Source organism: Erinaceus europaeus, chromosome 22, assembly GCF_950295315.1.
Source record: "Erinaceus europaeus chromosome 22, mEriEur2.1, whole genome shotgun sequence".
Taxonomy (NCBI): Eukaryota; Metazoa; Chordata; class Mammalia; order Eulipotyphla; family Erinaceidae; genus Erinaceus; species Erinaceus europaeus.
The window spans coordinates 14,997,098-15,100,526 of record NC_080183.1 but is presented as its reverse complement, the minus strand read 5'-3'; the positions used below and the strand labels follow the sequence as shown (position 1 = coordinate 15,100,526).

General features: G+C 46.0%; 2 protein-coding genes across 11 annotated transcripts; one reads left to right on the top strand and one right to left on the bottom strand.

The window, feature by feature from the left end:
- Positions 1-25,576: 25,576 nt before the first annotated feature.
- On the bottom strand, positions 25,577-83,477 carry AREL1 (apoptosis resistant E3 ubiquitin protein ligase 1). 10 transcript variants are annotated; one of them, XM_060181306.1, is made up of 21 exons: positions 83,359-83,477; positions 62,324-62,386; positions 62,071-62,228; positions 58,214-58,272; positions 56,857-57,083; positions 55,796-56,033; positions 51,895-52,064; positions 51,479-51,659; positions 49,920-50,167; positions 46,941-47,018; positions 45,693-45,834; positions 45,413-45,534; positions 36,634-36,709; positions 35,856-35,965; positions 33,578-33,757; positions 33,004-33,129; positions 31,021-31,150; positions 30,874-30,932; positions 28,956-29,045; positions 28,524-28,699; positions 26,103-28,436 (listed from the first exon to the last, which is right to left on the bottom strand). In XM_060181306.1, exons 4-21 carry the CDS (start codon positions 58,227-58,229, stop codon positions 28,334-28,336), a joined length of 2,472 nt encoding a protein of 823 aa, XP_060037289.1. In that variant the 5' UTR covers positions 58,230-58,272; positions 62,071-62,228; positions 62,324-62,386; positions 83,359-83,477; the 3' UTR covers positions 26,103-28,333. The 10 variants fall into 10 exon arrangements, with proteins under 10 accessions (XP_060037291.1, XP_060037289.1, XP_016048328.1 ...); XM_016192842.2 differs by having other exon boundaries at positions 62,122-62,228; XM_060181307.1 differs by having other exon boundaries at positions 62,071-62,190.
- On the top strand, positions 83,420-98,980 carry FCF1 (FCF1 rRNA-processing protein). Its single transcript, XM_016192838.2, has 8 exons — positions 83,420-83,541; positions 83,819-83,886; positions 85,326-85,397; positions 86,765-86,913; positions 87,983-88,055; positions 92,940-93,027; positions 94,708-94,802; positions 98,105-98,980. Exons 1-8 carry the CDS (start codon positions 83,539-83,541, stop codon positions 98,151-98,153), a joined length of 597 nt encoding a protein of 198 aa, XP_016048324.1. The 5' UTR covers positions 83,420-83,538; the 3' UTR covers positions 98,154-98,980.
- Positions 98,981-103,429: the final 4,449 nt, after the last annotated feature.

Below are 103,429 nucleotides of genomic sequence, written 5' to 3'. Positions count from 1 at the left end.
CATGTGTCTCTCTGTTTCTCTCCCTCCCTATCACCCCCTTCCCTCTCAATTTCTGGCTGTCTCCATCCAATAAATAAATAAAGATAATAAAAGAATAAAGACAAGGCAAGCAGGCACTAGCTCTAGATTGTCCTGGGGTCTCCCAGCCTGGCCCACTCAGGCACCTTCACCCCAGGGGACAGAGGTTGTGGGACAGGGAACAAGGGCCACTGTCTCATCTTTCCCAGAAGTTTCTTTCTCCCCTAGAGAGCAGCCTCCCACTCTCTCACTCTTCATAATCAAGGCAAAGAACCGTGTCATCTGCCCACACCTGCTGCCCCGCCAGGTCTTCTGAGGACATGCAGTGAGACATGGCTTGGTGTCCCTCAAAACTCTCTCAAGGGCCCCAAGTCCTCAGGGCCAGGCCCAGGCCCTCACTGCCCGGGTGAGAGCACAGACAGCAGGCGTAGGATGGGGGCAGCCGGCTCCTGGGGGACCCAGCCAGTCTGCCTGACTCATCACTCGTTTCCGTCCACTTCGGCCTGAGCGCCTTGGCCCAGGGGCCTCCAGGAGGTTGCTGGCCCCTTGCCCACTGGGACTCAGCACACAAAAATTAAAGATCTCACTCCTCAGGAACTCACGCAGACGGCAGAGGCATATTCTGTGCTCTGCCTGAGTAGACCAGACCTCAGGCCAGAGGCGGCGTGTGGCCAAGGAAGGAAGGAACAGGGCCCCCACCCCACCCCCTGGCCCCTAGGGTCTATCTGGCCACAACCCACCCTCTTCTTTTTTATTTATTTTTCTTTACTGGGGGAGGGATTAGTGGTTTACAATCAGCAGTAAATACAGTAGTGGTCCATGTGTAAAGTTTCTCAGTTTTCTGCATAACACTCTAACCCTCCACCTAGGTCCTCCTCTGTCATCAAGTTCCAGGAAGTTCCTGAACCCTCCCCCCACCCCCACCCCAGAATCTTCTACTTTGGTGCAATAACCAACACCAGTCGAAGTTCTACTTAGCGTTTTCCCTTCTGTTCTTATTTCTCAACTTCTATCAATGAGAACCCACCCTCTTCTGAAAAAGGCTCAGGGCCCACCTCAACTGTTCCCACTGATCCCAAAGATAAGGCAACCCACAGACGGGGCTCAGCCCACCACCCACTTGGCAGCAGACAGACCTCAGAGGGCCACTCACAGCCTTCAGTGGCTCCCCACAGCCTCACAGGGCAAACTGTGGGCCTGGGCACAGCACACAAGCCTGATACCACCCCAGCCCATGTACGCTGGCACTCAGCATCTCCCACTGGCTAGCTCTACTCCACAACGCTGCTTCCAAATGCCACTTCTTTTGTTTGTTTGTTTGTTTTGCTACCAGGGTCTTCATTGCAGCTCAGTGCCTACATGGCAAATCCATTGCTCCATGTGGCCATTTATGCTCCTCCCCACCCCTTCTCTTTATTTAATAAGACAGAAATTGAGAAGCGAGAGAGAGAGAGAGAGAGAGAGAGAGATGCATCCTGCTTCACAACTCATGAAGCTTCCCCCCCTATAGGTAAGGGCTGGGGACTTGAACCCGGGTTCTTATACATAGTAACATGTGTGCATTCAACCTGGTCCACCATCCCAGCCCCTACTGCATGTTATTTTCCTCATCTGGACTATTCTTCCCAGCCCTGCCTGCTTGTCTTTAAGCCACATCTCAAGACACTTTCCCCAAGTTGACTACCCAGAACCCTCCCTCCCAGCCAGGGAAGCAGGCTCCTCCCAGTAAACCCCTGGAGTCCTGGCACACTGGCTCAGTCCTGCCTGAAGGTTCCCTGCTGGTCCTGGAGTAGTGCGGCCAACTCAGCACTCTGCACAATCACCAGCCAGCTCTGTGCCCTGGACTAAATGATTCAGCTTTTATTTTATTTATTTATTTATTTATTTTTGGCTCCAGGGTTATTGCTGGGGCTCAGTGCCTGCACCACAAATCCACTGCTCCTGGAGGCCATTTTTCCCCCTTTTGTTGCCCTTATTGTTGTAGCCTTATTGTTGTTATTATTGTTATTGTTGATGTCATCATTGTTGGATAGGACAGAGAGAAATGGAGAGAGGAGGGGAAAACAGAGAGGGGGAGAGAAAGACAGACACCTGCAGACCTGCTTCACCGCCTGTGAAGCGACTCCCCTGCAGGTGGGGAGCTGGGGGCTTAAACTGGGATCCTTAACGCCGGTGCTTGCACTTTGTGTCACTTGAGCTTAACCCGCTGTGCTACCGCCCAACCCCCTATTTTATTTTATATTATTTTATTTTATTTTATTTTGCCTCCAGGGTTATTGCTGGGGCTCAGTGCCTGCACTGCTCTGGGAGGTCTCTTGTTGTTGTTGTCTTGTTATTGTTGGATAGGACAGAGAGAAGAGGGGAAGACAGAGAGGGAGAGAGAAAGATAGACACTTGCAGACCTACTTTACCACCTGTGAAGCAACCCCCTGCAGGTGGGAAGTCAGGGGCTCAAACCGGAATCCTTACGCCAGTCCTTGCACTTTACGCCATGTGTGCCTAATGATTCAACTTTTGTGAGTCAATGTCTTAAAAAAAAAAAAAAGTCTTTCTAACCTATTTATTTTACATAAATACAGAGAGGCAGAAAAAGAGTGAAAGAAACCACAGCATTAAAGCTTCCTTCAAGACAGTGGGGGCTGTTGGTATGCTAAACACTATTCTATTTACATAACTACTGTATTCTATTTACATAACCACTGCAGGGCATTGGTTCAATCCCCATTGGTTCAAGATATGTTTTTGCTCCGCCCCCTCTCCTTGTCACACTCTGATTTTCACCAGTCACTTTTCTCTCCACCCTCTCTGCATCGCATCCTGTTCCCAACCTACTGGGCTAGTATATTTATAAGTACAAGATTGTAGTTTTTAGTTTAGTTTAGCTTAGCTTGGTATAAATTGCGCTGCGTCCTGCATGAATAAAGAGATACTGCCTACAACCCAGCCATGAGTCCCTGGTCGTCTGTTACCCGCCTGTGAAGCCAGCCCGGCGAAAACAACAGGGGGCCAGGCTCGAACCTGGACCATGCACAGGACAAAGCAGCACTCCGTCCAGACAGCTCTTCTGCTGGTCCTATAATTGACATTTTTGTTTTGTTTTGTCTTATTTTTAATTACTGTCAGAGTTGTCACTGGGACTCAGAGTCTGAACTAGAAATCTACTGCTCCCAGCAGTTATTTTTTCCTTTTTTTTTTTTCTTTCCATTTTATTTGCTAGGACAGAGAAATTGAAAGGGAACTGTTGGATGACAGAGGACCTAGTGGGGGTTGTATTGTTATGTGGAAAACTGGAAAAGGTTATGCATGTACAAACTATTGTATTTACTGTTGAATGTTAAATGTTAATTCCCCAATAAAGAATTTTTTTTAAAAAGGGGGAGAGGTGGGAGAGAGGAAGAGAGGAAGAAAGATACTTGCAGACCTATTTCAGCACTAATGAAGCTTCCCCCTTGCAAGTGGGGAGCTGAGGGCTCAAACAGGGATCCTTACACATGGTGGTCACTAAGCCAGATGCTCCACCACCTGGCCCCCAGTACAAGTCTTTCTTTCTTTTTTTTTAATTTCTTTATTGGAATTAATGTTTTACATTCAACAGTAAATACAATAGTTTGTACATGCATAACATTTCCCAGTTTTCCACATAACAATACAACCCCCACTAGGTCCCCTGTCATCCTTTTTGGACCTGTACTCTGCCCCCACACTCACCCCAGAGTCTTTTACTTTGGTACAATACGCCAATTCCAGTTCAGGTTCACTAGAAGTCTTTCTAAGCACCTAGATAGCAACTGATTGATCGTGAGGGTAATCTTGGTGACTGACCAATCACCACTAGCCAAGTCAGATCCTCTCTTGAAAATATGAAAAAAAAAAAAAAAAAAAAAAAGATGGTTGGGATAGATAGCATAATGGTTATGCAAAGAGACTCTCATGACTCAGGCTCTGAGGTCCCAGGTTCAGTCCCCAGCACTACCATCAGCAAGAGCTGAGCAAGGCTCTGGTAATAAATAAATAAATAAATAAATAAATAAATAAAAATACTAGAGACTTTACATTGGAATTAAAATAGAACCAGCAAGTCCTCATTCCTTCACATTCACAGTCCAAGGGGTGGTTGTACAATCATAAAACATACAGCCAGAGTGGTGCCTGTCCAGGTGACATGGGTGACCAGCGACACACCTGGTCTTGGGAGCTGGGATGCTGCTGCAGGCTTGAATAGACATTCATAGATGTGACTGGATGGGCTCAAATTCCCTTCGACACCAAGATTTGTATTTGAGGAGCAGACATGGGGATTTGGAGCCCAGAGTTGTAGGACCTAGCAGACCCAGGAAGGGACCTCCCAGGCAGAGAGACCAGACAGAACCTCCTTGCAATTCACAGAGGGGAAACTGAGGCAGAGAGCTGGGGAGGCTTGTCCAAGGCCACACAGCTGGTCATTGGCAACAGCACTTAAACAAGGGTCCCCTGACTCCCAGACCTTTCAACCCTTTCTCTTTCAACTGGCCGTCTCTTCGGGAAGCCAAGAGCCTCTGTGCACGTCAGCATCCGGAGCCTCAGAGCCTGGGAACATCCTACAGGGGTGGCGTGAATGCCAAGGGGTGGTGGTGGCTGGGGACCGGGGAGAGTGTACTGGAGATAAACTGTCAGCATCTCCCTTCTTCCAACTGGCAAGAAAAGAGAGAGTAGGGGCCCTGCTGATTGACAGGGAAGCTTTCTGTTGTGTGGAAGTCTGGTTCCCTGGCCCCCAGCCCCCATCACACAGTCTCTGGCCCCCTGCCTCACACTGACACAGCCTGGGCGTCCACTTGGGGCCCCACATTCTCCAGCTCAGCGTAGGGGAACAGGAAATTCCTTTGCAGTCTGACACACTCGTGCTCAGGCTGTTGGAGGATCATGCACTGCACAGTACTTTGGTGAGCACCTACTATGTGTGTGCACAGAGACACAGACTGCCGGTGGGACCCCCGGTGACCGAGACCACGTGTTTCAGTTATCCAAGGAACCACCAACCCCACAGGATGTGGTGTGGCTGTATTTCCCAGAAGCCCTGGATTTTTTTATAATGTCTTATAGACAGTCGTACACCTAGATGAGCACACACACTACCATGTGCAAGGACCCAAGCTCAAGCCCCCAGTCCCCACTTGAAGGAGGAAAGCTTCACAGGAGGTAAAGTAGGTCTGCAGGTGTCTGTCTCTATCTCCCCTTGCTTCTCAATTTCTGTCTGTCACTATCCTAAATAAATAAAACACATTTTAAGAGGGTTTTTTTAATCTTTTTTAAAGGGGGTCAGGTGGTACCGCAGTGGGTTTAGCACAAGTACCGGTATTTGGGGTGGGGGAACAGGAGCCTACTCAGAGGGTCTAAGTGGAACCTGGGTCTGAAGAGCTTGGGAGCCTGAAAGAGGGGTGCAGTCTGGCTGGGGGTGGCGGCAGGCACAGGGGACCAGCAGCGACTCCACACACAGACAAGACGCCATGTGGGGCCCAGATGGGCTGGAAGCTGGTGTGGAGGTGTGGCCGGTTCTCAGGCCTTTGTTTGTCTCAGGTGTTTGTCTGGGGGTGGCTTGGGGTGGATGGAAATGAAAGCAGCCCCCCCCCCACTCCTGAAAGTGTGGGGTCCAGAATTCCAGATGCTCAGGCTGACCTTCCCAGGACCAAGGCCATGTGGATGCAGGGATATGTCTGGTGGATTAGCCTGTCTACAAATGTAGCTGCGACTCCCCAGAGCCCTCGGTCCCAGCCAGACTCAGCCACATCAGCTATTGGCCTTCCTGCCACCCTGGGTTGGTGTCCTAGGCACCCCGAGGTGCTGAAAGCTGCCACCAATGCTGCTCCTGCAGACCCCCACTAGACAGAGCCCCAGGCCCCACCTTCTCTTTTCTTTGTTTCATTATCTTTATCTGTTGGATAGAGACAACCGTAAATCGAGAGGGGTATGTGGGGCAGCTCGCTCCAGGTTCCCCACCTCACCAACCACTGAGCAGCACCCCCGGGAGTCCCGGGGCAGCTCAGCGTGCCAAGGGCGACGTGCGCACAGAGACAAACACTCAGCTCTAGGAAAAGCCTTGGAGGGCAGTTCCTTTATTGAAAGGAAAAGTAGATATATATAGGCCGTAACTCAGGGGGAAGGTTTGGAGTATCCATTAGCCCAAGCACAGAGTAAGATAATCCATAGTTACATTTTTACCGACAGACTGTCTGATCATAAGCTTTACAATGTACATTTCTCCGGAGGCAAACTGCAGGCACTTTAGAGCAGTGAGAGGGGAAAAGCTGAGCAATGTCTGCTAGAGTTTTAAAGTTAACACAGTAACCCATAGCTTTTAATTAAAGAAGGAAAAGTGGAGAGGTGGCATGTGTAGAAAGGCGCCCATGTCCGAGGGTCCAGCCGTCATAAATTCCAGAGACCACAGAGACCAAAGGAACCAGCCCTTCTCTCCACCTGAAGGAAGAGTTGGGGGTCAACCCACTCGGATCTCATGGAAACAATGGCCTGGACTTTCTGGGACACTGGGCCCATTCTCCAACAGGGATAGGGGGAGATAGAGAGGGAGAGTGACAGAGACACACCTGCAACCTTGTTTCACCACTTGCAAAGCATTCCCCCTGCAGGTGGAGACCAGGGGCTTGAACCCAGGTCCTTTGCACACTGTAGTTTGTGTGCTCAAGCAGATGCGCCACCATCCAGCCCTGGTCCCACCTTCTCTGCCTCCATTCCTCATGTGATGACCCTAAGGGAGTCCGGGGCTCATGGGGAACTTTGGCTCCCACACTAAGCAGGGCAGCCATGTGGGGCAGCAGTGCTGGGCGGTCAGGAGGAGTACCTGGGAGGGGTGCCTAGGAGGGGCAGCCTTCAGACCCTAGCATCACATCTCTTCCAACACAACTCACTCCACACAGGCTGTAGCCATCAACAGCTCACTTTTGCCATGTATTCTCATGTGTGCTATTGCCTCTCTTGTTTTGTTTTGTTTTGTTTTAGGTTGTGACTCATCATGTCAGTGTCACCCGGAAGAGCCTGTCAGTATATACCTAGACTGTAGGCATGGGTCCCAGCACTGGAATCCTGTGGAGGACTAAGCACATAAATAAAGAAAGACAGGGAGAGGTGTCAGGGGTGGCCAGCATGAAGGAAGATCTTGAAATCTCTCTGTAGGTACAGTAAGCGTCCATTAGGCCTTCACATGTGTGAAGGTTTTGGTTTGGGACCAGGTGGTGGCCCACGTGACTAAGTACACACATTACAGTGCGCAAGGACCCAGATTCAAACCCCTGATCCTCTCCTGCTGGGGAAAAGCTTCATGAGTGGTGAAGCAGGGCTTCAGGTATCTCTGTCTTTCTCCCTCTCTCTCTCTCCCTCATCTCAATTTCTATCTGTCTCAATCCAATAATAAATTTTTTTAAAAAGGTTTTGGTTTTGTCTGTCTAGTGTAGAAGGTGGTGAGCATTTATTCTTCCTGTTCACTGAGGACAGTGTGAAGGCAGGTGACTCCAACTGCAGGAAAGATGCCAGCCCATCACATCCTCCTGTTAGAGGAAGGTGGCCACCTCTAAGGGCCACTGGCACTCTTGTCTATCCTGGATGATGTTAATGACTTTTCCAGAAGATGGAGGAAGGCTAGATGGCTAGAAACAGCCCTGCTCAGCCCTGGGAGGCATGTGTCTGCTTCTGTTGCAGCTGAGGAATGTTGTCCCTGTGGGGTCCCCAAGAAGCAAGGTCTCCCCATCTCCCAGATTCTGGAAGGAGTGAGACAGGAATAGGCAGAGACTCGAAGCAAGACAACTTGTAGGGATGGATGAGGGAAGAGGAAGACACACTAGGTCCTGGCAGGGCACAGGCAGACTCCCAGGCTGGGCCAAGAGCTCAGTGTTGTGGGGGAGACAGATCTGGCTCCTGTGGCGCCCACGCTAATATGAGCTAGAAAGAGGCGGAAGCTGCCCAGCATGGGGAAGGGAGCCCACAAAGAGGAGACACAGTGGGACCAGGGCCAGTCCCTGGCTCCCCAACTGGAGACTGAAACTTGCAGAAGGGATTTGGGGAGTGGAGGCAGATCAGCTGAGGCTGGAATGAGACCTCCTGGGGGCAGGGGATTAGAAAGATACCAAGGGATGGTGGCAGGGAGGACAGAGAACACAAGGACTGTGGAGGCAACCTGCCAGACCTCGGGAGGGGAAGAGCTCCAGTGCAGGCCCAGGGGAGAGGAAATAAGCAGAAAGACTGCACAGTAGGCTGACTTAATAAGGGCAGGCGGAATGGATGAGTCCTCTTGCCCTGCCAGGGCCGCAAGTGTTGGCAGACTGGACACTCCAAGAGAGACGGGAGTGTCTGGGTCTGCAGGGACCTGGCTAGGTCTGGCAGGGGCAGCACATGGCTGAGACCACTGCTGGTCTCTGAGGGGACTGTCCTCAGACCCTGGGAGTGTCACTCTGGGAGCTTCAGGATCAGGTCAAAAGGCCTTACCAGAGCCAGGAGCTGAACACAGGCCAGACCAAGCGCTGGGACTGTGCTTTCGATCCTGGGACCAAGAGGAGACCCTGAGTGTGATGTCAGACATGCAGGTGAGCCAGCTCTGCCTCCCTGTGCCCTGGTGGGGCCAGGGAGAGGTATGGCTCTTAAGGTCTCATATGCAGGGTCCCAGGACCCATCCCAGGAGGTTGTGGCCAGGGGCAAGTCGTCTCCTGTCTCAGGGCCTCAGTTTGTCCACCTGCCAAGTGGTGAGGAGACTATGCCTGCTCTGTGATGATTTCAAGGGGTCTGTGGTTGCCATAGCAACAGCCAGTAGGCAGGGGTGTCCCTGTCTCTAAGGTAGACTTTGTAACCTTCCACCCTCCACCCCATCTCTTATTCTGGAAGCAGCAACCTTTGCCTCTAGGGAGATCTCCTTCTATTTTCTAGATTGTTCTGGCCAAGCTAGCAATTGCAATGCCTCTCATGGGGCACATGAACCAAGCTGGTCCATCTGATTTTACCCCAAAACAGACACAGTAGCAAGAGGGAGCCATGACCATCCAAACAGCTACCCAGAAAAACGCTTCAGGGAGTGCCCAGGGCTGAGACCCAGAATGGCCTGGATTCCTGGTCTCTGGATTTCCCACTAGCCATTGTTTATTCTTCTTGTTCCTGAAATCTTATAACCTTTTTTTCTTTTTCAAGTCCAAATTTCAGACCTAGTGGTTACTTGCAACCAAATATATATATATGTATATATTTGGCTACCCGAGTTGTCAGTGGGGCCACAACACTCCACTGCTTGTGAAGCTTCCCCACTGCAGGTGAGGACAGGAGGAGCCTGGGCCTTCATGCAGTGGTGACATGAGCTCTGTATCCGGTTAGCCACTACCTGACCTCCCCCCCAAAGCTAACCATCCAGTGAATTGAAAAGCCAGGCCCCTTCTCCCTGTCACCCTCCCTCCTGGTTATCTGCTCACAGTCCTAGGGTTTGTCTCTCTAACACCAGACTCCTGTGAAACACATGATGGGGGAAGAGTCTGCTCAACTAAGCCACGAACACCAACAGCTAAGCATGTTCCTGGCTACAAATGGCTCAGGAACCTCACACCGGCATTGAACCCAGGTCTTTCAGCTTGAAGCAGGTCTGGGATAACAAGCAAAGGGTCGGGGATAAACAGCTCCCAAAGAGCCCAGTGCTGGGACAAAGCAATTCCCACTGCAGGCAGGTGATGGTGGTGAGAAAGAAGTGTCCAAAGCCCATGCGGACTACTTTGGGGAGAGTCTAACTGAACCCCCAGATCATTGCTTCTTCCTTTCAAAAAAATGCCTGTAGTTCCTGAAACAAGAGGAAGGGCAGTCAGTTAATGAGCCCCAGGGCTGGAAATGTGAAGCAAAAGACACATGTAGACTCTGTCCTGAGGGGAGACCTGAACAGAAGAGTGTGGGAAGCTTAAAAATGGGCCTGCAGGTAGACTGAGAGGAAACGCCAGGGGTGAGAGCAAGGCCAGCAGAAACATGTGGAATGTATGTATTAGCTTTGGCTGCGAGTTCTAGAAGCTGACTCTGGAAAACTTAGGCTGAGAGACAGAATTCACTGGAAAGATGCAGGGTGGTGAAGGATGTGTTCAGGCCTGGGGAGCTGGCGACCAGGGCAGCTCTGGATTCTGGGGAACGGTGTCTCAGGCTTGGTTTGGCTTTGGACCATGAGGAGCTGACAGCCTTTAGTGGTCAGGAGGGTCTCCACCTCAGATTCTTATTCTCTAGGAGAGAGAATCAGAAAGACCTACCAGGGGTCCTGGGCCTATCCTTTGGGGTGCAAGTGTGGGCAAGCCATTTGTGGCCCCACCAGGAGTGTGTGGAACTGGGGAGGAGGAGATGCCTAAAGGGAAGCTGAGCGTCTGCCATGCAAGAAAGGGGTGGTGCATTTGGGCATATGTGCACAGCAGCCGTTCTCCACACATGGAGTATCGATTTAGAGGTGGGAGATGAGTGAGGTGGACTCTGGGAATTTTCAGACTGCCACAGGGGCCAAGTCTCTCGCTCCAGCCCTAGATTCCATTTCCCTCTTCCTCTATAAAAGCTAGCTCTGGGAAAGGAGGTCTGTTCTTGACAGCTCGGTGGACCCAGTTCCTGAGCTCCTGGCCACACTTGGTTCCTGTGAGAGCAGTTACCACCCACCTGTTCTCCTGGCCCTGTTTCGCAGCCAGCGGACACACATCTGACGTATCAGAGGAGCTTGGGAGTCGCCCAGGCTGCTTGCAACAGACAGGACAGCGCAGGGTCAGCCACTGTTTCAAAGGCAGGGAAACAGCTGGCCTGAGAGCTCCAGCACTGCGGCCTGAGCAGTGGCCCAGCCCTCTCTCCAGAGAAAACTTGATGGGCCAGGGGCAGGTTTGTGGGGCCAGGAAAGTCTCTGGAACACTCCTGGGTCCTGCAGAACATGGGTTGAAAGTCACTGATCATTCCCTATTTGTCTGCAAGTGAGCAGAGTAAATGGTGAGGACCCCCACCTGGTGCCCTCCCTGTCTACTAACTTCCCAGAGAGAAGCTGATCCAGGTGCAGGAAGGGGATGGCTGCAGGGGAGCAGCCTCTGGGCAGCCCATGGCTCTGGGCATAAAGCTACGTTTAAGGATGTGACTGTGAGGGGAAGAGCAAGGCAAGGGGGCCCTGAACCTTAGCCCCACTCGGGGCTACACAGGACTCTGTTTTTGTTTCTCAGGAGTTCTGAGGGAGCACTGTGAGGGAGCAAAGTAGTGGGGACAGTTTTTACAAGCTCACCAGGAAGGGAGTCAGACCTGGAAGAAATTGGCTCTGGCTGGGCTTCAGGCAGGAGATAAATCAGCTTAGGGAGACGCCACCTCCTCATGACCCTGTGCATTGAGCTACCTGCCCCTCCGCTCTGTGTCTGCACACTGCCCCCACCTCACCTCCTTGGAATCAAGTCTCAGACAGTCTGCACACCTGACCCATGGAGTCTTTCATGATTCTTCCAGATTGATATCTGTGAACCAACCACGACCCCCAGGAGAGGGACTGGCCTTAGGCCAACCTTTTGGACTCAAGGCCAGACTTCCCTCAACAAGGTATTACCCCTGCCAGCCCTGGGGGAGTCCTCCATCTCCCAGGCTGACCCACAGGCCTGTGTTGCATTTATCCCCAGACGCCTGCCAGGACAGCAGACCCCACTTAAGCTCCAGCAGTGACATTCCTCTCCACCCGGGGGTCAGGGTCAAGTGTGGGGGACTTTCCCAAGCACCTCTTGACATCCACGGCAACTGGGCCCAGAGAGAAGGGCAGTGACCTGGGTGGATGGTCCAGGAAAACAGCAGTCATAAGGCTCTAAAGCCATGTCCCTCTGTCCAGGGAATCAATAGTAGAAGCCGGGAAGCAGGGCAGAAGGCTGAGCAGAGGTGGGAGTGTGCCTGCCCCCACCCAGCTGGTCCTTGTCTCTCACACATGGGGCCTGGCCTCTCCCACAGAACCTGAAGAGGCCACCACCAGCCTAGAGGCAGCAGCCAGGCCAGGAGCCCACTCCCCGACAGGGGCCTGCAGGGGTCCAAGGCTATGCAGGCCTAGCTGCTCCTTCTAAAAATGAAGGTTGCAGAGGCAGTTGGCTCTGGGGCAGATGAGGAGGGCTGGAAGGGCTGGCCTGGGGCAAAGCTGCTACCACATCAGCACCTCCCCACATGCACCCCAACCCACCCTGTGTGTCTCCCTGTCCCGGCACTCTGCCCCTGAGCTTCAGCTAAGAATGCAATGACATAGAGTAAGATCGGCCGCATTAGATGGAGGAAATGGCTGCATGGGCAGCTGGAGGTGAAGCTCTGTTTGCTCATGCCAGTTAGCCACAAGGGGGAAGCATAATGGCTATGCAAAGATTCTCATGCCTGAGGCTCCAAAATCCCAGGTTTAACCCCCAGCACCACCATAAACCAGAGCTGAAAAGTAGTATGGTATAAAAAAGAGAAAAGAAACAAGGAAAGGGGGAAAGAGAGAAAGGAAGGAAGGAAGGAAGGAGAGAACTGAAAAAAGAAAGAAAGAAAGAGAGGAAGGAAGGAAGGAAGGAATAAAGGAAGGAAGGAAGAAGGAAAGAGAGAAATAACTGAAGAAAGAAAAAAAGAAGGGAGGGAGGGAGGGAAGGGAAGGGAAGGGAAGGGAAGGGAAGGGAAGGGAAGGGAAGGGAAGGGAAGGGAAGGGAAGGGAAGGGAAGGGAAAGAAAAGAGGAAAAGTTAGCCGTGAGTACTCCAGATGGGGCAGGGAGAAAGGAGGGTGGGATGGGGGTGGGGGTGTCTTCTGGTTTTTCAAGATGCGGCTCCATGAATAGGGAAGCTCCCAAAGTGTCCAGCCTGGGCAGCAGGACAGTGAGAGCCCAAAGAGGAGAGGATTCTCCACAAGAAACACAGAAAGCACCAGGAGCCGGCAGGCAGACGGCGTCTCCCCAGAGGCAGGGCCTGTGCTGCCTCCGCAGCCGCCAAGCTGTTTCTTTCATCGCAGGGGCTGTAGCCTGGCCACTGGTGAAGATCTACAGAGTGCTCGCTATTTGCCAGGCTCTGTGCTGAGCACGTAAGCCTGTTATTTCATTTGACCCCCGTGACAGCCCTGGCACCACCAGAACTCTGTATCCAATCCTCTCCCCCGATAGCTTCCCTGTTCTTTATCCCTCTGGGAGCATGGACCCAAGGTCATTATGGGATGCAGAAGGTGGAAAGTCTGACTTCTGTAACTGCTTCCCCGCTGAACATGGGCATTGGCACATCGATCCATACTCCCAGCCTGCCTCGCTCTTTCCCTAGTGGGGTAGGGTTCTGGGGAATCAGAGCTCTGGGACACATGGGTGGGGTCGTTTGCCCAGGGAAGTCCAATTGGCATCATGGTAGCATCTGGAACCTACTGGCTGAAAAAAGAGTTAACATATAAAGCCAAACAAATTGTTGACTAATCATGAACCAAAAGACTGGAATAGTTCAGATAATGAGTTGGGAGTCTCCATTTTATAGATAGTTAGTAGGCCTATTTTAGTTATATTCCAGAGGACCCATGACTATAGTTTTTGTTGTTGTTGTTGTTGTTTTGAGCCTGACATCTGATATGCAGGTGGATCCAAGTTATTGTCTGCGGAGACGATGTCATAGCTGGAAAAAGGGTTCAAGTCCCAGCCCTTACCCTTGCAGTCTCTGCTTCTGTGATGACGCTTTCTGCTCTCAAGCCTGCACCCCCTACATAAGTTTGTACCATCCCTTTGCTTGGGGCCAGAGATATCAGAATGGTCTGAGCCCCTAGCCCACATGTAAATAAGTCTCCTGTCTTCCTCCACCCACCTTGGCTTCAGTCATCTTGATTACTAATAGAGTTCTTTAACATTGAGAAGATGAATCTTGTCCCTCGCTTCTGAATCCATATCACTCAACTCTTGCTTTTCCTCCTGCACCAGCATACTTCTGGGGTCAGACTTCCGGGATCAGACTTCTGGGATTAAACTCCAGGGGTCAGTCTTCCAGGGTCAGACTTCTGGGGGAAGCCTCTGGTCCTGACCTGTCACTGTCTATAGTGGGAATATTCTGGGAAGCCACTTCTCACCAGGCTGACTAAGAGTTAACATGTTTGCCATTCAGATGTGATATGCATGCAGTCAGCTGACCGCCTCCCCAACACAGTCGTGTGGCTGTGGGGATCCCCCCACCCACCTGACATGAAGGGGGTAAAGGGAGAAACTGGGTGGTTTAAATGAGTCTACTGGGAGTCGGGCTGCACAGCTGGTTAAGTGCAGGTGGCACAAAGCGCAAGGACCAGTGTAAGGATCCCAGTTCGAGCCCCCAGCTCCCCACCTGCAGGGGAGTCGCTTCACAGTCGGTGAAGCAGGTCTGCAGGTGTCTTTCTCTCTCCCTCTCTTTCTTCCCCTCCTCTTTCCATTTCTCTCTGTCCTATCCAACAATGACGACATAAATAACAACAATAACTACAACATTAAAACAAGGGCAACAAAAGGGAATATTTTTTTTAAATGAGTCTGCTACACTGAAAAGTGTTAACTTGGGAGATACTGTCACATAGGTGACTGTAAAACACATTATTTTGTAAGGGGTTCTTGCAAGCAAAGATCTCTAAATCCAGCCTGGTTAGTTCCTCTGGGCTCCTGCCTCTTAGTCAGACTTTCTGTGAGGCTTGGAAACTCATTTTAGAGTCTGTGACTTATGAGCGAGGCAGGCAGAGAGGGATGTTTGCTCGTGCTCTGGGGTTTATCTTCCCTGGGGTTCATCTAGCCCCGAGTCTCTCAGATCAGGTGGAGGAGAGAGCAGTTAAGGGCTATGCTCACTCAGTCCCCAAAGATCTTTTTTTATTTTTTCTTGGCTTCTAGCACCATTGTATTTCACAGTGAAAAACACAAAGTCTCTCCAATGTGTTCACACATATTTAGATCAGAATTTGATTCCAACACTAGTGAATAAACATCTACCAACATGTGGTAACCATTAGTGATGAGGTGGGGGGGTAGGTGAATATGCCAGCATAACAGTCTGCAGAGTTGTGTCTGTGTGTCTGTATGTATGTCCTGCTTGGTCTCAGCTGAATTTTAATGTTTCAGTGTGAACAGAACTTAAGACTTTCCAAAAAAAAATTTGTTTCTTTACCCCTCTCCTTCCTCCCCCTCCCCCAAAAACGGAGATCAGATGGCTTGAAAACTGTACTAAGTTGCAACAAATAAGGACTTTAGTTAGCGTTAGACAGAACCAGGACTTCTACAAAGGTGGGGCCACTTCAGGTGGGTGTTGACCTTTAGAGCGATGCCCTGGTTCCCGTGACAACATCCGTCATCTACACCTGCAGGGATGGTTCAGGCTGCTGTCCCATCCTCCCCCCTCCCCCAGTCAGACAGACCCGGGTCCATCACCCAGTCAGAGAGAACATACTCACAGAGGCATTAGCACTCACAAACCCTCTTCTTTTACATTATTTATATGTATTCCCTTAATTTTTATGCCAAAGTTATTTTTCTTGAAAAAAAAAAAATCCCAAGCTGATCTTTGCTAAGACTTAGAAGACTTAGTCACACCCAGACCTGGCAGCTGCACGCATCGATTCACAGCAAGCGGCAGGTGTGAAGGGGTGTTGGATAGTATGCCAGCGCCCCCCCCCCCTTAAACATCAGTATGTCTGTATGAGATTAGTTTGATCCCACTCAAAGCTGCGGTCTATTTACATAAATCACTTTTGCATTTACATAAAGCACCACCTTCCCTCCAGGGCATTGGTGGTTCGGTGGTAGAATTCTCACCTGCTCCGCCCCCTCTCCTTGTCACACCCTGATTTTCACCAGTCACTTTTCTCTCCACCCTCTCTATGTCACATCCTGTTCACACCCTACTTGGGAAGTATATATAAAGACAACATTGTTCGTTTTAGTTTTTAGTTTAGCTTAGCTTGGCTTAGCTTGTGCTGCGTCCAGCATGAATAAAGAGATACTGCATACAACCCAGCCATGAGTCCCGGGTCGTCTGTCTCCCGTCAATGAAGCTCAGCCCAACGAAGGGGGATGCCTTATACTCGACTCTGACTGACAAAACATGGTCCACATCCACTATCTCCTGTGAGTTTTCCCCTCCTCTCTTGGGTGCAGGTGTTAGAATCCGTAGTTCCCAGCTAAAGTTAAGGAAAGTAAGTCACTTAGTTAAGAAATTCAAAGAGATGGCCCGTCAGCAAATGAACCCAGACCTCCTCGGTTCCCATCTATGACATCCCCAAAGTTGTCCACAGGTGTCGGTCTGCCATTATCAGTCCTGAGGATGATGGTGGAGGTGACACCTGCTGACTTTTACATTGAATGTTTCAGGAATCTTGAATCTCCACATCCTCTGTCTTTATCTGGACAGACTGGAGGGCGGGGAGGGACACCCTTCATTGTAGTGCACCCCACAAGGGAGGCTCCAAGGCAGAGAGAGAGTGAACAGTAGAAGCCCCTCAGCCCAGGTCTCATCCCACACAGGTCGTCCTCCAGCGCTGGAAGAGGCAGAGGAAAGAGGCCCACAGCGCTGCTCAGTCCCCCAATTCTCCAAGTGCCGCTCGCTCTGTTTTCAAGTTTAAGGAGGCCCCTGGCAGCCCAGTGGCCCTGGCCAGCACTGGCCATTCAGCTCCACTTCCATTCCCCCCCGCCCCACCTTAGGGCCCTGAAGTCAGGCAGGTGTTGTTCCCAGCTGGTTCAAGTGAGGAAATGGAGGGGAAACAAAAGCACGAGTTCAGCCCTGACGGAAGCAAAGCATTTGGGAGCCCTGTGGCTCAGAGGCCAGCGCCCCACACAGTCTACAGTCAGGAGGGTGACCAAGTACTAAGTTCCTCTGAGCTTGAGTGTCGGGTCTCCAAACTCCATCAGCAAAAGGCTCTGGCCTCCTCTGAGCCTGTGTGAGAGAAAACTTGACAGCAGGGCTCCTCATTGGAGGTGCAGACTTGAGCCAATTAACTCCTCATCTGTAAAACACGAATGATTGTCTCTACCTTGTAGATGAACGTGCAAATCAAATGAATGAACAACAGCAGTACTCAGAACAGGACCTGGCTGTGTTGGCTGCAGTCTTGAGTCCTGAGTCTATTCCCTGCAGCTGCCTCAGCATTCTCCACTGGGGAGTTTCTGCCACTGAAAATGGACTAAGCTTTCAGGCCAGTGCTAGGACTCCTCCCAGGGAGACTTGGAGGCTGCTAGCACTGGCTTGTCTCTTCTTTCCCGCCACCTCGAGCTCCAGGGCAGTTTCACCACTCTGGCTCCTGGTGTCTGTTTCCACTTACTCCTGGCTGCTAGCTGGAGAATAGGTGTTTAGAACCCCATTAGCACCTCTCAGCCTCGCTATGGGCACTTCTTGCATCTCTGAGCAGTGTGAGAAGCAGACCGTAGGGTGGTCTGAAGGCTTTCGCAGTTGTATTACTTTTGTTCTTCAGATGCTCCTTTTGCCCAGAACGTGAAACAAAGAGCTGATTCGATGACGGTGACGTAGATGCACATCAGAGAAAGAAAAGGACATCGAGCACAGAGGTGGCTCAGTGGACAGAGCACGCAGGGCCTGCACGCAGGAAGTCCCATGTCCGTCCCCAGACAAAGGAAAATGAACAATGCTCGAGTCTATCTCTTTTCTCTCTCAGTAGATAAATAAAACTTTTTCTCTCTTTGTTGTTTGATGGAGAGGGGAGGGGAAGACAGAGAGAGAGAGAGAGAGAGAGGAGAAAGACCCTCAGACATGCTTCACCACTCCTGAAGCTTCTTCATGCAAGTAGGGGGTAGGGGCTTGAAACTGGGTCCTTGAATACAGTGACATGTGCATTGAACTGGGTATGCCACTGCCCAGCCCCTAATGAATCTTAATTTTAGATACAGAGAATCAGAGAGAGAGAGAAATCACAGCACTGAAGTTTCCTTCCTTCATTGTGGTGGGAGGCAGGCTTGAACCTGGGTCATAACACAGCAAAGCAGCGCACTATCCAGGTGAGCTGTTTTGCTAGCCCTGGAAGGCAGTCTTCCTGATAACTTCTTTTAAGTAGCCCAGGAGGTGGCATGGTGGCAAGACTGCTGGGATTACATGCATGAAGTCCCAAGTTGGAGCCCCAGCAATAACATGATGTTCTGGTTCTCCCTGTGTCATATAATTAAAATAAAATAAAATTGTTTTTCAGTTAAACCCTTAATCCTTCTGGAGCAGCTGAAAAAAGCCTGTAAGAAGCTTTATCCAGAACCTTCCTTCCCTTCCCATCCCACACATGCAGACCGACCTCATGACCCTCGCCACCCAAGGACGGGTACAGGATCGGGGAGAGAAAGAGTCTGGCTCTAAATCTGAAGCAGATGTTGGGGATGGTGAGCGGACTGGGAGGAGACAACGGGAAGGATGTGGACCCTGCTGGAACTGCTTGTTGCTCTGACCTGCTGCCAAGGCTGAGAAAAATAGACTGTTCCTGGTTAAATACCCAGCTTCAACTTGTGCCAAGGTTTTCTGGGCCTCAATTCTCACTCTGGCTCTGCTTCCGAAGTTCTCCGTAACCTCATGCCAACCCCTACCTTGGCCCCCTTTCCCCCACTACACCAAGTCCCCAAGCTCATCCTGCTTTTCCCAAAAGTTAGTTCTGCTTTCTCCTCAATACCCCCAACACACACACACACACACACACACACACACACTTAATCCACAATGCCATTTCTGAAGTCTAAACCCAAGATAGATGATCTGGTGGAGTTGTGTGCTGCTTCTGAGTATGAGAGGATGTCTGGAAGACATCACTTAGATGCCAACACAATCACATTTTTGAGGTGTGGTGGCCGCTGAGATCAGGAGCACTGGGGAGCAGGACGTCTCCTCACATGCCAGCATGTCTGTGCCCCGCGACTGGGACACCAAGTCCAGGCCTACAGGAGAACACCCACGTGTGATTCTTGCTTTGCTTTCTTGAGGAAACAGGCTGACATCAGCATGGACAGAACCAGAGGACAAGTTCTTCTGGGCAAAGGAGCTCAGAGACTTTCCTAAAGTCTGCAGCCTGGTCCAAGGCCCCTCCAGCTGCCGCCCAGCTTAGAAGCTTGGGGGATGGACTCGCAGATCTCTCCAGACCCCAAAGGAAAAGGCAGCAGTTGCTGTGCACACTATGGAGGTGACTGAGGACTCCAATTTCCTGGGTTTGATTAACAGCAAGGGAAATTGGAGTAAAACTTGGGAGTTTCCACCCATCAAGATCACAACCGAACAAGTTCATGACTATTCATGAAATCAGTCAGTTCTTTATGCCTCCTGGGCTCATTGGGAAATGGTGTTACTTGGTTGTTAAGGTTAGAGACACCTCCCTGTTCCCGTCCACTCAAGATCTCCATTTCATTCACCAAGTTGCAGGCCCCCACCAGTCCCACCTCCCCCAAAGCACACGCACTGCTGAACACCTCAGATTTGCTCAGTCTAGAGAGTAGGTTGGGGGAGACGGGTCCTAGTCCTGAGGCTGTAACATTCCCTCTCCCGGGTGTTCCCAGGAGCTCCTACCATGATGGCTGATTCAGGGCTGGCAAGGTACTTGCTGATGTCTGGTCTGGAATCCACCTTTTTTTTTAAAAATATATTTATTTATTTAGTTTTCCTTTTTTGTTGCCCTTGTTGTAGTTATTATTGTTGTTGTTACTGATGTAATCGTTAGATAGGACAGAGAGGAGGGGAGACAGAGAGGGGGAGAGAAAGATAGACACCTGCAGACCTGCTTCACCGCCTGTGAAGCGACTCCCCTGCAGGTGGGGAGCCGGGGGCTCGAACCGGGATCATTATGCCGGTCCTTGTGCTTTGCACCACCTGCGCTTAACCTGCTGCGCTACTGCCCGACTCCCTGGAATCCACCTTTTAAAAAAAAAAATTATTTATTTATTCCCTTTTGTTGCCCTTGTTGTAGTTATTATTGTTGTCGTTGTTGGATAGGACAAAGAGAAATGGAGAGAGGAGAGGAAGACAGAGATAGGGAGAGAAAGACACCTGCCGACCTGCTTCACCAATTGTGAAGCGGCTCCCATGCAGGTGGGGAGCCGGGGGCTTGAACCAGGATCCTTATGCCAGTCTTTTACACTTTGCGCCACCTGAGCTTACCCCGCTGTGCTACCACCCGACTCCCAGTGGAATCCACCTTTTCAAGGACTCTTGCTTCCTTGAAAATCAAGAGAATACCATTTCTTTGCTTTGCATATGTGTAAGGAACTGACAGTTTTCACTTGCAACAGTTTTCTCCATAATGGAAAGTCTCCAGACATGCAGTGAAACATCACCTCCTCAGTTACACAGTGAGAGAAAACACAGGGTTGGCTGGCGGCCTGCCTGGGTGTTTCTGCCTCAGTGGAAACTCTCTGGACAGTGGAGGAAGACTGAAGTGAGTGGTGGAAGTGAGACACAGATACCTATTGTGAGGGAGATAAAATTATGCTCCTGGAACAACTGTCTTGTGGCTATTTCCCCAATAATGTGATTTGGAGGGAAAAAAATCTCAAGAAAAACAATTCTTTGGGGCCAGGCAGTGACACACCTGACTAAGCACTCACATTACTGGTCCCCACCTGCAGGGGGGAAGCTTCACGAGTGTTGAAGCAGAGCTGCAGGTGTCTCTCTGTCTCTCTCTCTCTCTACCTCCTCCTCCCCTCTCAATTTCTGTCTGTATCCAGTAATAAACTTAACAAACGAAAATAAAGACAAACAATGACCCATAAGACACATGTGAATAAAAGGTTTCCACTATAAAGCACTACGAGGGGGAAAAATTTTTTTAAAGAAAAAACTTTTTTTTTTCCCTATCTCTCCCCATAAGACTGTGAGTGGCTCAGAGACAGAAGTCACTTTCTATCCTGAATCTCTTGAGCTCCCTGTGCAGCGTCTGGTATAGAGGAAGCATTATCTGAAATGTAGAAATGCAAAAAACTAACAAGAGGAGGCCACAAGCAAAGTGACCAGAGAGAAAGAGAAGGCTGCAGTCTGGAGGAAGTGGATTGACAATCTGGAGTAGAATTACACCGAAGACTTAAAAGAATCCACACAAAAATGATGACACACACATAACCTTCCTCTTACACAATCACAGTTTGTTCTCAACAGAAAAGCCATCAAAGTCTCTCCAGCTGGCTTGCAAAAACTCTCATTATTCCTGACTCTGCTAATGGGCAAACAGGAATGTCTTGGCAACTCCTCCAAGTGGGAGTTGAGGAGTGAGAGGGAGGCTTGTTGGTCTAGAGAGAAAAGGCCCTTTGCATGCAATCCACATGGCAGGTGAGGTGGGGGTGTGGAGTTGGTGACTTCACCCTAGAGGCTCCGGACCCCTCATCCTAGAGCAGATGCCATCTTTTGTGAGGTGTGTGTATGTCTCCCTTCAACTCCAGCATTCTTGAAAACACATGTTTCCTCAGTGAGGTATCCACTAGGAATCAGACTTCTGCCAAAGGGAGCTGTGTTTCATGTAAGGCAGCTTTGGAGACGAGAGATTTATTTAGACAAGCCTTTTTTTCTTCAGACTTAGTTACCAGAAATAAACATCAGGGTATTGTGTGGCGTGTCAGACTTCATTTCATTTTCATGTAACCTATGGATTTTCCACCAAAGTGGGGATAATAAAATTTCAGTATTTCCCCCACTCCTGCCCCTTGGTCATATCCGCAAGGGTGTTTTGTATTATTTATACGTGAGTCATTTAAACTTGGAAGTCACCTCATTCAAGTCATTACTTGGTATTCTACAGAATATCTCACATGTAAAACATGTTAAAGTCACTACCTAGAGCTAATGTCTCCAAGCATCTCCTCACAAATCCCAAATCCTTGTGACAGGTAACATGACAAGGTACAAAGTGTCCATCTGTCATGCTGTGTTGCCACACAAACACGAAGCAGTCAGGAAGCACTGGTGGCCTCCTGCCTGGGTCGTTTCTTAGTCTAAATTAATCTGCAAGAGACGAGTCAGCAATGCAGAAAGAGTTTTGGGTTTGACACGAAAGAGACCCATGTGAGCTCTGCCTCGGCCTTGCTGAGGAACCCTCGGCAGTTAGTTGTCCTCCCTGAGCCCCAGCTGTGTCTCGTGTTTGGATGTAAAAAACAAGATCTACCTTGCAGGACCCATGTGACCCAAGCATCTGAGAAAAGCCACCAACAGCATTTCCTTACACGACTTAGCAAGCAGGCAAGTTCAGGGAAGCCACGGAGGAGGACGAAGGACTCTTCAGACCTGAGATCTCCATCACAGGTGTGTTTCCTGAGTGTCTTGATACCCATTCTTTCTGACTGGCCTGAGCATGATGAGTCAGGAAGAGAAGTGCTTAACCTGTTGTGCTACTGCCCGACTCCCATTTGTTTATTTTTACCAGAGCATTGCTCAGCTCTGGTTTATGGTGGTGTGGGAGGATTGAACCTGGGACTTTGGAGCCTCATGCAAGAGTCTCTTTGCATAACCATTATGCTACCTCCCCCTGCCCTGACATTTTCACCTAGTTACTTGAGCTGCTCAAGACTGAGATTTTTTCTAGAGCCACCCCTGAGGGATAAAGTCCTAAGACTTTGTTCACCAGAAAGGTTCCTGATCTGCCAGCAAGCCTGGCCCAAGGCACTCATAGCCCTCAAGGACTGACTGCACAGGCTGTGGGTACGCTCAGTGATCATGCCCATAGGCCTCCTCCTGGGCGTTCACCCACCGTGCCCCTAGAGAAAGACCATCAGAGGCACTAGGCCAGGAGCCTCATGCTGATGTCCCAGAGGGACTGGTGCCGTGTCCTATGCTGCTGCGGCTCTGCCTCCAGAGATGCCAGTGTTGTTGCCACCTTGTGTTTAAGCTGCACCTGGGAGTAACAAGCCAGGTCCCTCTGGACCTGAACAACTTTGCTCAAGCCAGCTGTCAGGCTGCATCAAAAACACAGCTGGCTCTGAATTTTGAAAAGACACTGAGGCTGGGGAGGTAAGATAATAATTCTGCAAAAAGACCTTTCCCGCCTGAGGCAACAAAGGCCCCAGGTTCAATCCCCAGCACCACCATCAGCCAGAGCTGAGCAGGGCTCTAGAAACGGGGAGCAGGAGGATGAAGAGATTGCGTCTGCCATATCCTCGGTGGGACTCTACTGGCCATCTGGTAGACCACCCTGGAGTCCACTGCAGGCATCACTGTCAAACCCAAGTGAGGTAGATGGGGATCACTGGGCAAGGCACACCCCAACTCCAGGCAGCATCACTCCCACATACAAAGACCATCACAACACCCCCTAAAGATTCCCACAGATGCCCCCTTTGCACCTCAGTGCAGAACAGAAGCTCTCCTATAACTTGGAAATGGCTTTCTGTCAGATAGAGCTGAGTCCTCTGACAAAAATACTACTTCACACCTTTGCGGTAATTGTGTGCTGAGTCATTTTCCATAGGTCTACACTTGACACTCAAGAGAATCACAATCATGTGAGAAGAGTCCATCAAATCTGTTCAGGAAAGGCAAGAGCAGTCAGCTTAGCATGGGGTGTGGTTTGCTGAGAAACACTGGTCATGCTGTAAGACGACCCGTCAGATTCAGCATCATGAGTGTCAACTAGATACGCACTGGGAAATAGCTCAATGAACTTCTTCAACCAACTGTGAGGTCCAGTAAATCCTCTGGAGAAACTGGCTTTGGTTAAGAACTCTTCTACTCCTGTCCCCACTGTGACTCCTAGGACCAGCTGTCTGAGGGGAACTGGTGACAGAACTGTCGTTAAGTCAGAGTGGGGCCAGGAGACAGCTCATCTGGTAGTACACACACTGCCTACTGTGCACAGGCGAGCCCCAGCACCACATGAGAGGGCCAGACAGCAGTTGTTATGGGGCTACTCTTATTTCTCTCTCCCTTTCTGAGTTTATCTGTGAGGGGTTGTGGGAGGGGGGAGGATTTGAAGAAATCACAAGGAGCAGAAAAAAGGAGGGGAGGAGGGAAGAAAGGAGTGAAGATAAAAACTCACCTCTAGGGGAATGGGGTGGTGGTGTACCCAGTTGAGAACACATACCACCATGCACGAGAACCCGGGTTCAATGCCCTGCTGCCCACCTGCAAGGGAGAAGCTTCATAAGCAGTGAAGCAGGTCTGCAGGTATCTCTCCCTACCTCTCCCTCCCCTCTCAGTTCTATCAAATAAAATAGAATAAAATGAAAGAAAGGAATAAAGGGAGTGATAAAGGAAGGAAGGGAGGGAGGGAGGGAGGGAGGGAGGGAGGGAGGGAGGGAGGAAAAAATGGCCGCCAGGAGCAGTGGATTCATATTGCTGGCACCAAGCCCCAGCGATAACCCTGGTGGCAGGCAGGCAGTCACCTTTAGAGGGGTGGTATGAGCTAGCTCTTAGTGCTGTAATGTTTTCTTTGTGAACCTAGGTGGTGCTTCCTCTACTATTAAACTGTACAGGCTTGTGTTCCTTCTTGTATGTTCTATTTCAAAGGAAAGGGAAGTCACTTTAAAATGTAAGTTCTACAGACACCAGTTAATCTAGCTGAAGTCCAAGTGGAGGTAAGGAGCTCCTGGGCCCTGGAGGTCCAGGAGAGCCTCTGCCGGCACCCTGCAAGCACTGACTCGGGGCCCACAGCCAACACTGGACGGGCAGCTGCAGGGAGTTTCCACTGTGTTCACAGGAGAACAAGCCTACAAACAACTTGATGGGGATGACTGGGGAGTGTTCTGAGATCCATTCTAAGGCACACATGCAGCAAGCATGGAAGTTACTCTAAAAATATATATAAAGTTAGGGGCTAGGGAGTGGTGCACATGGTTAAGCGCACACATTACAGTGCGCAAATACCCGGGTTCAAGCCCCTGGGTCCCCACCTGCAGGGGGAAAGCTTCATGGGTGGTGAAGCAGGGCTGCAAGTGTGTGTGTCTCTCTCTCTCTTTCCCTATCTCCCCCTCCCTTATCAATTTCTCTGTCTATATCCAATAGTAAGTGTAAATAAATAAAATTAACTTTTTTCTATCTTATTTTATAGGACCGAGAAATTGAGAATCTAGGGGTAGGAAGGGGGAGAGACACTGGCAGGCCTGCTTCATCACCCCTATTATTAATAGAAGCAGATTATTTTTTTTAATACATTTGGCTCAGGGCTTTGGTGAAGCAGACACTATAATTCTAGACTCAAAGCAGAGGTCTGGTTTTCTATCTCTTACCACTGGCTAAAAAAGCAGCAGTCCCACCTGCTACACAGTCTGAGGAGTGGTGTTTTTATTTACCACAGTGCCTGTGTGAGCATGAGGCAGGGCATGTGATCACCTGTAAACTGGTGACAGAGCAGTGTCAACAGACAGCTGACTTATTTCCCCTTGTACATTTTTCATTTCTAAGTGTTCTACACTGAGTTTCTTATCAAAACTACTGAATTAATGTTCAGGGGCCAGGCAGAGGTGCACCTCATGAAGCGCACACGTTACTGTGAGCGAGGCCCCAAGGTTCAAGCCCCTGGTCCCCACTGGCAGGGAGAAAGCTTCATGAGTGGGAAGCAGGTCTGCAGGTGTCTCTCTGCCTCTCTCCCTTTCTATCTCTCCCATGCCCTCTCAATTTCTGTCTCTATCCAGTAATAAATAAAAACAAATTAATATTAGATTGATGAGGGGCCCAGACAGTGGCTCACCTGTTTGAGAGCTCACGTTACCGTGCTCAAGGATCCGGGTTCAAGTTCCTACTCCCCACCTGCAGGGAGGACACTTTACGAGCAGTGAAGCAGGTCTGCAGTTGTCTCTCTTTCTCTCTTCCTTTTCTATCTTCCCTTAGTGTCTCAATTTCTCTCTGTCCTATCAAATGAAATAGAAGGAAAAAAATAAGAAAGGGAAATGTGGCCACCAGGAGCAGTGGATTTGTAGTGCTGGCACTGAACCCCAGTGACAACCCTGGAGGCAAAATAAATACACAAGTGATTGAGGAGAACAGGCGCTACCCTCCCCTCTTGCCAGATGCCCTTCAGGGCTGAGCATGTGTGCCTGGCACCGTGGGCCATGGGGGGAGGGCGGTGGCGAGGGGCAAGCCGGGGCTCCAGGACTTCATTCTATCTCAGCTTCTGGGAGGAACCTCTCGGAGAACTCAAAAACACTTGTAAATGTTTCTTCCTGTCCCCATCCAATTTAAGCGCTATATCATCACTCAAAACAGCCACTTGCTCCTTTGTCCTTTTAAACATTTATTTATTTATTTATTGTACAAAATATTTACACTATCACGGCAATTGCCTGGCCCTCTTGCCTGGCCTGACAACTCTGTACCAGGGCTTGGTCTCTGCAGAAGTGCACGGACACACCGTCATTCTCCTTGGTGTTCATCAGGTGCCTGGTTCCCTTCAAAGACACTAAACAGCCAGGAGGTCAACTGGCTTCCCAAATACCTGGCTCACAGGGGCACGGGCAGAGGAATTAGCCAAAGTAAGAAAGAAGAAGAAGAAAAAAGTGTCCAAGAAGTCACAAGTGCTTTTTTTTTTTTCTGCCACATTGTACCTTTCCCCACACTGGATAGTATCCAGTAGGATTAGGGGAGAAAAAGAGGAAAAGAAAAAGCCCAAAGAGAGCAAAGATACTTTAAAACAGAACAAGGAGAGAACAAATCAGATTAGAAAACCACAACAGTACCAAGCGGTTTTGTTGAACGGGGACGGGGATAGGGATGGGGGGGGGGGGGGCTGAGACCCCTGCAGGGATGCAGCTGCCCCCACTGGGCTGCACGGACGCCCAGGATGCTTGGACGCCCAGGATGCTTACGGCAGGGCTAGCCAAGAAAGCAGCGTGAGCTCTAGCACCAGTCTCTGGAGGTCGCTAGAGGTCGATGCCAAATTCAGAAGAGAAACAGCTGCCTGAAAGACAGGGCAGCCCACACCCTTGCTAAGTCTCTGGCCTGAGGGGCGACGCCCCACTTCCCAGGGTGGTGACAGGGCCCCTGTGCACACCCCACAGGGAAGCACGGGGCAGGCACGGTGCCGGGTCCTGGTCCCTGAGTGGAGCAGTGGCTGTGTGGCATGGAGGGCCCTGAGGGAGAGACCCCATGGTGGATCCTGGACCCCCAGGGTGAGTGAGATCGACGCCAGGGCCGAGAAGGGCAGATGGCAACTGCAGGGGACTGAAGTCAGGGAGAAGTGCAGCCGCTCAGAGGGCCTGACAGAGACAGATGGACTCAGACATGCTTCCAGAAGGTCATGGCTGGCTACACCTCTGGACTCTGGACATTCTGGTTTTCACAACAAAAATGGCTTGTCACACTCTCAAGCTGACAGTGGTACCACACACTGGGAACAGGGTAGCTTGCAACAAGGCCTTAACAGAGATTTTGGGGGGTGATGAGATTTTCTGAATCATTCACTCTGAGGGAGGAAGGGACCCATCGTCTCCTGGCAGCTGCAGGCTCTCTTCAGTCATCGTGACGCAGTAGCCATCGTCGTCTATATTCTATCCCCCTCACTGCAACTGATGGGGAGAAGGGAAGGGACTGTTTCCTTGTGATCAGCCCCTCTCCTCTGGCTTCAGTGTTACCAGAGACCACCAGGCAAAGGGACACAGGGTCTGTTGGCAAAATCTTCTCACTGTCCGCATTCCCTGCTACAAGTTTTCTTCAGCAAAGAGCTAGAGGGTCCCCATCTCTTCATGGACTGTGCGACTGCAGTGCCCAGGCCCAACCGTCCCTCCAAGCACAGGCCAAGCACAGGGGCTTCATGCCAGCCGCGCTCAGGCCTCTACACGCAAAAGGAGAATGATACGCAGCTGTAGAGACCACAGTCCAGCAGCTTTCCATGTTCTTGGGTCTGCTTTTTCTAACTGGCTCAAACTCAATCAGCCTCGAGAGTTCCTCCTTATGGATTAATGATCATTTCAGAAATGTCTGAGGGGAAGCTCCTTTTCCAGTTTGGACACCATGAAAGAAATCTTTTTTTGTCTGTTTTTGCTATCAGTTCCTTTGAGAGGTAGTCCAGTGTTACCAGGGACGAAGCTAAAAGCCGCTTGCACAAACTATTTTCTACCATCCAGCTCCAAGGAAGAGACAAAGGGCCTGCTCCCAGGAGGACACGTGCACACAGGCCCAGTGGGGACCTCTCAGGGGTGTCAGAACCCTCCGTGCAGTCTCACTCGGCCACGTCAGCGATGCCCACTGCTGACATCCACCAAGGACCGAGTGAGACCACAGCAGCAGCTTCTCCTGATGAACGGGGTTGCCAACGCTGTCCAGGGCCAACACAGCCTGGGGCGTGGGCAGGAGAGGGTGAGTGGGGGAAACAGACAAGGCCTGCAAGTGGCCCACCACCCAGACGCAGGGGAGCATGCAGCAGCTTCCAGCTGGTGGTTCTGTGAGTGAGCGCTGTGGTGGTGCCGTCAGCCGTGTGCCTCACCGCCGTGTGGACGGCCGAGAGTCATCAGAGCATGCCGAAGCCCTCGCAGCCCTCGCTGATGGCCAGTTGCAGCATCCGGTGCACCTCCTCATACGAGTCGTAGGTGGGGAGGCACAGCTGGTTAAAGCTGTGAGGGCAGGGGGAGTCGTGACTAATTTGCCCCAGCAGAGGCGGGGAGGTGGGGGCAAGGGTGGGGGCCTGGACAGACACCTACCACGTGTGCGCGGTGGGCAGCGTGCTGTGGGTGGGAGCGGCGATGATCTGAAACGAGGGGCAGAGGGCTGCAAAGCCCCCAGGGGGCAGCTGAGAGGAGCCCGTAGTGAACTGGAGTAGCCGAGCCAACTCCTCTTGGGTCAGGCTGGAAACCACAGTCCAAAACCACCTCATGACCTGAAAGGAGAACAAAAGAGCAGGTCACACTTGGGCCAGGCTGTGAAGACAGACAGGGACATTAGCCTGGTGCCAAGCCCTTGAAGAATCTCACCCGGGAAGCCGCTCCCGGGTGACAGGGGACAGCATCACAGCTCACACAGCCTCCCGCCCACAGGCCATTCCCCAGTCAACACGTCTAACTCCTCCACTTCTCTGGTATGTTTCTCTTTAGGAAGTGGCTTACACCCAAGCAAAAGAACTAGGGTCCACGTACCTTTTCTCTGAAATGCCACGAGCCACCAACAACCACTGCATGGGCTTTGAAGTCAGACACACTGATGTCCCCTGTCCCACACATCAGCAGCTAAGGGAGAGAGCCACATGTTACCAGGGCACTCAGATAAAGACCCAACATGAGGTCAGCTTTTTCTTTCTTTCTTTCTTTCTTTCTTTCTTTCTTTCTTTCTTTCTTTTCTTTTTTCTCTTCATTTTTTATTGGAGCACTGCTCAGCTCTGGCTTATGGTAGTGCTGGGGATTGAGCCTGGGACCACTGGTGCCTCAGACATAAAAATCTTTTTTGCATAACCATTATGCTCCAACCAGAGGTAAGCTTTTTCTAACTGAAAAGTCAAAATTAGCTATACTAATATGTATATGAGAAGTAAAGAAAACACCAGAATAGATGTCAGAAAACCAGTTCAGTTTTTTGTCTAGGAGACAAAAAAAATCAGTTCCAACAGGCCTCGGTTAATTATAACCAGTGTAGTCAAGTCACACAGCTTAAAACACATATGGAGAAACGTCTATAACCTTACTCAGGAACTCGGAACTAGAGTCTGGGAAGAGCAGAGAGAAGTGGAGACTCTTCCCTCTGAGGAAGCCAGCCCATTTGTCATTTGTCTTAAATACCAAAGGATTTGCAAAGACGACACATGCTAACAGTCCTGATGGCTACTCAACCAGTGTCAATACTTGGTCAATAAGGAAGCGTCACTGTTCATGAATCTACTGCTTTCTAACTTTCTCCACTGCCGCCGGGGTTATTACCAGGATTCAGTGCCTGCATGACCCCAGCACTCCCAGTGGCCTTTTCTTTCTATCTCTACATAAAGGGTGAAAGAGACAGAAGAGGAGGAGGAGGAGGGACACTGCAGCATTATCCCACCACTAGGAAAACAGCCTACATGGGGACCATTTTCCCACCACTAGGGTAGCACTCCTACATGGGGACCATGGGCTTGAACCCAGGTCTTCTTACACAACAATGTGTGCACTTTATTGGGTGAGCCACACTCTGGCCCCTACATTCTGACATTTTTTTTTTTAACAAAGCACGACCCAAGACACGGCAGCGTTAAGAATGCTGGTTGAGTGCTTTTTTAAATTTTTTTTTATTAATTTTATTTTTGAGAGAGATATATAGAGAGACACAGAGAGAAACACCAGAGCACTGCTCAGCTCTGGCTTATGGTAGTGCAGGGGACTGAACCTGGGACTTTGGAGCCTCAGGCATGAGAGTCTGTTTGCATAACCATTATGCTGTCTCCCCTGCCCCATTCTGACATTTTTTAAAAGTTGGAGAGGACTGGACAGATGGCCTCACCAATGTGTCCTAGAACCCCCATCTCCCCAGAGCCCTGCCCCACTAGGGAAAGATAGAAACTGGCTGGGGATGTGAATCCACCTGCCAATGCCCATGTCCAGCGGAGAAGCAAGTGCAGAAGCCAGAACTCCCACCTTCTGCTCCCCATAAAGAATTTTGTTCCATGCTCCCAGAGGGATAAAGAACAGGGAAGCTTCCAATGGAGGGGATCGGATACAGAGCTCTGGTGGTGGGAACCATGTGGAATTTTACCTGTTATCTTACAATGTTGTTAATCATTATGAAATCACTAATAAAAAAAGTTAGAGAGGGGCTGGGCAGTGACACACCCAGTTGAACACACACATTACCATGCACAAGGACTTGAGTTCAAGACCCTGGTCTCTAACTACAAGCAGGAAGCTTCTCCCCCACCCATCTCAATTTCTGTCTCTAAAAAAAAAAAAAAAAAAATGAATAAATAGATTATAAGTAAATTCTGCAAAAGGAACTTCCCACTACATCTCCTAACAAGACGCAGCAAGCCTGTTCCTGCGGGCACAACCAGGACCCTGCCAGGGAGAGAGAGTGGCAACTGTAAACACTCACCTCAAGCTCATTTTCATCAAAAATTGCCAAAAGGTTCTCAGGGACCAATTCATTCAGGCCTGAAACAAAAAAGGAAGTTCAAGCATGCAGCAGCTGCGCTGCAGAAGCAGACGTCTCCACACCAGCTGAGAGCAGACAGGATCTCACCTTTGAGGAAATGTTCCACCTCGTCCTTCACCTGACTGGCCAGCCTGTACTGGGCCAAGAGATTGAGATAGAAGATCTTATTTGCATTGGTGACCGGGGTTTGTGCTCCACCTGTCATGAGTTCTACCACCTGAAGTAAGAGCAAAAGACAACAGTGGGAAGCTGAGGGTGGGACGTCATAAGGGGATCTTCTCAGTCTGTCCCTGACCCAGCAGGATTGAACTCCACCACAGGAACAAGCTGCTGCGACACTCAGCTTCGCAGCACACTGGTCTCCACTAGGCCGCACAGCTCCTGCCGCTGCTGCAGTATCTGCAGCGGGAGCCCATGAGGTTTTCCTCTAAGGTGGTCAGACAAGGAGACGTTACGGCTTCCAACAGCAACATTTTACTCGACGGCTGAAAATCAGACCACTACTGATTTCTCTTAAGCCCCTAGGCCAACAGAAGGTAAAGCCAGACAAACAGAGAAGAAGCCTTTCTAGGGCTCAGAAATTCTAAACTGAGGGGGCTGGGCAGTAGCAAAGGGAGTTAAGGGCACACAGTGCAGAAGCACAGGGACCAGCACAAGGATCCCCAATAAGCACCACCTAAAGGATCTCTGAGGAAACCACAAAGCATAGTTTAAAACCACTACCCTGGAAGACAGTGCAGTGGGTGAAACACTAGAACTCTCAAGCATGAGGTCCTGAGTTCAATTCTAGGCACTGCATATACCACAGTGATGTTCTGGTCTCCCCCACCCCACCCCATCTTTCTTATAAATAAATCTTAAAAACAAAATACAAACCCACAAAGTGTGTACAGATTTGACCACAGCTGTCTGCTTTCAGTCACCAGATCAGACTTTAAGGTCCTGAAAACAGCATGGTACTGATGGAACTTCACCCCAGTCACAATTCTCAATGACTTAAAACACATCACTTATTATGTCTAATTCTAAACACTTTTTTTAAATTTCTTTATTGGGGAATTAATGTTTTACATTCAACAGTAAATACAATAGTTTGTACATGCATAACATTTATCAGTTTTCCACATAACAGTACAACCCCCACTAGGTCCTCTGTCATCCTTTTTGGACCTATACTCTCCCCCCACACACACCCCTGGCTACTTCTTTTATGTTGACTAAGTGGACTAAGAATTCAATTACTGAGACTTACCATTCACATTAGTTCCAATTAAGTTAAGCACTCCTGGGTTACAAGGCCTAGTTCAATCCTCTACTGACTCTAGCCAGTTGGCCACATCCGGTCAGGGAGATGGGCTCTGTCCACTCACATGTATGTCACACTGACAGCTAACACTCCAGACTGTCCACAATGAGTGTGTGATTATCAGTGGTTACAGCTTTTTCAGTCACTGGTATTTTTCTTTCAATTATACACTACTGTAAACTGTAGTTTCATCAATAGCACTTGACACTATTTAACTTCATCATTTGATAATGGTTAACAGAACTACACTGTATCAAAAATAGTCCTGATGGTGTAGTGCATCAAAGTAAAAGACTCTGGGGTGGCGGAGAAGGTTCAGGCACTGGGACATGATGGCAGAGGAGGACCTAGTGGGGGTTGAACTGTTATGTGGAAAACTGAGAAATGTTATACATGTACAAACTACTGTATTTTACTGTTGACTATAAATCAATATTCACCCAATTTAAAACAATTTTTTAAATACTCCTAGTAAGAAAAAAAATACTCCTGGTCAACACTTTTCTCAGATTTTATGTAAGCACAGTCTTAGAATACAAGTTGCCTATATCCTTAATACTAAGGTAGAGTGTGGGATACAACACCATCAACTATTGCCACAATAATGCAAATGAAATGAAGTGAGACAGTTATCTGGTCACTCCTGTCACACTGGGGTTCTTGGAAGACAGCAGAAAGACAGACTGTCTCCATCACCTGGACGGCACTGCTCTAAGGAGGCTGGAAGCACCGGCTCCACCAACCTGCTGCTCTTTCTTTCTCACCTTATCCAGCTGGCCCGATCGGTTGTATTTCTCCTCCGCGAAGACCAGCTCCATTTCACTCATATCATTGTTGAGAATGAAACAAACTTTAGACTTATAGAACTCTGGGTCATCTGTCTCAAAGTACTGAGGACACAGAAACACAGAACAGAACGTGACTACACGTGCCCAGAAATCAGATCTGTCTCTGCTTGGACACAATAACCCCACTCAATTTGAAAAATCATAAGCTCCGGGGGCTGGGCAGTGGTGCACCGGGTTAAGTGCACGTAGTGAGAAGCATAAGGAACTGTGCAAGGATCCCAGTTTGAGCCCCCAGGTCCCTATCTGTAGGGTGAAGGAAATCTACAGGGTCTATCCTTCTCCCTCTCTATCCCCCACCCCCTTCAATTTCTCTCTGTCCTATACAAAAAAAAAAAAAAAAAGCCACAACAACAGTGGATTCACAGTGCCAGCACCAAGCCCCAGCAATAACCCTGGAGGCAAAAAAAAAAAGAATCACAAGCTCAAAATGGAGAGACCCCACAGTTGTTGGTCAGGGACTTCAGCAGAAAGTGTGCAGCTACAGAATGACCTTGTAATGCATCCGTAATCCTATGATTTGGGCCAGGAAAGAACGGGTGAAGCGAGCTCGAACCAGCTGCTTGTAGGCCCCTCCTAGAGAGGACTCGTAGAGACACTTGCCCACCAGCCGCCCGGCAAACTCATACATCTTCAAACGCAGGTGGGTGGGGCGGTTGGGGTTGGGATGCACCTGCCCAAGAAAGAAGTTTAAAGTCTCCGGGTCATGTTTCTTCAAACCCAGTTCCAAAAAGACCCTCCCCCTGCCTCCCCTCCTCATGGAGCAAGAACTTCAGTGTGAGGCAGGATCACAGCACCCATCCAAATGGCACTGGTCTTTGGCAGCTACCACTTGAGGCCAAAGGCAGACCTGCATGGCACTGAAGAGTCTTTTATTAAGTTTGCGAATCCTGGCTGAGTACAGAAGTTGATCAAGGGACTGAGGGTCCAGGACACAGCTCACACAATGTAGTGGACCCACTGCCATGCACATGGCCCTGGCACCACATGGAAGCCCTAGGAGTAACACTGGGGGAGCTCCAAGGATGGTGGGGAGCTGCAGTGGTGTCTCTCCCTCTCTGAAAAACAGGACCCAGGGTGGTCCAGGAGGTGGCACAGTGGATAAAGCGTTGGACTGTCAAGCATGAGGACCTGAGTTCAATCCCCGGCAGCACATGCACCAGAGTGATGTCTGGTTCTTTCTCTCTCTCCTCCTGTCTTTCTCATTAATTAATAAATAAAATCTTAAAAAAAAAAAAAAAAAAAAAAAAAACAGGACCCAGGGAACTGCTCAGTGCATTTGTGAGGCTTTGGACTCACTGTCCAATGCCACACTAAAATACATGTATATGTATATGATGATGCAATTGCCTTTCCCCTGAACCAGAACTTTCTTCAGTTAGAGTCTACTTCTACAATCCTCACACCTCTGTCTATTCAAAGATTTAGTACAGAGTTCAGTTGCTTGAGGTGTGTTTTGAGAAAATAGCTGAAAACCCTGTAAGAGGATAGCTTCAGGAACAGTGAAGCAGGTCTGCAGTTCTCTTTCTCTCTCTCCCCCTTCCCTCTCAGTTTTTACCAAATAAATAAATAAATATGGCACAGGTGGTAGCACACTGGGCTAAGTGCACATATTATCTTGCACAAGAATCTAGGGGGCTTCAAGCCCCAACTCCCCACCTGCAGGTGGGGTACTTCACAAGTGGTAAAGCAGGTCTGTAAATGTCTCTCTGTCTCTCTCTTACTATCTCCCCCCCCTTTCAATTTCTGTGTCCTATCAAGGATAATAGAAAGGAAAAGAAAGGAAAAATGGCTGCTGGGAGCAAAGGATTCGAAGTACCAGCTTGTCCAAGCCCCAGCAATAACCTTGGAGGAAAAAAAGAAGATTAAAAAAAAATTGTGGTCTGGGAGGTGGTGCAGTGGATAAAGCATTGGATTCTCAACCCTGAGGTCCTGAGTTTGATCCCCAGCAGCACATGTACCAGAGTGATTAATGTCTGGTTCTTCCTCTCCTCCTATCTCTCTCATGAATAAATAAATAAATTCTTTAAAAAAATATTTTAAAAAATAATAACAAATAAATACTAGGAAAAAGATATGGTGCTCCATGGATGGCAAAGTTGTGTCTTGGTGTCTTTCCCTCTCTCTAACCTCTAACCTCTTTCCCTCTTTTTGTCTTTAAAAATAGAGACTACAGATATTTTTCAGCAGCATGGCACATGTGTAAGTTTATCCACACAGTGCATTAAAAATGTTAATAATCTACTCTCAGGCAGAAGTTGACAAACAAGATCAGAAACGAAAACACAAGTAGAACCTGAAATGGAATTGGCATATCGCACCAAGGTAAAAGACTCTGCAGTAGGTGGGTGGGGAGAATACAGGTCCATGAAGGATGATAAATGACATAGTAGAGGTTGTATTGTTAAATGGGAAACTGGGGAATGTTATGCATGTACAAACTATTGTATTTACTGTTGAATGTAAAACATTAATTCCCCAATAAAGAAATAAATTTTTTAAAAAAGCAAAAAAAAAGTTAATAATCATGACATTACAATGCATTTTAGTAAAATTATTCATCAGTCTGAACATTCTCTTATTATTTTACAGACAAAATTAGAAAGGCAAGGAGAAATGAGGGAATCTGCTCATTCAATATTGTAAGTATCCAAACTAGAACATGGTACAGGTGATTATGAGAACATTCCACAGCCTCAAGCCCTTGTTAGTGGGTCCTCTATAACACAATCCACATTTTCCACCCGCCCATGGAAAAGTCACACACTCACTAAGGCTTGGTTGTTGTCGCTGAATCGGGTAAAGAGCTGATTGGTGGTATCAAATAGTGCTTTGCAGATTAGCTCAAACCATTCCCGGCGAGGCCCTCCCCAGTCCAGAGCTGAAAAGTGTAATAAAAATAAAGAGTGACGGGCCAGGAAGATAGCTTAGCCTGTTAGAGCACAGAACTTGTATGCCTGAAGCCCCAGAGGTCACAGGTTCAATCCCCAGTACCATTTTATGCCAGAACTAAGCAGTGCTCTGAGCTCTTTCCTCTCAATCTCTCTCTCTCTCCCTCTCCTTCTCTCTCTCTCTTTCTCAACAAGTCAAAAAACATATAAATAAATAATTAACGACTCTGGCCTACCACCTCTTACATTTGTTCATCTATTCATGACTTTACACACTCCACATTCCTTCCATTCTACTATGTCAGTGTTACCCCACTTGAATCTGCCTAAACTCTGAGCTTTCTTCGAAATTCCTTCACAGCCATCCTGTGGGGTCAAAAGTAGTCTGACCCATAAGCAGTAGTGCTCTGAAACAGGCCTGAGACTTCCACAGAAGCGACCTTGCTGTGGTGCCGACTTCCAGAGCTCGGAGTTCCTGTCTGCTCCACAAGCTCCACCAAGCTATTGGTCACTAAGTACCATCCTTCTCTGTTTGGACCCAGGGCTACTTCTTCTCAGGGAAAAAAGAGCTTTAGGAATAGGGATGGTACACAAGGCTGTTGCTGAGAAGTATAAGGGGGAAGGAAGGAGAGTTAAAAAGATGACCTTCAAAACTGACCTTCTTCATCCTGGAAAACCACTTCAAAGTTCTTGCTCCAATCTGAGATGGAGAAATTCCGAGTGGCTTTCAGAGACTGAAAAGCAGTGAAAAAAAGGAAATTGTCAGACCACTGAGTGGGTGTTAAAAAAAAAAAAAAAATCCCTGAATGCCAAGATCTATTAGCCACTAGCACTCAGGGAAGACACTGTATTTAGACGTTTTATGGGTATCATCTTATATTTACATGGTTTCTTACTGTTTTTTTATTGTTGGTGGTGGTGGTGGTGTTTGTTTTTTCCAGAGCACTGCTCACCTCTGCTTTATGATGGTGTGGGGGATTGAATCTGGGACTATGGAGCCACAGGTGTGAGAGTCTCTTTGCATAACCATTATGTTATCTATTCCCACTCCATCTTATATTTACAAATGCAGGTAGCCTGAAGAAACTCTGGGTTTAAAAAACAATATAGTTAGTCTTTACACCACTGGATGTTGAAACCGGTTACTTTTTATGTTCATTTTATGAATGAGAAAACTCCTACACAGTGAGTTTTCAGACTCATAATTAACCAAGGAAATAGGGACTACTGGCTGACAGTCAAGTATGGCCCATCTACTGGCCTTCTTTATTCACCAGGCTAGCTTGGTCCAGTCAGGAAGCCACACCACACAGAGAAGATGGCTGAGGAAAGGGGTTTCCAGTCACACCTCCCAGAGTGTACTTTCACAGACACTCCTGGACAGGGCTGAGGAAAGGGGAGTGTTGAGCCAGTGTCCAGGCAGCAGATACACATACCAGGGGCTCCTTTTCCATCAGACTAGAGTGACAACAAGTCATTTGCTCTTTCTTTGCTTTCTTTGCTTCTTTCTTCCTACCTTGCCTCCTCCCTTCCTTCCTTCTTTCTGATAGAGGTGGAGAAGACAGAGGCAGAGAGAAAGTAAAAGTGGTAAGAAAGAAATAAAGGAAGAAAGAAAGAAAGAAAGAAAGAAAGGAGAAAACCCAAACTCCAGTCTTCAGTCACAACATGAAAAGCTTCACAAGAAGTGAGCAGTGCTGTGTGTGTGTGGGGGGGGGTCTTTCCTTCTCTATCTCTGTCTCTGCCTCTGCCTCTTAACCTCTTAAAAAGTCTACCAGGAGGTCACAGGAGATAGCTCAATGGTTATATAAAAAGACTTGAGTTCAATCCTCCACATCACCATAAACCAGAGCTGAGCAGGGCTCTGATGGATAATAAAAACCTACCAGGAGCAGAGGAGTTGGGCAAGCAAGGAACCCCAGCGATACTTACTCTTGGTGGCCAAAATAATAACAACAACAACAATATGTTAATTAGTGTCTCTCCTCTCAATAACATGCATAGTTCCAACAAATCTGACCCAAATTTAGAATAGTCAAAAAAGAAAAATAGTCTTTAATAGATAAAACAGAGAAGTCTGAGATTCGACTTCCGGAGGCGGAGCTATGAGCAGCAGATCGCTTTCTCTCCTCTCCTCTCCTCTCCCGGATCAATTAGGAATACCAAAGGAGACCACCCGGGACCGAAACAAGACAGGACTAGAATGACCACAGGAACCCAGTAAATCACCAGTGAGTACAAACACCGGTGGTGTTTGTACTCCAGAGAGTACAGAGAGTACAGAGAGGAGAGAGGAGCCTAAGGAGAGATTAAGTGACTGCTAACAGTTCAGTAGTTTATCAGTTGAGACACCACCTCCAGTCTGCTCCACAACAAGGGGACAGCTTAAGGGAGGAGAGGACTCCCCACAGACTCACCAAGTGCAACTCTGAGTCTCCACTGCTACTACCCTCAGAATCTGGAGCAGCGACAGGGAGGGACAACAGGGGACAGAGATCTAACCAGGAAACTCAGAAGACCTATAACTCCATGGCATAGCTGAGGGGCTGTGAAAGTCTCTTTGCATAACCACTGGATTATCTCTGCCACACCCTGCTTTATCTCTTGGTCAGTGATTAAGCTAAGAAGCCTATTGATAGTATAAAAGCCTATTGATAGTATAAAAGCCCTCAGGCTCCCATAGCCTACAAGGAAGAAAAAAAAAAAAAGAGGCTTTTAAACCACTGAGCTCCAACTCAGGGATTGAAACAACTGTTAACTTCCACCACTGTGAACCCTTTAATTAACTTACTTAGACACAAGTCAATCCAGGCAATAGTGTTCAATAATTTGAAAAGTACTGATAAAGGGAACTCATAATATATAAAATGGTTAAAACAACAAGAAAAAATATTGGAGAATCGAACCAGGACAAGAGTTCAGCTAAAAGTCCTCCAGAGGGTGAAGCACAAAATAATGAGTTCAACATCCAAACATTAGCTAAGGAAATAATAACAGGAGTAAAGAATTTGAAAAAATTGTAATCAGAAATGCAGGAACAACAAATGAGAATATGGAAGAAAATACTAATTATCTCATGGTTATTAGAGAGCTGAAAGCTGAAATCGCTGAGCTAAGAATGCAACTAGCTGAACAAGCTAAAACAGTATTAGAGCAGGGCAACAAAATAGATGAACTCCAGAAAACAGTAGACGGCAGAGAGAATAGAATCTATGAAGCTGAAGACAGAATTAGCAAGATTGAGGATGAATTAGAGACAACTAAAAAAGAAGTAAGAGATCTCAAAAAGAGATTAAGAGATGCTGAAAACAACAACAGAGTCCTATGGGATGACTTCAAAAGAAACAATATACGCATTATTGGCTTACCAGAGGAAGAAAGAGAAGGAGAGGAAGAAAGCATTCTCCAGGTCATAATAGCTGAAAACTTCTCTAGTCTAGACAACATCAAAGACATAAAGATTCAAGAAGCCCAGAGGGTCCCAAACAGAATTTACCCAGACCTAAAGACACCAAGACATATCATACTTAGAATGGAAAGGAATAAGGATAAAGAAAGGATCCTGAAGGCTGCAAGAGAAAAACAAAGAGTCAGCTACAAAGGAAAACCCATAAGATTAGCAGCAGACTTCTCCATACAAATACTACAGGCCAGAAGAGAATGGCAAGATATCTATCGAGTGCTCAATGAGAAAGGCTTTCAGCCAAGAATACTATATCCTGCTAGACTATCATTCAGACTAGATGGAGGCATCAAAACCTTCTCAGACAAGCAACAGTTGAAGGAATCAACCATCACCAAGCCTGCCCTGAAAGAAGTTCTGAAAGGTCTCCTATAAACAACCAGACCACCACAAATAGGACATATATCAAAACACTGTAAAACTCTACAAGAATGGCGTCAAAATATCTTCAATCTTTGATATCAATAAATGTCAATGGCCTGAATTCACCTATTAAAAGACACAGAGTAGGAAGATGGATCAGAAAACACAACCCAACAATATGCTATCTACAGGAAACCCACCTAACTCAACAAGACAAACACAGACTTAAAGTGAAAGGATGGAAAACTATCATACATGCCAATGGCCCACAAAAAAGGGCAGGAACAGCTATTCTCATATCTGACATGATAGACTTTAAAATAGATAAGATTAAAAAAGATAGGAATGGACACTACTTAATGCTCAGAGGATCAGTCAATCAAGAGGACTTAACAATTATTAACATCTATGCACCCAATGAGAAGCCATCTAAATACATCAAACTTCTACTGAAAGAGCTACAGCAATATATTAACAGTAACACAATCATAGTAGGGGACTTCAACACCCCACTCTCTCAACTTGACAGATCATCCAAGCAGAAAATCAGTAAAGACATAAGGGAACTAAATGAAGAGATAGATAAACTAGAACTATTGGACAGTTTCAGAGTCATTCATCCCAAGAAACTGGAATACATATTTTACTCAAATCCACATGGGTCATTCTCAAGGGTAGACCATATGTTAGGCCACAAAGACAGCATAAGCAAATTCAAGAGCATTGAAATCATCCCAAGCATCTTCTCAGACCACAGTGGAATTAAACTAACACTTAACAATCAACAAAAGATTAGTAAAAGTCCCAAAATGTGGAAGTTCAACAGTACACTTCTTAACAACTTCTGGGTCAAAGAGGAAATCAAGGAAGAAATAAAAATGTTTCGAGACTTCAATGAAAATGAAGACACAAGCTATCAAAATATTTGGGACACAGCTAAAGCAGTCCTAAGAGGGAAGTTCATAGCTATACAAGCACACTTTAGGAAACAAGAAAAAGGACAAATAAACAGCCTGATTGCACATCTTAAAGACCTAGAAGAAGAACAACAAAGGAATCCTAAAGCAACAAGAAGGACAGAAATCACTAAAGTTAGGGCAGAAATAAATAACATTGAGAATAGGAAAACCATACAAAAGATCAACAAAAGTAAATGTTGGTTCTTCAAAAGAGTAAACAAAATCGACAAATCTTTAGCCAGACTCACAAAACAAAAAAGGGAGAAGACCCAAATAAATTGGATAGTAAATGAAAGAGGAGATATCACAACAGACACCGCAGAAATTCAACATATCATGCGAGGCTTCTATGAACAACTATATGCCACCAAGCTAGAGAACCTGGAAGAAATGGACGATTTCCTAGATACCTACCAACTTCCAAAACTAAGTAAAGAGGAAGTGGATAACATGAACAGGCCCATCACAGCTAATGAAATTGAAACAGTTGTCAAAAATCTACCCAAAAATAAAATTCCTGGACCAGATGGTTTTACAAATGAATTCTACAAAACCTTCAAAGAAGAACTAATACCTCTACTTTTTTTTTTTTTTCCTCCTCCAGGGTTATTGCTGGGCTCGGTGCCTGCACCATGAATCCACCGCTCCTGGAGGCCATTTTTTCCCCCTTTTGTTGCCCTTGTTGTAGCTTTGTTGTGGTTATTATTATTGCCCTTGTTGACGCAATTCGTTGTTGGATAGGACAGAGAGAAATGGAGAGAGGAGGGGAAGACAGAGAAGGGGAGAGAAAGACACCTGCAGACCTGCTTCACCGCCTGTGAAGCGACTCCCCTGCAGGTGGGGAGCCAGGGGCTCGAACCGGGATCCTTACTTCGGTCCCTGCGCTTTGCGCCACGTGCGCTTAACCCACTGCGCCACCTCCCGACCCCCTAATACCTCTACTTTTAAAAGTCTTCCAGAAGATTGAAGACACTGGAATACTCCCTGCCAGCTTCTATGAAGCCAACATCACCCTGATACCAAAAGCAGACAGGGACACAACCAAAAAAGAAAACTACAGACCAATATCTCTGATGAATATAGATGCGAAAATATTGAACAAATTTCTAGCCAACCGGATACAGCAGTATATCAAAAAGATTGTTCATCATGACCAAGTGGGGTTTATCCCAGGCATACAAGGTTGGTTTAATATACGTAAATCAATCAATGTGATCCACCACATCAACAAAAGCAAGACCAAAAACCACATGGTCATATCAATAGATGCAGAGAAAGCCTTTGACAAAATCCAACATCCATTTATGATCAAAACACTACAAAAAATGGGAATAGATGGAAAATTCCTGAAGATAGTGGAGTCTATATATAGCATACCTACAGCCAACATACTCAATGGTGAAAAACTGGAAGCATTTCCACTCAGATCAGGTACTAGACAGGGCTGCCCACTATCACCATTACTATTCAACATAGTGTTGGAAGTTCTTGCCATAGCAATCAGGCAGGAGCAAGGAATTAAAGGGATACAGATTGGAAGAGAAGAAGTCAAACTCTCCCTATTTGCAGATGACATGATAGTATACATGGAAAAACCTAAGGAATCCAGCAAGAAGCTTTTGGAAATCATCAGGCAATACAGTAAGGTGTCAGGCTATAAAATTAACTTTCAAAAGTAAGTGGCATTCCTCTATGCAAACACTAAGCTAGAAGAAATTGAAATCCAGAAATCAATTCCTTTTACTATAGCAACAAAAACAATAAAAATCTAGGAGTAAACCTAACCAAAGAAGTGAAAGACTTGTATACTGAAAATTATGAGTCACTACTCAAAGAAATTGAAAAAGACACAAAGAAGTGGAAAGATATTCCATGTTCATGGGTTGGAAGAATTAACATCATCAAAATGAATATATTACCCAGAGCCATCTACAAATTTAATGCTATCCCCATCAAGATCCCAAGCACATTTTTTTGGAAAATAGAAAAAATGCTACAAATGTTTATCTGGAACCAGAAAAGACCTAGAATTGCCAAAACAATCTTGAGAAAAAAAGAACAGAACTGGAGGCATCACACTCCCAGATCTCAAACTGTATTATAGGGCCATTGTCATCAAAACTGCTTGGTACTGGAACATGAACAGACACACTGACCAGTGGAAGAATTGAGAGCCCAGAAATGAGGCCCCACACCTATGGACATCTAATCTTTGACAAAGGGGCCCAGACTATTACATGGGGAAAGCAGAGTCTCTTCAACAAATGGTGTTGGAAACAATGGGTTGAAAGATGTGGAAGAATGAAACTGAATCACTGTATTTCACCAAATACAAAAGTAAATTCCAAGTGGATCAAGGACTTGGATGTTAGACCACAAACTATCAAATACTTAGAGGAAAATATTGGCAGAACTCTTTTCTGCATAAATTTTAAAGACATTTTCAATGAAACAAATCCAATTACAAATAAGACTAAGGCAAGTATAAACCTATGGGACTACATCAAATTAAAAAGCTTCTTCACAGCAAAAGAAACCACTACCCAAACCAAGAGACCCCTCACAGAATGGGAGAAGATCTTTACATGCCATACATCAGATAAGAGTTTAATAACCAACATATATAAAGAGCTTGCCAGACTCAACAACAAGACAACAAATAACCCCATCCAAAAATGGGGGGAGGACTTGGACAGAATATTCACCACAGAAGAGATCCAAAAGGCCGAGAAACACATGAAAAAATGCTCCAAGTCTCTGATTGTCAGAGAAATGCAAATCAAGACAACAATGAGATATCACTTCACTCCTGTGAGAATGTCATACATCAGAAAAGGTAACAGCAGCAAATGCTGGAGAGGGTGTGGGGTTAAAGGAACCCTCCTGCACTGCTGGTGGGAATGTCAATTGGTCCAACCTCTGTGGAGAACAGTCTGGAGAACTCTCAGAAGGCTAGAAATGGACCTACCCTAGGACCCAGCAATTCCCCTCCTGGGGATATATCCTAAGGAACCCAACACATCCATCCAAAAAGATCTGTGTATACATATGTTCTTGGCAGCACAATTTGTAATAGCCAAAACCTGGAAGCAACCCAGGCGTCCAACAACTGATGAGTGGCTGAGCAAGTTGTGGTATATATACACAATGGACTACTACTCAGCTGTAAAAAATGGTGACTTCACCATTTTCAGCCCATCTTGGATGGACCTTGAAAAAGTCATGTTGAGTGAAATAAGTCAGAAACAGAAGGATGAATATGGGATGATCTCACTCTCAGGCCGAAGTTGAAAAACAAGATTAGAAAAGAAAACACAAGTCGAACCTGAAATGGAATTGGAGTATTACACCAAAGTAAAAGACTCTGGGGTGGGTGTGTGGGTGGGGAGAATACAGGTCCATGAAAGATGATGAATGACATAGTGGGGGTTGTATTGTTAAATGGGAATCTGGGGAATGTTATGCATGTACAAACTATTGTATTTACTGTTGAATGTAAAACATTAATTCCCCAATAAAGAAATAAATTATTTTTAAAAAAAAAAGAAACAGAAGGATGAATATGGGATGATCTCACTCTCAGGCAGAAGTTGAAAAACAAGATCAGAAAAGAAAACACAAGTAGAACCTGAAATGGAATTGGCGTATTGCACCCAAGTAAAAGACTCTGGGGTGGGTGGGTAGGGAGAATACAGGTCCATGAAGGATGATAAATGACATAGTGGGGGTTGTATTGTTAAATGGGAAACTGGGGAATGTTATGCATGTACAAACTATTGTACTTACTGTTGAATGTAAAACATTAATTCCCCAATAAAGAAATAATTTAAAAAAGAAAAAAAACAGAGAAGTCTGGGGGTCGGGCAGTAGCGCAGCTGGTTAAGCACACGTGGGGCAAAGCATGAGGACTATCGTAAGGATCCCGGTTCAAGCCCCCGACTCCCCACCTGCAGGGGAGTCGCTTCACAGGCGGTGAAACAGGTCTGCAGGTGTCTGTCTTTCTCTCCCCCTCTCTGTCTTCTCCATCTCTCTCCACTTCTCTCTGTTCTATCCAACAACGAGCAACATCAACAACAATAACCACAACAAGGCTATAACAACAAGGGCAACAAAAGGGGGGGAAATAGAGAAGTCTGAGTTTTATTTAAAAAATAAATAGGGGCCAGGTAGTGGTGTACCTGGTTGAGCATACATATTACAATGCACAAGGACCCAGGTTCACACCCCTGGTCCCTACCTGATGGGGGAAAGCTTTGTGTGTGGTGACACAGGACTGCAGGTGTCTCTGTCTCTCTCCCTCTCCATTTCCCCCACCCCTCTTGATTTCTGACAGTCTATATCTAATAAATACAGATTTAAAAAATGTTTAAAATAAAATAAAAAGTGGTCTGGGAGATGGCTCAGTGGATGAAGCACTGAACTCTCAAGCATGAGGTCCTGAGTTCAAGCCCCAGCAGCACATGTACCAGGGTGATATCTAGTTCTTTCCCTCTCTTCCTATCTTTCTCATTAATAAACAAAATCTTTAATAATAATAATAATAATAATATATAAATAAATAAAAGACAACCTGATAAAAATGTTTTAAGACAATACCAAAGAGTTTCCCGTCGGTAACCTGTGACTACTGTGAAGAGAGGTGGAGTTCTGCTCACCGATTCCAGCAAGGCATGCCTGCTGACCTTCAGGGTGACTTTGGAGTGTGGCCTCTTCATGTGCACCTGTCGCAGCTCTCGCTGGAAGAAGTTCACCTTGTCCTGAAAAGTCTCCGAGCCTCCTGAGGATAGAGATGCAGCATGATTACAGCCTCACTAACAGTCTCTACAGCCTCAGTCCTAATCCCTAACCCCAAACCCCTAGCCCCTAACCCCTAATCCTTAACCCTGAGGTGACTAAGGTGGCAGCCTCCCCCTCAGAGTCCCTCTCAGACTTTACCTATGTTCTTGTGGAGGGAGCGGATGAAAGTGGCTGCTAGAATGTTCCTCTCCTTACAGCTGAGCTCCACAGGAGGTTGGATGCCATCATCTACCACCAGCGTGAGGAGTTTGTGAACAGGGTCAGGGCCAAGGTAGAAAAACTAACCCAAAAAAGGGAGTTAATTGATATCCTCAAATCCAGCCAAAACTCTCCATAGCCATACCCTTTGTTCAAAAGTAAACTTAATTTTTGCAATTATAATGAAAGAACTAGATTGTGAATCTTCAAATACAGATTAGGAATCTTAGCAATCTCACGCATCAGCTTACTTTTCTTTGAAAAGAGAACTTTAGTCCTCTACATTAATCATGTTGGAAGTTAACATTGCTCTTCGTGAATTTTTGCCCACCAGAAAATGTTCTGGAAGTTTTTTAGAAGTAATTATGTTAACATAATGCGGACTGTAATTGGTTACTTATCTAATAGAGCTAATCAAAAATGCTTTTACATCAGGGTGCTGGTGCACCACTGTTCCAATTCAACCAACAAAAACAAGTTAAACCTGTTCTCTCGAAGTCTGCCCAGCAGGATAACGGAGTACAAATCTTGCAACTCAGTGCTCTGCAGCTCAACAAAGAAACTGCAGACCATTTGAATAGTAGAGATTGTCTACAGGAAGGATCAGCAGATCCTCCAACAAAGCACTAAGAAGGATAAAAAGAGTAAGACACAAGAGCAAATGGTACCTTGGAGAGGCTGGGCAAACCAGCTGGAGGAAAGTGACTCAGCATGCTGGCAGGTCAAGCACCCTCTTCACTAACTCAGCTCTTCAGGACAAATGCTAACAGAGTGGGTACTAATCCCTGTTGGTAGGCTCGTGTCCTACAATTTCTATATTGTTCCTGCCATTTCCTTTTTATTTAATTTTTATTATCTTTATTTGTTGGATAGAGACAGCCAGAAATCAAGACGAAGGGGGAGACTGAGAGGGAGAGAGACAGAGAGACATCTATAGCGCTGCTTTACCACTTGAAAAGCTCTCCCCCTGCAGGTGGAGACCGGGGGCTCGAACCTGGTTTCCTTGCGCATTGTGACCTGTGCACTCAACCAGGTGCACCACCGTGTCCCCAGATTGTTCCTGCCATTTCCTAAGGAATTTGATAGTGAGTCCCAAAACTTCCAGAAACAGCAGAACAAACACAAACGCCTGAGCCATTTCTGAGCCGAAGGCTGTCCAGTATGAAGCAGGCATGTGTTTTAACTCACCTTTGTTCCCGGGCAGACACGGAAGGTGTAGAGGCGCCAGGGGATGATCTTCAGGTAGAACTCCTTCACTGAGAACTGCTGGAGGGTCAACATCAGAAATGAAGAGCATGAGAAAGGAAAGGCTCTACCCAGGTCTTATACTACAATAGAGAGTCCACCTCTCTCACAAGGTCTTTCTCTCTCTATGGACAAAGAGAAGACAGTCAATGCTGAAATTAAATAAGGACTATAAAGTCTACCATAAAACAGGCAGATTACAAATATTGTTCTCACAACGCAGGGTCTCATCAGACGCAAGGCAACACTCAAATCCCACAACCATTTCTAAATACCTGAGGCTGGGTTTTCACTTAATGAGAAGAGAACATTTCACCCGAGGACTATCAAAAACTCCTCCTCTTCAGCCAGCTGTTGCTCAGAGATTTCCCCAAGTCAGTGGCCTGGGAATACCAGGGGCACATACCCATTGATTTGTCTCTCTTTGGTATCAAGGATTTTCCAGGAAAGAATAAGTCAAGAATGGGGGTTAGGGGGTTGCAGTCTCACACAATTATAAAATCCTCTATGTAGTCTAGAAATGGACCTACCCTATGACCCTGCAATTCCTCTCCTGGGGATATAGCCTAAGGAACCAAACACACCCATTCAAAAAGATCTGTTTATACCTATGTTCATAGCAGCACAATTTGTAATAGCCAAAACCTGGAAGCAACCCAGGTATCTAACAACAGATAAGTGGCTGAAAAAAGTTGTGGTCTATATACACAATGGAATACTACTCAGCTATTAAAAATGAATTCACTTTCTTCACCTCATCTTGAATGGAGCTTGAAGGAATCATGTTAAGTGAGATAAGCCAGAAAGAGAAGGATAAATTTGGGATGATCCCAGTCACCCATACAAGCTGAGAAATAAGAACAGAAAGGGAAACACAAAGCAGAACTTGGACGGGGTTTGGTGAATTACACCACTGTAAAGGACTGAGGGGTAGGGCGCGGCTTTCAGATCCTGGTGCTGACGGTGGAGGAGGACCTAGGCTGGGGGTGAGAGTGTTTTGCAGAAAACTGAGAAAGTTTACACAAGTACCAAGAACTATTTACTGTAAGCTATTAATCCCCCCAAATAAAAAATCCACATTAAAAAATCAGAACTTATGTGGTCCGGGAGGTGGCGCAGTGGATAAAGCATCAGACTCTCAAGCATGAGGTCCTGAGTTCAATCCCTGGCAGCACATGTACCAGAGTGATGTCTGGTTCTTTCGCTTTCCTATCTTTCTCATTAATAAATAAAATATTAAAAAAGAATAAATGATTATTTTTAAAAAACAAAAAAGGAAACAATATTGCACTAACTTTTTAATCTAAAACTTTTGTTAATAGAATGTACAGCAGGTCAGGGTTGCATTGACTTAAAAAACTCCTCATAAAATGAAATTTAAAAAGCATACTAAAGAAAACAATATCCCTACCACACTTGAGAAAGATGGAAATAGGCCAGGGGTAGGGATAGTCCTGTCAACACCCATGTCCGGCGGAGAGGCAATTACAGAAGCCAGAACTCCCACCTTCTGCTCCCCATTACAATCCATACTCCCAGAGGGATAAAGAATAGGGACACTTCCAATGGAGGGGATGGGATATGGAGCTGTAGTAGTGAGAACTATATGGAATTGTCCCCCTGTTATCCCACAGTCTTGTCGATCATTATTAAATTATTAATAAAATAATAAAAGAAAATTTTAAAAAGAAAACAATATAAAAGTGGAGGCGATAGCATAATGGTTATACAAAGAGACTCTCATGCCTGAAGCGCTAGGGTCCTGGGTTGAATCCCTTGCACCACCATAAGCCAGAGCTGAGCAGTGGTCTGATTAATAAAATAATAATTTTTTTTTTAAAAACCAACAATATAAAGAACCTATCGTTGGTTGCAATGGTTATCAATCAGTCTGTGTCAGCTGTGCCATTTCCTTTATTGCCATGGCCCCTGGTTAAATCAGGATAGATTTTTAAATGATGAAAGGTACACAGCAGAATATTCTGAGTATAACAGAAACAGAACTCAAGTTTTGATTATGAGATTAAAAGAACATAATGAGATGTTTCAAGAGTTTCATTTTTCTGAGAGGGCTGAATAAGCAAATTACAGATATGAGAATGAAAGAGAGAGAGCAAATTCCTAACACAAAGTGCCTCTTAGCTCAGAGGCCTTGGGAAATTCACCTCCTTCTCTCTGCCAGGACCTCTCTGCTCTGATTCTGTACCCTGGACGTGACAACCATCTATTGTGGTTTCACAAATCACAGAATCAAAGATTAAATTGTTTCAAAACTGCACAAGGGGTCAAACTATAATTTTCACACTAGTGAGAAATATTTTTTTTTAAAAAAAAAAGCTCTTTTTTAATTTTTTAATACTTATTTATTCCATTTTGTTCCCTTGTTGTTTTATTGTTGTAGTTATTATTGTTGTTACTGACGTCATTGTTGTTAGATAAGAGAGAAAGAAACGGTGAGAGGAGGGGAAGACAGAGAGGGGGAGAGAAAGACAGACACCTGCAGACCAGCTTCACCGCTTGTGAAGCAATAACCCTGGAAGCCAAAAAGAAGAAGGAATCAGGGGCTTGAATCCAGGTCCTCATGTACAGTGTGTGCTCTACCTGGTATGCCACCTTTCAAACACCAAAGTGATCTATTTTAAAATATTTATTTTTATTTAATTCATGAGAAAGTATTAGATGTAGCACTCTGGCACCTCTGATGGCAGGACGCAGACTGGGAGCGCCCCACGTGAGAGGGTCCTGCGCTCTGCCTATCAGCTGGGCTATTTCCCTTCTCTCACTGTATCTTACCCTCCCTGATGTTTCTGGACCACAAACAACTGAAGGTGAGCGAAACCAAGGACAGCAAAGCCTCAGCTGAGTGGAGAGCACAACAGTAACTACGTGCAGAGAGACTGAGGCAGGAGCTGGCGTGTATACCTTTGGGGACACGTAGCAGTACACTTTCTTTGGCTTCTTCACCTTCTCGGGCGTGTGGCACTCCGACGGTGAGTCTTCATCTTCCTCCTCAACCGCCGTGGACGGGCGGCGCTGGGAGGAGCCCGTGTGCATGGGGGGCAGGTGCCAGGGCACGCTGGCACCGCTGGCCGAGTTGTAGAGATAAGCCTCAAAGTAAATGCTCACTCCTGAGGTCGACACATTGCGCTCCACGATATCCTTCTCGTTCTCTGACGAGAAATAAGGAAATAAGGTTTAAAGCAGAAATTGGCACAGCAGCCTTCATGCCTGAGGCAGCAGAAGTTTAGGTTCAAACCCCAGTCCCACCAGAAGCCAGAGGTATATCCCTCTGGTATAAAAAAAAGAAAGAAAAAAAAAAAACTTTAGGGGGGTGGGGGGTGGCGTACCTAGTTCAGTGCATATATCAGCAAGATCAAGGACCTGGGTTTGAGCCCCCACTCCCCATCTACAGGGGTATGCTTCACAACTGGTGAAGCAGGTCTGCAGGTATCTTATCTTTCCCTCTCAGTTTCTTTCTGTCTTGTCAAATTAAAAAAAAAAGGAAAAAGTAGCCACTAGGAGCAGTAGATTTTTTTTTTTTTTTTTCTTTTCCTCCTCCAGGGTTATTGCTGGGCTCGGTGGCTGCACCATGAATCCACTGCTCCTGGAGGCCTTTTTTTTTTTTTCCCCCCTTTTGTTGCCCTTGTTGTAGCTTCATTGTGGTTATTATTATTGCCCTTGTTGACGCAATTCGTTGTTGGATAGGACAGAGAGAAATGGAGAGAGGAGGGGAAGACAGAGAGGGGGAGAGAAAGATAGACACCCGCAGACCTGCTTCACCGCCTGTGAAGCGACTCCCCTGCAGGTGGGGAGCCGGGGGCTCGAACCTGGATCCTTACGCCGGTTCCTGCGCTTTGCGCCACATGCGCTTAACCCACTGCGCCACCGCCCGACTCCCGGGAGCAGTAGATTTGTAATGCAGACACCAAACCCCAGCTAAACCTGGTGGAGAAAGAAAAAGTAATGGGGGGGGGCAAGTGAGGGGTAGCAGTGTACACAGGACTTGAAATAAGAAGTCACAGGTCCATCTCCAGAACCACCAACAACCAGAACTTGGAGATGCTTGGAACTATAAATGATCTTTTAAAAATTAACTCAGAACCAAGGAAGAAAAAAGTAATGACCATGGTCCGGGAGGTGGCACAGTGATAAAGCTTTGGACTCTCAAGCATGAGGTCCCGAGTTCAATCCCAGGCAGCACATGTGCCAGAGTGATGTCTGGTTCTTTCTCTCTCCTCCTATCTTTCTCATAAATAAATAAAATCTTAAAAAAGAAAGAAAGAAAGAAAGAAAGAAAGAAAGAAAGAAAGAAAGAGAAAGAAAGAAAAAAGAAAAAGTTATGACCTACCACTAGAACTTTAGTCCTTAAAACTCTAAGCCAAATCTGGCTCAAATAGTCAATGCCTGTAAAGCTGGCCAGAGAAGTGTGGGCAACTATATGGCCTGAGAATGGGGCTGAATCCAACAGCTTCTCAACTCACCACTCAGGACAATGATGTCAAACTCGCCGTTGTTGATCGGCTGGTTCTGGTAAGAAATGGAGGCGTGGAAGCAGCCACGAGAATGCAGAGTGAGTCTCAGGAACACCTGGCACGTCTGCCTGTTGGATGTCACTGACTTCTCAAACAGGACAATGGAGTCCTCCTCTTCTTGAGCGCCAAGCTACAAGAGAGCACAAAACACCACTGAACGTGTAAGTCTCCCTAGCTACAAAGCAATTTATCTCTACAAAGAACTCTTGCTTTCTAAGAGCTAGTCCAAGTCTCAATTACTAATGAGACAGGTACTGTCTGTCACATGAAGGAAGAGAAGAGGTAAGACCGTGAGAAAGTGACAAGGACTCAGAGAGTAAGAATGACAGAGAATGGAGCACAGATTGGAGATGGAAGCCACTCACCTCGTGGATGGACAGACTGTAATTGAGCTCATCTCTCAGGGACGTGGAGTTGTTAGTGGGGTTGTCATACTCATCTCGGGGCACTATCTGAAGGGTGTGTGGCTGCCCACAGGTCAACACAAGAGTCGAAAAATGGCATACTATTTTGGTCTTGGAGGGAACGACCATTCCTGGAACAGAGATAATGGAAATACAAAAAGCTACTCAGTCAGTGGGGTAAGTCCTAGAAGGCTGGGTCCCCCACCCCTAGAATAAGCCACACCACTGAGAATAACAGAAGATGAAAGAAAACAGATTAATTCAAATAAACTTTGGGGGACTCATGTTTACAAATTCTGATGACTACAAACACTAAGAAAGTTATAAAAAAAACAGCTAGGAGAAAATGAACTCAGATGCAGACTAAGTCCCCAGAGTCTCGAAAACAAGTGCTGACAACTACAAAACAAACATCTGTAAACATGAGTCTAACAAAACATGTGTACGACTTGTATCTGAAAACACAAAACACTGATAAATAAATTCGGAAGACAATACAGTTAAGATGTAAATTCTTCCCCAAAAATATACAAGTTGAACACACACATGACAGTGCACAAGGACCCAGGTTCAAACCCCGGTCCCCACTCGTGAAGCTTCCCCCGACAGGGGGGAAGCTTCACGAGTGAAGAAGTAGGTCTACAGGTGTCTGTCTCCCTCTCTATCTCCCCCTTCAATGTCTCTCTGTCCTATCAAATATACATGTACAAACTATCATATTTTACTGTTGACTATAAACTATTAATCCTCAATAAATAATTTTTAAAAAGCTCCTCAAAAAGGCCCCACAAATGGCAAATAAACAAAGGAAAGAAACTCAGCATTGTTACAGTATAGGGTGTAAATTAAAGCTATTTCTCAGCATGGATGCAGTGGGGGGAGGGTGACTTGGCAGAGCTGTGAAGAAGCACTGGGTCGTTCGTACACTATTGGTTAGGACGTGAAATGCTACAGGCATTCTAGAAAGGACCTACTAGGCTTGTAGGTTTGTTTGCTTGATTTTTACCAGAGCACTGCTCTGCTCTGATTTATGGTGGTGCTGGGAATCGAGCCTGGGATATCAGAGCCTCAGGCAGGAAAGTCTTTTGCAGAACCATTATGCTCTCTCCCCAGCCCTCTTAGCAGTTTCTTAAAAATACTAAGCATAGGCCAGAGTCATAACTCACTGCATACCAAGGAGACTGAGTGATGGTGATTCATGTGGAAACATCTCTGAGTGAGAGCCAGAAGCTTTGCAGAGAGAAAAATGGCGTGGAACCCACCAGATTCCAAGTCATCAGACAGGCCAGATCTCCAGTGAGAAGCAAAACATGTTCTAGCAGGAAGGGTGAGACTAGCAAACTGCTTTCACTTGAAAAGGTTTCAGAAGTGGGGGTTTACCTTGTGCCTATTCTGGTGTCTTTATCTGTAAGAAGTCATGAGGCCCAAGACCCGGCGTTTCCGCTGCTGGGAAAGTGATAACCCACACACAACTGTTGACACAGCATGAGTCTGGAAGCCAAATGTCTGTCGGCCAAGGGTGGGTAAACAATGCGGTATGCCCACATGGTGGCCACTTTATTGGGCAATAAAAAATAAAGTGCTGGGAGTTGGGCTGTAGCGCAGCGGGTAAAGCACAGGAGGTGCAAAGCACAAGGACCGGCATAACGATCCCAGTTCGAGCCTCCGGCTCCCCACCTGCAGAGGAATCGCTTCACAGGCAGTGTAGCAGGTCTGCAGGTGTCTGTCTTTTTTTTTTTTTTCCCTCCAGGGTTATTGCTGGGCTCGGTGCCTGCACCATGAATCCACCACTCCTGGAGGCCATTTTTCCCCCCTTTTTGTTGCCCTTGTTGTTGTAGCCTCATTGTTGTTATTATTATTGCCACTGTTGATGTTGTTCGTTGTTGGATAGGACAGAGAAATGGAGAGAGGAGGGGAAGACAGAGAGGGGGAGAGAAAGACAGACACCAGCAGACCCGCTTCACCGCCTGTGAAGCGACACCCCTGCAGGTGGAGAGCAGGGGGCTCGAACCGGGATCCTTACACCAGTCCCTGCGCTTTGCGCCACATGCGCTTAACCCACTGCGCTACCACCCGACCCCCTGCAGGTGTCTGTCTTTCTCTCCCCCTGTCTTCCCCTCCTCTCTCCATTTCTCTCTGTCTTATCCAACAATAGCAACTACAACAATAAAAAACAACAAGAGCAACAAAAGGGAATAAATATTTTTTTAAATCTTTAAAAAAAATGAAGTGCTGATTCAAGCTACGACGTGACTGAAGCTTAGAAGCACTAGGGTTGCAGCCCAGGAAGGGAGAGTGGGCAAAGCGGCTACTCTGGACGTGTGAGGGAGTCCTAAGTTTATTCCTTCAACCCCCAGCCTCATACATGGCCAAATATTGCTTCAGTTCCCCCCACTCTTTCTCCCTTCCTCCCTCCCTCCCCCTCCCACTGACAAATATTTTTCAGGAGGGGGCTGGGTGCAGTGGTGCACCAGGTTAAGCACACATAGTATGAAGCATGAGGACTAGTGCAAAGATCCCAGTTCAAGTCCCCAGCTCCCACCTGCAAGAGGGTCACTTCGCAAGCAGGTGAAGCAGGTATCTATCTTTCTCTCTCCTTCTCTTATCTTCCCCCCTCTCAATTTATCTCTGTCCTATTTTTTTAAAAAATCAAAAAAATGGCCACAGAAGCAGTAGACTTGTAGTGTAGGTACCAAGCTCCAGAGACAACCCAGGAGTATATATATATATATTTTTTTTTTTTCAAGAAGACTTTTTTAAAAATATATTTATGGGAGTCTGGTGGTAGTGCAGCAGGTTAAGCACATATGGCATGAAGCACAAGGACCAGCTGAAGGATCCCCATTCGAGCCCCCAGCTCCCCACCTGCAGGGAGGTCGCTTCACAAGCAGTGAAGCAGGACTGCAGGTGTCTATCTTTCTCTCCCCCTCTGTCTTCCCCTCCTCTCTCCATTTCTCTCTGTCCTATCTAAACAACGACAACATCAATAATAACAATAATAACTACAATAACCAAACAAAATGGGCAACAAAAGGGAATAAATAAATTATATATATATTTGGGGGGGGCTGGTGGTGGTGCACCTGGTTAAGTGCTCACATTCCAGTGGGCAAGGACCGGGGTTCAAGACCACGTTGGAACTGGGGCTCCTGGAGGACTTCCTGTGTCACCGGGATCTCCACTACCAGCTCAACGTGAGCGATGTGGACTCTTAATCCCATAGGTCGATTTGTTCTTGTAGAACAGCTGCAGTCAGTTGCAGGGGAGAAGCTTCAGGAGTAGTGAAGTAGGGCTGAAGGTGTCTATCTCTTTCTCTCTCTCTGTGTTGCTATCCACTAAGAAATGAATAATATATATATATATATATATAATTTATTTTATTTATAAATTCTATTTATTTTTTTAACAAGAAAGAGAAGTAGTGAGAGAGCCAGAGTATCACTCTGGCACATGCAATGCTAGGGGTCAAGCTTGGGACCTCATGCTTGGATTCAAATGTTTTCTCACCTCCTGGCCACATGTTAATAGATTGCTAATTAAAGGCCACATATTTATCAGAACACTTTTCCACAACATCTGGAGCGCTCCACAGAGACTGTAACCAGTGGCAGCCTAAGGCTGGGACTGAAGGGAAATGGGCAGAGATCACGAACTGATACAGGGTTTTCTCTGAGGGTGTGAAAAGCATCTCAAAAGCTGAGTGTGGTGGTGTTTACACAACTCTATTAATTTTGAAAATAACCAAATGTTATATTTAGATGATAAAATGCATGGCTTACTAATTAAATACAAATAGAAGTACCATAATATATATGCAAACAAAGGAATAGAGGGAGAAATACAGAGAAGAGAAAGAGCCTACCAGGCTGAAAGATCTTGTAGTAGGGGCTGTAGGCCACGTTCAGCCCCCCCAGCTTCACCGAGACCTCATAGCGCCCTGCCCTGCGCACAGTGAAGGCCACCTTGACCACGTTCGAATTGGGTTCCTGGAGGACTTCCTGCGTCACCGGGATCTCCACTGCCAGCTCAACGTGAGCAATGTGGACTCTTAAACCCACAGGTCGATGTGCAGGGAACGGCTGCCCGTTCTTGTAGAATAGCTGCAGTCAGAAGAGAGGACCCGAGGGTGAGCAGGGGGAGAAAATCAGTGCCCGTCTAACTTAAAAGAGAGAGGAGACTGACATATCCCAGCACCCACCTGTGCCTGCAGGAACAGAAGCTTTAATCCCTTCCAGGGGTCTCATGAATTCCTATGCCTCAAAGGAACTTCTGGCTTGTATTTAGCACACAGGGTTGAACACCAGTGAGCTCATTTTCAGCTTGATATTTCTGAACACCGTACAAAAGCTGTTTCCGCTGGCCCACTGGCCCTCTTTATTTCAGTGCTAACTCAATGCCAAAGTGCCCAGGGAGAACTGAGCACCGGGACTGGGTCTCCAGACTGTCTCGCCTGAAGTCATCACAGAGGGAGGGCAAGCTTCTTCTATGAAGGGCCAAAGAAGATTCATTCTTTGAATCCCTGGGCAACTTCTTTGACTTCCTGGGCCATAGGCAACTACTCTGAGGTAACCAACTACCAGGGGTAGAAACAGCTACAGTCAACATAAGAGGATGAGCGGGTGTGGCTACGAGTCAAGCCCTCTGCCATGGTGTCCTAACCCCCAACCCACAATTCTGACTCTTGTCAGCAATATCATTCTTACTTCAGAAAAGTAACCTTAAGCTTTATACTTCTTCATAGCTAGGAACCCAAATGATAGAGAAATCTGTGACTCTTCAAATACTAGTAAGTCCCAAGTTCCCGGAAGGGTTGAAAAATAAGAGAAAACAGGAACATTCTAGGCCACCGCCACCACCAGATGGGACGGCAACGTAAGTGACTCAGAAACCCCAGAGGGGATGGAGAGAGAAACATTCCCTTACATGCACTCGGAAGGCCATGCTGTGGCCCACCTCATAGGGGTCCTTCCAATCCCAGGAGACTTTGCAAGACCGGGGATCCAAGTAATTCCCCCGCACGTAGTCGTAAATAGTGCGATCCCCTCGGCGCTCACGGTCCTCATTCTGGAGGAAGCTGACTACACGTGCGGCAAGCTCAAAGAGGAACTTAATTGTGAAGAAGAATGCAACCACAGACACTGTGATTCCACCTATTGAAAGAGAACACACACCGCCTGCCAGTTAACGTTACAGACTCTCATTACAGGACAGGACAGACAGCTCTCAGTGAGAGTCAGGATTTCTAAGCAAGCCTTCCAAAGACACGTTGTATTAGGTCATAATACCTTTGTGAGTGAAGAAAGGAACTTCTCTATCAAAAGTCAGACACTGTAGTCTTGAGTCAAATCCCACCTACTGCCTGTTTTTGTGAAGTTCTATTGAAATAAAGCCCTGCAAATTCATAGATGTTGGTTGGTTTGCTTTTGTCTTAAACTAATAGAGTTCAGTAGTCACAAGAGAACAGAGTCAAAGTCAAAAATACTCTTTGACTCTTTACAGAAAGTTTGCCAGACCTTGTCTTATGCCATGAGCCGCAAAGAATGCCCACTTCCCACCTTCCTGCCTATGCTGGGCTCTCACAGAAGCAGTAAAAGAAACATACTTTATCATACCCTCTGTGTGATGCCCTCCTCCTCCCTCGTCTACTTGGCAGAAGCCCACTCCAAGCCCCACAGGGCAGGGGCTCCCTTTTCACTACCCCAACTTCAGGTTATAAGCCCCTTTGTGGTAGATGCTTGCCCCACTGGACTTTGACTCCATGGAAAGTGTCTCACACTGACTGTAACTGACTCACTGAGAAGTTCCCAAATGAATGAATTTCACTGCCAGTTCTGTGAAGGTACATTTCTTGGCACAAGTGAAAATCTTTCTAAGTCTGTTCTCCAGAAAAATGGTAATCAATGAGAAGGCAAAATGGATTTAAAAAGCTCTCCTAGGGTCCAGGCAATAGAGTACCTGGTTAAGAGTACATAGTCCAAATCACAAGGATCTGAGTTTGATTCCCTGGTTCCCCACCTGCAGGGGGGTCACTTCACGAGTGGTGAAGCAGGTCTTTATCTTTCTTTCCCCCTCTCCATCTTCCCCTCCTCTCTCAATTTCTCTCTGTCCTATTCAATAAAAAATGGGAAAAATAGCCTCGAGGAACAGTGGATTCATAGTGCTGGCACAAAGCCCCAGCAATAACCCTGGAGGCAATAAATAAATAAATAAATAAATGACAAAAAAAAAAAAAAGTAAATAACCTCGAGCAAAAGTTAGAAGAGTTCTGTTCATAACATACCAATAACGTAAAACATCAGGTCTTCTCGATGCCCAGACAGCCGAGGATCACAACTGTAGCTGCAAAAGAAAATGCGTTAGGTCTGTCTCCAACCCTTCCTTCCCCCTCAGAGAGAGGGCAGGCAGAGCACAGGGCCTGAGCCACCCACCTGTCTTCTCTAGCCTGAGAGGTGGCCTCTGCTATCGTTCAGAGCAACAGGCTGCCAACACTCCCCCCAATAGGCTTCCAGTCTCCTGACCACCCTGGGAACACCACCAACAGCCACTTGCTTTGTTGCAAATCATACAACACAAACATATGACTTTCATCTTCTGACATCCAGGGTCTAAGACAGCACCCCAACCCTGTACTGCTGATTAACATAAGCAAAGAGGACAATGAGACCACTTTCTCTTCACATCTGCCTTCTGGAAGTGATTCCTCTAAACAGAAATAGCTGTACTAAATGCAGGCTGTTACAAGTAAGCATTATCATCATCACACTGGCATTTGTAACTAAAATGAACTCTGGGCTCCCCCAATAACGAGCAGTGAGCACAGAGAAGAGGCGGTTGATTCTGTCACCAGTCAGACAGCCCAGTGGGCCCTCCCCATGGACCAAGAGCCCAGCAGAAAGGCCTCCGAGGAAGGAGGGGAGACTGTACTTCTCACCTAGGTGATGCCTTGGGTCAGAGGAATCCAAAAGGGGGCCAGAGCCTGAGAGGAAACTTTCACTGTCATTAAACTTGCTTCCAGAACAAGGCTTCAAATCTCTATTATTCACTGGAACCATCCAAGGTATTGCCAAGGATAAAATGAACCTTTGAGTTTTATCACTTAGAACAGTCTGTATATACTCTCCACTCTGTATAGCACTGAATTCACTCTTTTTATTATGGATCAATTATATGAGTGTTTTGCTTCAGGTTCATCTAAGTGTCCCTGGGCTTTTTGTGATTCAACAAATTTTGATACTCTAAACTAGCAAAAGGACAGCAGTAGCAATAAATTAAAAACTTATTTATTGAGCCACACCCACCGAACACTGCAAAACTGTTAGAGCTTTCTATTTGCTGCTGGGGGGCTTTCAGGGGCCAACGAGATAGCTCACCTCAAGAGGGTGTCTGCTCTCCCGTGTGTGCAGCCCACGTGCGTGTTTCCAGGACACCACAGGAGAGGACCAGGGCACTAGTGTTGGCGCTGTGTCCCTCCCTTTCTCTGTCTCTTGTTCTCTTTTTAAATTTGTATCTATTTGCTTTGATAGGACAGAGAAATCCAGAGGGGAGATAAAGGAGAGAGAAAGAAAGACACCTGCAGCACTGCTTTACCACCTGTGAGATTCCCCCACTGCAGGTGAGGGCTGGGGGCTTGGACTCAGGTCCTTGTGCATGGTAATGCGTGTGCTCAGCCAGGTGCAGCATCACCTGGTCCCCCTGTTCTCTCTTTTGATCTCAAAAAATTAAGTCCAGAGGGCAAAGAGGCTCTCATGCCTGAGGCTCCAGAGTCCCAGATTCAATCTCTTAACACCACCTTAAGCCAGAGCTGAGTAGTGCTCTGGTAATAAATAAATAAATAAATAAATAAATAAATAAACAGTGGTCCAGTTGTGGCGCAGTGGATAAAGCATTGGACTCTCAATTTTGAGGTCCTGAGTTCAATCCCCAGCAACACATGTACCAGAGTGACATCTGATTCTTTTTCTCTCCTATCTTCCAAATAAATAAATAAAAATAAAAATAAAAATAGAGCAGGGAGAGGAGAAGAAGAAGAGGAGGAAGAGGAGAAGGCAGCTTTCCCAGATGGTTAAGTGACAAAGCTAAGACTCAAGCCCATGCCTAGTCCTGAAGTTCAATGTTCTTAACCTCAAACAGCACTGACCATAGGATTACTAAGTACAGTTGATCCTTGAATAACATGGAGGATAGGAACACATGTAAAAACCCCAGTTTAACCTGTTGTCATCCCTCTAGATACACAGGTTCTGAATTCCAGGATTCAGCCCACGACTATCCACAGCTGGCTGAATACATGAGTGTGGAACCTGTGCACAAAGAAGAGCAGGGTGGGGGCCAGGCGGTAGCACGCCGAGCTAAGTGCTCTGGAGCCTCAGGCATGAGAGCCTCTTTGCCCTCTGGACTTAATTTTTTGAGATCAAAAGAGAGAACAAGGGGACCAGGTGGTGTTGCACCTGGCTGAGCACACGCATTACCATGCACAAGGACCTGAGTCCAAGCTTAAGGACCAGCACAAGGATCCCGGCTTGGGACCCAGGCTCCCCACCTACAGGGGGGTCACTTTGCAAGCGGTGAAGCAGGTCTGCAGATGTCTTTCTCTCTACCTCTCTATCTTCCCCTCCTCTCTCAATTTCTCTCCATCCTATCAAGCAACAACAATAACAACAGCAATGGAAAAAAGATGGCCACCAGAAGCAGTAGATTTGTGGTACAAGTACTGAGCCCATGTGATAACCTGGAGGGGAAAAAAAGAAAGGAAAAGAAAAAGAAAGAGAAAAAGAAAAGGAAAGGAGGGGGTCAGGCAGTAGCACAGTGGGTTAAGCACACATGGCACAAAGTGCAAGGACCGGCATAAGGATCTCGGTTCAAGCCCCTGGCTCCCCACCTGCAGGGGAGGTCACTTTGCAAGCGGTGAAATAGGTCTGCAGGTGTCTATTTTTCTCTCCCCTTTTCTGTCTCCCCTCCTCTCTTGATTTCTCTCTGTCCTACCCAACAACAATGACAACAATAACAATACTAATAACAACAACAAAGATAAACAACAAGGGTAACAAAAAGGAAAAATTTAAAAAGAAAAGGAAAGGACAGGATATAAGTCAACCAATGCAAATCAAGAGTCAGCCCTATTTGGTAAAATAAAGATTTCAGAAAATAGCTTTAAGGACTGGGGTAGACTGCATAATGGTAATGCAAAGAGACTCTCAGGCCTCAGGCTCCAAAGTCCCAGGTTCAATCCACTGCACCACCATAAGCTACACCTGAGCAGTGCCCTGGTAAACAGAAAAAGGAAAGGAAAAAAGAGAAAAGAAAACAGCTTTAAAAAAAAAATCTATGAAAAGCATTACTCAACTTTACTGTGTGGAGTCTCAAAATGAGGCTAAAATTAGAGAAAGTAATGCTTATGACCCCTTTTTAATCTTTTAAAATAAAAATAAAGCATGACAGAGAAAAATGGAATGTGGTACCAATTATCTAATGTACAAATATTACGTCCTCGTGCAAGGATCCCAGACAAGTTGCTGAACCCTACAGCACACTGGCTCTTATCTAGAGGCGGCAGAGGCAATACCTGAAATACTTGTGCAAAGTCGGTGTGAAAAGATGACAGAACGCTTTGCTCTTTTTATGAAAGACTGGCAATTACAATGCCAGAGAAATTTAGCTCTAACAATGAAAAGAAGTTGTGAAACAGCCACTTTGCAGAAATAAAGAGACTACTTTTTTTTTTTTTTGCCTCCAGAGTTATCGCTGGGGCTCCAGGCCAGCACTGTAGATCCACCACTCCCGGAAGCCACTTTTTTCCTTTCTAATTTTATTGGATAGGACAGAGAGAAACTGAAAGGGGAGGGGGGAGAGAGGGAGAGAGAGAGACACCTGCAGACCTGCATCACCGCTCATGAAGTGGACCCCCTGTAGGCGGGGAGTGGGGGCTCAAACCTGGGTACATGCTCTTGGCAATATATGCACTCAACCGAGTACCGGCCAGCCCCCAAGCTTACTTCTTTATACTCAAGGTTACCCTGCTGGGGAGGCAACCGGGAATGTCAACAGTGATTTCTTGGTGAAGAGGCTTAGAAACCTGAGTCCGCGTTCTGCATCCCAACTCACTAGCTTGAGTGAATCTTAACTCGCCTACCGCCTTACCTTTAACCGGGGGCCCATGTTCTGAGAACCAAGCGGAGCAGTCCTACTCACTGAAGAAGGAAACTTCTGGTTCCTTTCCTTTGTCCTCCAACTTCCCCAGCAAAGAAAACGGCCAAAAGGCTGGAAGAAAGTGTCCACCCATCAGACTTTCACTGAGGCTGTCACAGAAGCAGAGAGTGGCATTTCTGAAATGAACTGGGTGAATTCCAGGATCGAGAAATATAGTCCAAAAGGTATCATGCCTGGGTGATACCTAATCTTTATGCAGGGAGCACTCAGTTGCCAAAGGACACATCCGTTCTGTTGCTCCAGGGTCCTACCATATAAAGAAAAAAAAAAAAGGTCAGTGGAAAAGTTTTTTTTACTTCTGAAAGAGAATCCCTGGGAAACAACAGAGGAGGTAGAACAGGCAGAGGGAGCCCTGGGACACTCGCAGTAGCCAAGGGCCACTAAACTCTGGTCTAGCTTCCCTGAGCCACGCTCCAGGGCCACAAGGAAGTTTCAAGTGGCGGTCTTGCTGTCTTAGAGACTGCAGGAAGTCCCAGCACTTCCGCTCCATCAGACCTTTCAGTCAAAGTGAACCAGAAGGGCTGGGTGCTAGCTCACCCGATAAAGTTCACACCTTACCAAGCAGCAGCACCCAAGTTCAAGCCTCCGGTTCCCAACTAGAGGAGGAAGCTCACAAAGGTTAGATCTTGCACCCCACACCCACAGTTTCACGCCATTTCTATTTGGGGGGGGAAATGGTACAGCCACAGAGACCCAGGGATAATCCTGGGGGCAAAATTAATAATAAAATTACATAAAAAAATTTTAAAAGCAAACTAGAGGCTAGACAGTGGTGCACTTGGTAAAATGCACACATCACAGTGTTCAAGGGTCCAGGTTCAAGGCCCTAGTCCCCACCTGCAGGGGGAAAGTTTCACGAGTAGTGAAGCAGGGCTGCAGGTGTCTCTCTCTATATATATATATATCTCCCTCCCCTCTCAATTTCTCTCTCTCTGTCCAATAATGTGTACACACACACACAGACTAGAGTGCAGATCCCCCCCCCATCGGGGTTAACAAGGGGTTTAGTTCCTGCAGGACTCCACTGCTCCTGGCCATTATCATTTTTTTTTTCTAAGTAGAGTGTAAGAGAGAAAGACACTATAACACCACTCCCAGTGATGGCTGAGGGCTCAAAACTAGGTCCTTGCACATAACAGTTTTACTCTACTGGTGTGCCCACCCTGAATGTGGTATTTTGCTTTTGGAAAGCAAAGCCAAGAACACACAAAATCAGTGATTAAACGAGTCCTGACACTGGCTGGGGAGAGAGGCTTTACATTCAGAGCCCTCAGCAGAAAGGTGGCTTGAGCAGGAGCAGACTAACAGGGTCTAGAGAACAGCAATGGCTTCTACTTTGATGAGGAAAAGAAAATGATTCTCAGGGGACTAAGGGGGAGGACTAAGGCTTACAAGTGGCTTTTATTGGCTTTGCTTAGCTACGGGCTTAGGGTGGTCTGATTCAAGCAACTTCAATCCCTTCCTCTCCTATTTCCCTGGAATCCCCACCTCTAGAAGCTCAGCTGGTGGTTGTGGAGAGACAGTGTCATGTTAAGTCTGAGTGACAAAATGTTTGCAAAGTGAAAAAAAGAACAAAGATTAGCATATGGCCTCTTGTCCATTAAAAGAATGCTGTATCCCTCAGAATAACTCAGACCGATAGTAAGGATGGCTTTGAGGAAATGGTAATCTTGTGGCCCAGTGGGTAAAGCCTTGGTCTTTCAGTCACAAGGTCCCAAGTTCAGTCGCTGGCATCTCACGTGCCAGAGTGATGCTACGGTTCACTCTCATTAATAAAGTCTTCAACTACTTTTTAGAAGAATTAGTCATGTTCTTTATTAGATGCAAATTCTCCAGTGACTGCACACATGCCATCTGGCTGTGCAGTGTGTCCAGAGCTCAATTCTGAAGTGCCACAGAGGCTAAGCCATGAACTTCTGACCTCAGTGTTCGCAAAGTTTGCACAGCAGTGTTGAGCACTTGTTCTGCCTGTCTGGAGAGATTCAGAATTGCCTCTTCAATTCATATTTGGACCACAGACTTAGAGAGTAAATTCCCATGCAATCATCTACCCCGTCTGAAGACAAGGTGGAGAAAGTGAGATGAACTCAGAGAGGCCACAGGCAAAGGGCCTTGTATGCCACCAGGAGTGATGGGGAGGGGAGGGAGGTAAGGAAGGGAGAGGGTACTAGTTGGTAAATGAAAATCCTCGGTCTCTGCGATCCAGGAGGTGGCACAGTGGATAAAGCTTTGGACTCTCAAACATGAGGTCCCGAGTCCGATCCCCAGCAGCACGTGTGCCAGAGTGATGTCTGGTTCTTTCTCTCTCTTCCTATCTTTCTCATAAATAAATAAAAGCTTTAAAAAAAAAAAAATCCTCAGTCTCTTTCCACATGGCAGGAGCCATTTTTCCTTCTTTATACATATCACTCCACAACCCAAAGATACACACACACTGTCTCTGTTTTATAGACAAGGAAGCAGTCTCCTTCTCAAGATTACATTTAAGAGCTCAGTCAAATCCAGACAACCTGTTTTATAAATAATTTTTTAAAAATATTTTGAATAATCATTTAAAAAAAAATCCAGACAACCTAAACCTAGAATCTACTGCCCTTCCCTGGGGGGCCAAGAAAGAAAACACATAATTCTAACAAGAGCAAAATAACAGAAAGAGTGAAGGCAAGCAGATCAAACAAGCTGGCAAACGTTTACATAATAAAAAAGTAAATAAAGAGATGCATTTACTTAAAACATGGTGAGAGACTTGCTAAGAACCACTGCCAGCTACCCTGCCCCAGAAAACTAAATTATCTGTCAAATTTTATCATAAACAGGATGTTTTGAAAGATGCAGAAATAAAGTTATTGCCAAAAAAAAGGAGGAAGAAAAAAAACAGGAGGAGCAACAGAAAAAACAAGACTACATGTTCCTGAGGTCCCTGCTTTGGGGACCATCTTTCTGGCCATGGCAAATAAGAAAATGACCAAGAGCACCGGTCCAGAAGAGGTCTGAAAGAGAAGACTTGAGCAGTGAAAACCCTTTAAGCCCCAGTGGAGCAGGATGGTGGCTCAGAGGAGGATGACATGTACTGACATTTATCTTGGGGAAAGGTGGAGATGGATCCTCAGGAAAGCACCCTATAAATCAACAGTCCTTCAACAGTGATGCTGAGGTGGGGAAAAACAGCCGTGGGGCCAGCCAGGGAGACAGCACCATGGTTCTGCAAAAGACTCTCCTGCCTGAGGTTCTGAAGTCCTGGATTCAATTCCTAGAACCACAGTAAGCCTGATCTGAGCAGGGCTCTAGTCTCTAGCTCTGTGTCGTACTCACTACAATAAAATTTAAATAAATAAATTAAGTCCCTGAACCTAAGCCTTAAAACCAGAGGTCAAGAGCCCCAAAGACAGAGCAGACTTTAGTGAAGCCCCAAAGGGTTCACTAGTCTCAGTATAAAGTTCACTGTGAAACCAAACAGACATTATTCTGGACGATTCCTTTCACAGTGGGGTAACAGCCCACTTTAACCCTGAGGGACTGGTGTCCCTGTAACAGACTTAACAATGGGAAACAGCTTGACAGATTCACAAGCAAGAGAACAGTTACATAAAGGAATTTTTAAAAAATCCCCTAGCATGTCAAACAAGAATTTAAAGTAAGTGACACTTTTAAGGTATAACACGGAGGGTGACTCACAGATAAAATGTTAAATTAAAAAAGCAAGGGAGCTGGGTGGTAGAGCAACAGGTTAAGCGCACATGGCACAAAGCACAAGGACAGGCATAAGGATCCTGGTTTGAGCCCCCGCCTCCCCACCTGCAAAGAGAGTCGCTTCACAGGTAGTGAAGCAGGTCTGCAGGTGCCTGTCTTTCTCTCCCCCTGTCTCCCCCTCCTCTCTCCATTTCTCTGTCCTATCCAACGACAACATCAATAACAATAGCTACAACAATAAAAAAAGGGCAACAAAAGGGAAAATAATTTTTAAAGAATTTAAAAAGCAAGCACACAATTATTTATATATCACCAGCCCAATTTTTAAAATATAACATTATATGAAGAAGACTACAGGGGCCGGGCTGTAGCACAGCGGGTTAAGTGCATGTGGCGCAAAGCACAAGGACCAGTGTAAGGATCCCGGTTTGAGCCCCCAGCTCCCCATCTGCAGGGGAGTCGCTTCACAGGTGGTGAAACAGGTCTTCAGGTGTCTTTCTCTCATCCTCTCTGTCTTCCCCTCCTCTCTCCATTTCTCTCAGTCCTATCCAACAACGATGATAACAATAATAGTAACAACACTGATAAACAACAAGGGCAACAAAAGGGAAAAAATGGGCCTCCAGGAGCAGTGGACTCATAGTGCAGGCACCAAGCCCCAGCAATAACCCTGGAGGCAAAAAAAAAAAAAAAAAAAAAAAGACTACAAGGGAAAACCAAGAGATGTTAATGATTTCATTGCTTGGTGATGGAATTATAAATCATTTTTATTTTCTACTTATATATTTTAATGTTTTCCAAGTGTTCAATGATGCAAGGACATATAAAACATACAAAAGTTTTCAGTCTGAAGAGACTGCATAATGGTTATGCAAGCAACTTTCATGTCTGAGGCTCTGAGGTCCCAAATTCAGTCCCCAGCACCACCATGAGCCAGGGCTCAGCAGTGTTCTGGGGGAAAACATAAATTAAAGTTTCCATTTCTCAAGAGCAAGTACTACTTTTGGGACTTGTCATTTCTTTTTATCTTTTTAAATACAAAGGGAGAGACAGAGAGGAGAGATACCACAGCACTGAAAATGCCCTAGTATTACAATTTAGATAGATAATAGAATTACTACTAAACTTTTATTTCCATTATGTTCTCAGTGACTAGCTATTTATAATAAGTAACTCCTAGTTCTAACATCATCTTCATTGCACCAACCATCCCCAGGAAGATCAAGACCCAACTCAAGCACCAAACCCGTTTCTTCTCTTCCTTCTCTTTTTTTTTTCTTGGCCTCCTGGGTTATCACTGGGGTTCGGTGCCTGCACTATGAATCCACTGCTCCTAGACGCCATTTTCCTATTTTGTTGCCCTTGTTGTTGTTATGTTATGTTGCCACTGCTGTTGTTGTTGCCACTGCTGTTGTTGTCATTGGATAGGACAGAGAGAAATCGAGAGAGATGGGGAAAGACAGAGGGGGAAGAGAAAGACAGACACCTGCAGACCTGCTGCACTGCTTGTGAAGTGACTCCCCTGCAGGAAGGGAGCTGGGGGCTCGAACCGGGATCCTTACACCGGTCCTTGCACTTTTGCGCCATGTGCGTTTAACCCGCTGCGCCACCACCCGACCCCAGCCCCTCTGGCTCATGGTGGTGCAGGGATTTCCTTCTCCTTCTTTAACATAAAGCATTACATTTAATTTACTTTGTTCCATATCTGTATACATTGGGGGGGGGGGGATTAATGGCTTACAGGAAATGCAATTGTTGGCACATGTGTAAAATTTCTCAGTTTTCTGTAAAACACTCATCCCCAGCCTAGGTCCTCCTCCACCATCATGCACCAGGACCCCCCACTACCCCCACCCCCACCCAAGTCTTTTACTTTGGTGCAATATACCAGACCTAGTCCAAGTTCTGCTTCGTGTTTCTCTTTCTGCTCTTCTGCCTCAACTTCTGTCTAGGAGTTGAGGCTCATCCCATAGCCACCCTTCTCTTTCTGGTTTATCTCACTTAATACGATTCCTTCAAGTTCCATCCAAGAGGTAAAGAAGGTGACTTCATCATTCTGAATAGCTGAGTAGTGTTCCGTCAACCCCTTTCTGGTCCCGTTCCCAGGAAGAAGCAACCACTTCCCCCACCATGAAACTCCTGTGCTGTAGAATCCTGTTCTGGTATCTCGCACTAGTCAGTTTATAACCATCTGTTTTCAGAGCCTCTTTTAAAGGACTGTGGGCTCCAAGAGCACAGTAACTAGGTCTTAGTCCTATTTGCTCACCAGTGTTCAGTGTTTATCTTCGAGTCTACATGCTTGAGGTCCACCATGATTTCTCTGCATGTTCAAGTTGAGAAACATATGGTCTAGCCTAGAGCAGTGGGTCCGAGAAGGAGCCCACCAGGCTCACAGGCGGGGCTGAGGCTGTGGGTGTACAGACCATGGCTTCCAGAGCCAGCGCCTTCAGCAGGAATTGGCCAACATCAGTCTGCAGACTAAGGCCAGTGCCCAGGGCTTTTTGGTTTTTTTTTTTTTTTTTTGCCTCCAAGGTTATTGCTGGGGCTCAGTGCCTGCACCACGAATCCACTGCTCCTGGAGACCATTTTTTCCCCTTTTGTTGCCCTTGTTGTTTTATCAGTTGTGGTTATTGTTATTATTGTTGTTGTTGTTGCTGTCGTTGGATAGGACAGAGAAGGAGAGAGAAAGAGAGACACCTGCAGACCTGCCTCACCACCTGTGAAGTGCCTCCCCACCTGCAGGTGGGGAGCTGGGGCTCAAACCGGGACTCTTACGCTGGTCCTTGTGCTTCACACCACATGCACTTATACCGCTGTGCTACTGCCCAACTCCCCCCAGGCTTTTTTTTTTTTTTAAGACCAAGGATAGCCAGTTCATTTGTTTACACGCCGTCAGAGCGTTCCTGCTCGATGAGCACTTGCAGCAGCTATGTGGCCCAGAGCCTTCCTATCGGATGCCTTACAGAAGAGGCTTACTAAGACAAAGGTCTCTGTCAGACATCTACATAAGCACCTTATATAAATCAATTCATTTTTACAAATGAGTCAAAGCATAACAATTATTTTCTTTACTATCCCTCTTGGGAAAAGAGCTATGAAAGGTGCAACATCGTGAAAGTGTTTCTCCTGGCTAACTTCGAGATTTGTAAGATTCACACTGCCCATACCCCCAAATAAGAATTTTATATTGAATACAATCATATTCCAAAGTACACACTGCTTCCAGTCAAGCTTGCAAGTTCCTAAAACCAGTACCTCAGGGACGAGTACTCTTTCTGGGTTTTTTTTTTAAGTTTATTTATTTATTCCCTTTTTGTTGCCTTTGTTCTTTTATTGTTGGAGTTATTACTGATGTCATCATTGTTGGATAGGACAAAGAGAAATGGAGATGGGGGGGGGAGACAGAGAGGCGGGAGAGAAAGATTGACACCTGCAGACCTGCTTCACCGCCTGTGAAGCGACTCCCCTGCAGGTGGGGAGCCGGGGGCCCGAACCAGGATCCTGACTCCAGTCCTTGCGCTCTGTGCCACCTGCACCTAACCCGCTGTGCTACCACCTGTTCCCTCTTTCTGGGTTTCTAAAGTTAACACAGTTAACTATTTCTCAATCAGACTCCCCTAACTTATAGTGCTGTGCTAACAAGTCCTGAAAAACTTAATGGAGAACCAGGACCAGATGTTGGCACACCTGGTAGAGCACATGTTACCAAGCTCAAGGACCAGGGCTCAAGTCCCCAGTCCCCACCTGCAAGGGGGAGAGAGGTTCACAAGCAGTGAAGCTATGCTACAGGTGTCTTTTTCTTCCCCTCTACCCCTCTCTCGATTTGTCTCAATCAACCAGCAAAACAACCAACAAATGTAAAAATCCACTCCAGAAGGCTGGTGCATATAAAACTAATGGTAGTAAAAAACTATCACCTAGCAAGTTCCACAAAACAAGACAAAACTAAACAAGACATCTGCTTTTGTAATGTGGCCTCCAGCGCTCCATTCCTGGCACAGGTCCAGAGAAATCAACTTGTTTCTTAACAAATCATTCAGTTAACAAGAGGCCCATCAGAGGTCTAGTTAAGGAAGTTCCAAGAAATCAAGTGCACTGCTATCAGATACTTTAGGTTATTAGTTTACATTTCTCTTTGCTGAACTTTACCCTGGGTTTAGTCTCCCTACCCTAACCCCTCCCATAAAAGATTGCCTTTTCCCTAAAGTTTACACTCTGAGATATTTAGACAGTTGTGTGTTCCTGCGATGTCGGGTCAGCCAAGTTTCATTTATATTCCTTCCTCCTCGGTCAGCCCCTCCGGTCTCTTAATCATTCCTGTGGGTCTTCTGTGAACTCTCTCCAGCTAGTGTCCAGTGATCTGGTAATGAGGTGCCTCCAACTGACTGCAGCCTTCCAGGAACAGCCTCGTTAGTCAGAACAAGATGAGCTCACCCGCCCTGGTTCCATGACATAATCCTGCTGTGTAGACACTCCCCCCAGTCGCGGAATGCTAGGATGCTGCCATGTTAGACCATGGCCTTACTCCCAGCTTCCCAGGTCTGGGCAGTGAGGCATCCAGACGCTTGTTCCTGCAGCCATCTAATGCCTAGGGAATGAAGCGGGTGGGGAGGAAGAAAATATACTTTCACATTAGAAAGGAATTCAGGGGCTGGGCTGTGGTGCACCTGGTAGAGTGCATATGTTACACTGCACAAACCCAGAGGTTCTAGCCCTAGGCCCAAACCTACATGGGAGAAGTGGTGAATCAGGCCTGCTGGTGTCTTTCTCCCTTTCAAGCTCTTCCTTCCCTCTCGATTCCCAGCTCTATAAAATAAATGTTTAAAAATATTTTAAGGGGTCGGGTGGTGGCGTACCTGGTTAAGTGCACACATTACAGTGCACAAGGACCCGAGTTCAAGCCCCTGGTCCCCACCTGCAGAGGGGTAAGCTTCATGAGTGGTAAAGCAGGGTTACAGGTGTCTCTCTGTCTCTTTCCCCCTCTCCTCCTCCCCTCTCAATTTCTGTTTGCATCCAGTAATAAATAAACATTTAAAAAAACACCTTAAACAACCATGGACATATTCAAAATACTCAAGGCATTTTCTACTGGAGGCAGAAAAACGCTTGGGGCTCTGCACTACCCCCTATGACAGGCACTTGTGCTGAAGTCTGAGAAACAGGCTGGTGAAATAGCTCACTCGGATAGTGCACTGCTTTCCGTGTTCAATCCCAGCCCCCACCCACCACACTGAAGGGAGTTTCAGTGCTGTGGTGTCTCTCTCTCTCCCTCTCTCTCTGTCTCTATTTTTAAAAAAAAGTTTCAGGGAGTCAGGCTGTAGTGCAGCGGGTTAAGCGCAGGTGGCGCAAAGCACAAGGACCGGCATAAGGATCCCGGTTCAAACCCCTGGCCCCCCACCTGTAGGGGTGTCACTTCACAAGCGGTGAAGCAGGTCTGCAGGTGTCTATCTTTCTCTCCTCCTCTCTGTCTTCCCCTCCTCTCTCCATTTCTCTCTGTCCTATCCAACAACGATGACAACAATAACTACAACAATAAAACAAGGGCAACAAAAGGGAACAAATATATAAAAACATATTTTTTTAAAGTTTGAAAACCACCACTCCACTCAAGTTTTGATCCATTAACCTATACCAACCGGCTTGTATACTTTTTTTTTTTTCTTTAAGCCAGAGCACTACTCAGTTGTAGTTTATGATGATACCAGGAATTGAACCTGGGACCTCAGAGCTTCAGGTATAAAAGACTGTTGTATAAACCACTGTGCTAACTCTCTGTACTAAGACTTTTTCTGCTGTTCCCCATTTCTAGTTTAGTCTGAAACAAAGACTACTATGACTGATTACTGCCTGTAGGTGTGTCCATGACATTGTTCACTTCACATGCCCTGAGCACGTGGCACAGGCCTGGCCGTGTGTGCAATCTGAAGTCACGACAATCTTTTCTTGGTCTCACTAAACTTGGCCCAACGTGGGAGATGAATAATAGAAAGGTGTGTGTGTGTGGAAGGGGGTATAGCATAATGGTTATGCAAAGAGACCTTCATGCCTGAGGCTGCAAGGTCCCAGGTTCAGTCCCCCATTCCTCCATACCATAAGCCAAAGCTAAGCAGTGCTCTGGCAAAAAAAAAAAAAAGTAGGTATAAGCAGTGGCACACCTAGTTGAGTGCACACATGACCACACACAGGACCTGGGTTCAAGCCCCCACTTCCGACCAACAGGGAGAAAGTTTCATGAGTGGTGAAGCTATGCTAAGAATGTCTCTCTCTCTCCCTCTCCTATTCTCTCTCTCTCCCTTTCTCCCCATTCCCTCTCAATTTTGGTCTCTATCAAAAAGGAAAATTAAAAAGGTGGTGGGTGTTTTTATTTTTATTTTATTGCGGGGTTAATGCTGTACAGTGGATAGTAGTGGGTGTTAAAGAAGAGAAAGAAGGGGGTTGGGCAGTAGCGCAGCGGGTTAAGTGCACGTGGTGCAAAGCGCAGGGACTGGCATAAGGATCCTGGTTCAAGCCCCCAGCTCCCCACCTGCAGGGGAGTCGCTTCACAGGCAGTGAAGCAGGTCTGCAGGTGTCTGTCTTTCTCTCCCCCTCTGTCTTCCCCTCCTCTCTCAATTTCTCTGTCCTATCCAACAACAGCAATGACAACAGTAATAATAATGACAAGGGCAACAAAATGGGAAAAAATGGCCTCCAGGAGCAGTGGATTCGCAATACAGGCACCGAGCCCCAGCAATAACCCTGGAGGCAAAAAGAGGAGAGAGAGAGAGAGAGAGAGAGAGAGAGAGAGAGGACGGAAGGCAGGCAGGCATTTGTAAAGGGCTAAGGAAGTGAAAGTGTGACTGCCTTAGAGCGGAGAAAATAAAGGATAGAGCAGAGACTTAAGAATGTGTCAGAAACTGCCAGATGAGAAGGACGGGGGGCGGGTGGATCGGGCTAGCACCTTCTGCAGAAGGCTCAGCATAAGTAGGGGTACCCAGTCAGATGGGGGTGGGGGGTAGACGGCACAAAGGGTTCGGGCTGGGGAGGTGGCACAGTGGGCGAAGCATCTGGTCTCCAAGCAGGAGGTTCTCGCTGAATCCCAGAAACACATGGACCAAAGTGATGTTCTGCTTCTCTCTCTTCGATTTTTTTTTTTTTTTCTTTTTTGCCACCAGGGTCATTGCTGGGGCTCCATGCTAGCACTATGAATCCACCACTCCTAGTGGCCACTTTTTTAACCCCTAGTTTTTATTAGATAGGACAGAGAGAAACTGAGAAAGCAAGAGGAGGCAGAGAGAGAAAAAGGCTCAAACCCAGGTCCTTGCACTTGTAATACATGTGCTTAACCGGGCATACCACCATCCAGCCCCCTAAAACTATTTTTTTCAATTAAAAAAAGAAAAAACAGAGGTTTAATTAGGGTGACCTGAAGTGCCAGAGCACAGTTACCAGTGAGTGTTGCCTCTGTATAAAATGGAATGCAGTGACAACAGGAAGGAACTCAACCGTCTTGGGCAGAAAGGCCTACAATAAACTGGAAAGGGTGGGGCAGGCACTTAAGTGCACACAGTATTATGCACAAGGACCAGGGTTCAAGCCCCCACTCCCCACCTACAGGGAGGATGGTTCACAAGCAGTGAAGCAGGTGTCTATCTTCCCCTCCCCTCTCCATTTCTTTCTGTCCTATCTAAAGAAAGAAGAAAGAAAGAAAGAAAGAAAGGAAGGAAGGAAGGAAGGAAGGAAGGAAGGAAGGAAGGGGGGGAAAATGGCCACCCGGAACAGTGGATTCACAATGCAGGCATGAAGCCCCAGCAATAACCTTGGAGGCAAAATAAGTAAATTCAATAAAAATATAAATAAACAAACCAGAAAGGAAGAGCCAGCTGAGACTGGAAACTGGGCCCAGGTGAGGAGTCCTGGCGGGAGTCCTGAGGGAGGTGGCTGCTGGGTTGCCGGGTTACAGCAGCCTAACCTGAAGGACTAACCGGTTTTCCAGAGAAACTCCACTGGCCATGAGCGGCAGAGCAATTCAAAATACCTGTTCTGGTTTCTTTGTTCTTCTTGCTTCTTTATTCGGCACTTACTATGTGTCAGAACTGTTTGAATGCTTCAGTATGATCTCATTTAACTCCTATCAGTCATATTGTGATCCTGTTTACTGATTAGGAAAGAGAGACACAGAAAGCTAAAATAACTCAGTTGGCAACGGATAGGGCCAGGCAATATGACTCCAGTCTTTTTTTTTGTTCCTGTCACCAGGGATGATCCCAGGCTTAGGGCCGGTACTCCGAATCCACGGTTCCCAAAGGCCACGCTTTCCTTTTCTCCATTTTATTTGGTAGACAGAGAGAAATTGAGAGAAGGGAGAAATAGGGAGGGAGAGAGAAAAAAAAGACACCTGCAGAACCACTTCACAACTTATGAAGCTTGTCCCCTGCAGGTGTGGACCAGGGACTCAAACTGGGCCCCTGAGCATGGTGACAGGTGCACTCAACCAAATGCACCACCCCACCCCTTACATCTATTCTCTTTACCAGGAACATAAATGTACCAAGAATCCCAAGAAAGGAAAAACATACTTCTGTGATAGGAAAAATCAGAAGTCAGAAATACTTAATCTGAAATTTTCAAGGAATATGGCTTCATCTTAGAGTGTGAGCAACAATACACACAGAAAGAGATACTGTAAAAATAAGATGAGGGAGTTGGGCGGCCGCACAGCGGGTTAAACGCACGTGGCGCAAGGTGCAAAGATCAGCTTAAGGATCCCAGTTCGAGCCCCCAGCTCCCCACCTGCAGGGGAGTCACTTCACAAGCGGTGAAGCAGGTCTGCAGGTGTCTGTCTTTCTCTCTCCCTGTCTTCCCCTCCTCTCTCCATTTCTCTCTGTCCTATCCAACAACGACGACAACAATAACTACAACAATAAAATAACACAAGGGAATAAATAAATATTTCATAAAAATGAAAGCTTATTCATTCTGGAATGACTAATAAATGTAGTGTTTCACGAGACGCAGCCTTTTTAGCTCCAAATGGATGGACCTGTGTACCCATTCACAGGTGGAAGAGCATTTGAGCTCTTGGCACTTTAGGGTTATTAAGGCTAAAGCTGCTATGTCCAAACTGTGTGTAGTTAAGGAAAGGAGCACAGGGTCCTGTGGTAAGCGTCTATGATTGAGCAGAAACAGCCAAACGGCTTCCCAAGGGAGCTACATGCCTGACGTTTTCTTTTCCCCAGCAACATATGAGAATCCAGCGGTTTGTTAGCATTCAGCAACATTCCCTACTGTGTGGCATTTCTTTATTCATTAATTTTGTTATCACTGGGGCTTCACCACTCCAAGCCCACCTTTTCCCTTCAGAGCAGTAGGGGCCGGGTTCCAGCCTGGGTCATGCCCGTGACAAAGTCAAAGCACTATACAAGTGAGCTACCTAGCCGGACCACCAGTTTTTTAAGTTATATCCTTTTAAGACGTGTGAAGTCATGTCTCATTTGTGGTTGTACTCTGCATTTCCCTAAGGACTACCAATACTGATGTGTCTAATGCTTATCAATAAAGCTTCTTTGGTATCAAATTTGCTGCCTTTTTTTCCCCCTTGCCTCCAGGGTTGTCTCTGGGGCTCAGTGCTAGCACTACAAATCCACTGCTCCTGGTGGCCATCTTTTCTTTTTTTTTTTTTTTTAATTAGATAGGACAGAGGCAAATTGAGAGAGGATGGGGAGATTGAAAGAGGGAGAGGGGGCGGGGATAGATAGCATAATGGTTCTGCAAACAGACTCTCATGCCTGAGGCTCCAAAGTCCCAGGTTCAATCCCCCGTACCACAAGCCAGAGTTGAACAGTGCTCTGGTTAAAAAAAATTTTTTTAAAAAGGGAGAGGAAGACAGACACCTGCTTCACTGCTCATGAAGTGGCTCCCCTGCAGGTGGTGAATGGGGTCTCAAACCTGAGTCCTCGTGTTTGGTAATATGTGCACTTAACTGGGTGCATCACTGCCCGCCCTCCTTCCCCTTTATTCCTTTTTTTTTTTTTTTGATTTTTAATTTTATTTATTCCCTTTTGTTGCCCTTGTTATTTTATTGTTGTAGTTATTATTGTTGTTGTTATTGCTATCATCGTTGTTGGATGGACAGAGAGAACTGGAAAGAGGAGGGGAAGACAGAGAGGGGAAAGACAGACAATTGCAGACCTGCTTCACCACTTGTGAAGCGACTCTCCTCCAGGTGGGGAGCCAGGGGCTCGAACCCGGATCCTTACCCCGGCCCTTGTTTCGCATCGCAGTTCTGTGTCCCCACCCATCTCCAACAGTAACCACCACAGTTCTCTCAAGGTCAAAGATATGGGTTGACTTTATATATATATATTTCTTTCTTTGAAGTTCTCTACATGCCACTCATGAGTGAAATCACCCATAGTTATTCTTCACTTCCTATGAACTTCACAAAGCACAATCTCTGCCAGTTCCATCCATTTAGTCCCAAAGGGCACATCAGTCAAAGTGCTGAGTATTACTCTATTGACTCTATATCCCAAGACTTTTTTTTTTAATATTCTAAGTCTCAAATTAGTGACTAAATGTGGCTCTAACTCCAAGTACTCCTCATAGAGTCTTTCCTATTTGAGATTTTCTTTTTCTTCAATTATCTTTATTTATTTATTGGACAGAGACAGTCAGAAATTGAGAGAGAAGGGGGAGACAGAAAGGAAGAGAAACAAAGAGAAACCTGTGCACTTAACCCCCCTTTATTCTTTTTAACTAAGCTGTCTCCTCACTACTGAGTTTTATAAGTTATTTACATATTTTGAATATAAAACTTTTATCAGACATATGCTTGGTACATTTTTTTGTGGCTTGCTTCATTTTCTTAACTGTTTTATAAGTTTCATTTGAGGCTACCTGACTATCAGGTTTTTTTTCTATGAAGTTTGTGCTTTTTATTTTTAGAAAATCTTCTAACTCAAGGTCACAAAGCTTTTTTCTGTGTCTTTGTAGTGTTAACTAAAGTTTCACCAAAGAAAAGCTCTTGTCAAATATGTTAGCAAGTGTTCTTTAAGCTCCTTCATTTCATTTCCCTCCTAATTAGTTACTCAGCCTCATTATCCTTTTGTTTCTTTCAGACCCTACTTCCCACATAACCAAGTACTATTCAAGTCACAGTCTATTTCAGAACTTGGAATGTGCCTTTTCTTTTAAGACATTCTGCTTCTTCAATCTAATAAATGGCATTTCTAAATGCAGTCAAGATTTTAGTCCCCCATATTCCCTTAAAAAAAAAATCCTCTGAACTCATGATACTGGTTCTTAAAACAGCAACTACTAAAACCCAGAGCTTAACCTTCAGGGACAATAAACTTCTGGTCTAAACGGCTTTTCGTAAGATCCTTCTCACAGGGGGTCGGTTGGTAGCGCAGCGAGTTAAGCACACGTGGCACAAAGCACAAGGACCGGCATATGGATCCGTTAGAGCCCCTAGCTCCCCACCTTCAGGGGAGTCGCTTCACAAGTGGTGAAGCAAGTGTGCAGGTGTCTGTCTTTCTCTCCCCGTCTTCCCCTCCTCTCTCCATTTCTCTCTTTCCTATCCAATAATGAATGACATTAACAACAACCACAATAAGGGCAACAAAGGGGGGAAAAATGGCCTCCAGGAGCAGTGGACTCATGGTGCAGGCACTGAGCCCCAGCAATAACCCTGGAGGCAAAAAACAAAAAAAAAAAGATCCTTCTCACAATATGGAGTCATTCTAACCTGAGAAGAAGCTAGAAAAAGTAAAGATTACTACTCATGGGTTAAAAGAACATTTCAGCTTATAAAGATAAAGCTGGCCAAAGCAAAAATAATTCCATTTCTAAATTTAATTTTCACTCGTGTGAATTAAAGCATCTGCTCTAATGCCAGCATTCACTCTTCAGACACAAAATGAAATGAATCATATGTATGAGAACACAGTTCAGATTTATGTGACCCCTAGAATGGAGTTTGCATTCTCAACATAATTCAGGAGGAAGTCGGAAAAATGAGATTCAAACTCATGTGAGTAAAGTGAGGAAGAGCAGTGACAACTTATTCTCGTTTTGTAATTTCATGAGAAAAAGGTGAAAAAAAAAAAATACTTGGCACATCTATGCTTATCAATTATTTATTTATTTATGTGACCAGAGCACTGCTCAGCTCTGGCTTATGGTGGTGTGGAGAACTGAACCTGGGACTCTGGAATCTCAGACATAGAGGAGTCTCTTTGTATAACCATTATGCTACCTAGCCACCTATCCTCAATCTTTATTTTATAAATTTATTTATTTATTTTTCCCCCAGAGCACTGCTCAGCTCTGACTGATGGTAGTGTGGCTGATTGAACCTGGAACTGTGGAGCCTCAGGCATGAGAGTCTCTTTGCATAATCATTTTATTCTAGATGAAGAATATAGCAATGAAGAATATTTACAATATTTACAATTCCCTCCTAATGTTTTATTCCTACTTACCAAACTGACTGTGTGAACGCAGTCCATAGAATTTGGACAAGCCCCTATGTTCCCATGTCTGGCAGTTTTTATAGTTAGGTGACCCTGGGCCACTGAATCTTGGCTGGAACAGGGACATTTTTAAAGAAATTCTCTGAATCTGACAAGCCGTCTCCGCCAATAAGTCTAGAAAGTTGTTATTTCATTAACTGTGCATGAAGTGGCAGGAATTAAGCCAGTCGGACAGTCCAGGGGTAAAACTGGAATTCCTGCATGTAAATTTATAAACTTAACCAGCTTTATGTTTGCTACCACCTATTAGGATACTACTCTGACTCTTAAGGAAAATAAAAGATTTACATAATCAGAAAGAAGAAGGAAGAAGGAAGGGCAACCTTCAATGAGCATTCTACAGTTCTTGAAGATTCCAGGAAGAAAAAGCTAGCTGCAGAAACGGCAACCTGGATGGCTTTATTTAAAAGAGAAACTACCTGGGCCAAGAAGTGTCCACCTCATCAGACTCTGGACTTCACCCCAGGCCTTAGTTGAGGGCAGCAAGTGGAGCTCCATGATTGGTGCACCGGTGCCCCCACCTTTAAAAAAATGTTAGTAGCAGCTGGGAAGTAGCTTAAAAGGCAGAGTGCTGGACGTTAAGGCCTGAGGCTCCCAGTCTGATTCCAGGTGCTCTGGCTTTTCTCTCTGCCTCATGTGAAACTCTCATATGGAATAAAGAACTTTTTCCTTCTCTCTTTCTTTCTCTTATTCTTTCTTTCTTTTTTCCTTCTTTACTCCCTCCCTTCCTTCCTTTCTTCCATCCATCCTTCCTTCCTTTGCCTCCTCCAGGGTTATCGCTGGGGCTTGGAGTCTGCACTATGAATCCACTGCTCCTAGCGAACATCTTTATTTTTCCCATTGTTGCTGTTACTGTTGTTAAATAAGGCAGAGAGAAATTGAAAGAGATGGGGAAGACAGAGAGGAGGAGAACCACCCCCACACACACACACACACACAGGTGGAGAGCCGGGGACTCAAACCAGGATCCCTGCTCAGATACTTGCGCTTTGTACTATGTGCGCTTAACCCAGTGCACTACCGCCCAGCCCATAAATAATTATTTTAAAAAATCTGTTCACGGACATGGTCTAAATTGATCTCCAGCACCACATAACAAAATAAAGGAGAAATGCTAGACCGAGGGTACTCAAAATAAAACTTTTGCTGGCCAAATGATGGAAGCCACTAAGCAAGGGCTTATGTATTTATTCTCAAATGTAAGAACTTGGGAATTCCAAAAGGAGTAAGACAGTCCCTGACCACTTTGAAACATAAAGCTGAGGAGGGGGCAGCCAGTGGCTCACACAACAGAATACACAGGTGCACGAGCCAGGCATGGTGCAAGGAGGCTTTGACATTCCCTCCGTCTCTGTTTACACTCTCTCTGTGCCCTTCTCTTCAAGGTTAGTAAGCATGAAAACTGGGCTGGTCCAGGAGGTGGTGCAGCGGATAAAGCAATGGACTTTTAAGCATGAGGTCCTGAGTTCAATACAGGGAAGCACATGTCCCAGAGTGATGTCTGGTTCTTTCTCTCTCTCCTTTCTCTTTAATAAATAAAAACATGTTTAAAAAGGGAGTTAGGGGAGTCGGGAGGTAGCGCAGTGGGTTAAGCGCACGTGGCGCAAAGCACAAGGACCAGCCCAAGGATCCCGGTTCAAGCCCCCAGCTCCCCACATGCAGGGGAGTCGCTTCACAGGCGGTGAAGCAGGTCTGCAGGTGTCTGTCTTTCTCTCCCCCTCTGTCTTCCCCTCCTCTCTCCATTTCTCTCTGTCCTATCCAACAACCAGGACATCAATAACAACTACAATAAAAACAAAGGCAACAAAAAGGGAAAATGAATAAATAAATATTTTTTTAAAAAAAGGGGAGTTGGGCAGCAGCGCAGCGGGTTAAGCACACATGCTGCAAAATGCAAAGACCAGCATAAGAATCCCGGTTCGAGCCCCTGGCTCCCCACCTGCAGGGGAGTCACTTCACAAGTGGTGAAGCAGGTCTGCAGGTGTCTGTCTTTCTCTCCCCCTCTCTGTCTTCCCCTCTCTCTCTATTTCTCTCTGTCTTATCCAACAACATCAATAACAACAACAATAATAACTGCATCAATAAAACAACAAGAGCAACAAAAGGGAATAAATAAATAAATATTTTTAAATTTTTTTTAAAAAAAAAAAAAAAAGAAAAGAAAAGAAACCGGCTGGGTATGTGTCTCAGTGGCTTCATGATAGGAGAGGTTCATTCCCCAGAACCATGGGAGGGGGAATAAGGCTAATTAGTGAATGGAATAAAGTCCCAGCCCAATTAAGTGTTCAAACTGTGAGGCAAATCCCATGAGCAATTCCTTCCCTTCAAGACTTCAGAAAAATACAAAACAAACTTGACTGCTAAGGCCTCAATTCATTGCTTTTCCTCACAAGTATGTAATCAAAAACAATTAACTCCTGCTCCTACCAAATCAAACCAACTGCATTTCTCCCCTCCCTTCCCATCAAAAAACAGGCAAGTCGGACACTTGGAGTGCTTTCACCTTCAACTAAGAATCTCAGAGTACAAAAAAGTACAGTGCAATGAAAACAATTTTTTTATGTTCTCATCCCCTGTGGTGTTCCTCCACTAACTTAGTTCTCTGTCAAGTACTAACAATCAAGGAAATCAAGGTTCTCAGAATAGATATTACAAGCCAATGGCTTTTTACATTTGTTATTGTTCATGGATTCTAAAAATCAGGGTAGTGTTTTTCTACCAATGATTGAATTTCAATGCAAATTACCATTTCATTAAATGCGATTTTTCTCTTTGAACCTAATCAGTCTTCAAATGTTTGAGATAAACAGACATGTGATGGTGTTTACTTAGAAAGCCTACTGCTTATAAACACTGCCTCAAGAGTCACAAATGACAGCTTGGCAGAGGCAAGCTGTTTCAAAAAGATTAGAAACTTCTAGTCACCTCAACTGGGATAAAGCAGGCGGTATATACATTATCTCTAAATTTTTCAGTAAGGGGACAGGGTGGTGGTGCATCTGGTTGAGTGCACATGTTACAGTGCACAAGGATCCAGGTTCGAGCCCCTGGTCCCCACCTGCAGGGGAAAAGCTTTGTGAGTGGTGAAGCAGGGCTGTAGGTGTCTCTCTGTCCCTCTCCCTATCTCCCCCTACCTACTTGACTTCTAGCTGTCTCTATCCAATAAATAAAGATAATTTAAAAAAAAAAACCTTTTTTTCAATAAGAAGCTTTTATGCACACTGAAAATTCCAAGCCAGCAACCAACTAAACACATACATGCTCACAAAAAAGGCAAAAGCAGTGAGGGAAAACAAGGCTGTCCATAATCAAATCAACACACGCAATCACCTATAAATGAATTTAAAAAACTGAATGCTGGGGCCAGGTGATATTGCACCTGGTTGAGCACACATTACAATGACACAGGTTCGAGTCCCCAGCCCCCACCTGCAGGGGGAAAGCTTGTGAGTGATGAAGCAGAACTGCAAGAGTCTCTCTGTCTCTCTCCCTCTCTATCACCTCTTTCCCCCTCGATTTCTGGCTGTCTCTAATAAATAAATAAAGATACTGGAGTTAGGGTACTGCACCAAAGTGGGTGGGGGGAGAGAGTACAGGTCCTGGAGCAGGATGACAGAGGACCTAGTAGGGGTTGTATTGTTACGTGGAAAACTGAGAAATGTTTTTTATACATGCACAAACTATTGTATCTACTGTTGAATGTAAAACATTAATCCTCCAATAAAGGGAAAAGATTTAAATAAAGATAATAAAAAAAATTATAAATAAAATTTAACAGAGTTCTTGAGATTATCAACACAACTGAGTTTCAATATAGAGCAACTATGAATAAAGTTGCCACTGTGACCTGGGAAATGACACGGCCGGTAAATCGCTGCGCAGTGGGTGAGCACGAATTCAATCCTCATCATCAGAGGTGGTTCTCACTCCCCACCCCATTAACTAATCTTTAGGCTACATCTGTACATACAGCCGGCATTAAATTCCTAGCCGACCACATAAATTATATTGGAAAACACACAATGATAGTAAGAGTTTACTGGTGGTGGATTACTTGTAGGGGCTTCACACATTAATTCATTTAGTCCTAACAGCATCCCTGTTATGTATGGTACTGCTGTGATTCTCTCCACTTTACAGATGAAAAAACGATAAAACACAGACATACTGACTCCACAAATGCCACACCGTTTGAAAGAGTAGGGAATTTCAGTTCACGCGTTAAGAATCTAAAGTTTTGTGTTAACCAATACACTACATTTCATAATAAGCTTGTTTTGACCTACGGACCTTCTCTTCATTTTGTTTTTTAAACTAGAGCCCTGCTGAGCTGACTGGCTGTGTTGCTGGGGACTGAACCCGGCACCTCAGAGCCTCAGGTGTGAGAGTCTTGCATAACCACTGTGCTGTCTCCCCGACCCTTGACCTACGAACCTTTGTAAGCACAGGAATAAGAAAGTTATTCGTATACAGTAGGAACATTATAGGTGTGGAATCTTGCAGACCCAAACCAAGCCCTGTAGACCTGAGCCTGGGTTTTCGGCACTGAGTTAGGGTAAAGGTCAAGTCAGAGTCTCCGCAGCCCCACGAGCCTCGTGACCTGCTCCGTGGGGACCCCTCCGTGAAAGAGTCACCCCCCCCCCAGCTTTGCACAAACTTTCAAGGGGCAGCTGATCTCCAAAACGGTGAAGCACCACCGAGGACACAGCGGGGGCTGCTTCTGAAGCACTCTCCCTTCTCCGTGCAGGCTGTCACGGAAAACGGTAACTGACTTGATAACTAGGAGCAAATCTGAGCCGACAGCCACCCGTTTTCAGAGAGCCCAGAGGAGGCCCTCGCGCGCTCGCCCCTCCGCCCCCCGAGGAGTCCGGCCGGCAGCACGGAGCCCCGCGCCCGGGGGAGCCCAGCCCGCACTCGGGGCGCCTCGGGAGTCTCCCCGCGCTCCCCACCGCCGCCCCGTCCTCCCTGCCCGAGCTCAGTCCCGCGCCGCGGCTGGGCGAGCGCCCCCAAGACCCACCTGGAGCCTCGCCCCGAGAGACCCCAGCGCAGACCTGGCCCAGACTGCGAGCCGGCTCCCGGCTGGTCCGTTTCCTAACGCGACTTCCGCTTCCGGGCTCCCGGCCGGAAGTAAGCTGCAGATGATGAAAAAGAAGCGCGCCGCGGCTGATTCCGGAAGAGGGTGGCGTGCTGCGTGAACATGGTGGGTGAGGACGGTCTGGCTAGGCACCTTGTCAAATCCCGTCTGGGGCGGAGGTTGTAGCAGCCTCCCTTGTCAAGTTTCCTCCGCTTTACCCTGGCTTGCTTTCTGTACGATCCTGGATTTTCAGCTGCTCCGGACCGTCGGCATCTGTTAGACTCCAGCGAATTGGGTCGGGGCGGGGAGGACCTGGCTGTTCGGGGGTGAAGGGAAGGAATGGAACAAGGGGCTTAAGATACGTTGTATCTCTAACTTGTAACTCTGACACGTCTGTTTCAAGGGGAAGCAAAAAAAAACGAGGAAGTATGCGACCATGAAGCGAATGCTGAGTCTCAGAGATGAGAGACTGTGAGTGTCCGAAACCGACCGGGTTCATAAACTACCCAGAGATAATAAGTAGGAGACACAAGGGAATAAGTAGTAAACGTGTTGTTACTTATTGTTGTTAACATCTCTTTAAGTGTTCACTTTCATCCATCATTCTTATGTACCTTATCCACAGGGTCACATTTTAAGGCTCTTAATAGTTTTGAGAGGTAGGTAGGTAGGATTACGTTTATATTCTTGCTGTTCTCCAGGGTAAAGTGCGTTACAATTGCAGAAAAGGACAGGAAGATGCACCAGTGGTAGAATTCAGTGCTTCTCATTCTTGAGGCGGCCAAGTTTAAAGAGAGAGAGAGGAGAGATATCAGAGACCATGTTTATCTTGTATATGTAGTATTAAATACACATTTGTTTTTTGAAATAAAAGAATGGGGAAATCGCTGGATGTCTCCACTTTGTAAGATGACTGTAGAAGAGAGTGAAATGACATTTCCTGTTCAATGGAGCACTTAAGCATTTTACTTGCTTCAGTGAAAAATGGACAAAATTATTAAATAAGGACTCACCTTTATTGTGCTTGAGAGCCCCAGAACTAAGGAATGATCATTTAGGGCTTTCAGATTATACTGTCTGGGAAAATGAGTGTAACTTAGGGTCACAACATGAAAGCAAGAGTGGCTTGAGTTCAGGTTCCTTGTTTTCAGGGAGAATGGAGAGAAACAGCTTGGAGTGGAGGTAGATAGCATAATAGTTATGCAAAGAGGCTGTCAATCCTGAGACTCAAGTCAGGTTAAATCCCCTTCATCACCATAAGCCAGAGTTGAGCAGTGATCTGCTTTAAAAAAAAAAAAAAAAAAGATAAAAGAAACAGCTTGCTGTTTTCTTTATCCTATTTCTTTGTATTCATACCAAGCTTGACATTCCTATGTGAATTAGCTTTAAAAAAGAGACAAAAAAATAATATACCATAAATAGAGAACAGAGGTGCTCTAGTTTCTCATACAATTTTTTTCTTTCTTTTTTTTAAATTTATTTTATTTATTTATTCCCTTTTGTTGCCCTTGTTGTTTTATTGTTGTAGTTATTATTGATGTCGTTGTTGTTGGATAGGACAGAGAGAAATGGAGAGAGGAGGAGAAGACAGGGAGAGAAAGACAGACACCTGCAGACCTGCTTCACCGCCTGTGAAGGGGGCTCGAACCGGGATCCTGACACCAATCCTTGAGCTTAGCCCCACCTGCGCTTAACCCGCTGTGCTACAGCCCGACTCCCTCTCATACAATTTTCTTAAAAATTAGAATTTCCTCTGTTGGCCAAAAATGTTTAAAGCTGGAGCATTATTTTGAGTGAGACTCTCACTGCTGTGGGTTTTGTTGTTGTTCTTGGTTGTTTTGTTTTTTCTTTCTCCTTCCTCCTCCCACTTCTCTTCTCCTTGTATCTGATTTATTTTTTTTTTCCGCCAGTAAAGAAAAGGATAGATTAAAACCAAAGAAGAAAGAGAAGAAAGATCCCAGTGCACTCAAAGAAAGAGAAGTGTGAGTAATTAAAAGTTTCCTTTAAAACTGGTGGTAGCTCGATTACCCAGTGGAACACCCCCCCTACCTTAGAGCCCAAGTTCAAGCCTTCAGCTCTTCCAGGGACAAGGAGGGGAAGGGAACTTCACTAGTACTACTCCCAAGTGTCTTTCTCTCTCCCACCACCCTCTCTCCTTTTTTCTGTCTCTATCAGAAGAAAAACAAATGGCCACTAGCAGCAATGGACTCATTGTCATGCTGGCGCAGAGCCCCAGCAGTAACCCCTATGACAAAGTTGGGGGGGTGGGATAGAAGAGATCTTCTATAATCATGAAGGTCTTGAAATCTAGACTTTTGCAGAACTGATCTGTTCTAATACTTAACACAGCTGTGCAAATAAAAATGATGTTGGTGAGTATATGCTAATTTCAGTAGTTCCAAGGTTATTTTTAAAGATTTATTATTTATTTTTAGAGAGACAGAAGTTGAGAAGGGGGCGGGATAGATAGCATAATTGTTATGCAGAGACTCTCATGCCTGAGGCTCTGAAGTACCAGATTCAATCCCCTGCACCATCATAAGCCAAAGTTGATCAGTGCTCTCGAGAAAAAAAAAAAAAAAAAACCTTCACAATACTGTTTTCACTGCTTATAAAGTTTCCCCTCATGAAGTGGGGACTCGGAGCTTGAATGGGGGGTGTTTGCATATGGTGACATGTGTTGCCACTGCCTGGCCCAAGTTCCAAGTTTCTTTACATAAGGGTATTTTTTTATTCTTTGACAAGAATCCTTCAAAAGAAATAATTGTATTGTTTAGCTTTTTGATATTGTATAAATGAGAGTGTCAACAAAATAGCTGTAAGGGCATCTTTGCAGAATAAAGTAGCTCTGTTAAAAAGTGAAAATCTGGGAGTCGGCCAGTAGCACAGCAGGTTGAGCACAGGTGGCGCAAAGCACAAGGACCGGCGTAAGAATCCCGGTTCGAGCCCCCGACTCCCCACCTGCAGGGAAGTCGCTTCACAGGTGGTGAAGCAGGTCTGCAGGGGTCTATCTTTCCCCCTTGTCTTCCCCTCCTCTCTCCATTTCTCTCTGTCCTATCTAACAGTGATGACATCAATAACCATATTAATAACTACAACAACAATAAATAATAAACAAGGGCGACAAAAGAGAAGATAAATAAATGTTTTAAAAAATTTTTAAGTGAAAACTTCATCATTTTCCTTATCTTACCATAGACTGGCTATAGCTATGTCTTCACAAGATTGATTTCCAATGAATAGGAAAAGCAAGGTTAGCCAAATCACAAACTGCTTCAGACTGAGGCTGTTGTTGATATCAAAGTATCAGGTAGACATTGTTTTTGTGTTCTGATTCTTTGTCCTCTAGCACCCAGCACCCTTCCTGCTTATTCTTCCAATATAATACGCAACTGGGCCCACCGTACCACATCCTGGTTGATACCAACTTTATCAACTTCTCTATTAAAGCCAAACTGGACCTTGTGCAGTCGATGATGGACTGTCTGTATGCCAAGTGTGAGTATCATGCTTTTGTGTTTCTGTGACATTTATACTGACCAATCATATTTCCCCAAATACATGTATAAAAGGGTATGGTGTTCATTCAGTGTCCTCGGCTCATCAATGACTACTTTCAGAGCAACTTTCCCTCTTTATAGTGAACTTCTTGGGTCCACTTCCCTGCTCCACTTTGACAGCCTTTGCTCATTTTACTGCTGCTTGATATAATGTTGTTCCACTTATTTATTTATTGTTATTGCTACCAAGGTTATTGCTGGGGCTCAGTGCCAGCTCTGTGCATCCACTGCTCTTACTAGCTATTTCTTCCCCTTTCTCCGCCATTATTATTATTAATAATTATTTTATAGGACAGAGAGAAATTGAGTGGGGAGAACCTGCAACACTGCTTCACCGGTCGTGGAGCCCCCCTCCCATTGGTGGGGAGTAGGGACTCAAACCCCGGTCCTTGCGTGCTGATGTCTGCCCAACCCCCATATGTGGCATCTGCTGTCCTCTGATTCCATGACTTTTCTGATTTCACTGATGTTCCCATTTTACAGCTACTTTCTCTTCCGGGCACTGTACTTCAGTTAATTTTTTTTTTTTTTACTTTGCTGTCCAAAGTATTAATCTTGGGGTGGGGGTTGTCCAGCATAAGATACGATAATACCTAGCACCCTGGGGTCGTTCTCCCAGTAGAGCACATACTTCGTGTTGCATGCGGACACAGATTTGAGGCCTAGGCCACCACACGGGGGTGCCTACACAGGGAAGACTGTAGGTATAGGATTCTAAAAACCAGTGTACTCTGTGTTTCTTCCCCATTATAAACAAGACTTAATATCTTTGTCTCTCTCCTTATTTCAATTACCCTTCCTCTCAGTTTCTGACTGTCATTACCAAATAAATAGAGATATTTTTAAAATAACAATAAAGATTTTATTCTCCTTTAATTCTTACTGTTCACTTCAGTTACTTATTCTGCTGTTATTCCTGGTATCTGGTGAATCTTTTAAAGACAAAACAGAATGAATTCAGAGGGGGTTTCTTCACAGCTGTTACTAATATGCCTTTCCCCCACCAGGCATCCCTTGCATAACTGACTGTGTAATGGCTGAACTTGAGAAGCTGGGACAGAAATACCGAGTGGCTCTGAGGTAGGAAAGGGCTGATCTAGATCTATTCTGGGATTGAACAGTGGTGGCTGGGGGCTCCAGCCCATCCACACACCTAGTAAAGTGTGTGCTCTGCTGGCTGAGCTGTCTCCAGTTCCCAGTGGTTATCATCTTCGGTGCTGCAAGAGCCACCTCAGAGCATCCTGGGTACTGTAGACTGTGCTCAGTCTCCGCCTGAGGACCATGACAATAGTCTGCGTGGTGAAATGTGAAGTGCAGGTAGAAGAAACCCTTCTGCCATGTGCAGAGGCTGATGCTCATCTCAAGAGAAAGTACAGCTGTGATTATTCAAGTTAGGGGCTGGTGATCATCATCGTCTTTTTAAATATTTTTATTTATTATTGGATAGAGACAGGAAAATTGAGAAGGGAGGGGGAGAAGCTTCCCTCCTACAGGTGGGGATGAGGGCCTTGAACCTGCATCCTTGTGCATGGTAATGTGTGCACTTAACCAGGTGCACCACCACCTGGCCGCTCATATAATCACTGTTATGCAAACAATACTGATTAAAATATATATATATATATATTTGTTTACTAGATAGAGTCAGAGAGAGAAATTGAGAGGGGAGGGAGAAGGAGACGGACACCTGCAGCCCTGCTCCACCACTCCTGAAGCTTTCCCCCTACAGGTGAGGACCAGGGACTTGAACCCCGGGTCCTTGTGTACTGTAATTTGTGCACTTAACCAGATGTGCTACCGCCTGGCCCTCCAACACTGATTTACTTTTATTTTATTTGTAGTAGAGACAGGGAGAGAGCATGAGAGAATCAGGGCTAGGGAGACAACATAATGATTCTGCAAAAGACTTTCATGGCTGAGGCTCCGAGGTCTCAGGTTCAGTCCTCACCACCACCATCAGCCAGAGCTGAGGGGTGCTCTGGTATTTCTCTTTGTGTTTCTTTGTGTCTCTCTCTCTCAGTAAAATAAATAAAATATTTTTAAAGAATGAGAGAATGAGAACACAGCACCAAAGTTTCTGGGACCAGTTTCAAACCCAGGCCCCATGCTTGGCAGAGCAGCACAGGATACAAGGAGCTGTTCACTGGCCCGAAACACCCTGTCTTCACACTGCAGCACTTAGCAGATATTCCCAGAAAACTAATGCAGTAAGCCTGTTGCCTCAAAGGAAACAACTTGCCATACTTATTACCAGTGATGACATTTAAAATTCTGGGCAATAAAAAATGGCTTTGGAGAAAGATAGCTTATTGATGTTTGATGAGATATGTCTCTCACCTTGTAGGGCACCTGTGTTACCATACAGCCAGTCTCATGGGTTCATGTGTGCGCGCACACGGACACCAGAAACACACATGACACGCGTGTGTGTGTGTGTGTGTGTGTGTGTGTGTGTGTGTGTGTGTGTAATCACATTCCCAACACTAAAAATCTCTGTTGAGACTAATGGAAATATTAATTTGTTTGTTTCTTTGTTTTGTAAGGTTTCATTTATTACTATACCTACCATGGGGAAGTGTACCCCTATGACAGCAACCCTGTAATCAGCATTCCCTCAACAAAGGGGTATTGAAGTTCAGTGAGAACAAAATCACTTTCTTTGTGTCTGAGTGAGACAAGCAGCCAGAGCCTGACTGTGGCATATGCACTGCTGGGGGTCCAGCTCAGGACGGTCTACGTGCAAGCCTTGTGCTCTGCCACTGTTTCTCCTCCTTTTTTCAAAATTAATAATGCAGTGGGTCTGTATTTGGAAGCTCTCCATAAGCCGGTGTTTTCTGAATGATTATTACAGTATAGAATAAAAGCATGCCTGAGAAAAGGATGCATTTTAATGCAAGGCAGAGCCATGGGGCCGTGTGATAGTGTACAGGTCAGTGGCCAGCTGGGGCCTAGGATGGGGAAAGGAGATTAATTACAAAGAGGCACATGTCTTGTTACAGAAATATTCTATGGGGGTGATAACACAGATGATGTAAAGCTGTCAAAGCATCAAGCCACAGGGCTGGGGAGACAGCATAAAGGTCATAAAACTATATAGTCAAAGCCAGTGAGCTTTGTGTGATTTCAGCGATACCTAATAAAGAAAGTTCAATCCCTGGTACCACCATAAACCAGAGCTGGGCAATGCCATGATTGGGGTGGAGAGGAATTAACATGCAAAATTGACTTGATAGACCAGGGAGGTGGCTCATTGCTAAAATGCAGGATATGATGCCAGAGAGAGGCAGTGAGTTTGATCCCTGGCATTGGGAATGCCGGGATCATGCTTTCATTCTCAGTGAAATAAGTAATTTAACAGAGAAATTTAGAGGGAGGAGGGATAGAGAGGGATAGTGGGTAGACAGCCTGACTTGCAGTATAAAGTTCTGAGTCCAGCCCCTGGCATGCAAATGCTAGAATCAGGCTCTATTTCTCTTCCTCATTAATAAATAATCTGGGGGCTGAGCAGGGAGCACCTGGTTGAATGCACAGGTTACAACACTCAAGGACTTGGATTCAAGCCCCTAGGCCCTACCTGAAGGGAGAAAGCTTTGCGAGTGATCACGCAGTGTTACAGGTGCCTCTACCCCTCTCCCTTGCTCATTATAATATGTATGCTCAACCAAGTGTGCCACCACCGGGCCCATTTCAAGTTCTGTATCCTATCAGTAAACCATTCATCACAATAAAGATACTAAAAAAAAAAAAAAAAAGGAAAAAAAAAAAGACAGAGAGGAGAGATAGGGGCCTTGAGCTACAGCAGGTGACACTGTGGTTGAAGCTTGGGCGCTCAGTGCTGCCCTGCCCCACCTCCCCAGGCCTCCTGCTTGTTTCTCGGTTGACTGTATGGTTCGGTGGCCGGCTCTGTGTCTTTAGCAGTTTACGGTAATCACCCCCCCAGGATACATACAGCTCTGCTTCGGTTTTAATGGGATTAGGGTGTATGTGTGTGTTTTAAGATTTCCTTGTTTTTATTTTTATTTTTTTATTTCTTTATTATTGAATAAAGACAGAAATTGAGAGGAGAAAGGGAGAGACAGAAAGACACCTGCAGCTCTGCTTCACCACTCATGAAGCTTTCCCCCTGCAGGTGGACCCAGGGACTTGAACCTGTGTCTTTGCGCACTGTAATGTGTGTGCTTAACCATGTGCAACATCGCCTGACCCCAAATTAGGGGTTTTAATAGGATTATTGCAAAATGTTTTGGGCTTCTACCTAGATGATTATTCAGATTATCTCTAGTTTTTCACTTTTATAGACTGTGTTCTTAATGACTGTCTTTGTAACTATATTCTAGTGTAAGACAACTTATTTAAAAAAAAAAATGTTGGGAGAGTCGGGCTGTAGTGCAGCGGGTTAAGCGCAGGTGGCAATAAGTGCATGGACCGGCGTCAGGATCCGGGTTCAAGCCCCCGGCGCCCCACCTGCAGGGGGGTCTCTTCATAGGCAGTGAAGCAGTTCTGCAGATGTCTGTCTTTCTCTCCCATCTCTGTCTTCCCCTCCTCTCTCCATTTCTCTCTGTCCTATCCAACAACAACGACATCAATAGCAGCAACAATAATAACTACAACAATAAAACAACAAGAGCAACAAAAGGGAAAATAAATTTTTAAAAAAATGTTAGGAATCGGGCACATGGTGGTGCAAAGCACAAGGACCGGCACAAGGATCCCAGTTCAAGCCCCCAGCTCCCCAACTGCAGGAGAGTCACTTTACAAGCAGTGAAGCATGTTTGCAGGTGTCTGTCTTTCTCTCCCCCTCTCTGTTTTTCCCTCCTCTCTCCATTTCTCTCCGTTCTATTCCACAACGACATCAATAACAACAATAATAACTACAACAATAAAAAAACAAGGGCAACAAAAAAAAGGGAATAATTTTTTTAAAAAAGCTGTCAAGTATGGGATGGTTTTCTCACATGTGGAATATAGATAATCAAAACACACATTCTTGAAAAGGAGTGTTGGCTAGCCAAACTGTTTCTTCTTTGTAAAAAATTATTTGTTTGGGGGGTCGGGTGGTGGCGCAGTGGGTTAAGCGCATGTGGCGCAAAGCGCAGGGACCGGCATAAGGATCCCGGTTTGAGCCCCCGGCTCCCCACCTGCAGGGGAGTCGCTTCACAGGCGGTGAAGCAGGTCTGCAGGTGTCTATCTTTCTCTCCCCTTCTCTGTCTTCCCCTCCTCTCTCCATTTCTCTCTGCCCTATCCAACAATGATGACATCAATAACAACAACAATAATGACTACAACCACAATAAAAATCAACAAGGGCAACAAAAGGAAAATAATAAATAAGTAAATATGAAAAAATAGAGACTCAGAAGCTTATCTGATTTATTGGTTGTCATTAAAATTTTTTACTTCTGTGTTTATCTAATGGGATTAGACTACCAGAGATGGACCCCAAGATCCCAACTGTGCAAGGAATGTCCTCTACCCAGTGGCTAAACATTTCCTTTAATCTAATTTTATCTTTTTTGTTATTCCCTTTTGTTGTCCTTGTTCTTTTATTGTTGTAGTTATTGTTGTCATCGTTGTTGGACAGGACAGAGAGAAATGAAGAGAGATGGGGGAAGACATAGAGGGGGAGAGAAAGATAGACACCTGCAGACCTGCTTCACTGCTTGTGAAGTGACTCCCCTGCAGGTGGGGAGCCAGGGCTCAAACCGGTTGCTTAGCCTGGTCCTTGCACTTTGCACCACCTGCACTTAACCTGCTGCACTACAGCCCGACTCCCTCTTTTTTTTTAAGATTTTATTTCTTTATTCATGAGAAAGATAGGGAAAGAGAGAGAGAGAGAGGACCAGACATCACTCTGGTACATGTTCTGCCAGGAATTGAACCCAGGACCTCATGATTGAAAGTCCAGTGCCTTATCCACTGTACTACCTTCTGGACCACTTTAATCCAGTTTTCTAACCCTTACAGGATCGCCAAGGACCCGAGGTTTGAACGCCTGCCTTGCACACACAAAGGCACCTATGCAGATGACTGCTTAGTACAGAGAGTAACACAGGTATGAGTTTTTTAAATGTTTGCTTTACTTCTGAGAACAAATGTTGCCTCCTGAGTGTTCAGAGTCAGCAAAGTATCTACATGGACCCTTTCCCCAGGAAGCATAGCCTTCCTCATTTACTTGAGAAAGCAGACTGGAAATGTATCCCTATCACTGTGATGGAAAGGACATGAGACTTGAGGAACAGACAGGAGCTTCAAACCTCAGCACCTGCATTTCCTGGGTCTGTCCATTAGTGACACTAATTCTTTTTTTTTTTTTTTTTTTTAACCAGAGCACTGATCGTCTCTGGTTTACAGTGGTGCAGGGGATTGAACCTCGGATTTCAAAGCCTCAGGCATAACAGTCTGTTTGCATAACCATTATGCTATCTACCCCTGCCCCACTAATTCTTTTTATTATTATTTATTTATTTTTATTTTTGAGAGAGAGACACACAGAGAGAAACACCAGGGTACTGCTCCATTGACACTAATTCTTAGTTCCACACTTTTTCCTATAAAATGGCTTCAATGGGGGCCAGGTGGTGGTGCACCTGGTAAGCACTCACTTTACAATACACAAGGACCCAGATTCAAGCCCCCGGCCCCACCTGCAATGAGTGGTGAAGAGGGTTGCAGATGTCTCTTGGTCTCTCTCCCTCTGTATCTCCTCCTCCCCTCTCAATTTCTCTGTATCTATTCCATAATAAATAAATATATATATATATATATTTTTTTTTTTTTAATAAAATAAAGTGGTCTCAGTGAGCACATCTAAGTGTAATAATATCCCAACCTCTACCTCCCTGTGAATCTAAAATAAGCTTCCAGTTGTGCTTCTTCTCTGTGCAGGAATTTGGTCCTTTCTGCCATGCTTAACTCAAAAGTACCCTCAGTGACATCTGAGTATTTCAGGATGTTGTGTGACACATACCCTGGAATAAGTAGGGTCTCTATTCTGTTCTGGCTTTTTTATCCAGCAAGCACCATAAAAACTTCAGCTACTGATTGTCTTTGGAAGAGCCTCTCTGCTGAAGGTAATCATCTTCAGTTGCTGACCACACTGCTGTCCCTGTAGCCGCTACCTGTCACATCAGGGCAAGCAGGGCCTTTAACTTCCCACCACATAACTGGCACCAGGCTCTTTGTGAAACCCAGTGAGAGAGTGGAGTGTGGCGGAAATGAAGACAGTCAGCCTCTGTGCAGTTCTGCAGCTGTCGGCACCGAGGCCCAGACCCGAGTGCAAACCCTCTTCTGGCTCCCTCTTCCACTCGTGGGAGGCCTCTGAGTAGGCGCAAGCCCAGAGATCCGAGAACATACAGGCACTGCCCTCCATCCTAAGACACTGACACCTTTATGTACAGTCTCTCGGCACTTTTCTAAAACCTAGGAATTGTCTTCCCTAGATGTGAAAACCTAGATGATGAAAGGGGAAGGAAAAAAAAAAAAGTTGTCAGCTTTCAAGTTTTTCTTCCTTCTCCCACTCAAGACTCTTAGCACTATGTTCAGCCAGCCAGTTTGTTGTGTTTTGTAAATATGAACTCCCTCATAGTAGCTCCACAGCAGATTCTTCTAACCGCCCTTCCTGGACTATTTATATTTACTGTGACAGTGGGTGGTTCTGTGTTGCGCCGTTGCCTGGGATGCCTAGGTAGCCGGTGAACTCTGCACACACTTACTGGATAATAATCTGTTACAGCACAAGTGCTACATTGTGGCCACCGTAGACAGAGACCTTAAAAGAAGAATCCGGAAGATCCCTGGCGTCCCCATCATGTACATTTCTAACCACAGGTGAGACATCCCTCCTGAGGAAGTGATTGCAAGTTGGGACTGGAGAGATAGATAGCAAATAGACTTTCACGCCTGAGGCACCAGATGTCACAGGTTTGATCCCCAGATTGAACCAGAGCTGAACAGTGCTCTGGTAAAAAATAATAATAACTAAATTAAATCTAGCTCATAGCAGTTTTCCACCTTGTCTGGTGCAAATCCACTGCTTCTGGTTGCCTTTTTTTCTTTTTAATTGAAAGTAAAGAGAGCGAGACCTCAGCAGCAGTCCACTACTGATGGGTCCCCGGTGCCCTGCATTGCCCTCCCACGTGACAGCTGGGGCTTGAGTTCGACTTCTCACCCTGTGGTATTCTCTCTAGAAAGTGAGTTATTGGGTCCGAGCAGTAAGTAGCACACCAGGCTAAAACACATGGTATGAAACTCAAGGACTTGCACAAGGATCCCAGTTCGAGCCCCCACCTGCAAGGGTTTGCTTCACATGCGGTGAAGCAGGTCTGCAATGTCTTATCTTTTTTTTTTTTTAAGATGTTATTTATTAATGAGAAAGTAGGAGGAGAGAGAGAAAGAATCAGACATCACTCTGGTACATGTGCTGCCAGGGATTGAACTCAGGACCTCACGCTTCAGAGTTCAGTGCTTTGTCTACTGTGCCACCTCCCCGGACCACTGCATGTGTCTTATCTTTCTATCTTCCCATCTCAGTTTCTCTCTGCCCTATCTTATAAGAAAAAAAGGGGGGGGGTAGTCGGGCAGTAGCGCAGCGGGTTAAGTGCAGGTGGTGCAAAGCACAAGGAATGGCACAAGGATCCCGGTTCAAGCCCCCAGCTCTCCACCTGCAGGGAGGTCGCTTCACAAGTGGTGAAGCAAGTCTGCAGGTGTCTTTCTCTCCCCCTCTGTCTTCCCTTCCTCTCTCCATTTCTCTCTGTTCTATCCAACGATGACATCAATAACAACAACAATAAAAACAACAAGGGCAACAAAAACGGAAAATGAATAAATAAATATTTTTTTTAAAAAAGAAAGAAATAAAGAAAATGGCGGGAATAAATGGCCTCTAGGAGCAGTGGATTCCTAGTGTAAGCACTGAGCCCCAGTGATAACCCTCGAGGGGAGAGAGAGAAAGAAAGCTATCTTCCAGCTAGTTAGTAACAACTGAAATGTGAACAGGCTATGTAAAAGGATTAAAAGAATTGTTGCTAGGCTTGAGAGATCACACCATCAGTGTGACAGGACTACATGCCTGAGGCATCACAAGTTGGATTCAGTCCCTGGCAGCACCATAAGCCAGAGCTAAACAGTGCCAGTGTTTTAAAAAAGACATTGTTGGGAGGAGGGTGGTAGTGCAGCGGGTTAAGCACAGGTGGCTCAAAGCGCAAGGACCGGCTAAAGGATCCCAGTTTAAGCCCCCAGCTTCCCACCTGCAGAGCGGTGAAGCAGGCCTGCAGGTGTCTCTTTCTCTTCTCTCTTCCCCTCCTCTCTCCATTTTTCTCTGTCCTATGCAGCAATGACAACATCAATAACAACAATAATAACTACAACAATAAAAGCAAGGGCAACAAAAGGGAAATAATAAATTTTTTTTTTTTAATTTTTAAAACATTGTTGTAACAAATGGTTTCATAGTTACAGTTAAAGAAATGAGACAAAGTATCAAGAACAAGGCCAAAAGATAAAGCTAGGGTGTAGGAATATGACAGGTTCACATTGTTACAATATGATTATTGGAAGAAATTAAGACAGGAGTTGCCGTAAATAAAAGGCAGCATTTTTTTTTTCCTCTTAGTGTGGCGCCAGGGAACAAACTTAAGGCCTGAATAGATTTTGGGACCCACGTTTTTTATCTGGAAAGAGGGAGAGATGCTACCCCCTTATCCACGAAGCTCCTCTTGGAGTTGTGCCTGTGTGTGGTGCCAGGGCTCAACCCAGAACCTCGCACTCCACCAGCGAGCTGTCTCCCAGCGCACAAAGCAGTCTTGGTCACAAAGGAGGCTGGGACCTGCAAACATCCACTCTACCCTTAAATTCATCTTTTTTAGCCAGAAATACCTTGTTTTGTTTGTTTAAAGACTAGTGCATGTGACTAGTGCCCCACCCAGGAAACTAAAAGCTTAGAGTACAAGCACTATTCTTTTTTTTTTTTAATTCTTTTTACTATCTTTATTTATTTATTGGATAGAGACAGACAGAAATTGAAAGGGAAAGGGCTAATAGGGAGAGAGACAAAAAGATACCTGCAACACTGCTTCACCACTTATAAAGCTTTCCCCCTGCAGGGAAACCAGGGGCTTGAACCTAGGTCCCTGTGGATTGTAACATGTGAGCTCAGCCAGGTGTGCCACCACCCGCTCCCAAGCACTATTCTTCTATTTTGGGAATTGGCCTTCTCCATTTTCAAACTTGTTACAGTCCAGTTTTCTAGCCCAAGGAAGACACAGTATGGTAAGAATAAGAGCTGTAGGGAGTCGGGCGGTAGCAAAGCGCACGTGGCGCAAAGCACAAGGACCAGCATAAGGGTCCTGGTTTGAAGCCCCGGCTCCCCACCTACAGGGGAGTCGCTTCACAGGTGGTGAAGCAGGTGTGCAGGTGTCTGTCTTTCTCTCCCCCTCTGTCTTCCCCTCTTCTCTCCATATCTTTGTCCTATCCAACAACAATAACTACAACAATAAAAAAGGCAACAAAAGGGAATAAATAAATAAATATTTATAATAATAATAATTTAAAAAAAGAATATGAGCTGTGGAGTTGAGTTTACCCAAATTCAGAGTCTGGAATCCCAACTTGTAAACTTTGAAGAATAAAAGTCATAGGGTCCACATTTGTGCTCAAGCCTCTCTTTGCATGGCCATCAAAAGCACTGCTGCTGACCAAGGACTCAAGTGTGGGCGGAAATGCTGCAGTCAATAAAGGCCAGAGTTGTTGTTTTTTTTCTTTAATTTTTAATTATAAAAAGGAAACACTGACAAAAACCATAGGATAAGAGGGGTACAACTCCCCACAGTTCCCACCACCAGAACTCTGTATCCCATCCCCTCCCCAGATAATCTTCATGTTCTTTAACCCCCTGGGAGTATGAACCCAGGGTCATTGTGGGGTGCAGAAGGTGGAAGGTCTGGCTTCTGTAATTGCTTCCACGCTGAACATGGGCGTTGGCAGGTTGAGCCATACTCCCAGCCTGTCTCTCTCTTTCCCTAGTGGGACAGGGTTATGGGGAAGCAGGGCTCCAGGACACATTGGAAGGCCAGGGTTTTACGTAGGTTTCGGGCCAACCTTACTCACCTGCTTTAATTTTTTGTCCTAATTAGGTACAACATTGAGCGGATGCCAGATGACTACGGAGCCCCTCGGTTCTAGCAAAACAAACTTCCTCTGCCGCCCTTCTTCCAGTTCTGTTACTCATTCATTAAACATGTAACAACAGGCGCCAGGTGGTGCGACACACCTGATTGAGTGCATAGTACCATGCACAAGGACCTGGGTTCAATTCCTCAGTCCCCACCTGCAGGAGAAAGCTTCACAAGCAGTGAAGCAGTGCTGTGGGCATTTCTGACTTCCTCTCTCTCTCCCTCTCTATCCCCCATCCCTCTCAATTTATCTCTGTTCTATAAAATAGTTTAAAAAATAATTAAAAAAAAAAAAAACATGTAAGGGGCCAGGTGGTGGTGCACTTGGTTGAGTGCACACACTACAGTACACAAGGACCCAGGTTCAAGCCCCTGGTCCCCTAATTTAAAAAAAAAAAAAAAAAGTTGGGAGTCAGGCAGTAGCACAGCGGGTTAAGTGCAAGTGGCGCAAAGCACAAGGACCAGAGTAAGGATCCTGGTTTGAGCCCCCGGCTCCCCACCTGCAGGGGAGTCGCTTTACAAGCGGTGAAGTAGGTCTGCAGGTGTCTGTCTTTCTCTCCCTCTCTCTGTCTTCCCCTCCCCTCTCTATTTCTCTCTGTCCTATCCAACAATGATAACTACAACAATAAAAAACAACAAGGACAACAAAAGGGAATAAATAAATATTTTTTAAAAAAAACCTTGTAATAGCAGATTTATGACTCTTATTCCACTCACTCTTTTACTTTTGTGAATTATGGTTAAATATACTCACTTTTGATGCTGCCTTTGAAAATAATATTTTGTATCTTGAAATTTGTTTGAATCTTTTTATAAATCTGATGCTTGTTGACATAATCTGAGAGCTGTTTCATATTGATTTACTTAATAGACATTAAGGATATGCTAGGTATGTAACAAGGCATGGTCCTGCCTTCCAGATAGACATAGTTGAAGAGGAAAATAGTTAAAGGAGTAAGTCAAATAAAATAATGAAGCCAGGATAAAAAATTGATGGAAAAAAAATATTGATGGAGACATATGAAGAACGGGAAATGTCTTTCTACTCGATTGCAATGGGGAGAGAGGGAAGACTGGAGATGGTGATATTTTATCTAATCTTTAAAAATAAACGGGTAGGGGGAGTTGGGCAATAGCACAGCAGGTTAAGCGTGTGTGGCACGAAGCGCAAGGACCGGCGTAAGGATCCCGGTTCTAGCCACCGGCTCCCCACCTGCAGGGGAGTCACTTCACAGGTGGTGAAGCAGGGCTGCAAGTATCTTTCTCTCACCCTCTCTGTCTTCTCCACCTCTCTCCATTTCTCTCTGCCCTAACAATAACAACAACGATGAAAAAAAAAAAAAAAGGGCAACAAAAGGGAAAATAAAAAATTAAAAATTCTTTTAAAATAAACAGGTGGGGGTGCTGGGCAGTAGTGCAGGAGGTTAAGGGCACATGATGTGAAGCACAAGGGCTGGCACAAGAATCCTGGTTCACAAGTGGTGAAGCAGGTCTGCAGGTGTCTATCTTTCTCCCTCTCTGTCTTCCCCTCCTCTCTGGATTTCTCTCTTTCCTATCCAACAACAACAGTAACAATAACAACAAGGGCAGCAAAAAATGGCCCCTAGGAGCAGTGGATACATAGTACAGGCACCGAGCCCTAGCAATAACCCTGGAAGGAAAAGGAAAAAAAAAACGAACGGGTGGATTTTCCGCCTTCTGTCTGTGCCACCACAGTGGTGTTCGTGGAACTCCAGCCGGGCCAGCAAAACCATCACTTGGATGATGTGCTACTCTATGCACAGCCCAGATTTGAGCCTGGCCACCACTGCACTGAAGGAAGCTTCAGTGTCGTCCCTCTCCCTCCTCCTCCTCTCCCGCTCCCTCCCCCTGTCTTTGGCTCTCTGCCTTTGTGAGAGAGAGAAAGAGAGAAGAGAGGGAGGAGGGCTCGATGGGAGGAAAATAATACAGGTCCTGGTCCATGTGGGCACAGGCATGGCGGTGTGGGTACAGGGTCGTCGTGGTGGAGCTGCAGCAGCACTGGGTGTAGGAGGCAGTGGATACCATGATGAAGAGTCTGGAGAAGAGCATCCGAGAGATGCAGGGAGTCATGTTCAGGTGCAGCGCCAGCTGTGAGGACACCCAGGCATCCATGCAGCAGGGGCACCAATGTACTGACTCTGACCGCTGCCACGCACCTCTGGCTCAAGCTCAGGCCCTGGTGAAGGAGTTTCAGGATCACCTGGCCCGCTGTACAATGCACTGCAGTGACAAAGCCAAAGATTCAACAGATGCAGGTAGTAAAGAGCTTTGAGTGACGCGGCAGCTGGAGAGTTGGATGACCAAGAAGGCAAAAGAGTCTCTCACCCATTGGGAAATAGAAATCTTTGCCATTGATTACCAGGTCCAAGAACAGAGTTTTGTTGTTTTTTTTTTTTTTTAAAGAGGAATGGAAATTTCAATCTTTTAAGCAGATTCACGAATGAAGAAAAGAACAAGTTTCAGGCATCAGCCACTTGCCTCTGGACACTGATTCTTTTATGTTTTAGTCTCTAAAGTGAAATAAGAGGGAAAAAATCGTGCTAAAGGTTGGATCAAAGACAGCACAGGAGTATTTCTAAGCACCTAAATTTCATGCGGCAAGTGTTTATCCTGGCAGTAGGGATCTCTCTCACACCAGGTCAAAACCCTCTAACATCTCAAGTTTTAGTACACAGGCATCAACTAGCTGGCAAGCGACTCTAAACTGCCAGTGATCTGGCTGAGTATGAGAAGTGTTTCTGCTTGTTGCCTACCCCCCCATCATAAAGATCACAATACTATTTTCCATAAACTGTAAAACAGAAGCCATGAGTCACTAATTTAAGTTGGAGAAAAGGTTTCTGGACCTTTGGTTTTGCTTCGTTTCATTCTATATACAAGGATGTGAAATTGACTTAAGATGTGTAGTTGGTTGGTTTGGATAGTTTGAATAAGAATTTGGGAGAGTTCTTTGTGGATATTTGTTTCAGGCCATCAAGGTGTGGAGACCCTGCAGAAACATGAGAGGCCACATCATATATAAGATGCAGGGTAGGCCCTGGAGCCATATGTAACACAGTGACAAGACAATAGTGCAGTGACACGCCCTTGCAGTATCCAGAAGTGAATGATGAGAGAACTGTTGGCTGTTTATAAGTGTTACAAATTAACTGGATTTTAAAAAACCAAAAACTTCATAGAACAGAAAAAGCATGAACCCAGTGTTGCTAATTTAAGCTCCCTCAAATAGCAGCCCCAGTGAGACAATCCTTTAGCAACAAGAAGGTCAAGTTAGGGGGGGGGGGGGAAGCTCAGGGGCTAGGAGAAGCTGTGACTCCTTTAGAACAAAAATGGGGCAAGTCCTGATGACCAGATAGCACTTGTCTGGGGTCTTTGCATCCAGTTCTGCCACCTTACCACTTTGATAAGGATCTCTTCTTCTTACCAACTTACTTGGAAAGATCATGTAGCCTGTCTGTTTGCTGTTTGCTGTAATATATCTTCATGTGGTTTGGTTCTTTAAAAAAATAGTTTAATTTTTCCTCAAAAAACAAAAAGAAAGAAAAAAAAAGAACTATAGGTCCTGGCCGATGCTTTCAGTATCAGCAACGTCAGAAAAGGCAAACGCTAGGTTCTTGTTAGACCACTGCTTCAGTGTCATTGTCCGGTTCCTCTGGTGACATTATTGAATCTGAATTCATCGATGGTCACAGAGCTGGGAGACTCGATGTGAACCTCACTGGCAGGTTAAACAAGTATGCAGCAATGAACCCAGAGTTGGTGTGCAACTCAGAGGTGTAGAAAATGCCAGATTACCTGGCACCCCTCCCATCAGTTTGGCTTCCCTGTACCGACAGCCTCAGCTGGCATCACAGACCGTACAGGAGCAAGATGAAAACACACAAGGGAAAATCCTGAGATATTTTTTCTAGGGGTATAACATACAAGTGCAGACAGAATGTCTGAATGGACCCCAAAAAATGAGTCGGTGAGAATTGGGCACTGGCACACCCAGTAAAGCACAACAAAGAAATTGTGAATTGGGAGGTGGGGGGCGCGATGGCGCCTTGGGTTAAGCGCATAACAGTGTGTATGAAGCACAGGGACACGCTCAAGGATACCAGTTGGAGCCTCAGGCTCCCCACCTGCGGGGCGGGGAGGGGCAGGGTCGCTTCACAAGCGGTGAAGCAGGTCTTCAGGTATTTTTCTGTCTCTCTCTCCTTCTATATCTCCTCTCTTCCTCTCTCAGTTTGTCTCTGTCCTATCCAAAATGAAGAGTCGAGGAAAAAACAAAAAATGGCCACAGGAACAGTAGATTTGTAGTGCAGGCACTAAGCCCCAGCAATAACCCTGGAGGGGAAAAAAAAAAAATTGACGAGCACGGGAGATAGCACAGTAGTTATGAAGGAAAAAAAAAAAAAAAAAAGGCTTTCATGTTGAGGCTGCAAAGTCCCAGGCTCAACCTCTGCACCACCATATGCCCTGAGCTGAGTTGTGCTCTAACAAAATGATGATGATGATGATCGCATCAAATCAAATCAAAACCAAAACTTGTGAAGTACAAAATGCACAAACAGGAGAAACGTAAAGTTCAATAAGTTTTAACAAGGCAAATAGCCGTGTGATGACAAATTGACACACAAGTCACTCTTTATCCCACCTAGAACCCTGCTCAGGTCCGGCTGATGGTTGTGCTGGGGATTGAACCTGGGACCTGAGAGCCTCAGGCAGAAGAGTATGTTTGTAGAACCACTGTGCTGCCCTCCACCCGTGGGATCACTCTCTAGACTGTCTTTCCTGTTCTCTCTGTTGGCTGTCTTTGCTGAGTTCCAGGGAGTCTGGTGTGGGGTCTGCACAGCCCTGCAAGGACTAGGTGGGTTGTTATTTCAAAACACACTTCCATTCTTCCCTGACTTGCCCTGTCAGACATTTTATTTCTTTCTAATATTTGTTTACTTATTATTTTTTTAATGAAAGCACTACTCAGCTCTGGTTTGTGGTTGTGCAGGAGATTGAACATGGGACCTTGGTGCCTCAGGCATGAGAGTCTCTTTGCATAACCTTTACGCTATCTACCCCCGCCCAAGAGCTGATATCTTTTTAATTTTTTTTTTTTTTAAATTCAGGACCTCGGAAGGTCATCCCATTTTTCCAAGACCAATTTTAGGCCACTAAGATAGGACGCTCTATGGCTCCGTAGTCTTCTTCCTATAAACCCAAGGCCCTTATAGTCATTCCTACTGGTTTCTTGGTTTGTGCTGTGGCATGAATGTAGTTGTCATCGTG

Bases quoted from the DNA above. Each gene is read 5' to 3' on its own strand.
- AREL1 (XM_007533821.3), bottom strand. The intron at 33,130-33,577 runs GTCATTCTGTAG...CTGTGTCCTCAG, and splicing joins GATTACGGATGCATTACAAG to TACTTTGAGACAGATGACCC. The intron at 31,151-33,003 runs GTGAGAAAGAAA...CTCTTACTTCAG, and splicing joins GATCGGGCCAGCTGGATAAG to GTGGTAGAACTCATGACAGG.
- FCF1 (XM_016192838.2), top strand. The intron at 83,887-85,325 runs GTGAGTGTCCGA...TTTTTCCGCCAG, and splicing joins AGTCTCAGAGATGAGAGACT to TAAAGAAAAGGATAGATTAA. The intron at 86,914-87,982 runs GTGAGTATCATG...TTCCCCCACCAG, and splicing joins GGACTGTCTGTATGCCAAGT to GCATCCCTTGCATAACTGAC.